At 38.1% G+C, this 144,179-nt stretch overlaps 1 protein-coding gene and 1 long non-coding RNA gene across 6 annotated transcripts; one reads left to right on the top strand and one right to left on the bottom strand.

The window, feature by feature from the left end:
- Positions 1 to 41,785: 41,785 nt before the first annotated feature.
- On the bottom strand, positions 41,786 to 85,920 carry AHR (aryl hydrocarbon receptor). Of its 4 annotated transcripts, XM_059712481.1 has the most exons (11): positions 85,209 to 85,918; positions 73,102 to 73,289; positions 56,925 to 57,028; positions 56,486 to 56,575; positions 54,259 to 54,382; positions 53,164 to 53,294; positions 51,296 to 51,498; positions 50,481 to 50,590; positions 50,134 to 50,275; positions 47,556 to 48,759; positions 41,786 to 44,324 (listed from the first exon to the last, which is right to left on the bottom strand). In XM_059712481.1, exons 1-11 carry the CDS (start codon positions 85,271 to 85,273, stop codon positions 44,181 to 44,183), a joined length of 2,505 nt encoding a protein of 834 aa, XP_059568464.1. In that variant the 5' UTR covers positions 85,274 to 85,918; the 3' UTR covers positions 41,786 to 44,180. The 4 variants fall into 4 exon arrangements, with proteins under 4 accessions (XP_059568464.1, XP_059568468.1, XP_059568465.1 ...); XM_059712485.1 differs by lacking the exons at positions 56,925 to 57,028; positions 85,209 to 85,918 and adding an exon at positions 73,934 to 73,951; XM_059712482.1 differs by lacking the exons at positions 54,259 to 54,382; positions 56,925 to 57,028 and having other exon boundaries at positions 85,209 to 85,920.
- A 2,292-nt stretch (positions 85,921 to 88,212) lies between these two features.
- LOC132211502 (uncharacterized) lies at positions 88,213 to 115,686 on the top strand. Of its 2 annotated transcripts, XR_009447463.1 has the most exons (5): positions 88,213 to 88,800; positions 97,537 to 97,704; positions 113,259 to 113,405; positions 114,398 to 114,479; positions 115,050 to 115,686. It is a non-coding gene; the product is annotated as an uncharacterized LOC132211502 (long non-coding RNA). The 2 variants fall into 2 exon arrangements; XR_009447462.1 differs by lacking the exon at positions 113,259 to 113,405 and having other exon boundaries at positions 88,220 to 88,800.
- Positions 115,687 to 144,179: the final 28,493 nt, after the last annotated feature.

Raw genomic sequence — 144,179 nt, 5'->3', positions numbered from 1 at the left:
CTCCAGCTGGGTAGGCTCTGGTTAACTAGTTTCTCCTGAGCGCAGGCGCGTTAAGAAGAACACAGGTGCTCTGGGGTATGCCACATGGTTCCTTTACTCCTCCCCCCTGACATAAACAGGACGGCTTTTTCTCTGGTGCTCACTGTGGGATCCTGGGAGCTCCTGGAAGTAAATCTCCCCATTTCGTGAGGCCCCACCCTGACTGCCTTCCCCTGGAGCTTTTAACTCTCAGGGGTGTCCACGCGGAGCCGCCAGCAGCAGCACAGTTACGGCTGAGGTTTCCCTCGCTCAGGTAAGTGAGGACCCCCTGGATTCACTCACCTGTCTGACTCCCCAGGGCTGCGGGGCGCGGTTTCCCCTCTGTGCTCCCCTCTCTGCCCGGTTCAAGAGCAAGAGTTGAGTTTTCAGTTTGTTCAGCTCTCCCTTGTTAGCTGGGATGAAGTGATGTCTTCCAGGCCCCTTACATGTAGAACGCGCTTTTATTATGTTTTGAATTTTTGTTTTCCTAATTAGTAAAGGTTGAGTATCTTTCATATTTTAATTGGCCATTTGGGTTTCTTCTTCTGGTTATATTTGTGCGCATTTTTCTATTTAAAAACTGTTTAGGCCCTAACCGGTTTGGCTCAGTGGATAGAGTGTTGGCCTGCGGACTGAAGGGTCCCAGGTTCGATTCCGGTCAAGGGCATGTACCTTGTCTGCGGGCACATCCCCAGTTGGGAGTGTGCAGGAGGCAGCTGATCGATGTTTCTCTATTATCAATGTTTCTAACTCTCTATCCCTCTCCCTTCCTCTCTGTAAAAAATCAATAATATATATATTGTTTAGTGAGAATTATCTACAAGTTCTGGTTCCTAATTGGCTTTCATGATACATATTGCAAAGGTATCTTTCCAGTTGTGGCGTATTTTTCCTCCTTGATATTTGTGGTGTCTTTTAATGAAAACTATAGTGTTCTTAAGGTTAGTAGAGTCAAATTCACCAATTTCATTTTTGCTGTTGTTGTGGTTGTTAAATAAATTCCTATTCCACAAGCATAAAGAGCAGTTCCTATTTTGCATTTAAAATGGAAAGTTTTGACTTTTACACTTAATTTTTAAATCCATATAGAACTGAGTTTTGTGTACGATGTGAAGTAGGATCCCATTTTCATTTTTAAAAAATTATGGATACCAATTACCAGAGCAGCACCTATTGAATAGTTCACTGTTTGTTCACACATTTCATTGCTGACTCCATCAGATGTCAGGATTCCTTAAAATCTTGACTCAGGTCTTTTTCTTTACTGCCATTGGTCTATTTGTCTATTTATGCACCAAAGAAGCCAGGATATCTGCTAGGACAAGTCTCTACCACCAGTTTTATTCTTCTTGATTCTAACTCTTTCAGTATTTTAAGTTGAAAGAAAACCTAGTTTAGATTTTAGAAGAAATGTAGAGATAAATGACATTTAAAATATTAAATCTTGTTATTCATGAATATGTGTATCTCAACTTAGTTCTTTTAAAGTATATTTTTAAAAGTCTGAATTTCTTTGTAAAATAATTTAACATCTTCTGTTAAATTGATTCCTAATTATCTATGTTTGGTTCTACAAATACATTTTCTGTTTAATTTTTGTATATTGATCTTATATGGTTACTGAGCTAAGCTCTTCTATTAATTTGAACAACTTTAAGCATTCTTTTGGGTTCTCTATGAAGACATGTCTTCTGTAAATAATGAGATTTTCCCCATTCTTCTTTTATTCTTATATATTTATTTCATTTTTTTATTTTCATGTGCTTTCTGGGATCCTCAGTTTAAGGTTAAATATGTGTGGTAATAGTGGACATTTTTCTTTTGTTTCTCTCTTTAAAAAGAATGTACTGTTTTGCCAATGACTACGATGTTTCCTATGAGATTTATATATATATATATACTCTATTGTTGGAAATATTTCCTTTAATTACCTCTTTGCTAAGAGTTTCTAATATGGGTGAATATTGTGTTTGTTTTAATTCAAATTTGCTAAAAGTTTCTAATATGGATGGATATTGTTTATCTGCACAAAATGAGATAATTTTATGGGTTTTTACCATTTTTATGTTAATTTATATAAACAGTTTTTAATATGCTAACTAGCCTTTTATTTCTTGGATAAAACCAACTTACTAATTTGTGTATATTTGTATATTTTTAATATATTTCTGGATTTAGTTTGCCAGTATGTTATATAGAATTTTTGAATCTATGGTTTATAATTGAGGCAGACCCTATAATTTTCCTTTTGAAACTTTCACTATTGGGTTTTGGAATCAAGATTATAAGAATGACCTCATAAAACAAGTAAAAGGAGGAAACATCATTATTTTGTATGTTGTGGAAGAATTTATGTGATATTGGCATTATTTGCTCCTTAAATATCTGGTAGGATTTGTCAAACTGTGGACTTGGGTTTTTTTCATGAGCAGGAAAGTTTAATTTCTTTAGTGGTTACAGGATCACATATGTTTGTTAGTTTTATTCGTAAGTCAGTGTTTGTAAGAGATAATTGTCTAGAAATGTGCCCATTTTCTCTAAGTTGTCATTGTAATTTGAAGTTCTCTACAACATTCTGCTCTCCTCCTAGTGTTTGTTTCTTCTGAAACTATGCTTCCTTTTACTTTTGCTGATATTGTTTGTATCTTTCCCCCTTTTTATTGATCATTTTGGTCAGAGGCATTTGGATTTTATTGTTTTTTTCAAAGAACAAATTTGATTTTTCTGATTCTCCCTATTATAGCTTTCTGTTCTCCTTTATTAATTTCTGTTTTTATCTTTGTTACCACCTATGTTATGGGTTTGTTTTGTCAATATATTTTTAAAATTTAGTTAGGTACTTAATTTATTAATTTCCAGCTACTCTAATATGGGTATATAAGGCTATACATTTTTCTCTATGAAATATTTTATCTGTATCCTAGAAGTTCTGATACATAGAAATTTTCATCATTGTTAAGTTCTAAAATGTTTTAATATTCTTTTTAATTGTGTTATTTAGAAGTGTTTTCATATTTATGAGCATGAGTTTTTTCATTATTAACTTTATACTTAGTTTTGTTGTGGTTAGAGAACATGACCTATGTCATATCACATCTTTCATATTGGTTAAAACTAGTTTTATAGCTTATTATGTGGTTTCTATATAGTTAGATAGCCAATAAGTATCATGTGTGCTTGAAAGTAATGTTGTCTCTAATAGTTTTGTGTTTTATTCTACATAATGCAATTAATTCAAGTGTGGTCTTTGTATTCTCAGTCTTTTATATCTTACTGATTTTTTTTGTCTGTTTGATCTACCAATTGCCAAGCAATATGTCCCAAAACACTCACTATGACTTGTGAATCTTTTCTGCTAATTTTACTATATACATTTTGACTTGGGAAATTTAGTGCATGGGGTTTTTATCATTATGTAGTGACCCTCTAGCTGAAATAATGCTTTTTACCTTAAGGTCTATTTTGTCTGTCAGTACTGTACCCACATTAACTTATGTTCACCCTTTCATTTAAACCTGTTTGTGTATTTATATTTTAAACTCCTGGTAAATTTTGATTCTTTTTTACCATCGTATTTTGTACTTTCTGTTCTTGCCTAGTGCAGTTTAGTTTTAATCTGTATCATTCTGCACTTCATACAAGTCCTTTAGCATGATCTAACTCTGATCATGCTCTGACTTGTTGTTTTATTTCTACTTTCCCCCCCTAAACTGTCTGTGCCAAACATACACTTTGAAGTGGCCCCCGATGAATCATACATTTGTGTAATTGTCTTCCCTTGAGTGGGGTCAAACTGTGACTTGCTTCTAACCAGTAGAATATTGCAGAAGTAAGGGGATGTGCCTTCTGATATTACATTATATGCCAAAGGTAAGGGGATGTCATTTCAGTTAGCATGTTATGTTGTACAGATGGAGAGAGAGTCTCCATAGGCTTGAAGATGGTGGCTGTTATATTGGGCAAGGGTCTATGTGGAATGGGGTGGCCTCTGAGAACGAAGGGCAGCCTGCAGCTGACAGTCAGCGAAAGGTCAGGGCCCTCAGCTGTAGATCCTCGAGGAAATCAATCCTGCCAATAACTCATAGCTTGACAGTGGGTCCTTCCTCAGTGGCCTCTTCAGAGGAGAACACAGCCGTTTAAACCAAGCATGTCAAACTCAAAGGCTAACACGGGCCAAGTAAGGTTTACGTTTATGTGGGCCGCAGAAAACCGAAAGCTTCAGTTTTCATAGAAGCACAGGTTTATTTCAAAAAGTATAGTATATGCCGAAACCGGTTTGGCTCAGTGGATAGAGCGTCGGCCTGCGGACTGAAAGGTCCCGGGTTCGATTCCGGTCAAGGGCATGTACCTGGGTTGCGGGCACATCCCCAGTAGGAGATGTGCAGGAGGCAGCTGATCGATGTTTCTCTCTCATCGATGTTTCCAACTCTCTATCTCTCTCCCTTCCTCTCTGTAAAAAATCAATAAAATATATTTTAAAAAAAAGAATATCAAAAAGTATAGTATAAAAAAAAGAGCAAGAGCAATGATAAAATTAATGTTTCTTCCCAACACTTGGCATCTCTTCCCTGCTACTATCTTTCCTACTTCGGGGGAAATCTTGTTTGCAATGATTACTTTCAAAACTGACCAAGGTGAATGTCAGTAATTCTGGATCTGACTTATTTCCTTTAAAAATTGTAAATAACTGCTCACACTGTTATATTGGCTGGGCCACAAAAGTTTTCCTTGTGGGCTGCATGCGGCCCACGGCGGGTGGGGGATGGGGTGGGGGTGGAGCATGAGTTTGACATGCTTGGTTTAAGCCCTGGTATGCAGCCTCGGGAGACCCAGATCAAAAGACCCATTAAGCTGGGTCCAAACTCATAGTCCTTAGAAGCAGGATAGCACATATATATGGTTTTCAGCCACTAAATTTGTGGTACTTCATGACATAGCAATAGGAAATGAATACACTTCCAAATTAGACTCTATTGTTTTTGTTTTACACAGTTAATATTTGTTTAGATTCCCTCACATTTTCCACTTTATTTTTGCACACTTTTTCTTCTTGAACTCAGTATTTTTTCTGAAATATTTTTTCCTTATTTTTGAAGTATATATTTTAGAAGTTCCCATAGGAAAGAGTTGCTGGTAGGAAATTTCTTGATTTTTGTTTTATCTCAGAGTAACATCATACTGCTAGATAATTCTAAGTATGTAGCTGTAACTATTTTTTTCATAACTTTGATATTATCTCACAGTTTTCTGGCTTTCGTAATTGTCGTTTAGAATTTGGTTATCATTTCAACTTTTTCTTTGGAGGTAATTTGTTTTTCTCTCTGGATACTTTTTAAAACCTTTGTATTCATATTCTACAGTTAGGTTAAGATTACGTACAAATTGGTAGTTACAGAATAGTCACGGGGCTGTAAAATACAGCATAGGGAATACAGTCAATAATATTGCAATAACTATGTATGGTGCCGGGGGGGGGCGGTACTTGAAATATCAGGGGACACTTTATAGTATAGGTAGTCCGTGAGGTCCGAAAGGTTGACGACCGCTGCTTTATACAGTAGATGATTGTTTAACCACTATGCTGGATACCTGTTGAATATTACTGAATATTGTTGAATGTTAACTGTAATTGAAAAATAAAAAGAGATTGGGATTGTTTTGCTTCCTAATCCTGAGGACTCATGTCATCTGGAATTTTGGAATTTCTTGCTTGTTTTGCTTTTCAAAATCATCTCTCTCCTGTTCTTATGTTGTCTGTTTTTGGAATTCTGATTTGACTTATGTTCCATCTTATCACTCTGTCGTTATGTCCCTCAACTGCTGTCATATTCCCTCGATTTCTCTGCGCTCTCCTTGGCTAATTGCTTCACATCTGTACTCCAGTTCAGTCTCTCGTCAGCCACGTCTAATAGGCTACTTTGCACAACTATGGAATTTTTATTTTAAATCCTGTATTTTTCCTTTCTATATGTCCAATTTATTTTTCATATTTATTTCAAATGCCCAGTCATCTTTACAGTCATTTCTTCCTTATTTATACATTTGATTTTCTTTTTACTTTAAACAGATTACATACTAATCTTATATTGTGACCATGACAGTTGCAATATCTGAACTCTTTTTAGGTCTGATTCTGTTTATTGTTTGTGCTGACATTTACTCCTATTTCTTGCTTCCTTTAAACAAATTTAAACTCTGAGATGCTTAAGGCCTGTATATATGGAGATTCTCTGAGGCTTGATTTGATTCATCTCTAGAGAAAATTATTATTTGCTTTGAACAGGCACTTAGGGAGTTGCTTGAATTTCTTTCAGACCACGAAGGCAGTGAAATGCTACTCTGCCTGGCTTATGAATTATCAGGAGACTTTTATTTTTATTATTCAAGGCATATTTTATTTTTGTTTGTTCTTTATATTTTCTAATTCCCACTTTTACTGGAGACACAATTCTTTATAGGTCCCAGAATTAGAATCCAACTCTTTCACCGCTGCAGACCTGAAGCTCCAGGTCTTCGGAATTCACAGGTGCTTTCATTGATTACAGCTTTGAATTTGCTCTTCCTGGAACTTTCGCCTCTGATGGCTCTGATAGTTTCTCTTACTCTCTGCAACTCAAGCTTTCATCAAAATATGTTTTTAATTTTGTATCTACTCCTTTTAGGAGCTTTGCAGCAGGACAGTTTTTCAGGATATTTACGCTGCCAATGCTGTTGGAAAAGGAAGTCTCTGTCTACTCTTCACCTTCCTGTAACCAAAGTTTGCCCTTAGCATTTCACAGAATTTATCCTTGCTCAGGTCACCAGTGACATTACCATTTCTAAATAAAGTAAATGCTCATCTGGTCTTCTCTCACTCTGCGACCTTTGAAACCACTGTTCACTTTCTCTGTGAGTCCCTCTTCTCCCTCATATTACATAAGTGTGCACACAGACACACACAAACTTGGCATCTGCCATGATCAAGTCTTAGGATATCGTTTTCACACTCATTTTTAACCTAATGAGGTCTAAAAAATCTCACCAAACCAAAAAACTTTACCTGCATCTTTTCTGTCCAATGTGTTATGGGACATACATCTCAACACCTCTGTCAGCTATTGCAAGAACTACTTGCCTCTCAAGACTGCTTCATCATTAATCTATGCAAAATGCATCCGTCTACCTTGGAAGATGCCTGTTGATTAAAACACTATCGCTTGCTGATTCTATTGCACCTCTACTTCGTAGTTGATTCACTTGCTTCAAATTACTGGTGAATAAATGGCAACCTTCCAATTCTATAGAAGCCATACAATTCAACTTCAATAAAGCTGCTGTCAGAATGACTGGGGTGGAAGGTTCAGAGTCATACGTCACTTTACAACCAGACTATCAGGTCAAGGTCTGATTTTTAGCTGCATCCTTGAGGCGGGATGCAGGCTTACCAGTGACACATCAGGATTAGCTAATAAAGAGCACAGCTTGTTGCCACTCTGAATTCTCCTAATGTTCATAAACCTACTTCTCCATGTTTTGTAGTAAAATGTTCCTTTAATGAAAATATAAATATAATGTTATCTGCGTGATATTTAATTGGAAGTATTACTTTCCTTCAGCAAACTCGGGGAATGTCAGTGAACATAAATCAGGTCAAATACTAAGAGCTGGACTTGCCTTAGCAGTTGACAAAGCAATAGGACGAATGTTCTCAGTCATCATCTCTTCTCACAGAACTGGTCTTCTTTTGTGGCGTTCTTGTCACCCATCACCAGATGACCCTGGTGACTCCCAGACATGTGTTACTAGCTCTGATACCCAATCTGAATTTCTTCCTGATGATCTAAAATGCCATATGACTGAAAGTGAGCTCTCCACCCTATAGCTTAGCTGTCAGTTCTCATTGCACCAGCACCAGGAAAAATCTCTCACTAGCCCACTCCTTTCAAAATGTTACATAATACTGAAGGAAGCCTCAAAATGGCCAAAGATAACCAGTCTTGCTTAATCATTACTCCTAATTTTGTCCACGACTTCAGTAGTTTCTGAAGTAGAGGATGTTTCATTTTTCACCTGAGAGTAAAGAAGTTGAAAAAGTGTCTTAATTTCCAAATTCCTCTTTACCTTTACCTAGCTGAAAAGTCAGATAGCGACAAAGGCTTCCTTCTTACACAACATTAATATACATATAAAATCACCTCATTAAAATGGCTTAGTTTGAAAAATACATGTAGTGATAAAGACAAAAGCCAATATTAAATATATAAGTAATGTAGATGGTAAGCAAGAAGAAAAATGGCCCCAAACCTTTGGCTTCCCAGAACCCAGAGACCAACATCTCTCTCACTTCCTGCTTGTGGTGAAGAAATGCATGGGGACTTCAGTCCTACATTGCCATGGTCAAAAAACAAATATGTGTTGTCATTATTTTTAAATCAATAAAGAACTTTCCACCACCCCTTTGGCAACTTTCTGCATCCACCACTTCCCCCTTATAACTCCAGTCAATGGTTTTCACATCTTCTGAGAAAAAAAAGATGGAGGGTGTTTCCGGGAACCTCTGCTGCTGAGGTTGCCCACATTTAGGTAAAAGCTCAGAAAATAACTGAACCACTGAAAATCTATTCCTGAGAGACAGAAGTAGAAAGAATGTATACATATAAAAAAGGAGAAGTTGAAGTGCCACGGATGTGGGTGAAAACCAACTCAATAAACTTCCTCTCATGAGAAAATAAAACAAATTGAAGTATCCACTACTACCTTGGCAGAAGCCAAGACCAGTCTTTTTATAACCACCTCAGAAGAATATCATGAGGATTTCCAAGGGTTTAGACATTTTCAGTTTCAGCACCTGGAAACGGGAAGGGAGTGGGTGCACCCCTGTCAGCACCCTTTGGAAAGGAAGCTGATATGCTCTGCAGGACTGCTTGTCATTTTCCTTATCTGAAGGCAGGCAGAAGTTGCTGACCTTTCCATGTAGCTTTATGTGAATTCCATGTGAGAACAAAAGAAAAAAATGACCACATTTTTTTAACTTCTGCCTTTTGAGAAATGACTCAAGGAGTGCATAGTAGTATATGTGCTTCAAAAACTATATACATGTGAGTAGCATAGTCTCACCATCTACCTACCAGCTGAGATGGAAGTTAAGACGGATGGTAGCCTTGGCATCCAGATTACTGGGTATTATTCCTATGTCTTTTAAGTTTTATTGTGTAGATGTCGAGTAATAGATGAGAGAGAGACACAATGAGAGGAAAAGGAGAGAAATTAAATTTCAAAATAGTCCATTGTGGTGTGATTTTATTTGGACTGAAAAAAGTAGAACTTTGTTGAATGGAGAACTGGAATAGTTGGAATAGCTCCTCAGTGTAGAGAGATAAGAGAGGGACCAACTTGGACTAGACTAAGGAAGAGTTTGAGTCTGAGCAAAAGAGAGGCAGCTGCCTTTCTGGTCAGACAATAGGAGTGAAGGGAAAAGAGAATTAAAAAAAATTTTTGCATCATGATCAAATGTTCCTTGGGTACTTCTCAGGGTGCTTCCATAGAGAAACTGCTTTTCCATTGTTTAACTGGGTGCTCCTTGAACTGGGATACTGAAATGGGATATGTTGAAGAGGTAAAAAGTTTTAGTTGTACATGGCTCGCATAATTTTTATCCACCCTACCACAATGGGAATTATATTCTCCTTAAGAATAATTTAAAATACTTGGAAGTTACAAAAAGATTTTAGGCTTTGCCAGTAGAGAGCTAAATAATTCAATTCTTTGGACATAATAATTTATTGCCTCAGTTGTTATTCTAATAATATTGCTATTGGGTGATTTTAATGCATAAGGAGTTGTACTAAGTGTTAATGCACGAGATAGTGTAATCCTTCTAAGAACTGTGAGGTTGGTGTTATTATTTTTACCGCCATTTAAAGGCAGGAGACACTGACACACAGGTCTCATGATTTGCCCAGTCACACAGTGAATAAGTGGCGAAGTCAGGATTTGAATGGAAGCTGCCTCACCCTAAGCCTGGGATTTTAAGCTCGGCCTCAAAGAACTCTGCTTGACTTACATGTATTAATCTGGAAATGAAATTATGCATAATTTTGTGTGTGGAGTTTTAAAACATGTATTTAGATTTTAAAAGCACAATCATGGGTAATATATTCCCAAATCGTGTCTCTGAATGGACTGACAAGTTTTCCACTGGAAAAGTTATATTGCTGTCCTTTGGGAGAAAGATGATACTTTGATCCTGTCACTAAGGCTTTGTCTTAAAGAGATGTGTCCAGGAAGGGATGTGAGATTGAAAAATGTTTCCTTTTCCTTAGGCTATTATTCCACACAGCCTTCTCATTAAATGGGAAGATTTTATGTTGTAGGATTCTCTTATTTGCTTCTCTTCCCACATCTAAGTGATCCTGGAGACAACTAAAACACGAGAATAGGATCTCTATCATTCATTATTTTTTAAAATCACGTGTCATGATGTGTGGCATCAGTTATCCTCAAGATACAATGAAATGAACCAAAGAGGCGCAGGAAATTCTATTTGTAGCTTCTCATCCCAGTTTCAAAACTTGGAATATGTTGATCTACAGGTGAACTTAGAAAACAATATCACATTCTTCCAAGTGGCTAAGAAAAAATGAATGTATGTGTGAAAGAAAAAGGTCTTGACATTTTAATGAATGTCTAGAACTTAACATTTTAATGAATGTCTATCTTTCCATTCATGCATACACCCATACATATACACATACATATACCTTATAGTTGCTACTGTGATCCTCCTTAATGATGCATATCACACATACACATACACACACACACAGATATATATATGTATATATATATCTGTGTGTGTATGTGTGTATATATGTGTGTGTGTGTGTGTATATATATATATATATATATATATATATATATGACTGTTTTATGTATTTTACATTTAAGTCACTAATTTTTAATACTCTGAAGCCTACAGCAACACAGTAGGAGACTTCCAATTGCAAGCTTCTAGCAGGCTAAGAATGTAGAGTCCTGGTAAATCTCAATGGATGCCACAACATGGATAAAATCTGTACTTGGAGCAACTGCCTATCAACAGCATCCCCATACACATTACTTACAGGGGTTATCTGACAACATGTAAGGAGAAGAAATAGCATTCCAAACCGCTTAACCTTAGGAAAGCAAGAATGGCAAATGCTGCCATAAGGGATAAGCTATGAGATGCACAACATGCAATGTGTATTCCTTTATAAAAAGCACACTGAGGCCGAAACCGGTTTGGCTCAGTGGATAGAGCGTTGGCCTGCGGACTGAAGGGTCCCAGGTTCGATTCCGGTCAAGGGCATGTACCTGGGTTGCGGGCACATCCCTAGTGGGAGATGTGCAGGAGGCGGCTGATCAATGTTTCTCTCTCATCTGTTTCTAACGCTCTATCTCTCTCCCTTCCTCTCTGTAAAAAATCAATAAAATATATTTTTTTAAAAAAAGCACACTGAGAAGAAATAAATAAATTGCATCTAAAATTAGATATCTAAGATTATAACACACAATATAAATAAGGCATGAAAGTCAGCTGACTCTAATCTAACCCCTGAAATTCTTATGTCTAGCTTTCCTCTCTTCTAAGTACTTTTTGACATGATTATTTGCCATTTATGTTCAAAGACAAAAATGTTTTTTTAAGGACTTGGGAAGTGTTTTTAACATCCTCACTGCAGAAAATACACATTACAGTCATGTATATGAATACACACTCATCTTCCAGCTTTGACTCTGTCTCCTGCCTCTACTATATATCACTTAACAGCCAGAGTAATTTCTTCAAAAATATAAATTGTATCTTGCCCATCCCATGCCCTCCTTGGCCTCCAGCTTTACTCAGGGTAAAGACTAGTCTTTCACTATGGTCTTTAAGGTCTGGTATGACTGGGCTCCAGTTACATCTTCAGCTCATGTTGTTCCACACAATCCCTGCCTGATGATCTCCGGCCATTGTAGTTTCCTTGCCAAACTTGTTTCTGCCTCTGGGCCTTTTGTTAGCCTAAAATGTTCTTTTTCTTGAAATGACTGGCTTCCCCTCATTTTTTCCATGTTACTTTCTCAGAAAGGCCACCCATATCCATTCAAATTAAAGTGAGTCTGTCACTATTATTCTCTCTCTTGGCACCCTGTCCTCTTTCTGTATAACTCTTGTTTAAGTATGTATTTTTGCATCCACTTGTTTGAAGTCAGTCTCTTCTGCTAGAATATCAGTTAAAAGAAGGCAGGAACAGTATCTGCTTTATTTCCCATTGCATGCTCAGAACCTAGCACTTCATTCGGTACCGGTGCTTGTGTGTGTGCAATGATCTTTTTTAAGTTCCTTTCAAATAAAAATTTTCTGGCTTCTAATTCTCCTCTGTTTCCACCTCATATTACCTCCAGAAATCTCACAAGAAACTCTGAAGTCATAGTGAAATTGGCGATGAAGTAAGGCAATATGAGACACCTAGCTTATCTGTTGGTCTACCTACTAGTATAAGACAGAAAAACAGCAGTTAACTAAGGAAACTAGTAGTTAACCACTTAACTAACCAGTAAACCAGCCATGTAATTTTTCCAGAAGAATTTCAACCCTAAATGTTGGTCAGTCTCATCATTGTAATTATCTGGGACATTATTGTGGACAGGGTCAGCCCAGACCATAAAACTCAGATTTTATTATACCATAATGTCCTCTTGGAGCACAACTGTCAACCACATTGGCTCCCCAACTCAGTCTGGTGACAGGCAAGTAACAAACAAAGCCAGTTAAATTGGTGGGTTTTTGTTGTGCAGATCAAGGGACAAGTTGACCAAATTCTTCATTTTTCACTATTTTGGTTACATTATAGACTCAGCCTTTAGTTTTAGATACTCTGCAAAGTGGTCACATTTCAAAATGGTCACATTGGTGATGGCTGCTACTCATCTGTCACTTACTACATCTCTGAAGAATCTTAAAGAAGGTTTCTATCGTTTCGTTGAAAAATGTGAGTTAGAGCGTTTTACATATTTCAGTTGCCATATTGATTCTCAAACAGAATGTTGCAAACGTTTTCTGAGTGAGCTTTTGGGAAATGAAAAATAACTCCTCATGCACTGCAGATTCATTCCTCAGAATGACTTCTCTTTCCTTCACGTTTCTTCTCACACTTCCTCACCACAGAGCTTCTGCTATTGCTAACTCTCCTGCAGTTACTAGTTCAATAGTCTTTGATTATTTTCTTATAGTTAACCTACTTTTCAGACCAGTATGCAAGCCTTAAAAAAATAAACTAGTATTTTCTTATAAAAATGTGTATAATAAATTTATTCAGATAATATACAAACCTTAGAGAAATGTACACAGAATCTTTAGGCAAGATTTGGACCGCTGCTTGTTAAGCTACATTTGTTGATAGAAAACTTACATGTCGTTATTTAGATGGCTGAGAAAATTCCCCAATTATTGTTTAACTAGTGTACATGTGTACATTTCAGTTTGTAAATAAAGGCACATAGGATTAGTCTTGTAGCTGGGCTAATGAAGCAAAAAACAAGGTGCTGACTCCAACATACTGTATTCTTAAAAACTAACAAAAGAAAAACCAATAGTCACTGTGTTGGATCCATAAGCAGCACATTGCAGATATAGTACCAAGAAAAATTGTCACAAAACTTGTCTAGTACCAGATAAATTATACTTAGGAAAAAATTGTTAGTTGAGGAACATATCTCAAAATTTTGGCTTGGCACAGTATTTTTCAAAGTTTAGTAATTGCTTTTTTTCTTTTTAACTCAAGGACATAGATATATGCATTTTTTCTTTGAATTTATATAGAAGTGGAAAGAAAATAGGAGTTTATTAGTGTTGGATGCTTTTGGGCTTATGTAATAAAAAATCTGGCTGAAATGCTTTGGCAAGTATGCAATGCATCATATAGTGTAATAACTTATGGTGTTTGGAAGAAAAATAAAAGCTGCTAAGAGATTGTGGTTTTGAACTTGGCAAAAGAGTTGTAGAATGAATTTGGCCCATGCATTTTCACAAGAGCTTTCACAATGGATAACAGACTTTCTAAGTACTATATATAATGAGATGATAAGCAGCTTACTATGTTAATTCTACTGTAACCATTTAAGGGCTCATATATGAAGAGAGATTGTTTTATAGAGAAGGATCCCCTAAATATCCATAAATGAACCGCTTGAATGTATTCAAGAAAGTCATACTTTATCTTAAGTTATATTCAAGAGGAATTGCAATATAGCAATATTTTAATTACTTTAGTATTTATAAATATTTAGTGAATACCTCCTATGAGCTGGCATCTACAGAAGGTACAACTATTAGTAAGAAAACACAAACCCTGCGTTTGTAGAATTTATGTTCTTGTGGTCTCCAAGGTAAGCATTTATCCATAACAATTCTACAGGGCAACATAAGTTTCATAAGAGAAGTAAAACTTTATGTTTCAGGTAGTAGATTAAGAAAAAGTTTTGTTGGTGTCATTCTCTAATCTCTAGGAAAGAGCTAACTACTCCCATTCTCCCGACCAATACAAAACATGAATTAATAAATAAAACCACCTTCTCCATAGATGGGAGGATAATATGATAATGAGTATAGGACAGAGACAATGAAATCTTGAAATACACTTATTTAAGATACTACAATAATTAGAGAAGCATTCATTCATTCCATGAGAGAGAAGAAGGGTTTAAATCTCCTGTTTCTGGCATTCCCTTCCATCTCGTATGGCTGATGTGGTCATTATGGGGTGTCCAGTGTTCTGGAGCAGCACCCAAGACAGGGCCTTTTGGAAATGGGGGCACCTCTTACTCTTGATTATGTATTAAAGGAATATAAAGGCAGTGGATGATGTACAAATGGCCCAGCTCTTTGTGCTAGAGCAGGGGAGAGCTCAAGGTTTGTTACTAATCCCGATCTGGAAATCAGAAGCCTATCTTTTTTTTTTCTTTTTTTACTGAAACCCATGAAAATAACCTTCAAAAATCAAACAGAATGGTATCATATGCCACTGGCAACTCATAAAGGATTTTAGGATTTGGCGTCCCAGCTGTTTCTTCTTTATAAGCTTTGTATAAGAGCTTTTGAAGTTAACCTTGAAAATCACAAAAGATTTCAAATGGCAGAAATAAGAGGAACATTCTAGAAAGAGGAAATTGGGCATCTACAGGTGGGCAGAAGAAAGAGGCAGGTTGAGGTTAGTGGTTGTAGAGCTGAAAAAAAGATGAAAGTATTTCAAGAGAGACAATGCTGGAAAAGAGGTTATGGTCATATTGAAAGCCAGGATGAAAAAGTTGTCATAAATTTACTGTGTCCCCACCATTTCTTCTTGAACACATGACCAAGACGCTTTTCATATGTCCTAGAGGAAGATGTCTTTTATTTTTTTTCCTTCATTCCCTTTGAATATCCTGTGTGGACTTCATTCTCCTACTCCTGGGTGGAATCATAGGTAGATCTGATAACTTACGCAGGTTATAAATAATAGTCTCCTTGTCCAAGTATTAAATGCCAGGTATTGACATATTAAAACTCAAAGCTGTCATCCAATTTGTAATTTCTCTTCCACATTGGGCTGAGAATCTTTTAAAAATATTTTATTACACTTATTTTCATTCAGGGTAACTTTCATTACATTTCATGGTTACTGAATTATAATGTACATACAACAAATTTCTATATTTAAATGTACATTTCAATGAGTTTTAACAAATTTATTTTGTTCTGTAATCACCTTTATCAAGTTGTATTTCATTTTTACTACAACAAAGAGCTCTCTCTTATCCCTTTGTAGCCTCCCCTCTCCCAGTCCCTGTCAATCATTGATATGATTTCTGCCCTTGTAGTTTTTACTTGAATGTTATATAAATGGAATCTTAGAGGACTTCTTTTTATTTGTTTGCTTGTTTGCTTGGGCTTTTTCTCCAGCATAATGCTTTGGATATTGGCCCAACCTGTCGAGTACTTAGTGTATCAGTGCGTTCTCTTTAATGCTGAGTAGTGTATCATTGTATAGTGTACCTTGTACTTGTTTATCCATTTGCTGGTTGACAAACATTTTTTTTACTATTATGAAACAAAGCTGCAGAAATAATGTTTTCACTTCTCTTGGTTTAATACTTAAGTGAAATTGCTGGTTCACATGATAAGTACTTAACTTTATATAAGAAGCTGCCAAAATATTTTCCAAAGTGGCTTTATCATTTTATATCCCCATCAATAATGTTAGAGAATTTTCAGTTTTGGCAGAGGCAAGGGCTTTGTAGATTTAAAAGGGATAGAAGAAATCATAATTCAAAAAGCAAAAGATAAAAATTTAACTTTCAAATTTCTAGACAACTGAAATGGTCAAACTATGAAACACAGATATAGTGTGTAGTAATTCTAACAGGTATATTATACTTCTGTTATATAGTTCTTCATTCAAGCTGAAAAAAGAATACTAAGATGTTCAACAAATTAATGTGCAAAGAATTGGAATGGCCTTCACAAAAGAGAAAATATAAGAAGGCCATTGCATAAAAGTATTTATCTCCACTAGCAATGGAAGAAATACAAATATATATAATAACAATATGTTTACCCATGGGATTAATAAATTTATTTTAGTAAGTCAGTGTTAAGGATATGTGGTCACTAGAGTACTCCAGTGACTACTCTAGGAACCATGAGTTTTAAAACTCTATTGTCTTGTGTCCATGGGTTATGTATATATGCATACAAATTCTTTGGTTGATCTCTTTCCACCCACCCCCCCAGCCTTCCCTCTGAGATTCTGCAGTCTGTTATATGCTTCTGTGTCTCTGGATCTATCTTTTGATCTAATACTTCACTTGGATTATCACTTTATCTTAAAAAAGTAAGTCTTGGGCACTAAAACAATAGTTGTAAAGCCATTTTAAATGACAAACATAGAAGCAACTTACATGTTAATATCAAGAAAAATAGTTAACTAAATTGTGGTACATCAACATGAGAGAACATTTTGCTTCCCGTTAAAAAATATTTGAGTCTTTTAGAAAACAGTGTTATCTACAGCCTGCTATTTTTCATATCCCAACTTATTAGACGTGGGTCCTAGCGCAGGTAAAGAGGATAAAAATTTTAACTACTGCATATGGTTCTTGTGAAGATATTTAATTAATATATGAATAATATAAATCAGTACTTGACTTACAGTAAGCATTTTACAAATATTAGCTATTGTTATATTAGTATAAAACTGCATATTTGGGAAAATCTTAATATACTTGCATTTGACAAAAGGCTAAAAATAAATATCCAACAATTTAAGCAGGATGTCTTTTGTTGGTAGAACAATGGGTAGGTAATCTTTGACTTTATATTTCTAACATTTTTTAATAATAATGTGTTACTTTAAAAGATGAGAAATTATTGAGACATTAAGAAAGAAGGTCATGATATCTGCTCTCATGAAGTTAAGAATTCAGACCAAAGTTAAGAATAGGAACAACTGTCTTGTAGGGCAGAATGTAGTAAGTACCAGCACAGAGAAAGTAGGAAATTGATCCACCAGAGGACAGAAGAGATACTTGACAGGAAAGGAAGCGTTTGATTAAGGTCTGTCTGAATTAGATTAAAGCACATGGAAGGATAGATCCTTTTCAGACTGAGAAAATAATGAAGGGAAAGGCAAGACCATGAAAGGAACAAATGCCAAATCACTGGATCTATTGGGTCATATGATACTTAAAGGAATCTGTAGTGGAAGGTCTTAAATGGCAAGTTATTGTCCAACACCTTTCTAGAGAACTATAGATGAGGTTTAACTCTTATTGCAATATTGTCTTCTACTAAAGGTATTAAGCCATAAAACAGACACTATTACTTAACCCTTTGATTCCCAGTAAACTTGCTCACAAGGTACTTGAGGGTCTACCTACACCCAACTTCCCCAAACCTCTCTCTGTATTTATCCACACCTGGTGGTCTACCATCCATCTGTCCATCTCCTAAACATAGACTCCTTCCTACTTTTCCAAGAAACTCTTTGCCCTCCCCCGCCTCCTTATCTTTTTGACTAAATGCTAACTTCCATTCAGCTCAGTTCCTGGTTCCAGCTCTTGCAAGCACAGTCATAACCCTCTGTGCTTGCTTTCTTCCAAGACACATAAATTCAGCTTTTGTATATTCCCCTAAGTTCTATCAGTATTCTTGCCTTAAAATTTGTTTTGGGAGGCCTGGTATTTATTCATAGCAGGTAACAGTATGTTTGGGTTTAGGGTCCAATTGTGATGTTTCTTGATATCTTCCATGTACCATCTTTTACAAGGAGTCAGTGATCAGCTCATTTTCCAGTGCTTATTTTTTTAACCAAGTCAATGAATTACTGAGCAACACTCTGGATCCACAAGAAGAACTCAATTAATCCATCCCATTCTATTTCTGCTCAGGTCATTCAGAAAATAGACTTAATTTTCTCATTTAACCTATGTGATTTTCAGATGTTATTGGTGTTTCTGCAATTCCTATAAAGAGTTTTAGATTTGGAAATGGGTTCCAAGTATCGTAGCCAAACCATTTTTTAAATTTGGCCTAAGATTTATTTCTCCTTATGTGATTTTTTGATGTAAATAAAATAATGAGATCTATATTTAGAACATTACTGGATTTAAATGCATTGGGCAGTAATTACAATGTAAAGCAGTTCATTTGGAGACAGTTAGCTTTAGCTTCAGATTTACAACCAATATAGAAGGATGAATAAAACCAAGAAGTGGTCCAGTTTTCAGTAGGAAGATGCTCAGTTAAAGGTGTGTCATGATGAATGTCCCAAGGAGCCAAATTGAGACTTCTGCCTCATCACTTTTCTTTAGTGCTACCTTGACTACCAGCGTGCACATTAAACATCACTTCAACTCAGTTTTTATGTTAAAAATAGCACTGGCAAAGATTTTTAAATGTCAGTGCTCAGAGATCGGCAAGGGTGCAGTAAATGAGCACTTTCCTAATTCGGCTAGTGAGAGTGTTGATTGGTTCCATATTTCTGCAGTATAATTTAATACATATTGTCAGAGGCCTTAAAAATGCACACTGTTTAATATAGCCATCCTACTTCTAGGAATTTTTCCTAAGGAAATAATCCTGGATGTGCTCATAAATCCAGCTATTGAGATGCTGATCACTGCATGATTAGCACAGTGAAAAATTGGAAAACACCAACATGTCCTGCAGTTTTAGAAGGATTGGTAAAAATAGTTTATGACACGCAGAGCCACTGGATATAGCCATCCCCATGGTGTCCTGGGAAAATCTTTTCTGACATGGAAAAATGTTCATGGTATGGTCAGTTCCAATTAGAAGACCAGCAATTATTTCCTGAAAAACAAAAATGTGCCTGACACGGGCTAGAGGCTCTGGAGATGACAGTTGACATAGACATAGAAACATAATACAACCACTAACCAATGAATTCCAGGTACTGCTGAGGACTATAACAAAGGTAAAGGGGAGTGAGGTGATATAGAGTGACGGGAAGCTAGGGAGGGCTGCTTTGTCTAGAATGGTCCAGGAAGGCCTCTCCACAGAAGTGACATACGAATTGAGACCTGCATGAGGCAGGCACGTGTAGAACTGGGGGAGAGCATTTAAGCTGAAGAAACAATAGTGAAAAACCTTAGGAGAAAGGTGAGCTTATAATGTCTGGAAATAAGTGGAACGGAATGCTAAATAATAATGGTTGTTTCCTACTGGTGAGGTTACAGATCAGTTTTTATTTTATTTTGTTTGCTTACCTGTAATATTCTTATTCTATAATTGACAGGGATTAATTTTATTAAGTAAAACTAAAAGGTACCCTGGTCAGTTACTCAGTGGTTAGAGTGTTGGCCTGTAGACCAAGGGTGGTGGATTTGATTCCCCAGGGCAGGTACCTTGGTTGTAGGTTCGTCATCCCTGGTGGGGGCAGGTATGGGAGGCTACTGGTTGATGTATCTCTCTCACATTGATATTTCTCTCTCTCTCCCACTTTCCCCTCCTCCCTCCCTTCCAATCTCTCTGTATATCAATGAAAAAAATATCACCAGGTGAAGATTAAAAAAAAAGGAAAAGTAAAAAGTAATCCTATATAATAAAAGGGTAATATGCTAATTGACCCTCACACCATTGCAAAGATGGCAGCGCCAACAGCCAATGAGGGACTATGCTAATTGACTGCCTTGCCCCCAAAGATGGCGGTGCCCACAGCCAATAAGGAGGGAATATTCTAATGACTGCCATGCTCTCAAAGATGGCAGTGCCCACAGCCACAAAATGGTGGTGTCTAGTCCCCTCAGCCCCGCCAGGGTGGCAGGTGAATGGCAAGGCAGGGCCCTCCCCAAGGTGGGCCCGGCCACTCCACATGCCTGCCTCCAGAGTCCTCCAGTCCCCTCAGCCCCCCAGCCCCCCAGAGCTAGCCTGAGGTGCAGGCAAGCTTCAGATGGCCAGTCACTATGAGGCGCACTGACCACCTCTTGGTCCCTTTCTCCAGCCGGCAGGCTCTGATCATCCAATGGCAAATGGGGAACTGGGTAGGGGGCAGGGCCAAGGAGTGGGCGGAATGGCTGACCTCTTGGTTCCTCCCACCAGCCTGCAGGCTCTGATCACCTGATGGTGAATGGGAACCGGGGGTGGGTGGCAGCAGGGGGCGGGGCTGGCTGCGGGCAGCTGGGGAAGATGGCCCTGATCACAGGCCAGGCCTAGGAACCGTACCTGCGCACGAATTCATGTATTGGGCCTCTAGTATAATAACAAAATACAACATTCAACTACAGCTTTAAGTGGCAGTTGCCCAAAATGATTGCTTACAGTAACAAAGATAAAGCCTTAATCTGAAAACAGGCAGGGTGTGCTTTGCCAACTGTTGCTTGAAACAGCCTCTTTTATAGAGCATTCCTATTTTGCCTTGCTATTTTCTTTGATTGGGAAGTAATTCAATTAACCTGGGTGAAATAGTCAAAGGAAGCATAAGGATAGTTTAAAGTTGCACATGTGCACATATGCACATTTTAGAAAGAAACTAGGTCTAGACCAGTGGTTAGCAAACTGCTTCTCGCGAGCCACATGCGGCTCTTTGGCCCCTTGAGTGTGGCTCTTCCACAAAATACCACATGCAGGTGCGCATGTACAGTGTGATTGAAACCTCGTGGCCCTGCACAGAAGTAGGTATTTTGTGGAAGAGCCACACTCAAGGGGCCAAAGAGCCACATGTGGCTCTTTGGCCCCTTGAGTGTGGCTCTTCCTAAGCCTTAGGAGTACCCTAATTAAGTAAATAACAATGTACCTACCTATATCATTTAAGTTTAAAAAATTTGGCTCTCAAAAGGAATTTCAATCGTTGTACTGTTGATATTTGGCTCTGTTGACTAATGAGTTTGCCGATCACTGGTCTAGACTAACATGATGGCCCTGTGCATCTTGGGGCAAATTTTATTTTGGTTCAAAGTTATGATACTCTGTTAAAATCAAGTGGGAGTGGCTCAGCAATCCTTAACATGACTTCCAATAACACAAATCTAAATTTATATGCAAACATGCTGTATGAGCCTATGTACAGGACCTATAGGCAGCACTGATTGCCAGGCAGGGAAAATAAAACATCTGCCTTCTATTGATTCTGCAGGGAGCAACTTACTGAATCATCACATTTCTTCCCAGTGAAATAAGAACTTTGGTCCATTTTCTGATAAGAGGTTAATAAATGATCCAAGGGAAAACATACATTTGAAATCACGCTATATAGCTATTCTCAGTTTCTTTTTATTTAAATCAACTTGATTTAATCTCCAAACACTGGCTGTTTGCTGTGGCAGCAGAGAGAAATGTGATTAGAACCACACAGCTGGTTAATTCACTAAAGATGCAGGAGGTCTATGGAAAAGGGAGCTATTCCTTTGCAAATGATGAAAAGTTAACCATTCAGACTTTGGCAAAAGAAGGAAGAGACTTTGAACTCTACTGGGCTAAACTTTTATGAGCAGTTGCACCACAACATCGAAATTAAGTATGTGTGGGATTTGGATTAAGTACACCTTTGGGGGATATAGAAGAAGGAAGGTTGAATGTTTTGGAAGAAGACCAGTGGGAAAAATCACTTTCTGTAAAATTTTGCTTTAGTTTGGCTTTGCTGAAAGGATTTTTAGGATTTATCTGATGTCTTAAGTTCTACTCAACCTTACCTTTTAATGAAAAGCAGGATGGATTTAGAGTCATCGGGGGCTTACTTGGCTGAAATTTCACTTAAAATTGAGGGTTTGTAAGAACATTTATATTAAACATTTTAGTCTACTCAGTTTTCTTTCAGATGCATCTATTGTTACAAAATAAAGTTTTTTAACTGCTCTGAAGATACTGAATCTGTGGTTTAAAGCAGTTTATAAAGCAGCAGGTCTGAGAGCTTTCTGTAGAGGACCTCACAGAGTCCTGGTAGGACAGATAACAAAGACTATGGTTCACTTGGACTACATGTAAATCAAATAAAAATGCATCTGACTAACATCCTGAATATTAGGAGAGACAAAGCATTTGTATTATTTTGAAGTGCTAATAGGGGTCAGTTCAGTTATTACATTTATAAATGAGAGTTAGAGAGCATGATACAAATATGGCGTTCTTCAAATAATGGAAATTTTATAGAAATTGTAGAATCATTAAATACATTGATTCACATCTACTTTCACAAAGGTTTCTGGGGAAAAGATTCAAAAAACAATTGTCAGTTATCAAAAAACATAGTAATTTATTAAAATAATTGGAAAACATGAACAAAATAAAGAGTAGTAAATGGAAGAGATTAATCAAACATCAAATACAGGTCCTTGATTGCAGATTCTGCCCTGGATGTGACAAGCACCAGTCAGTTGGTGATTATGTGTGTAGTTATTAAAACAGTCAAACCTATGAGAGATTTCTAACTTTATTCCCCCCAACTAAAAGCCTTCTATCTGTGACTTTATTCAACAAAGAGGCTTTGGACAATTGTACTCGGCCACTGAACAACTGGTGACAGTCATAATTAGTCTTGATTGTATAGCTGTAATGAAAGGTGCAGATGGTATTCTCTTAAATTCATTTATAAGTAGAATATGTCCATGAGCAGCTCATTTTCTAAATCTCAGGAGAGGAAGAGCCACGTCCTGGACACCCTAAAGTTGTGGGACAGTTACACATTTTTTTTAAAATATATTTTATTGATTTTTCACAGAGAGGAAGGGAGAGAGATAGAGAGAGTTAGAAACATCGATGAGAGAGAAACATCAATCAGCTGCATCTTGCACATCCCCCACTGGGGATGTGCCCGCAACCCAGGCACATGCCCTTGACCGGAATCGAACCCGGGACCTCTCAGTCCGCAGGCTGACGCTCCATCCACTGAGTCAAACCGGTTTCGGCCAGTTACACATTTGTACAGCAGTTACATATTTATATATTCTTTTCAAGTTTGTCTTAAAAATGGAGTATTTTAAACACACATGCCAAATTGGATTTTCCTTTAGAGAATCTAAATATAACAAGATGGTCTGCTCATTGAAAAAGATGTTTAGGCCTTGGAAGATGGTACAATAAAATATATATATTTATATTTGAGACATAATTTACATAGAACATATTAGTTTCAGGAGTACAACATAATGATTTAATATATGCATAGAACACAAAATGACCACCATACCAAGCCTAGTTACTCTCCAACATAGTTACAATTTTTTTTTTCTGATGAGAACTTTAAAAAATATTTTTAAAGACACAGAAGAAAACCTTAAACTCAAGATATAACTTTTACTTTAAAAGTTGATAAAGCTCAAATGTATGATTTTAAACTGCAAATTGTAAAGGTATTTTGGAAACTTTCAGTAAAACAAATGCAAAACTATAGGTTTTTTCATTGCTTTTTAGAAAGAGGGAAAGGGAGAGAGAAAGCAACATCAGTGTCAGAGAGAAACATTCATCAGGTTGTCTCCTGAACACGTCCTGACCGGGGATTGAACCTGCAAGCTATGTATGTGCCCTGACTGGAAATCAAACCCACAACCTTTTGGTGTATGGGATAATGCTCCAACTAACTGAGCTACCTGGCCATGGGGAAATCTATAGAGTCTTTTTTGAACTATCCTAATTTATCATTGGCAGATTGATTTATTAAGGAACTAAGGGGAAATGTAGATAAAATTATTAGAATATAAACAAAAGCAATAAAGTCTATTAGTAAAATCAACATAAGTGATTCTAACATCTGGAATAATATTTTAACAAAAATTTTTCTCTAGGTAAACTGCAATACATTTCTAAATTCTGATAGGCAGCAAATGACTAAGAACACAACTGGGTTGTGGTGAGCCCTGCCAAGCCCTTAGGACAGCCATGCTGTCCGTGACTTGTGCCTTAGAAATGCTCTAAGAACCATGGCATCAGTGTCAAGCCGTGGACCAAATATTAGTAGTGTAGCTTGTTTTCTATTCATGTAAAAAGTAACTTTTAGTCTAAATTCTGGTAATAACTTCCTGGATTCTTCAGTGCATTTCCTGGGAGGCATGAATAGGACTTTAGAGACGAATGCTCTTAGGTGTTTTAGTGCTTTAAAATTCTAAGATCTAAGATCAGGTTACTATAACTCTTCAGTCCATGACTGATTCATTGGGCTCTGATCCAAATAATGTTAATTATTCATCTGACTAATATTCTTTCTGTGAATCAGTGGCTCTCAACCTTCCTAATGCCGCGACCCTTTAATACAGTTCCTCATGTTGTGGTGACCCCCAATTTCATTGTTACAAATTGAACATAATTAAGGCATAGTGATTAATCACAAAAACAATATGTAATTATATATGTGTTTTCCAATGGTCTTAAGTGACCCCTGTGAAAGGGTTGTTCAACCCCCAAAGGGGTCGCGACCCACAGGTTGAGAACCACTGCTGTGAATAATGATCAACTCTGCCTTAATATGACTACGCTACTCCTATTAATGCTTTGGTCCCTGGGGAAGAAAAATAAAGATGTTGGACTGACTATTTTGTATGTAATTTGCCTAAATACTCTCCCTAGGTTGAAAGTATTTGGGGGTATATATGTTAATTTATAATTTATAGGAAGACATTATTAATAAACTATACTATCCATAGAATATTAATATACTGATTAGCTACATTGGGAAAGAGTGCTTTGGGATAAACCTTAGGATTTATCATTGAACCTGCAACCTAAGGGCTGTGTTATTAGAATAGTAAAATAACTGCCCGCCCCTGCAGGCCTGGTCCCCCCCAACTGGTCTCCCCTACAGGCCCGGTTACCCCCAACTGCCCTGCCAGCCTGGTCGCCCCTAACTGCCCTCTCCTGTTGGCCTGATTGCCCAGAACTGCCCTCCCCTACTGGCCATCTTGTGGCCACATGGGGGTGGCCATTTTTGTGAGGGTGTGATAGGTAATTTGCATATTACCTATTTATTATATAGGATATTTTTTTACTTTGGGAAGAAATCTGAAATTCTATAAATATTAACGAACAGTGACTATCACCTTAGGAAGCATCTTTTGAACTCTTAGGCACCAATATAAAAGCTTAAAGATCAATTCTGGAAATGGCAACCAAATGAAAGGGATTGCTAGGTCCTTGCAAGAGCAAGCCCAGGAGAGGGAGAGAAGGAGAATAATCTTCTGTGGGAAAACATGTGCACATCCACACGTTCACAGACAGTGACACAAACACTAACCCTTGATAATCCACTCATGTTCCTCCACATGTGTATGTCTGGATACCTCTGGCTATTCTCATTGCTAAGTGTAGCTCTATATTTCTTCTTTTTCAAAATAGGTTTTTATTTATTTCAGGGAGAGGAAGGGAGAGAAAGAGAGAGAAATATCAATGATGTGAATCATTGATCAGCTGCCTCCTGCACGTCCCTTACTGGGGATTGAGTTTGCAACCCAGGCATGTGCCCTGTTCGGGAATTGAACTATGACCTCCTGGTTCATAGGTCAATGCTCAACTACTGAGTCACAACAGCTAGGCTAGCTATATATTTCATATGGCCTATTCATTTAGCTATTTTTCTATGTCAACAACTTATACAAAGCTCTTAACTCTAAAACATACACACAAAGCCCCAAAACACAGACCATTCACAGTTCACAGGCCACATGTACTTCTGTTTTCAACAGTTGAGTTGTGTCTTGACTGAGATTCATTTTTATGTACCCCAAACCTGTAATTATAGAAATTACAAATGAAATAAGCGCAACAAGGAAGAAATTTTTCCTGCCTATGAAAATTTGGTTAAAAGTTTTAAAATGTTTTGAGCAAAGAAGTCATTTAAAAAAAGCTTTTAGGTGTTCACAAGAAAGTCAGAATAGTTTAGGGAGGAAAATATTAACCCTCTATAGAGATTCTGCACTTTCCTTTATGATTATTTCTGAGTTCTCATTCCATTAAAAGTGGTTTTAGTGGCTAATTACAAATATGACAGATACAGAAATGACAGGGACAAGCTCCATCGGTAGGTCTATTTCTAAAGACAAGGTTTGGCTGTATATCAAAAGATCAATGAAAAGATCACATTTGTATGTTTTAAGTTAAAATAACAATTTTAAGGTGTATGCATCATGTTTGCAAGACTCCCTGCACTTAACTGCATTTCTCCCCAATTAACCAATTACCTAATAGTCTGGATTTTATCATAGAAAACTGCTTCTAATGTAATTAACTTATGCGGGTCCCGTTCCACAAAGCACTTGTGTCACCTTACAAAAACACATTTCGTAAAAGTACGTAAAATGTTATGTATGTAAAATGTTCATAGATTTTATAGAAAACTATAAAGTCAAAGCTAAGATTTTAAGGAGAAAAGGGGGGAGAGAAGAGGAGAGAATAATCAAGTCAGTTGTATTTCGTTCTGAGGTTTACGCCAAAGCAAAGAGAGAAACTGACCTCAAGATTCTTAGCATCCAAGTTAAAATAAAAGTAACATGAAAGCGGACTAGATGCTCAGGCAAAGCACAGCTGATAAATAGCAGGGCAATCTGTTATGGTTGTTTGGATATAAAATATAGGAAATAAAAGACATTTATAAAGTGCTTAAAAAAATAAAAGGACTTTATTCCCTGGCAGTATTTTAATGTAAATTTCCAAGATAACCTTATTCTAATAGCAGCTCCTTTTTGAGCACTTACCCATGACAAGGAACAGCTCACAGCTGCTGGGGATGACCTCTGCATTCCTCACTGCAATTGCAGAGGGCAGGTGGTATCACTAGTGCCATCCTAACGACAAGAATCTCAGTCCCAGAGGTGAAGGTTGTAGGGCTAGCCAGCGGAACAGCCCCATGATGCCATGTTGTCTGCCAGGCTGAAATTTGCCTTCTCACGCATTTTTAGTTCATGCCACTGATCCTCACCCGTGGAGTTTCTTTGAGCTGCTTTTGCTTGTAGTTATAATCAAGCCAGCTGGCACATTAGAATTACCTGGGCAGTTAATAAATTTTTTGTTACTTCCCCTTCCTCCCATCCCAGAGAGTCTGATTCAGTTGGTCTGGAGAGGGACCTGGCCTCAGCATTTTTGCTAAATCCTCCTAGGTTGAGAAACTGGAGGTGAGGGAAGGACTTCTTTATCTTCTTTATTCTTGGTGATAAATGATGCTTTGCAAAATTAATGTCCTATTTCTCATCTTCTGCGCTTACTGTCATCACAGGATGTGACAATCTTTCTCTCCTTCCTCTTTCCACCTCCACTCCTACCCCTACCTGCCCCTCCCTCTCACACACAGAGATGATCGGGTGAAGACAACTGAAGTTGGTTCAGTAGTCTTTGTGTAGGTACTGCCAACATCTAGAAACAATTTTCTTAGAACCATTGTTCACCTCAAAGCCAATGTTCTGTGGTATTTAATTATCAACATCTCTGATGAATAGTGTGAAGGTCTCGGTTTTCTGGATGGTTTTTTAGCTTTCATTTTATTTCCATGGAACAAGTTAAAATTACATTGATGTTAATACTTGATTGCTACACCAAGTATCTAAGTTTACTGCATCATTGTAAAAAGTTGTTGGCTTAGATTTCATTGATGACTTGAGAAAATATTATATATGTCCATCTTTAAAAAAAACTCCTAAGTAAAATTCAAAATTAAAAGTCAGATAAGAAGGTGGTTAGTCATGTTACCAAAAGATGTTTTGCTTAACAAGGCTAATGAGTCTTAAATATTGAGTCACACTAAAACCTTTCAAAAGTGAGTCAACTCAGAAAATTGCAGATTACTTCCAAATTTGGGGAGCATATCTATTGCATAAAGAAATCAAACAAGGAAATAAAAGTGATTGATAAAGGATAAAAAAATAAAAGTGAAAGTAATTTTAATTGAGCACAGAGAACTCTAAAATAGGCTAGGTACTATTAGCCTGAATGCTTTGCCTTATATTTCAATAGTGCCCAAAAGGATTGAGTTGTAAAAGTTAAGTCATGTGGAAGTGCCTGGATTCGTATCTGGCACATGGTAGGTGTTCAAGAAATATTAGTTGAGTGTGAATAGCGGTGGTGGTAGAGCTGTGTTTATTGGAAATCAGTGGATGTCACCCGCAGCTTAGTTGAGAGTGACCAGCTTTTCCTTCTTTCCTTTTCCCAGCAAAGGAGAGGGCCTTCACTCTGGCCCTGTGCCAGGGCCTCAAGCTATTAATATTAGCTACCATAATTAACTTGTGTTGACCTTGATATACGCTAGACCCGTGGTCGGCAAACCGCGGCTCGCAAGCCACATGCGGCTCTTTGGCCCCTTGAGTGTGGCTCTTCCACAAAATACCACTTGCGGGCGTGCACGTACAGTGCGATTGAAACTTCGTGGCCCGTGCACAGAAGTCGGTATTTTGTGGAAGAGCCGGTATTTTGTGGAAGAGCCACACTCAAGGGGCCAACGAGCCGCATGTGGCTCTCGAGCCGCGGTTTACCGAGCCGCAGTTTGCCGACCACTGCTCTAGACCATCAGATTTACTAATGTCAGAGAATGAATGTACATGCAATGAGTTTTTAAGTACAGCATTTGTACTTAAAGTTCTCCAAGTTCTCTGAACTATGAGGCAATAAATCTAAGAACAAGTGGTTATTCTAGTAGATCATTATTGTTCAGCATTTGCCCAAAGGTGAATAGCTGATTAATTGCTCTCCCCACTCTCTTCTGTTGTCAAAGGAGTGCTAGTAAAAGGCTCTTCACTAACACTGCCATGGGTCAGCCTCTCCCCAAATCAGGTAGAGCACATGGTAAGCTGACCTACTGTCACTGAATGTCAACGCAAGCTGCTCCAAATTCAGCTGGCTAATTAGATGGCCAAGCCACTGTGAGTAGGAGTTGGGGAATTTATCTTGAAGTGATGTTTGTACATTTGCACTTTACATAAGACTGAAGACATTTCACAATCCTGGTCCCTGATCAGGGATGTGTGGGAGTCTCCATACAACTATGGTTTCAGTTTTCTAAGCTTGTACTGATGACAATGGGGAAAAGTATTGATTTCCTCAGCCCCCCTCCCCCACTCCTCACCACATCAGCAAAGACTCAGTCTAGACATAAAACCTGAGATTTTGCTTAACTGAAGTTTGTACCATTGAAAAATGGAACATTGCTAATATCTTGAATTCACTATTTGTACAGAAACCATCGTGTCCAATAATAATAATGGTCTTTTTAACCTAAATTCAATCTGTGACTCCAAAATGCAGATGAGCTCTAAGATTCTTTTTAGATCTATAATTGTATGTTTTAAACTAGTTGTCTTTTTTCAACATAGTGTTAGTCTTTTAAAACAGTGGTTTCCAACTGGGAGTGATTTTCCCTAATGGGAACATTTGGCAATATCTGGAGACATTATTGCCACAGCTGGTGGTGGGGTGCTACTGGCATCTAGTGGGTTGCTGTGAACTAAACATGTCTCCCCAAAATTCAATGTTCACATATGTCTTTCATATGTATTTGGAAGTGGGGCCTTCGGCAGGTAATAAGATCATGAACCCCTATGAAAAGATTAGTGCCCTTATGAGAAGAGCTACCGCGTAAGGTTACAATGAGAAGACAAACATGTCTAAGCCAGGAAAAGGGTCTTTACCAAGAACTCAACCATGCTAGCACCCTGGTCATAATCTTGTAGCCTCCAGAACTGTGAAAAATAAATGCATGGTGTGTAAGCCACCCAGTCTATGGTATCTGTTGTAGCACCCGAACTAGACAGATTAGAGCACAGAGATGCTGCTAAACATCCTATACTGCGTAGGACAGCTCCCCACAACAAAGAATTGGTCCAAAAATGTTAGTAGTACTGAGGCTGAGAAACCCATGAATGAGTACATGCCGTAGAGAACAATGTGGGTTTGGGAAGGGAACTTGTTATGAGCAAAAGCTAGCAGTTGTTTTTCCTGGGAACATTTTGCTAGTTGCCTAGTTGCAATTTTGCAATGTTGATGATTACTTAAGAGGAAGCAAAGCATTCTCAGACTGAGTGGGAGACACAGATGTGAACCTTCCTAATTATGAGAAAGTTTCTCTGCCAAAGACACTCAGGAATACAAGTTGTGCACTTACACAAACAGAAGACATTCAAATTACCCATCCTCTCAGGTTTCCTTTTTTTCTGAAAGAGGTGCCCAGAACCAATTCCTTTGGCCTTAGGCACAGCAACAGAATTCTCTGATGGGGAACTCCTTACCATTCCAGGAAAGAATGAATTTCTGTGGAAAGCCTTGCATACCTCTCTGCTGGAGGCTCAGGTCCCACACCTCAGGCCAGGGTGTTGCCTATAAGTGCTTGGTATTCAAAAGCAAAGGCCAGCAGCTGGAGTGCAACCTGTGAGCTAGTTAGAAATGCAGATCTCAGGCCCAGCCTGCCCTTCTAAATCAGAACCTGCATTGTAACCAGATGGGGGTGGGGTGGGGGGGAATTGCTCTGTACATTAAAGATTAACAAGTACTTCTTGATGGTCTTCATTCTATGGTAATGAAGCCCTAATTTTTGACACTGTGAATAAAATAGACTTAACTCTTATAAAAATAGGCAGGCATTTGCTTGTGACTAGGTATGTTGTATGGGACAACCTGGTTCACCTTTTGGGCTTCAGTATTCTCATTTGTAAAACAAGAATAAAGACAAGATGATCTCTAAGTTCCTTCCTACTTTTGACACTATGGGAAGTATGATTTTTTTCCTCCAGTGTTAACATGATTTTTAACTATCTGAGTTGTCTTGGTGAGGGTAAACTTCAGAAAAAGAAGGTCTCTGACCAGTACATAGATACACAGACCCACATTGATCATCACTGATTTCTTATGCAAAATATTCCACCTCTAACCTTGAATCTGAGCCTACAAAAGTCAGCGGTGTACCTCTTGGTTGGCACTTGGGCCTACTCTTTGCAGTGGCAATCCTTGCCCCCCCCCCGTGGCCTGAACATCATGGATTATGGACCCATTGTCAAGTGCCAGCCTTGGCTGTGCAAGCACGCTCTGCCCAGGTGTGCCAGGTGGGCTCCTGTGCAGTGCCTACTTCCTCCTGGGCATCCCTCTTGCATCCTAAAGGAGAGGCTGCCCAGCTACTGTCTAGCCAGTACCACTTGAAAACAGAAAGGTTGGGTATAGGATGATCACAAAAATGCAAAGTGTCTGCAATCCCACGCCTCCCAAGAGCTTCCTCTGGAGAGTGATTGGGGAGGTGGTACTTTTCATTTTTTTGTTTGCACAGTTCAAGAGACTTCAAGATCACAATGGCCCACCAAGTCACAGAATTACCACGCCTCTCTCTTCCCATGAAGTGCAGTGTATATGTGTGTTGGGGGGGAAGGGGTGTGTGTGTGCTCAAAGTGACTTTTCCTCTCGAAAAGATGGAATCATTAAAGCAGAGAAGTTAAACTTATTTTTACTATAAATCAGGGCATAAAAATAATAGCTTATTATTGTACTAGAGGCCCAGTGCATGCACTGGAGGGGGGTCCCTAAGCTTGGCCTGCCCCCTCTCACAGTCTGGGAGCCCTCAGGGGCGGGAGGCGACCTGGTGATCAGGGGAAGGCGACGCCCCCAGCACAGCTCTGCTGCTGCCACTGCCGGCAGCGCAAGTCTAGGCAGCCCTGTTTACCTGAGCCTGGGGCAGCCCGGGGTGGCTGGGCAGCCGCCATCCAAGGCTTGCCTGCACCTTGGGCCAGCCCTGAGCGGTTGGGGGACTGAGGGGACTGGGTGCCTTCATCTTGTGGCTGTGGTTGCTGCCACATTTGAGGGCGGGGCTGAAATTAGCATATTCCCTCCTTATTGGCTGTGGGTGTCACCATCTTTGTGACTGCATGAGGGTCAATTAGAATATTCCCTCTTTATTAAATAGGATAGGTAGCCAGTGTAAACTGCTCTATGATGTAGCAGTGAAATAATGTCACCTTTCTTCATTTCCCAAATCAAATTAGAACCTGGCTCAGCTGCCAACCACCAGACCAGCAAAAAGTCCAGTATTACTCTCACGCCCCAGGTCATTTAAGACCTCAGAGGGTTTCTGCCTTGTTTCTCCGGCAGGTGGGGAGGTCGGAGGCACAGGTGGTGTCCAGACTGGTGGCTCTTGTAGAGCTGCCTCTGTTCTCCCACATGCTGGCTGGCCCTGCAGCCCCATGCCTAGTCAGCTCTCTGCCAGCCAGGGTTGCCCTGGCAGATGGCTTAGTTTACTCCCCCTGTCCCATTAGGAAGAGGTCGGACCCTAGAAATAGAAAAGAATAGCTCTTCCACCCCCACAGGAAGGAGGAAGTATCTTTCAGTCTTTGCTAATGAGACACAATGCCGCCTCCTCAGGCCCCTCCATGAATAAGGCACCGAGATGGGCACACACAGAAAAGACTAGTAAATGGAGGCCAAGCTCCCAGGGCTCAGTCTGCTCCACTTAGAATGTTAGGCTTAGAATACTCTCCACAACTGACCATCTGAATCAGCTGGAGAACTTAACACATACAGATCCACCTATGGGGGAGCTAATCTGCACCTTCTCAGATGTCCATGGGTGTTCCAGACGCTTGGCCTGGCTGGGGAATCACTAGAGGAGGAAAGCATGAATTTGGGAAACAAGCAGCCTGGGATTGCTATTCAGCTCTGCCTCTTACTACCACTATGAACTCGGGCAAATAACTCTATTTCTCTAGCACTGTTTCTTTTTTTAAATATGTACTATGTGTTGGGGTAAAAACAGTCTGTCTTCTATCATAATGGTAAAAATTGTAAAGTGAGATGCATTTTAAAACACTAGTCGTATTTGCATTGCTACCATTTTTTTGGAGGGCAATCTGGCAGTTGTCCTTCAGTATTTTCAATGTGCATATCCTTCGATGCTGATATTCCAATACTAAGGATTTATCAAACAGAAATATTTCCAGAAGTGCACAAGATGTATGTATAAAGGTGATTATTTTTGCATTGTTTGTAAAATAGTAAAAAAACAACTTTTAAACAAACTAAATTTTCATCAATAGGGCATAGATTGGATAGTGTGTGGTATATGAATACAGTAAGTCACTACCCAAATCTTAGAAAGGAAGAAGTGAATTATATGTACAACCATGCAGTTGGGGAGTGGAGAGAATTCTCCACCTTCCCTTCTTTAGTGCTTCTGTCTGACTAGTTATAAAATAATATAATAGACACAAGTCTAGAGTAACAGGAGAGGAGAACAATTTAATATGTGCACACTGGAGAATCTCAATAGAATGTTCAAATCATAAAGTGAGACTCAAATGAGGACATCTTTTTATGCCTTTTAGATGAAGAAACAATAAATCTGTGAGAGATGAACATGACAAAGAAAGTGCTCATTAGAAAGGAAGCAGATGGGGTATTCCTTAGTGAGGAGTCTAAACGAAGTTAGGGCTTGAGTTGTAAATTAGTAAAGGCAGCACGAGACTTGTTTGCACATGCTTTTGCCTCTGGTTTTATAATTCCTCTGATAAGGTTGTCTCTCAGACCTTCAGGAGTGGGGAGGGCACCTATCATGGATATCTATTTCCTGCTTTTCAGGGGGACAGAAGGGCAACATAGAGTTCTCCCAGCTCTTGCTGCTTCTCAGGTAATTTTAGTTCAAAATAATCAATATGCTAGCCCCTGCCAGGTGCCTCAGTGGTTGAAGCATTGTCACGTACACCAAAATAATCAACATGCCATTCTGGGATAACTTGGGGCAGCCTGCTCTGGGCCCTGACAAGGTCAACAATATGTTGACTGAAAAAGCTTTACACACACACACACACACACACACACACACACACACACACACACACCTCACATCCCACATGGAAATGACTGCATATGAATAGGATATGAAAGTATACATCAATACATCAGGCCGCTAAAAATGGTTACCACTGGAGAATGGTTTGGGGAGATGATATGTTTACTGTTGTTTTATGCATTTCTTTATTCTGAATTTTTTGCAATAGCAGGTAACTACTTTTGCAAACATGCTCAATGTTTGGCTTTTTACATTGCACATGTATTACTTTAATAAGCTAAAATGAACAATGAAGGTGAACAATTTTTAATTACATAATATTACCCATCCCACTACTGTTTTGTAATCAACATGTTATCAAGCCTTACTCATCATGCATAATTTATCAATCAAAGGCCTCTCTTCTTGGTCTCTGTATGAATAATTGGCTCCCTTCTAATCAACTCTCTCTGCCAAGTGATCTATTCTAGGTAGGCCCCACAGAGCAAAGAGCTATTGACTAATTTCATGGGGGCACTTGGTAAAGAGAAAGATACAAGACTAGGTAAAATCTCTCAGAAAACCACCATTTAATTCCATTTCCTGGACCATCTCCAACACATGAAACTGTTCTCTTTGAAATGTTCCTTCTATTAGTGATTTTTCAACCAAGGGCATCTCCCCTCCCCCCGACCTCCCTCCCCCGCCCCCCCCCCCCCCACACACACACTGCCAAGGGGCATTTGGCAATATCTGGAGAAGTTTGGGTAGGGCTGTTTCAGGCATCTGTTGGGTAGAGGCCAAGGATGCTGCTAATTACCTACAAGGCACAGCACAGCCCTCCACACAAGGGAGAATTTTCTGTCCCAAATTGTCAATAGTGCCATGAGTGAGAAGCCCTGGTCCACATCAAGACAAAAAAGGCACTCCTTTCAAGCAGGTTTGCCTCATAGTCAGCTTCTACCATTCAAAAATATATTCCGCCACCCAACTGTATTGAGGTGTAATTTATAAATACAATTGTAAGATATTTAAGGTATACAATATTAGGATTTGATAAATGTATACACTGTTAAAGGATTCCCACCATCAAGTTAATTAACGCACCCATCACATCACATACCCCTGCCCCCCCCCCCCCATTTTTCCTCCTATGGTGAGAACATTTAATTTCTACTCTCTTAGAAAATTTCCATTATACAATACAGTGTCATCAGTATATTTCATATTAGATCCTTAGACTTCATTCACCCTATCGCTGAAAGTCTGTACCCTTTTACCATCCTCTATTTCCCTGACCCCTGAGCCACTGCAACCACTTTTCTACTCTTATTTCCATGAATTTTGACTTTTAAAAAAAAAATTTATTCAATATATAAGTGATATCATGCAGTATATTTCTCTGCTTGGCTTGTTTCACTTGGCATAATGGCCTCCAGGGTCATCCATGTTGTTGAAAATAACAGGATTTCCTTCTTTTTAAAGGCTGAATAATAATTGTATTTATATATACTACATTTGGGTCACACATTCTCTTTTAATGGTCTTTTTGTAGAACCAACTAGGTGATTACATCATAGTACAGATAAAAACGTATTTCTTTCTTATATATGCATTGATATGCATAGCTGCAAAAAGCATCCTCAAATAGCTTTGTTATTTTAAAGTGCAGGAAAAAAAAACATGTAAAGATGTATTAACTGACACTGCTTGTGTAATGTCTTACTGTAGTGAATGAAGCCCTTTTTCTTCTAGGAATCAGGTTTTTCCTGAAAAAAACAAAAAACTTTAGTGTTATTTGCAAAGACCAGACACATATCTCAAGACCCTTCTTCAGAAGCACATGTGAGGCCGTAAGCAATATATTTCCTGGCTTCTGACATAACCTAAACATCTGGAAAAGGCAAAGTGTGTTGCTTTGAAATGCCAAGGCAAGACTGCAGCTGATCAGGCACCGTGTCGGCTCATAAAGTGGAGGTTCTTTTGCAGGCCCAGATGTAGCTGAGTAAAGAGGAGGGATGGGGAATACTCCAGCCCTCCCTGGTCCTCCCTCCCAGGATGGCCAGGGAGAGGTACAGAGAACAGTGTTTCTGTTCTTTAGAAATGAATATAATGGAGAAGTAAATGTTTCTTCCCAAATGCCTCTCTTCTTAAAATCTAGGACCACTGTATTAGTTTCCTAATGCTGCTGTAACAAGTTACCACAAACTTTAGTGGCTTAAGACAAATTTATTATTTCACGATATTGGAGGTCAGAAGTACTAAAATCTAGGTGTGTGTAGGGTTGTGTTCCTCCTGAAAGCTCTAGGGGAGACTTGGTGCCTGTGTCTTCCAGCTTCTAGAACAAGCATGTCAAACTCAAAGGCTAACACGGGCCAGATAAAGAGGCATGTGGCCTTTGGGCTATGAGTTTGACATGCTTGTTCTAGAGCAGTGATGGTGAACCTATGACACATGTGTCAGAGGTGACACCCGAACTCATTTTTTGGGTTGATTTTTCTTTGTTAAATGGCATTTAAATATAGAAAATAAATATCAAAAATATAAGTCTTTGTTTTACTATGGTTGCAAATATCAAAAAATTTCTATATGTGACATGGCACCAGAGTTAAGTGAGGGTTTTTCAAAATGCTGACACGCCGAGCTCAAAAGGTTCGCCATCACTGGTCTAGAGGCTGCCTGCATTCTCGGACCTGTGGCCCTCCATCTTCAAAGCCAGCAACAGGGCATATTCAAATCAATCAAGTGGGTGTGGGTGTGTGCGTGCATGTGTGTGGTGCGGTGTGTAGTGTGTGTGTGTGTGTGTGTGTGTGTGTGTGTGTGTATGTGTATGTGGTGTGTGGTGTATGGTGTGTAGTGTGTGACCTCTACTTCTACAAAGCCAGCAGCAAGGCATATTCAAATCAATCAAGTGGTGTGTATGTGGTATGTGACCTCTACTTCTATTTTCACATCCCCTTCTCTGACCCTCTTGTCTTTCCCCCTACAAGGACTCTTGTGGTTCCACTGGGTCTGCTGACATAATCAAGGGTAACTTTCCAGAGTAAAATTAGGGTTCTCTTGCTAAGAATAATAATATTGGTGTTGGCAATATCCTTTGGCAAGGCTCATTATTTCACTTTTGTCACTCTTTCCAGCAAGACTGCTGATCAGAAAGTGTTTGGCCAGAGTGATGGATTAGAGTGGCTGTTACCAATAAGGGAGTGGGCAGCTCCAGCATAGGAGCAGAACTATGGCTGACATCCTGATTCTAAGGTCTAGGCCAGTGGTCGGCAAACTGTGGCTCGCGAGCCACATGTGGCTCTTTGGCCCCTTGAGTGTGGCCACGAAGTTTCAGTCGCACTGTACGTGCGCACCCGCACGTGGTATTTTGTGGAAGAGCCACACTCAAAGGGCTGCAGTTTGCCGACCACTGGTCTAGGCCAGAGATGGCAAACCTTTTGAGCTCGGTGTGTCAGCATTTTGAAAAACCCTAATTTAACTCTGGTGCCGTGTCACATATAGAAATTTTTTGATATTTGCAACCATAGTAAAACAAAGACTTATATTTTTGATATTTATTTTATATATTTAAATGCCATTTAACAAAGAAAAATCAACCAAAAAAATGAGTTTGCGTGTCACCTCTGACACGTGTCATAGGTTCGCCATCGCTGGTCCAGGCTAATAGTGTGTACTCAGGGCCTGGAGATCACCATGGAGTGAAGAGTTAGTTGAACAAAGAAGAAAGGATTGGGAAAGGAGAAAGAAGAGGCTGTGATTAGAAGAGGAAATTTCAAGCTGACGTAAGGCAGTTACCAATGCTCGCAGTCTGAGGTGTGGCTGTCCTTAACTGGCATGGAAAATAGGTTATTATGGTTGATGTATAGGAGCTATGGAAACAAGGTAATTGAAAAGGATGATGTCAGGAGATCACGGTGGAAAGGACCATTGAATTGGAGAGGAAAAACCAAGATACTCATCAAATCAACAGTAAACAGAGGAGGAGGATTGGTGTCAGTGCATAGGTTTACCTCCAACTGAAAAGGCTGTTTAGCTATCAAGGAAATAGTAATGGCAGATATTTATTGTATACAATAGTCAACAAACTATTTTTTATCAATTCATCTATTGATGGACATCTAAGTAGTTTCTATGTCTTGCTATCACTAGTAGTGTTGCAATGAATATAGGAGTGCATTTATCTTTTCAAATTAGTGGTTTTTTTCTTTGAATAAATACCCAGAAGTGGAATTGCTGGATCATATGTAAATTCTTTTTTTATTTTTTTTGAGAAATCTCCATGCCTTTTTCCAGAGTGGTTGCACTAATTTACAATCTCATCAATAGTGTACAAGGATTCCCTTTTCTCTACATCCTTGCTAAACCTTGTTTGCTGATTTATTGATGATGGCCATTCTGTTAGGTGTGCGAGTATCTCTTCGTGATTTTAATTTGCATTTTCCTGACGACTAATGATGTTGAGCATCTTTTTATATGTCTAGTGGCCATCTGTCCTCTTGGGAGAAACGTCTCTTCAAGGTTCTCTGCCTATTTTTCAGTTGGAATTCTTTTGTTTAGTTGTTTGAATTATTTTGGAAGTTAACCCCTATTGACATCATTTGTGAGTATCTTCTCCCATTTAGTAGGTTGTCTTTTCATTTTGTTGATGGTTTCCTTCTCTGTGCAAAAACTTAGTCCCATTTTTTATTTTGTTTCTTTCCTTTGCAGAGATATAGCCAAAAAGATACTGCTAAGAGCAATGTCAAAGAGTTTACTGCCTACATTTCCTTCTAGGAGTCTTATAGTTTCAGGCCTAACATTTAAGTCTTTAATCCATTTTGTGTTTATTTTTGTATATGGTGTAAGAAAGTGATCCAATTTCATATTTTTGCATGTATCTGTCCAGTTTTTTTCAATAATACTTAGTGAAATAATTCTAACTCCATTGTTTATCCTTGCCTCCTTTGTCATAGATTGACCATAAAAGCAGGGATTTATCTCTGCGTTGTCTCTTTAATACCATTGATCCATACATCTATAGTTAGGCCAGAACAATACTGTTTTAATTATGGTAGCTCTGTAGTATAGTTTGTCATCAGGAAGCGTAATATCTCCCACTTTGTTCTTCTTTCTCAAGATTGCTTTCACTATTTGGGATCTTCTGTGGTTCCATATAAATTTTAGAATTAGTTATTCTAATTCCGAGAATGCCACTATTTTAATAAGCATTGCATTGAATCTGTATATTATTTTAGATAGTAAGGACATTTTAACAATATTAATCTTTCCAATCCATGTGCAGAGTATATAAAATTATTTTAAATAAACTATTTTAAAATAATTTTAGAGTTACATAAAAAGCCAGGATATAGAGAACTTATTTCCTTCATCCAGGTTCTTGTAACTTAACATCTTACATAACCATGTTATAATGGTCAAAACTAGGAAATTAACATTGGTACAATAGTGTTAATAAAACTAGACTTCATTCAGAGTCCTGCAGAACCCTAATGTCCTTTAAAGGGTGCAATCCAGAATGCTGTGTTGTATTTAGTCATCATGTTCCTTGGTCTCCTCTGATCTGTGACGTCTTGGTCTCTTCTTGTTTTTCACCCCGTTGATACTTGAAAGACTACTCTCAGGAATTTTGTGGAATGTCCCTCAATTTGGGTTTGTCTGACGTTTTCTCCCTAATGTGCTATGACAAGCACACTTAAGCTGTGTATTCTCAAAAACACAAACCATTTTCTCTGGGTTTGTGTTTTTGAGAATACACAGAGAGCTTAAGTGTGCTTGTCATAGCATATTAGGGAGGCAAATTGTTCCAGTTTTGGTCATTGGGCAAAAAGTGGTTTTACATACATTACTAATTGACGACTCCAACCATCCAATGAGGCAGGTATTACCATTATCTTCCTTCTGTATAAAGGAAACTCAAGCTCAGAAAGAGTAAGAAACCTTTCCAATCATTCATATCCTATGTGTGAAGCCAACCGTCTGACTCCAGAGTCTGTGTGCTTGGCTTTGCTATGCTCTCAAAGGAAAAGAATGCTCCATAAACATCGGAGATAAGGTTTCTTTTTATCTTGTGTTTTTTAAAAATATATATTTTATTGGTTTTTTACAGAGAGGAAGGGGGAGGGATAGAGAGTTAGAAACATTGATGAGAGAGAAACATCAATCAGCTGCCTCCTGCACACACCCTACTGGGAATGTGCCCGCAACCAAGGTACATGCCCTTGACTGGAATCGAACCTGGGACCCTGCAGTCCGCTGGCCAACGCTCTATCCACTGAGCCAAACCAGTTAGGGCTATCTTGTGTTTTTTAAAGAGGTGAAAGTTAGCAGTTGCAGAGGGACGAGTTCCAAAGGGACAGTATGTGGAGGTAGAGAAAGAACCACAAATGGTCCTAATCAAGCCTGTCGCTAGGTGGGAGTGGTGGGGAGAATAACTAACTAAGAAAAGTGAAAGGTGCAGGGCAACTAATATGGAAGTGAAAAGGGGGAAAATGTTCATTGAGGTGCACCTTGGTTGCAGGGCCATGGAGAATCAGTCTATGGTAAGAAGGGAGTTAGTAAGCTTCCAACAAAACAATACATAGAAGGGTAGAAAACAAAACCAGCTTTCAGGAGATCAAAAATTATTTTAGAGACAGGAGGTAAAGAAGTAATTTAATAAAAGGGATGCAGGAGGGATGAGTCTCCCCCCCCCCCTCAGGATTCTAGAGAAGGAGAGAAAGCTCTGGACTAGGGAAATGTAGATGCCAAATGCATGAAAACTGCAAGGAAGGGTGTGAACCTTGGAGTTAGGGGAATCTGCCTCCCCATCTATTGGAGGTGAGCCTAACAGACCAAGGATAGTGGTATCGTTGAGGTGAAGGTACAGACACACCTAGGATGTTATGGATTTTTATTTGCTGGTCTTCAGTAGTAAAACTGGAGGCAAGGTCACCTGCACACATTGGAGAAAACTTAGAGAAATGTTACCTCGTCTTGGAGGTACCTAACATCCCTGGCCAGTGCTGGGCAGGCTGGTGAAAACAGGGCAAGCTGACATCATGAAAAAGACTCGGTATTTGTTTTTCTAAAATGTTCGAAATTAAATGTGATGCTAACTTGCTATTAGGTTGTTGAGAAAAATATCTAATGATTGTAAAGGATCAGCCTAAAACAACAAAATATAATTACTGCTAGAATAAAATACTGTTTTTCTCAGGAATTTTTAAGACAATTTTTAATTACAGAATTCTTGGTGAGTGTTTAGCAGTTATAAATTTAACACCAAAGGCTTAGTGTTCCATTTGTATGTGAGAGTGTGTAGGTTGTGGACAGTATATTCTGATCTGAGCACTAAATATAACACGGGTTAGGGTTAGAATCATTCATTTCAGAATCATTTTAAATCTGTAATGTTCCTGAAAGTGTTTTTTATATATCCAGGGGCAGAACTTTCTAAGAAATTTATTAATTACCGACAACATAGCCTTCAACATTAGAGACTGCCTTTAACATAGTTATAATACTATACAATAAATACTAACATCCTTTATATGAACCAGAATTTACATTAAACAATATCAATATTTGGTGATTATTTATTACCATATATTATTACATGCAATTTTATTTAATAGTAAGGATATTATAAATCATATTTTTTTAAAAAATGTATGCATGGCATATGTAAAGCAGTAACATTTAGAAGGAAAGACAAAAGCCCTGAAAGCATTTAACTACGTTAGTAATACTGAAAAACACTACATCTGTGCATAGTAATGATTGAAAGCTTCATAATACAGCAGAACACTGGTACACGTTCAGGTACTGTGAGAACCACTTGTACAGGAAAAGTTCAAATCAGACCCATCCAGGTTCTTAGAAGTGGATACCATCTAAAAAGAAACCTCTCAACATAGGGTTTTCTCTTCGTTTTGGCAACTCAGCAATGCAGACAAAGATGTATTTGGTTTGGTTTATTGTGATTTTATTCTTAGATAAGTTTTAGTTATCTTATGGAGATAAAAATATACAATATTACTTTAAAATTTTTAATTTTATAAGTGTATAATTGCTTGCCACCATATTCACAATTTTAAAAGCCTATCTTCCACGAAACAGTACATCCAGTGACATAAAGGAAGACTAACAAAAATGCTGTAAGACTTTCAATGAAAAGTTTTAATGTAAAAATGGATTATTAATCTAGACCCTCTGGTCTAATGACTAAATCTTTAATGACACCTCATGCTGGAAACAAAATATGAAATGTTTTAGGCCAATTTGTTATTTTCAATACTTACATTGATTCTACAGATTCAAAATTTTGACTGAAAATGCATAGACTGACATACATATTGTCTGAAGGAACTTTTATGTACATTAACTTACACACAAAAAAAGGAAGAAAAATGTATGTTAATCCTACATCTCAGCTTAGGATTCCATCATGTTTTTATATAATAAATGCAAGATCTGTCTTACACCCTTGACATCACAGTTGAATAAAAGAATGTCAGATGGTGGCACTTCTTTTAAATCACCTGAGGACAGTAGTTAGTAGGGTGATTAATTTGCCTTACTGATAATAAAGATCACTCTACCATAGAAATAACCTAATGTTTGAAATTAATAAAATTGCACGATTATTTTTTTAATACCAACTTAAATGGGTTGCATTCACTATTTGATAAAATATGTAAAACTCAACTTATTTATGTGCATATAAAATATTTTTACATGAAAAATTCAAAATATTTTACAAATAATTTTGTTCACTATAAAGCATACAATGCACCATTCATTTCATTCATAGCAATACTTTGCACCAAACATTGCTATATTCAATCTTAACACTCCTCAAATATGAGAAAAACAAATAGCTTTCACTGTACTAAGAAGTGAAATTTATAAAGTCAACATACTATTATCTTAAAAGGTTACAGATGTAAAACAGTTTGTGAAAAATGTACACACATTGAAATGGGTGCTTTACTGTAATTTACTCAATGGCCCAGAAACCAAGCTCCTGCTCTTCATTGTAGGTTGAGAAACGTGGTCACTTTAGCAGCAGATTTTCATGCCGCACCATTCAACTACCAGGGTAGAGACGTTAGCAGAGGTAAAGGGTGGTATATCCTTTTTCTGAAAACACTGTTGACATTTTAGTGCTGCTATTAATATTTACATAATAATTAAAAAATAACCTGAAAAGACATTTTACTTAAAATTTTTTCAGTGTAAGGCACAGAGCAACATTTACAGTCTTGAAGCAACTAGATTATATAATAAATAATTATCTTTTTAATCATTATTTGTTCTTTACCTGAAGAAAATGGGTAAGTAGTGCAGTTAACACATGCCTAGATTAATAAAAATGATTGAATTTAAGAAATGCAAATACTATTTGTGTAAAATGTTATTAGTTTTTTAAAAAAAGCATTATTTTATATAAAATATACATCCTACAGTGTTATAGGTAGAAAAAAAACTTTGAGGCACTTACATTAACAATGAAGAAGCACCAAACCACTTATTTTATGTATTTTAACATGAGATAAATGCAGAACCTAAAAATATGAGAAATAGTATACTTCTGGTAACTTTGGGTTCATAAGTTGAAAACTCAAAAGCATTTTCTTTTTATACTGACAAATAATTCCAATAGAGAAAACTTTCTTATTTAAGAGTCTTAAAGTTCCCGTGAATACTTTTGCACAATTTGTGGTGCTCAGAATGTGAAATGTAGATGGTATCTCACCAGCCTGTGGCACATACTTTCTATTCGAATGATTACAGTCTATGTAATTTTGATGTTTTTAATTCCTCTTTGAAAAACATTAAAATGTGGTTTGGCAATAACAGTGGGAACAACATACATCAATGCCTCCATGTGAACTTGCTGATGTTCAACATTGACAGTTTAGTAACTGTAATCTTCCACCTTTTAAACCAAGGTAAAAATTGGGTTTGGAATTACAGGAATCTACTTGATGTCAAATCAGGGAAAGGTCCGGTTTCTGATGGATGGTGAAGGGACTGAAGATGTGTGGTAGTCTGAGAGTTATTTATAGTATTTAACTCAGCTGGATAGATTTCATTTAAAACTCCATTTGGAAACTGAAAACAGAAATAGCAATTTATTAGAATGGATCTTTAAAGTATCTTTAATCATTAAATAAAATTAAAATGTATTTTTAAAATCTTCACCCAACATGATATTAAACTTCAAATTACTGTATTGTTGCTAAATTTTAATTCATTCAATGAAAACATACGGAGCACATATATTAGCACATTTTTAACCTTTTGGTTTCTCTAATAGATGAGTAGTGTAACTGTGTGACTTCAGATTTGGCATTCCATATATCCGGAGAGCATCTGATCAGGTGTTGCCTTCAGTTTGGATAAAACTTATGAATCAAAAAGTAACAGTAATAAATAAGTAATGTGGGGTGAGGTGAAAGTAGGTATACAATTTGTGAGTACGTGAAACACAGTTTATTCTTGTATTATTTTCCATCTGAACAACTATAAACCTACTTTTGCCCCACAATGTATAGTTTCTGTAATAAGTTTACTTTGACCAGATTTCATCTCAAATTCTGGGGACCAGGGAATTTATTGAGATTACTACACTGGAACTGCAGATGACCTAAGTATTTCCTACTACTCATAAAATATTATACCATGGGTATGATATCCTAAACCAATTTCTTATTTGTACTATACTTTTAATTAATAACCTGATTCTGTAATTAGGACCACTATGATTACTGTCCTAATTTCAGAATCAAGTTATTAAAATGCTTTCTTGCCTTCTTATAATGAAACTAGGGGCCCGGTGCACGAAATTCGTGCACTGGGTGTGTGGGGGGGGAGTGTCCCTCAGCCCAGCCTGCCCCCTCTCACATACTGGGAGCCCTCAGGCGTTGACCCCCATCACCCTCCAATCGCAGGATCGGCCCCTTGCCCAGGCCTGGCGCCTCTGACAGAGGCGTCAGGCCTGGGCAGGGGACCCTCATTTCCCCCCATCACTGGTTCTGCCCCCAGCCCAGGCCTGATGCCTCGGCCAGAGGCGTAGACCCCCATCACCCTCCTATCGCCTGATCGGCCCCTTGCCCAGGCCTGACGCCTCTGCCTGACACCCCCATCTCCCCCTGATCACTGGCTCTGGCCCCCGCCCAGGCCTGAGGCCTCTGGCTCAGGAATCATGACTGGGCAGGGGACCCCCATCTCCCTCTGATCGCTTGCTCCACCCCACGCCCAAGCCTGAGGCCTCCGGCAGAGGTGTCAGGCCTGGGCAGGGGGCCCCCAGCTCCCCGTGGTTGCCGGCTCCGCCCCTGCCCAGGCCTAACGCCTCTGGCCTAGGCAAGGGACCCCTAGCTCCTGGGACTGCCAGCTTCGACCGTGCCCAGCTCCCATCGCTGGCTCCACCCCTACTTCCTGCTATCACTGGCCAGGGCGGAAAAGGCGCCTGATTCTCCGATCATGGCCTTTGCCCTGCCCCCCAGCTCTTATCTCCCCCCTGGGTTTCTGATCACTGTCAGTGGCAGGGGGCTTCTTCTGGCTTTCCCTTTCACCTCCCTGCGTTGTGCCTACATATGCAAATTAACCGCCATCTTGTTGGCAGTTAACTGTCAATCTTAGTTGGCAGTTAATTTGCATATAGCCTTGATTAGCCAATGAAAAGGGTATCGTCGTACGCCAATTACCATTTTTCTGTTTTATTAGATAGGATTGGTCTGGTTATTATAACTGCTACTGGGGGAGGGGGGGAGATGGACACAGAGATAGTTCTATAGTGTTTTATAGATCACAGAGCCTTTAGACTAAATAATTAGTGAGAGTTATAGAAACTTTCAGATTAAAACCAAACCCATAATTCCTTCAAATAAAATCTACCTTTAACACTAGGCTTCAGTAATCAAAATTTTGATTACTTCAAAGATCCTTCAAAACATATATTTAATATATAGTAATAATCACATAATCTAAATCTTCAATGATGGCAACTCTGTCAAGTCTTCAAATGGAAGGTATACTATTTGCCCAGAGAATGTTGGCTCTTAAATAAATTACTCTCATCAGTCTAACATGTGCCAGCAATTCTCTTTAAATGTATTATCTAGAGCAGTGCTGTTCAATGGAAATGTGAGCCACATTAAAAAGTGAAATTTTAATATATTTTCCTTAACCTAATATAGCCGAAATTCATCATTTCAATATTCTTTTTTCAAATTAAATCTCCAAAATTGGAGAATATTTTTAGTACCTCTTGTCTGGGACTAGCCACATACAGAGTGGCTACCCTGCAGAGAGGGGGAGAGATACAGGTCTACAGAATTCTTATTATTCATTAAGAAGTAGTGAAGGGATCACTGTAGAGAACTCATGAGCTGATGCAAGCCCTGTTCAAAATGTAATATTACACAAGTTCTCTATCACTTACTCAAGAGTATATGAGTTAAGGTACCGACTCATGATTAACTTCACAGCAATGTTGTGAAATAGACTATAACTAAAGGATGTTAGGAATGAGACTAAGGAAAACCTTCACTGCCCTTTTCTATTACATAACAATGAACTTAATTTTAGTCAGGATTTTCTTCAAAACTAAACTATTAAATACATTTTTAAATGAACTATTTTATAATGGAAAAGCATAAATGCAAACATACTTTATTCCTGGGCGGTCAGAGAGAGCAGATATAATCAGGTTAACTTTTTATTTTTGAAGTGATTGTTTTTTAGTGTGCTTGCTGCTAGAAGGGTTTTGATGATACATTTAAACAGTAAAAATACAACATCAACCTCAAGTTCCGTGGTAGAAAGCTAGCCATATTGCCCCTTTAAGAACATCAGAAAAAAAAACAATTCATCTGATGGGATAAAAGGAGGCTGTGGCAGATAAGACAGAGAGATTGCTAGAGAACCAAGGAGCCTAGGACTAAATTCCAGGGACCTTCGGAGGCAAAGGCATGCAAAGAAATATCTTTTAACTCAATTCCAACTATATCCAAAACACAAAGAAAATTATTTTTAAAAATCAAGGAAGATAAACCAAAATCTCTATTCTAAACAATATACTTGAAACTAATTTTACTGGGTAACTTAAGGACATAGTCAGCCCCTGATTTCTTTCTCCTTTACAACTCAGCTAAATAGGATATACTTGCATTCATAACATACTGGAAAAGCACTGGCTTATAAAAAAAAAAAGTAGTCACAGACATAATTAGAAATGTTCTGATATAAATGCTGTAGATAATTAAATCAGTCCTGACATTAAATAAACCCTTTTAGTGATTCTTCTTACATGATAAATACATCGTTTGAGAACATCCTTACCTTGGTTAAAAATGCCTGCGGGCCTGGCATGTTTGGACTGTACTGTATCTGAGCCGCATTGCTCTGCTGAGGTTCCAGCTGATATGGGTACATGGACACAGCCCCGGCATAACATGTCTGTGGGGTTACTAGGGAGGACTGTAGATTTAGTTTGTGCTTTTGGTTTTCAGGAGCTTGTAAACATGTGACAAAATCTTCTAAGTTAGAAGTAGCAGTAGGGTATGGGGATGGTTCAAAATTCCCTAGGGGAAAGTCTAACTGTGTCCCCTGGGACTGTTGTGGTAACACAGACGAATTACATGGAATAAAGTTCTGTGTATAAGGCATAGTATCAATCTCAGATTTGTAGGGAAACTCTTGATTTGTCCCAGGTAAGTCTGAAAAGACATTATACTGTTGTAGGTCTTGCTGAGGACAGTTAAAAGGCACAGAGTGGTTAGAGCTCCAATTTGCAAACATGCCATTGACTTGCATATTCTTCATTTTCTGGCACAGTTGCTGCTGCTGCTCCAACTGCAGGTGCTCCTGGACCATACAGCTTGAGTTCAGTGCCCTGGACGGTTGCTGCTGGTAACCCGGACATGCCAAGGTAGACTTATTTAAAGAATCTTGGACGAACGTTAGGATTTCATCTGTTAAGTCAATGTCTCTGCTGAAGTCATTCTCACCAGAAAAGTCAGTTCTGAAAAATTCCTCATTTTGCTGCATGTGTTTAATGTCTTCAAAATCAACACCTAGGTGTTTCATAATGCTGTACAAGTCACTGTTGTTATTGTCCGGGAAGAGCCCTCCATGACCTTCAGAAAGTGTCGGGTTCATTTCCTGAGACTGATCGATTTGCTCATGTTCCAGGATATCACTTCCCACTGGTGCAATACTGTCCTGCCACTTATTGCATTTGTCCATAGATTCGTTTAAAAAAATTCTTTCGAAAGGATCACTATTTGAAGCAGGACAGAGATAAATAGACTCATCTTGTTGCATGATGGCACTAAAGAGAGAACTGGGATGGGGAGAATCCTTATTGAGAGTTGCCTGGGTAGCAGAATCTTTTCCACTAGCAACATTTTTAGTCCTTACTGGTAAGGGATCCATCATGGGAGGAAAGGGGTTGGTTGTCTCGTACAACACAGCTTCTCCAGTGGCAAACATAAAAGGCAACTTCATATTTCGTTTTTTTAGATGCTCTGTCCCTTCTTCATCTCTAAAATTACAAAAACAGCAAGGAAAATACATTGTAATTGACAGTAGGGAAAAATACTTTTTATTTGACATGTGTTTTTCTGTGCCATAAAATTGTTCTTTGGAAAAATTTAAATGATTTAGAATTTGTCCCAAAAACCAGTATAGTCATTAGAACAAAGATCCCAATATAAACACAAACTGCAAGAATTTGGGAATATGAGTGGGGGAGATATCTCTAAATAAAACACAAGTCAGAAGCTATAAAGGAAAAGATTAGCATAATTCACAATATGAAAATTATGTATGTGTATACATCATTTAAAACATCTAATCAAGGAATAGTATTAATAAGATGTACAAGAGCCAATGAGATAAAGACATAGGTAAATATTACATAACCATGTTCTCTTAAGTATATGTACATACATTCACCGTGTTCATGAGTTGGAATATTAAGTATTATAAAAATGTTAATTATCTCAAAATGAGCTATAGTTTCAGTGTAATCCCAAATACAGCTTTAGGATTACACTGTAATCCCTTTAGATTTTCTGTTGGGAACTGACAATTATTTCTAAAATGTATATGAAAATATAAAGTGGTCAAGAAGAGCCAAGGCAATCTTGAAGAACAAAAAATCCTAAACAAGCAAAATGGAAGGCATACACTTAGATATCAAATGTGCTTTGATTGCAAAAGTAAACAACCACAAACACATCATCTGATCAAAATGCAGTGCAGTAGAGGAAAGATAGCATTTTCAATAAATGTTACTGATCAGCTGAACATATATATCCAGCTTTTAAATAGTAGACAAGCTTTCATTTTAATCCTAAAATGCACCCTAATCCATTAATATACTCACCAGGGATGATTTGGGAGGTTTATGATTCCCCTGCAAAAATTACCTACTACAACCTAAAATATAAACATAAAACTTTGTGGCACTGTAAATTATGGCTGGAGGCATTGCTTCATAAATATTGTGGGGCTTTAATAGATGTAAAAAGGAAAAAAATGACCTTGATTTCTTATCTCAAGCCACCTACCAAAATCACTTCTCTAGAGAAAATTTACAATGCACATACTTGACAAAATACTCATTTCCAGAATATGTAAGAAACCTCAAAATCAACGCTTTCTTAGAAAACCTATGTTAAGCAAAGCAATGATATATTTACTTTACAGACGGCACTACACTTTCATCTTTCCTCATATACCCAAGATAAAACCCTGAAGTTTTCTTTATTCTCCTCCATAGATCTACATATTTAGTTGTTCAGTAAAGTTTGTCAATTCTATTTGCAGTTTATTTACGTTTAGAAGTTTTTAAGCAGGACTGTTTAAAGTGTTACTAACAACGACAGCAAGCATTCTACGTCTTTGTGCTTACGTTAGAGGCCTCTGAGTTGCAATGATGTAATCCGGTCTTCCATTTTTATAAACCAAGCGGGCGTTAGACTGGATCCAGGTCCATCGGTTGCCTTTGGTAAGAAGCCTGAACACTATCATGCCACTCTCTCCCGTCTTAATCACTAAAATAAAAATTAAAAAATTATCAAACCCAAATTTGACATAGTTGTCACCAAAGATAAACTACTAGATATTCCTGTGGCAGCTGCAGAGCAGTTAATCATAAAGGTATGATATTGAGTAGACAAATATTCAAACATTTTCCTGAAACATGCACTAGGGTATATGCCCTTTTTATGAACATGCTCACAAGGAACTGCAACTTACTCCGCATATGGTACTCAGCACAGTAGAGCATATCAGCAGCATGAAGAAACTGATACCCTGATCCTTTCATGCACAGCTCTGCTTCAGTATAGCCCAAAACAAGTTTTCCTCTGTTAAGAAGATAAAGGAATAAAGTTGAAATGATGTTACTTCATTCATGTTAAATGGTATCAGCTATATGCTATTTGCTGCAATAGGTTTGACTTGACACTCAGAATTTTAAATTAGCAGGTGGAAATCTATGTAACTGCTCTCTTTTGCTTATGGCTGCAAATTTCAGTTTTAGACCATTTTCTTCTCCTGAATAAAGACCATAAAAAAGTTAAAGATAAATCTAACAGAGCAGATTATATAGGAAAACAAAACCTTTAGTAAAAATCTAGAATGTTTGTACTCCATTTTTAAGGGGCAGGTTTTTCAAACATCTCTGTATTTCCATATTTGAAAAGAGAAAGGCAATGACATGGAGTATGATATTAGGCATTCACATATCAAAACATAATTCTCTGGAAGTTACTAAACTTCCAGGGCTAAAATTCAAATAAAGTTTGTACAATTTAAAATAAACTAACAATCATCATGGTTATGACATAGAAATTGGGGAAGGTGGTATAAAAAAATTATAGAGTAAGATGATTTGATGAACCTGAAATTATTTTAAAAGGAAGATGATACTGAAAAAGTATGAAATGACAGCTACTATAATAATGTACAATATTATAGTCTGCACTATATGTATTACATTCCATAAGAGACTTGCTGCATTGTACAATATATACCTCTAATAAAAACAAAACTGGAAAAGTGTTACTTACTTGGCATCACAGCCAGTAGGTGTAAAGTCTAGTTTGTGTTTTGTTCTGAAGATGAAGTTTTTGGTTCTGATTTCAAGTATGGAGGGCGGCTGAAGTGGAGTAGCTATGGCAAACAAGGCTAACTGAGGGGGAAGCACCGAACCATCTTTCCCTTTCTTGTTCTGGCCGTGCAGGTACTTTAACCTCCCTTGGAAATTCATTGCCTTAAAAACACAAAAGATAGCTCATTAAAATTAACAGTTTAAAATCACTCCTTTTGAAAAGCCTCAGTCCTGGCCACATCTAAGGTTCCTGAAGCTGACAACTGCTACATTCTTTCATTCCTTTCCCCATAGGAAAACAATCCCAAAGTAGTATGAGGACTGTTCTGAAGGGACAGAGAGATGAAGCACTCCTGGCTTTTTAATGGTCACAACAAGAACACCTGTATCATTTTCTAAGTGTGCAAGCGTCCTATCACTGACACCTAGCACAGCTCCGTGTACACCGTGCACTCAATATATATTTCCTGAATGAATAAATGGTGATCAAGTACATGCTAATTTTCAAACACACATGAACTATATTCCACAGCTCACAGTATATTTCATAGCACATGGGAATCTTTCATATAAAGATAAAATAGTTTTATTAAAACATTAAAATGACTCATGTAATCACAAAGCATGCAGAGTTCTATCAGAGTAAAGATAGAGACTAATTATAGAAGACAGAAGAAACAAAGGCAATTGAAGCAGGAGCATGATCAATTTAGTTGTTTAAAACAGTAATAACCAGGCCAAGGAATAATTCTAATATCAGTATGACAACAGCACAAGAAAGAAAAGACCCAATTACACTCATACTCCATCTCAGAAAATACATACTAATTGATCATCACTACTACGAAAACTATCCCAAAACAATTCTAACTCTGGGTCAGCAACATTATGACATAAACACAAAAATCATTGTTTGCTAATGTTTAAGATTTGATTGTTTCAAATTCCTGATATTTCACAAAAGTAATATACACTACACCTTGTAGTCTCTTTCTCCTGTGCTGGTGGGGTGTACTATATGTTCTGGGGGGTACACTTTGGGATAGCTATGCTGCCCTTTATTTTCTAAATAAACAACAGGGCAAGTTTTGACACAGATTTGCATGCCTCTTTCATGTGTCATAGGCAGCCTAGGAAGCCAAATTATTGCAATTTGATGAAGAGCTCTAAGATGAATGGAACTAGACCTTCTAACAAAGGGTTCAATGATCCTCTCCACTGAGGCGACAGCATAATATGTACCTTTGGTAAAGGCTCTGAAAAGTCCTGCAGTAAGAAAACCCATTTAAAATTTAAGACCTGTCTCCCAAACTGATTTGGGCACTTTCTCTTCTGGAGTATCTCAGTACCCTGCCCAAACTGCTCTGTAATTATCCTACCCAGGTATTCAGACCATGCAACAGCATCCTACCATACGATTCTGCAATCATGACTGTACAACCACTTTTCTACGTGGCAGTTATCTTAGGCATGTGGAAAAGGCCAGGGTAATTTCTCTGTCTAGAAGGCATTATATCCAAAGGGAGTAAGCATTCTGCTATTAAAGAAGAGCTACATAGTTCTTCATCATATACCTAAAAAGTCCTAAAAGAAGGCAAAAGACAAGCTTCTAGGTTATTTCCCTTAATCTGTGAGGTTTTGGAGTTATAGAAAAAGATTCAAAAATCACAAATAATGATATTTTAAAAGTGATTTTTCTTAATTATTTGATGAAATAGATTTTTAAAGCCAAACTCAAATATAACCAAAGAATATCTGTTTCATTTAAACTATTTTATTTATATAACTTAGTAGTAAATGACAGGGCCGTAAGATTTTGCACCTTACCAGAAAACCAGACGAATTATCCAGCAGACACCGCAATCGGCATATGAAGCACCTCTCCATAAATGAAGAGTTTTCTGGAGGAAGCTGGTCTGGGTCATAGTAGACTGCTGGCTGGAGGAGGCCATTTGCCTCTGGAGAAATAACAGCAACACAAATTTATTTTCCACTTTGCTGTAAAATTAAGTGTTTAGATACTTGAAATTTATGTTAATTTCTAAATTGGAGTCTGTACAAGAAGATAATCATTTTCAGAAAAGGAGCTAATGAAAAGAAACTAAAATTTACTGAATATCACTTTTATCTCACAGAACTTTACTCAGTTTTTTAAAATTTCTACTGACCAATTACTGCTAACAGTTTCCTCACTTTCAATGCCATTTTATTTTCTTTTTTAACACTTCCACAAACTTCTGGAAACACTGCTTGCATTGAGAAAAGGTTTTTTTGTGTGTTTTTTAATACTTGGATATGCTAGTTTGCTTTTTTCTTAATTGTGTGCCTTTTAAAACACAGAACATTTTACACACACTCCAGAATTGAGCTTGTACATTCCTTCCCATCTTTCACAACAGTATGAGTAATTTCATAAAATGCATTACTGAGTATGGCAACACTTTCCCACTTGATAGTCATCAATGGCTGTCATAATATTCCTTAGATATATTCATTTTTATTAACAGCAAATAAAAATCATTACAAATAAACAAAATAAAAAAATCATTCACTTTTTTTTTTTATAGAAAACGAACATTCCTTAGCTCACCAGCCTCTCTGTGAACTACAGGTACAGACACATGGCTTTCCACTACTTTCCTACCCTCACCAAGAAGTTCTTTGCCCCTTAGGTTCTCTGCCTCTTTTCATAGCATTATATTAAAAACACCAAAGCTACCTTTTTAAAATGTTACTCATTTATTTTAGAGAGAGAGGGAGAGGGAGGGACATGGATTTGTTGTTCTACTTATTTATGAATTCCTTGGTTTCTTGTATGTGTCCTGACTGGGAATCAAACCTGCAACTCTGGCGTATTGGGATGGCACTCTAATCACTGAGATACCCAGTCAAGGTCCAAAGTATTTTTATAAACATTCTTACCATCAATTCTTTGTCCAGAGTCTGTACATTGTGAGGGGTTTAATGCCCAGTGTAGCTGACGCTGAAATTCAGCTCGGTCTTCAGTATGGATAAGTTCATACACACTCTGATGTATGACATCAGACTAAGGAAAAAAATACAAAGAAATAAAATAATAGTATCGATTTAAGAAATAAATATGACATACTAAAGTAATTTCGGAACCTAGCTAGATTAGTGATGAATAAAGCAAATGGCTTGCAAAGCTCTCCAGTTACCCAAGGTAGGAAAAGCTAGAAAGAGACTAGCTCTGCAATTGATAAGCCAGAAGTTATTTGCCACATAAATGTTTTTCAGTCAAGGAAGTCACTTCTTCACTCCTTAACTACAACGTATTACATTCTGCATATTTTTATCCCCTTTTGATCTTCTAAGTCCTACATTTTTCACAAAACCTTATGGAAATATCCAGTTGTCTCTGACTTCTCTAAACCGAATAGTACTCATTATGTATTTTCTTCATTTTCTAACAGTTTTCTATAGACTGAATTACTCTAAGTCGACTCCATAAGAGTAAGGGATATGCCTTTACCAGGGTAGAATTCTTCTTCCACCACTTGCCTCTCAGCATGGATTCCAGTGATGAGCCCTTAATCCTTAAACCAGTATTTTTCTTTTTTTTAAACTGCAACTCATGGTACTGAATACATTTTCCATCCATCACATATGTACATATAGACACATGGAAGTTTCACAAAACACTCCGTGTGATAACACTGTGTATTCTATTTTATGCCATACTAAGCAACTAAAAAGAATGGTTGATAGTGAATCACTCTATTAATATCATTGCCCACTTAGGAGTGACAACGTGCAGTTCAATGGTGCCTAAGCCACCACCCATGTCAGACACGAACATCTAGGCTAACGTATACATATGGGAAAAAAATAGATTGGGAAATAGCTAATCTCTTTATTTCATGATGGATAGGAATTACATTATCAAATAATTAAGATAGCTAGGTAATTAAGTTTCAAACAGGCCTTTCCACAGACATCAATGTATTTTCTTCATAATTTAAGAAGTCTGAAAGAAATTCTAAGGCTGGGTCAGCAAAATTATCTTCAGGAATATCTTCAGAAATTGTGGTAACAACTAGTTTCCATTATTTTAGCTCTCTAGAGAAATCTCCCTATGAACTTGACGTTGTAGCATTAAGCCATCTCTATGACAGCCATTACACAATTGCCAGAGTTATCATCTGAAACACAGATTGGAGTATACACATTCCCTTTAACACAAACCTTTAGTGGCTTCCATTGTGTACAGAGCACAGATTAATCTTCAGTTTATATACTAGTGTGAACAGTGCTTCTCAAACCAGCAGTCAACATCACCTGTGAGCTTGCTAGAAATACAAATGCATGGGTCTTGCCTCCATCTACTGAATCAGAATACTGGGGGGTTTGAGGCCTAAAGATTTTATAAAATTTTATCAAGTTCTTCAGGTGAGTCTTATGCAGGTTAGAATTTAGGAACTATTAATACATAAGTATACCTAGCATTCAACTGTGCTCAAATCACATCTCATATTCTTTTCCCTCAAATATATCAAACACCTTACTCACTAGTCCACTTATTCACTATTCATTCAATAACATAAAATAAACCAGACACATTCACCTCTTTGAAGGACTTCCAGTCGACAGCTATAGTACTTCTGTCTTTTCCTCCCTGGGTTCCCTCCACAACTGTCAACCCATCTGAATCCTACACTTTCTTTAAGTTAGTTTAAATACCATTACCTTCAGGAAAGCTTCCATAATCCCCATAAATCAGAATTAAAGGTATAAGCCATGGTATTTTGCTTGTACCGTTACATATTACCTCCTCCATTTCATAGTTGCCCTATGTCCTCCAGTGGATATCCATACTAATTAGATGGCAAATATCCTCTTGCCTGCCCCATTCAAACCCTATCTGCCCCTTACCTGAATGTTTCTTTTATATAAGAGTTCCTTCTTAAGTTAAAGGAGAAACATAATATCCATAAATTCCATAAGCTTTAAGGAAATCATAATGTAGTAAATTATTAATAGTATCAAATATATTAGCTGAAAATATATAATTTTTATCCTATAGCACATTTTATTTGATATTTTATATATAGCAATTATCAATTGTGTCCCTAAAGTATAAGATACATAAAAAGTACAATTTTTTTAATGACCTGAGATAAATATTTACCTGCTGAAATCCCAGATAATCTTGTATAGTAGAAGAAGCATAAAATACCAAGGCATCTGTAGTGACAACCAACACAAAGCCATTCAGAGCCTACCGAGAAAAAAGTTATAAAATCAGTAATGTGACTAATATTGTCACTCATAAATACTGACTTCAACTAAGGCTGTTACTTTTATTGCTAAAAACTCTTCTCTTTAAAATGGCTAAAATGATTACAAATCACACACACACACACACACACACACACACACACACACAGACATACCACATATCTGGGGAATGGAGCACTACTTGCTGCTGCAGTGTAAATGGAAGTGGAATGCGACGCTGGGTGACTTCTAACTCAAAATGAACTGGAAATAATTAAACAACCCATGAATGGATTCTCCATTTGCAATTGTCATCCTAATTATAAGGAACTATATTTATTAAAATTTACCTGTAATAAGAATTCTCCTTCATTAAAGTTCAGGCCTTCCCCAAATTTTGTTCTACAGTTATCCTGGATTCCATTTCTGTCAGTTGGGGAGGATTTTAATGCAACTATGGAAAAACAATGATACAGTAAGTAGTTTTACAAATAAGTGGTTTCCAAGGGCTCTGAGGAAAAACCTCTATACACTAAACCAAACCAAACAAAACATACACAAAAGGAAATACTGGTGTGTACTGTAATGACAGTAAATAATCCTTTGCCAATGGTTGATTTCCAACTCAGATGACAGATTCTTAAAAGTAATTTTTGATGGATTCCCTATATAATTTTTGGAATATAACTTAGGAGTTTCAAAGAACTGCATGGTGCAGCTATAAATACTCCTCCCATTCCCATATACTTATGAAAATAAGGCTCATCAGAACATAACCTATAAAAATGATTTTAATACCTACAAATAATATTCTAAACATCAACAAACTAGTGGTGGTAAAGAGAAAGAATCAACCACCCACCTTACAAGAAATATATTTCCATTAAGTTTAGAATGTCTTGACTGGATTGGGCGTAAAAAACTGTCGGCATTATTACGGGGTGCATTTTAAATCTATAAATCAACTCATGAAGAATTATCATATTTATGATGTTGAATCATTCTATCCAAGAACATGTATGTTTTTCCATTGGCTCAAGTCTATATTCTTTATCCCACTAGAGAGTATTAAAGTCATCCATAATAAGGATTCACACATTAATTTTTTGTTTAATCCTAAGTATCAGACATTTGTAAAATGGCTTCTCCTTCATTACTATCTTCTAACTACTTGTGAATAATACAGGGTGTCCCCCAAAAATGTACACACGCTTTTTCCGATAGCTCAGTTGATGTTTGTTTCTTTTTATATTTAACCCATGGTGTTAATAATTACTCAAAGTGTATATACATTTTTGGGGATACCCTATATATATATGAAAGGAAGGCTGATGGCATGGTGGGATGCTTACTACTAGCAGTGGCATACTGTAATGTTTTTTCTCATTTTCCCCCCTCCCATCTCTCTTTCTCATTGTGTGTGTGCACACACATGCATGTGTGTATTTGTATCTGGGAGGCAACAGCTGAACAGAAATAATAACTACTATTTACCTATTTAGAATTTTTCCAAGCACGCTCAAATATTATCTTACTTAGAAGCATGTGAATGTTGGTGTCTGACATAATTAAGTTCACATCTTAGCTCTGCCACTTAACATGTGAGCTCTTGCAGCCTGTCTCCTAATATGTGAAGTGATAACTGAAATAAACCAACCAACCATCCTGCAGGATTGCTGTGAAGAATAATGAGCATGTAAGTGAAGTTCCTGGCATCTACACTAATAAAAGAGAAACATGGTAATTGGCGTACGACCGCTACCCTTTTCATTGGCTAATCAGCGAGATATGCAAATTAACTGTCAGCCAAGATGGCGGCCAGCAGCCAGGCAGCTTGAAACTAACATGAGGCTTGGTTGCCTCAGTGACGGAGGAAACCAACGTTCCCCGCCTGCAGCTGCAGGCCTCTGAGCGGGCAGTTTAAGAAACTCAGCCAGCAGATTCGCAACATTGTAAGCAAAGGCCAGAAACCTACTTTCAGCAGCGGAGGCCTAAGAGCTGGAGCCAAGCCTCAAGCTAAAGCTGGCCCAGAATAAAAAAAGAAAAAAAGAAAAAAAGGAGCAGTTGGGAGCTTCAGTCACCCGACAGCCTGAAAACAGCCCTCAGCCCCTCACCCAGACTGGCCAGGCACCCCAGTGGGGACCCCCACCCTGAAGGGTGTGTGACCAGCTACAAACAGCCATCATCCCCTCACCCAGGCTGGCCAGGCACCCCAGTGGGGACCCCTACCCTGATCCAGGACACCCTTCAGGGCAAACCAGACAGCACCCAACCGTGCACCAGGCCTCTATTCTATATAGTAAAAGGGTAATATGTCTCCCAGCACCGGGATCAGCGGAGCCATGAGGCCTCCCAGCACCGGGATAAGCGTGACAGGGGGCAGCGCCCAAACCCCGATTGCCCTGCGGCTCTGTGTGTGACAGGGGGTGGGGCCACAACCTCCCTATCCGCCCTGCTCTGTTCGTGACAGGGGAAGGCACCCCAACCCCCTGATCAGCCCTGCTCTGTGCCTGATAGGGGGGAGCTCCCCAACCCCCTCCCCCCCATGGGCCCTGCTCTGCGTGTGACGGGGTAGAGCCATAACCTCCCCATCGGCCCTGCCCTGAGTGTGAGAGTGGCGGCGCCCCAACCCCCTGATTGGCCCTGCTCTGTGCGTGACAGCGGGCAGTGCCCCAACCCCTTGATTGGCCCTGCTCTGTGCATGACAGGGGGTGGCGCCGCAACCTCCCCATCGACCCTGCCTTGAGTGTGACAGGGGATGGTGCCCCAACCCCCCAATCGGCCCTACCCTGATCGTGGCTGAGGGTGGCATCACAACCTCCCAATCTCCCTGCTCTGTGCATGACAGGGGGCGGCGCCCCAACTCCCCAATCAGCCCTGCTCTGAGCCCGACCAGGGGCTGCACCTAGGGATTGGGCCTTCCCTCTGCCACCCCGGAGCAGGCCTAAGCCAGCAGGTCGTTATCTCCTGAGGGGTCCCAGACTGCGAGAGGGCACAGGCCAGGCTGAGGGACCGCCCCTCCCCCCCGAGTGCACAAATTTTTGTGCACCGGGCCTCTAGTATGTTCAATAAATGGAAGTTTTAATGATTAGCTCCATTTCCGGAGCTTATGGATTGACTAGTTACAAAGTATAACCATTTAGATATAGCCACAATATCTTTCCATTTTTCTATTCTCTTTTAACCTGTGATATTTAAATAAGAAACCATTAAACAAAACTGAATCTCACTTTACTTTTAAGACTTCTGATTTCAGTAGACTTATGTGAGAAAGATAATGAGGCTTGGTGAAAAACTAGAGACTTACTATTAACCAGCTTTTCTCTCGGTCTGAGCAAAGCATCCTATATAATAAAAGCGTAATATGCTAAGTGTCCAACCGAGTGTCCGACCACTGGACCCATAGCTATGACGTGCAATGACCACTAGGGGGCAGACGCTCCAACAGGCAGGTTAGCTTGCTGCTGGGGTCTGGCCAATCAGGACTGAGTGGCCAATCGGAACTGAGCAAGCGGGCCAAACATGCCCTGGAGTCCTCCTGTGGTCTCTCCATGGCCGGCCAGCCCCCATCAGGACTGGGCCAGACCGCGCCTGATCGCCGGCCAGGCTGAGGGACCCCACCCATACACACATTTGTGCACCGGGGCACTAGTCATATAAAACCGTTTCTTGCTTGAAGTATATGTTCTGGTAAATCATCAAGCGCATGTGTCACACTGGAATCTCATGCCAAGTTCTTGCCTTTGCAGAACCTGAAACATATCTCTTTGAAAGAAGAGGCCAAAAGTTTGGCCTCTGCATATAACAACTGCAAAAGGCCAGAGAACAGATTTCCTTAGGCCAAAAAAATACTTTGAGGTAAATTAATTGATCTAACAGTTAATCAAGACCAAAGGAAATGCTTAATCTCTTCTCACTGAAAAGACTTTTTCTCTTTTTGTATTCTGTAAGTTTTGTTATTGCTGTTTGCTTTCTAATGGCCAAATTTGCTTAAATGCATTAAAAAACCCTCATGATGTCAGGGTTAACTCCACTTCTTTTCCAAAATTTCCAGTATGTGGCACAATTTAAGAGTTATACCAAATATTAGTAAGTTTTCTATTAAAATGATATAAAAATGTACACACAAAACTAAAACTTACATTAGGAAATAATCTTGAAAATTGACACACTTAAACTCTCTAAATTATCTTAGTAGGGATCTTTTAAAATTAATTTTTAATCAATAGAATTGATGTTAGTTCCAACTAGAGTTACTGGGCCACTGAGAAGATGAATAAGAAATGAAAGAAACTATTCATCTCAAAGTAATTTACAGTTTGTTTTTGGCCTTGTATTGGGGATATTAGCCAATGTAATTAGATATTAGACAGACTGCCTTTAAGTAGGGAATCTAAGCTATGGAAATAAAGAACTAGAAAAGAATGTCAAAAATATTAAGCATCAAATGAGATTTAATTAAAGTATTACAGGAACTTGAGACAGAAAAGAAGAGACTTGTTCTAAACAGCAGCCCCTACCATTCTAAATGTTGGCAGGATATTTTAATATGTATTACCACTGCATAAGTAGGAAAAGTGACAAGTACGTTTTGGGGAAGGATCACTAGAGGGCACTTGGAAAAACAAACAAATGTTTCTGTTGCTCTCATATTCAAAGTTAATAATCAATAAAGGATTTAAGTAAATATTTCGCAAAGCTGAGTCCAGGAAGGGTGAACTCCCTTTTCACTGTCATTTAAAATGTGATGTTTTAGAAAACTTATTTTATGTCCTGGCCTTTCAACTCCAGCTATGTAATTTATGCCTTCCATGAAGTTTGATCTCTCAGATATCATACCTACTACCTCTCCCTTCTTAAAATTACTAGAAGCTATAGTAATACTACTCACTTTCACATCCATTTCATGCCTTGATTAGAAAGCAACAGAAGAGTCAGAAAGTGACCTAGGGGACTGTCATCAGTGCCTCTTCCTAGCATCTGAGTAATTTCCTCAGTAGTAATATACCTACTGAGCACACATTGTATGTCAAGCCGTTTGCATGTGTATTATATCTTATTTAATGTTCATAATAGTCCTATGAGACTGGACGTTCTTGACCTTTCAATATATTCGGAAACTGAGATTTATGGAGGTTAAGAACCATTTCCAAGGTCATAGAGCTCTAAGTGGCAGAGCCTGGATTATAGGTCTCCTGACCCTGAATGTGTGTGCTATTATTAACCACTTACCGCACGTCTCCCTCTGCTAACTCCCTTCGACCTTTAGTTTCCTCATCTTTAAATGAGGACAGTGATAGATCTGGAGACAAATTCTTGTGAAGGCCAAAATAACATGTGGAGTACCTGGGTGATAAGACCTGGAATCTATAACTCACAGCTATATGCTGCGTTTACACACCCTCAAACCATTATGGAAAGCTAACGCTAAGTGCACACCAAGAATAGGGGAGTATTTTCTCATCGCTAAGCAGAGAGTATTAAGGAGTATCCAGTAGGACTTCTGTGATACCCACAATGTTATCTACAATGAAGATTTGAAAGTACTACAAAACAGTCAATTGTTATAAAAACTATATGCCTAGTCAGATGCATAATGACACTTTAACATCGTACCATGGGAATTAAATACACGATAGTTAATAGAAAGAAAATGTAATCTCTTACAAAAAGCCACCAGCTGATTCTGCTACTTGGGGAGCATTTGTGTACTAAGCAGACATTTGTTAAAATCCCATCTGTGGGATTACCACACCTTCCGAAGTGTGCAGATGTGACATTGAACATTCAGTGGAATCTTATCTAATAAAAGAGAAACATGCAAATTGACCGTACCTCCACTACACACACAAGCCATGCCCACAAACCAATTAGAGCGGCTATAGGCAAATTAACCCAACCAAGATGGCGGCCAGCAGCCACGGAGCTTGGAGCAAGCAGGAGGCTTGGTTGCCCTGGTGATGGAGGAAGCCAAGCTTCCCACCAGCCCTGGCCAGCTGTGGGCTCTGCTCAAGGCAACAAAGTATCAATTATAGAAGATAAATAAATCCCAGATAACTGCTTCTAGCCAGCTTCCACTGGGAGCTTGGGTGGCTGGGGGCTGTGGCCAGCCTGCAAACAGCCATCAGCCCCTCACCCAGGATGGCCACACCCTCATGGGGTGAGGGTCCCTGCTGGGGGGCTTGGCCAGCCTGAAAACAGCCATCAGCCCCTCACCCAGGCTGGCCAGGCACCCCAGCGAGACCCCCACCCTGATCCAGGACACCCTTCAGGGCAAACCAGCCGGCCCCCACCCATACACCAGGCCTCTATCCTATATAATAAAAGGGTAATATGCAAATTGACCCTAACAGCAGAACGACTGGGAATGACTGGTCACTATGACACACACTGACCACCAGGGGGCAGACGCTCAATGCAGGAGCTGCCCCTGGTGGTCAGTGTGCTCCCACAGGGGGAGCTCTGCTCAGCCACAAGCCAGGCTGACGGCTGCCAGTACAGTGGTGATGGCGGGAGCCTCTCCTGCTTCCTCAGCAGTGCTAAGGATGTCCGACTACAGCTTAGGCCTTCTCCCCGCTGACAAGTGGACATGCCCCAAGGGCTCCCAGGCTGCAAGAGGGATGTCTGACTTGTCAGCTTAGGCCCAATCCCCCAGGGAGCGGGCCTAAGCCAGCAGGTGGACATCCCCCGAGGGGTCTCAGACAGCGAGAGGGCACAGGCCAGGCTAAGGGACGCCACCCCGAGTGCACAAATTTTTGTGCACTGGGCCTCTAGTATTAAGATAATAAACTAAAATTATGTCAACTATTTCTTCACTGAAAGATCAATGAAGTACAAGTAAAACTTTAATTGATGATGGGATTTAAGTGTAAATATATTAAGCTTATCAAATTGTCCCATTACAGACAGATTCAAGTCTTATTCCCACATGCATTTAACCATATCCATATTTCCTAGTACGGCACTTTTCTTCCTTATACACCTAAGCTCAGATTTCCATTTCTCCCTACTAGCCAAGTATTTCCTCTCCAGAAAACACGCTCTGAATTGTTAGAGAAATTCAAGAGGAAGAAATATTGGCATGTGGTAAACTATATTTTGTATTTTGTTACTATAGTTTGCATTTAAACAGAATGAGGACATGATAAATGTCTTGCCAGGGAAAATCATAAGCCTTTTAAATATCTAATTGTTGCTATAAATTCAATTTATTTTATAATAATATTTATCATCTCCTTTATTATTTCTGGAAGGAAAAGTTAAATTCCATTCCCACATTGATATAAGCATTAAAGAGAGCAAAGCTATCACTTATAAAATTCAACTACATAAACTTTTATAAATTAGGTAGGGTTAAGTAATGCAGTATTTAACAAAAAGGAAAACATATTTGGTTTAGCAAGCATACTGTAACCATACTTTCCACCCTTATCAAAGCAAACTATGTCACTTGTCCCTGAACAAAGTGTCTAGAGTGTGTGTGACACTTCTAAAACACAGAGGGGGTGATAAATTATTACCTATTATATCAAAAAGGCTGAAAAATATAAAATTAAAATACAAAATTAATTCCACAAAGGGATTCTCAGATTATATTAATATCAGGTCCATATGTCTCTACCTATATTCAACAACAGCAAAGTTCTCCATTAAAAAAAGTAAAATATCATTATTCTGCAAAAATTCTTTGTCATTGGTATAACAATTTTAATTGTAACATATCCTTCACAAATCTCTTATTTTTAGGACAAATCCACTACCAACTCAAAACATCAGGCAGGCAAGCACTGTTACTGTCCTGCGAAGACGAAGACAACGTGGACCATCAAGGTTAAAGGTCTTGTCTAAGGCCACAAGATTAGTGAACTGAATTCCCTGCATGTCTCCTGCCTGCTGGTGCTTTGGTTACATAACACTCTCCCTGTACCACGCTGAGATAAAGAGAGGGAATGCTGGCTTCATAACACACAGGTTAGATACCTGAAACTGGACACTGTCAAGAATCCAGCTGACACTGAAATATTCTCTAAAACTGACCATAAAAGGCACCCCCACATCATGTGGGCAAATTGAAGGCTAGAAGAAACAGAAAGGATTCAATACAGACAATTATAGGTTGAGCTGAGCCAATTTAACTGCTTACCACCCACTGCTGACACCTGAATGGTTTGATGGCTTCTATGGACAACCAAGAACCAGAAGTTACTTTCTCTAGTATTATTTTTCTGTATGGACTTCAATTTCATTTTTGTTTACACTTTCATGTGCTGTTTTCTCTTTGGCCTTCTAATTTAAGAACTTGAAACATCAAATGAAAGCAACTTTAAGTGAACTCATTATCACCTTACCATGGTTTCATATTCCACACACACACAAATTTGCTTTCCTCTACCTCTGCCCATCATTCAGACATTTTATCTTTGGTATTATTCCTCTTATTCTGTATACTTTCCCCTGGAAATTTTTATAAGCTTCCACTGTTTAAAATATTAGTCCAACTATATTATAATGACTCCAAAATCTAAATCTCAGCCATGAACAAATAAATGAATTTGAGCTGCTGATTAAAACTAGTTGATCAAAAAGTGAAAAAATCTGTAAGGGCAGGATTTAAAAATAACACATAAAAAGATTAGTAAATAAAAATTAGTCATGTGTGTCATTACAGGCCTTAAAGTGATTGTTATATGAACACAGTTTCTAAAACACTGTAATGTGAAGATGTAATTTTCCATTAATCAGGTCACAAAGCATCACAAAAAATCAAGTGATTTAACTACAGACATTTAAAACGTGTATTTGGGAAAAAATAAAAACAAAAAATCGCCTAAAGTTGGCTGGCTTTCAGTATTACCCCCCCTTTCCCCCCAAAGTAAGGATAAAGGATAAATTTATGATCAACTGGACCTTTCATGGCCAAGCAATTAAGGATCCTAGATTCATAAAACACTTGGTAACAATCAAAGAGAAAACCCATTAAAGTAATAAATTTAAAAGACAGGAAAGAAGCAAACCATGTAATAAAGGATGTAACGAGTTTGAATTACAGTTTAAATCTTTGATATATATTTGTCACTGTTTGGTTTTTTAAAAATGTGTCAAAGCAAACAAAAACACTCAGAGATGAAAGTAACCTATAGAAAATCATAAAATATTGAACTTATTCATAAAATCTAATGAACTTCACACTTTAAGTTAGAATATGGGATGAAAAAGATTATATTCCTGATCCAAAGAGTTTATATTATTAAGTGTAAGAGCCAAGATTTGAATACCACCTTAACCTGACTCCATATAAATGCTATTCTTTTTATTCATCCGTTTCAATTTACATGAATTTGATTATATAAAGTTCATAAATTAAAATCCAAAAGAATCTCTAAATTTTATCATTTTAGTTACTAAAGGTGTCACAAATAGTATAGAGTTTCATATTTACAATGTGAATTCTGGGGGAAAAATACATAGCTGAATTACAATGTAAGAAGGCTAATGCCATGGGTAAATGAAACTGAACACTATTTGATGATTTCAAATGTGTTGATCTTTTAAGCAAACAAACCCACTTTGAACATTTCTAGAATTAGGAGAATACGAGGTATAACTTCCAGTTATAAAATAAGTAAGTTATGGAGACTGTAATGCACTGTATAGGGAATATAGTCAATAATACAGTAATCACTTTATACAGTGACAGATACAAACCCATTTAACTTTATAAAATAACCCTTAAACGGCTTTTTACTTCATTTATTTTTATTGCTTGTTCAAGCTCATTCTTGGCATATATACATACAGATATATTTGTTTTTCAAGATAATGTTCTTGTTACAGATACCAGAACAGGACTGAAATCCAGGGAAACATGCAAGCAAAAGATGAATAAACACAATAGCTCTGTTTTAAAAACCCAATGAACTGAAATGAACTGTTAAAGCACCTACCAAAGGAAGACTAAGAGAGCACAAATATTTTTTAATTTAAAATAAAGTCAACAAAGCCTCACAGGAAACAGTGAAGTTGAATAAATGTTAGATCACGTAATGTTAACTGTTCTCACCCTCTCCTTACACAGCATTTTAGACTTAATGAGATTTAAAATATTCCAGTATGCAAATGATACACTTTATAAAATGGTGATTATTTTAATGATTCAAGACTCAGATTTTCCCCTACATTACCTAGTTTACAAAATAAGCAGAAAACTATTCCCTATGACATTTGCAAATGCAAGATTCTGGAATTAGAAACTCAGATCCCTACACTTACTTTTGTCAGACTTAATGTAACTTGCACAAAAGCATCTTTCTGTTTCTTGTAGAAAGGAAAACGGTTTCCTTTCCACAAAGTAAGTTTATTCATCTCGCTCTTTAAAGGGTCATACGAAATAACCCATGACTCAGACAGCATGGTAGATGTAAAAGATTTCACAGTTAATGATTACATTTTAAATGATGCAATACTTACTCTGAATATTTTACTAAATTATCAAATACTGCATGCCATTGATCCCTACTACTGTCTCATAGAAAGAAGACTTTTCTGTCTTTTTACCTCAGATATTTGTGTCTCAACAGAGAACATGGATTAGTTATTCCCAAATTGTTAATTCTGGGGATTGCTGTCCAAAAGGAGAATAATTTAACACAATACTTATATGATGAGGAGTATTTTAAAAGGTGATAATGAACTCTAATTCAAATTTTCATATGCTGAAATTACTCTTACTACCAATAAAACATTACCTTACCTATTCAGATTGGTCAGCAAGACCAGTGCCCACTGTCTCATCCTGACACGAAGAGGGACAGTAGAGGAGGAACCTACTCTTTCTCTGAAGATCAACCAGTTTCAAAGGCTGGATTGTAACTACCCACATACTACTCTCTCTTAATAAACTATTATTGATCACAGTCATGAAGTTATTTAAACTTAGTAAATGTTTTCCATCTCAGAGGTATTTCAGTTTAATACTAATTTTGTGGTTTGTTTCTTCCTTTTATGTTCCACTTTTTATTATTATTATTCTTAAACAAGGATAGTATCATCTTAACACTCTGGAATTTGGTGAGGTTTGAAGGTGACGTTAAGGATTTTAGGACCTCTTTCAGCCTGCATCTCCAGCACGGAAGTGCACACACTCCTCGGGTCACAGCTCCACTTGCCCACTTAGCTGTCCTCGGCTCCCTGCTGCTGTGACTTAATCTCTCCTGAGAGGTGAAAACTTGCACTGACAGTGTTTAATTGCCAACATCAGAAAACAGCAATTTTGGATTTCTGTTATTTGCTAAAAACAGAAAGAATCTCCAGAAATACTTCAAAAATATAATAATTTAGAGAAGTCTTTAAAAAATAAGAATAAGAAAGGAGGAATATAAGGTAACACAGAAGAGCAGTGCTACTGAGGGAAACTAACTAGAACTTAAGCAGCTTCTACTGTTTTAATTAATACATTATATCTATTACTAGTATATTACTAATCCCAAAACTTGTCTGAATGTGTCCACTATGCAGAATTAAAAAATAAACTATCACCTTATTCTTGAACTTTTCATGTCTCAAATTTGCAAAGGAGGTGATATTTTAAATCCAGAGGCCTATGTGTACATCCCATCAATGCTGACAAAATAAAAAATGTAACAAGACTGCCAGACTGCTGTGAAGTACAAAAGGAACATCCAGCAAAGAAGAAAAGGTGCAGTGGCCCAGGAACAAGATGATAAATATAAAGCGATGGCAAAGGAATACAGAGGATGGTTAAGGAAGGCACAGGGCAGTCTGAAAGCACCAAGAAAGGAGAAAGTGATACTAGTCAGTTCAAAAGAGATGACAGAGATTTGACATTTGAGTCCTTGAATACACCTACATGTCTCACTGTCCAATCCAGCCAGTCACAGACCATGTAAGAACTCTGACTGCAACAATTCAATAAAACAAATTATTTCTTGCATCTGGATATTTATACACAGAATAAACTAATTGGTACAACCAACAATGGCAAATTGGCTAAACAGAAAGATTATCTGGAAATTAGAGGCCTGGTGCACAAAATTCATGCACAGCGGGGGCGGGTCCCCTCAGCCCAGCCTGCACCCTCTCCAATCTGGGACCCCTCGGACATCCCTCTCACAATCCGGGACTGCTGGCTCCCAACCGCTTGCCTGCCTGCCTGCCCCTAACTGCTTCTGTCTGCCAGCCTGATCACCCCCAACCACTCCCCTGTCAGCCTGATCGATGCCTAACTGCTCCCCTGCCAGACCAGATACCCTCAACCCCCCAACTGCCCTCCCCTGCTGGCCTGGTCTCCCCCTACTGACCTCCCCTGCCGGCCTGGTTGCCCCTAACTTCCCTCCCCTACTGGCCTGGTTGCCCCTAACTGCCCTCCCCTGCAGGCCCGGTCACCCCCAACTGCCCTCCCCTATTGGCCTGATTGTCCACAAATGCCCTCCCTGCTGGCCATTTTGTGGTGGCCATCTTTTGATGACATGGGCACGGCCATCTTGTGACCACATGGGGTAGCCATCTTGTGTGAGGGTGTGATGGTCACTTTGCATATCACCTATTTATTAGATAGTATTATTATATAGGATAGCAAAAAAAAATTAACATCTTAAACAAGCCCCAGAAATATATGTCTAAACACATCAATCTAGAATATTCAATATGAATTTTACATTGCTTTTCAGACATAAGTTAATGAAATTAAGTTAATAAACATTTATTGAATGCCTACTATGGGGTGGGCATTGTTTTAAGTGTTAAGATATTGTTAAGGAACTTGCATTCAAGTGATAGAAATAGGCAATATCTGGCATGTTTAAGTGCACCCCCCAAATAAAGCACTATATTATAACATTTTTATAATGATTATGTCATCTGTAGCATCAGCAAAGAGTACAAACAGAAAAACGATTCTCTGAGCTTCACTGCCTAGAATATATATATAGTTCAAGAGTTTTTAAGGATTAAACATTCAAAATTTTCTTTAAGTATGTCTTTAATTGAAGCCTGAACTAATAACACCTATTAAGTAGCAGTTAAGTAGTATTTTACTTCCCTTGAAAATACTCCTTAAATGTTGCATTACAAGTATTTAATGTACATTATTAAATATACTTTATGTCAGTTTCTGAGACACTAGATCTTAAGCTATTAGGGCAGGAATGTTTTTCCCCTGTTTCTTCTTTGTGAATTCAGAACCCACACAGGGTTTAAAATAAAGCACAATCTTGAATTACAAAATTTATTATAAAACAATTTAATTTTAATAGTGTCAAAGAAGTGCTTCTAACCTTAACTGAAAAATGGCTGTCTTGTTCAAGCACTTCTCTTGTTCAAGCACTTCTGTTATATTTTAGAAAGTTTTAATTAAATATGTATAAATATTAGTGTTGTACTTAAAAACTTTTAAGTACTGCTTAAGCAGGATAGCAGAGCCCCAAAGTTTAAGAAGATCCATCCAAGTTAGATTATTTAAACCTGCAATAAATAGATGTATTTTCTTGGAAAAATATCTATTGTTACAGTAAAACTTGAGTTTCCTTTCTAATAAGATTGTATGATTACTCGTTTATATTGTTCTTTCCGCAGGAATTCACACACCCCCTGTTTGCATCCTGTTATTCACTTGGAGCTTCCCTTAACCTCACTAGACTGTTTCCCTAATAGTGGTTTTAGCACACAGAAATCCTACTGATGCCGACAGTTTGCATTTAGTATGCCTTCAGGTCATAAGGATTACCTTAAAATTTTACCCTGCGTTCTCTCAAAAGATTGCATTGCCATCCTAGACCACTGGACAAGACTTTGGGATCCTTTTTTTACTGATTTTTTCCCCCCTTACCTTCCAACTCTGTTCTTATACTTGGCACAACCTAAGAAACTGTTTAGTGTACGCTTGCCACTGAAACACAAGAAAACACATTTGTCATCTTCCTCAAATTTTGTACATTTGGATTTGTCTTTCTGAAGGCAAAGTAAACAATGTTTCTAAAAGTTAATTCAGGGTTTTATCAAGGCCATATTAAATCATTGCCTCAGATTCATCTAGGCTGCTTATTAAAAATACAGAGTCCTGATTTCAACATAGAACTTATGTAGAATCAGCATAAAAGGGGCATGCCCTAGAATGTGCATTTTTAACAAACTCTTCAGGCTATTCTGAAGCACAATAAAGACCAGTAACGCAAAGGACCTATAATTCAAGATAATATAACTGATTAAGGAATGATGCAAATAGGGGAATAAGAAACTACTGTCAAATGTACTGAACCAGAATAAAAAATAAAGTCAGTAACAGCTAAGAAAATCCTTTGTAACAAATAAGAACTCCATAATCAGCCTGCTAACTATGACATTCTTTGAAACTCCTTGAGGTACTGAACATGACACACGTCTAATCATGAAAAAAAAATGTATGTAAATGTATACATTAAATATACGTATATATTAATGTGTGTATGTGTGTATGCATGCACAGCCTAGAAAGCAAGAATTATGTAAGTATTAAATAGCACACTGACTACACATCCACTAAGCAGCTTCGGTTCTGCTCCACTACTAAACGGGGAACAACTTGTACATTTTTTTCTCTCTCTATGTAATATATCGTTTGATTTCTCATTATAGAGCAGCAGGAAATGAAAAGGCAAAATGACTCACATCAATAAATCTTTATCAGAGTCAAGGAATACTAATGCCTTCCTGGCTTCCAGACTGTTCACTAACTCTCTAACTCCTAGTGCAGACAGAGACCACACCTTACATGTCCTGGAACACGACCACAAGGCCAAGCAATTAGCACAGCAAGTGAAGAAATGCTGGGGGTCAGGACAGCATTCTGTGAAGCTTGGAGTGGCCTCGGGGTACAGTCAACCACAGGGGCTCCTAAACGTCCACATGCAACATCTAGCCCCACCATCAGAGTGTATGATGCCCTAGGTCTTGGGTGGGGCCCAAGATCTGACACTGCTCACAGTTCCCAGGTGATGATGCTAATCTGCTTGTCTGCAGACTACACTTTGAGCACTCTGGATCTAGGGAAAAATTCCCAGGTTTTTGCCATGTAAATGGTTCCCAGAAAAGAGAAGTAATTGAGACATGGTCAGGAAAAACAATATAGGGAATCTGGAAACGGGTTCTAGTTCCAACTCTCTCATAAAATAGCTATACAGCTGATAAACACACACAATATACACCAATGAGTATCACATAACTCATCTAGAAGATGAAGGGTCTGATACAGATGAAAACGGAAAATTCAAAGACTTTTTATATAAATCAGAGAAATTATTAGCTTCAAACCCATGTTTATTGCCTAGATCACAACCACTAAACCATATAGCTTTTATCCAAAATAAAAAACAAATAGCAAGCAAACAACAAAAAATTAAAAAAGATGCTCAGACTGAACACATCAAAACATCTAAATATAAACCTAAAAGGAAATATTTGTTTCACAATATTCTAAACACAAATTACAAATTCAAGTATCTGCACATGGGACCAGGGCAGAAGTATCAGCACCATCTGAAAGCATGTTAGAAATGCAAAATCTCTGGCCATACTTAAACCTACTGCATAAAAACCTTCCTCTTTCAAGATTCCTAAGTGATTTGTAAGTACACTGAAGTGTGAGACACACTGACAGGCCACTGAGATTTTATTAATCCTTTACTGTTTGTAAAATAACATTATACATTGAAAACACTGAACATTTCCTGAAAAAAATCTATTTCTGACATATAAACAGATAAAAATAAATCAATAAATGATTTAAAATGAGAAGACACATTGAAACATTTCAAACAAAAACTTCCATTTTAAGTGCTTCATGAAGAGAAAATACTGTATGATTAAAAGGTAACAAATATCACCTAGCTCAAATCCCTAACTTTGCAGCTGGGTAAACTGAGGTAGGGGGCTGCTTACTAGTTTGACTGAATGGAGACTGAAATCCAATTCCATTAACTCCTATAATAAAATGCCCTTTTCAGTGGAAAAGAAAACTTTTAATTACATGTTCCTAGATGAACATACAGTTAATATAAAACAGAAGTATACATAATTTTGAAAGGATAAATGAAATGACCTATCTATAAAAACATACTGAAGGAAATCCATAGTAGTTAATATGTGTTTTACTCTTTCCATTAAGAGAGAGAGAGAGAGAGAGAGAGAGAGAGAGAGAGAGAGAGAGAGAGAGAGAGAGACTTTCAAAAAGTAAATTGGAAAAATAAGTGGAACTGGAAACTGACATACTTAATATGAGCATATGTTCCAAATACATAATTATCAAAGAATGACACCACATTATCATTTAGTGGCAGCATCTGTTTAATGAATAAATCTGGAAAACTGACTTGTGGAAATATGAAAAATTTGGCTTTGCTACTTAAGTTTTACTATACAGCAAAAACAAAACTTTTTCACATATGGCTAATTTTTGCAGTTTTCAACACAGAGGCAGCCAAATTCAACGTAAGTATTTTATAAGCGGTTATAGAAAAATTAAACCCTTTGTCTTACCATCAAAGAAGCTCTTGGCTCTTAGGTAACTGACACTGAGCCTAAGAACGGAAAGTTTGTCCAGCTTATTAATAACATCTTGTGGAAAAGGCAGCAGGTTCGCCAAACGGTCCAACTCTGTATTGAGTCGGTCTCTATGTCGTTTGGAAGGATTTGACTTGATTCCTTCAGCTGGGATTGGCTTGATGCTGAAAAACAAAGAAAATGTCATGAAATACTCTAAAATATATAAAGCACAATTTTCAATTGCCTTATAGCATCTCCTCAAATATTTCTCTCATAAAACAAACATCTGAAGTCTACTTTCAGTTTACATGAATCCTTTCAAAATGGTCCTTTCTTTATCTTAATTAAGCAAAACAAGGGATGGGTAAAATTCTTCATAATGTTTTTATTAAAAGCTTATGAATCCATGATAGGACTAAGTATATCATATATACTTCATATAATTCAGACATTTGTGGTACAGTGGTTTCCAATTAACAAATCTACTAGGATTTTATTTCCTTTAAACACAACCATTGTTAGGGAAAGGGAAAAAAAATCTGTAATAAATTATGTGAAAATCATGCTTCATAATCTGCTGGAAGCATTTTGGCATCATTTATGTTGGAGATAAATAAGAGCAACCCTAAAAAAAATTATATTCAAAACCCCAGCTTCCTATATTTAACAATTTCATCCTGTTAGTGACAACTTCTCAAAACTCTTTGGCACCTCCAGATGGTCCTAATGCCATCTAATGTGTCTTCCAGTATTAAAAGAAGAAAACATTTGACTTTAGATATTTACATTTGTTGAATAACAAATATTAGAAGTTAACTGTGATTACTGGCAAATCTTGCTTCTGACTGGTCAGTAATTCTACTTTATTAGCATCCATAATTTGTGCCCCAATTAGAAAATTCAATGACATCCCAACATTTAGTTATGATTTTCATCTGAATGAAAAGAAACTTATGGTTACAAGTAGAACTTGAGTTTAGAAATGAGAAGCTGGACTACTTTACACAAAAGCCTTAGTCAGAAATTCACTATGAAAAGTGAATTGATAGATCATTAGTCAATCATGCTGAAATACAGAGAAGCTATTAAAAAACCAAAGTAATTTTAAGATCATGCCTGCACCTTTCCATTTGACAGAAGAACAGTTATCTTGAGTGTTCTTATAACAAACACCTGTTTTCCAGTGTTATTGAGAAAACAAAAACATTTTTGACAGTTCAAATGATAGTATCTTTAAAAAGCAGAAATTGATGAGTAGTGCTATTAATTTGATGCAATCAAAACATTTCTAGATAATTTATTCTCAATATTATATGTGAATTAGTAATACTTTATGCAAAAGATAAAAAATACAAAATTTTAACATTTTTACATTGTCCCTAACATGTCATTTCTTCAGAACCTGCCTATTTCTATTTTTTTCTATTATAGTTCAAATTATTTCTACAAAAAAGATTAACTGGTAAAATGGCATACATACAAAATAAGTCAGAACTATCTCCAGACTGTTTATGTAACCATATAATTAAATGGTGACTGTTTCTCTATGTATTTATTTTCCCTTAATCACACTGCATTTATAATCAAACTGAAGTCACACCTAATTACTACATTTCTCTAATTAATCAACTGAATTTCAATTTTTACCTACAATGCCTGTGTACCTCCTTGAGTAATTCTCTATAGATCAATCACTTGTTATTTATTTGCACCTGTCATGTCCTTGGCAGGTCAGAAAAACACTCTTCTACATATTTCAAAAGTGTTATGGGAGCTAAGTATCGGAACAACAACCTGAAAAAAAGATTTTTACAGAAAAGGTGGTATATGAGATGGATCTTGAACGATGAACCGGATTTCAGGAGGAGACATGACTGGGGAAGGGTGAGCTGCGAGAAGTCCCCTGTCTGACTTGTGAAGCATAGGGTGCGAGAGAGAAGGGGGAAGTTCGTTGTGGTTCCTTATGAAGTGGGGGTCCTCTTCCCTGCTGGATGCTGCTGGAGGTGGTTCTTAACAATAGCCCCAGAAAAAGAATTTTCTGAGACCTGCACGGGAGAACGAGTGATTTTTATTTGCATGGGATTAAATCCCTGTGTTTCTAAAGTCCCATTTCCCTGAGTCCCATCACAGAAGCGCAGGTGGGGTTTCAGTAAAGCTAGGAGCAAAGCCAGTGTCCAGAGTTTCCTTTCCCTGTTGGAGCGGGGGTCCAGTTCAGCATCAGGCTAGTTACAGTCCATTAGTCCGCTGTGTGTGCGAATGCAGGGAAGCAGGAGCAAAAGAGCCCCACAGGCCCAGAATCACAGGAGTCCCAACAAAGCCAAGTGCATAAGAGGTCAAACTCCTCTGTTTAGGGGGCTATATACCCCGAATCTTCCTGCCCCTCCAGTGGCCACGCCCATTTTGGCCCATGATCTGACAGCACCTCCGCTAGTCCCCCAACTTTTCTGGGCATGCAACTATCTTCCCTTTGTCCACTCCCCTTCCCCCAATTTTTTGCAGGGAACATGCCTATAAAGTCTGGCCTTCCCTCCGTTTCTTTCCTGTTATTAGTATCAGTTGGGGCCACATTCTTTCACCAAATATTGACCATCCACCATGCGGCGCAAACAGAATACTCAGCATGAACAAAACCCACTAAAGCTCCTGTTCCCATGAAGCTTACATTCCAGTGGGAGGAAACATACAAAAACTTGTAACTTTTCTGGCTTTCAGTGTTAAGAAGAAAAATAAAGCAAGGTAAGGAACTAAGGAATGACAGGGTGCTGGTTTTGACAGCTAGTGAAGTTTCAGCACAGACATGAAGACAACAAAGAATGAGCCATGTGGGTGTCTGATGAAAAAGACGTTCAAGGTAGAGGACTCAGCAACTCTCCTCACAGAAATGGCAACCAAATTGGACTTTGGCATCTGGCGTCATCTTGAGCTTTCAGCTAGGATTGCCATGCCCTGTCTAGTGTTTTTATTTTACTAAACTGACTCTGGTGACAGTGAGGACAGAATGCTCCGCAGACCCCTCTGAGCACTTCTTTCTAAAATATAACCCCAGGTCATGCCTCTTATTTAACCCTTTCAGTAACTCCACACAATCCACATTCCTTAGCCTAACAAAGTGCTTCTTGATCTTTCTATGGCCTCTAACTGTTCCTCTGGCCCCACTGTTTCCAGCCCAGCTAAAGCCTTCCTTGTCCATTATATGCCAGAGCTAAGAAATGACTTGCAGTTGCCAGTATGTACATAGTGCTACTCCCCTGCTGTTGCACCAGCTTCAAAGCCCTGCTCAATTAGATCACTTCTGTAAGGTCTTCCCCTACCTACTCACAATGGATCTCTCCTGTACTACTTCAGCACCTTATGCATCTTATGCAAATGTCTTACACAACCATTCCATTAAGGAATATTCAGTGCAGATAACATTTCCCATAAATTAAAAATCAAATCCAGCCCTGCACTCTTGGTAGCTTTCCAGTAAGATTATGAAACACTGGGGAGAAAAGAGTAAAACAAACATTGAAGCAAGACACTCCGATATGACACAGGGACAAATTACAACAGTAAAAGAGAGACTTAGAGGTAGTCTTCCCAGTAGTATTGCTGCCTATCTTATGCTGGCTCTTTGCAGTATTCAACCCTGAACTAGATGAGACTGATTCTTTATACAATGCAAACTTGTCCACAACTCTAACGTAGTATTATGCACGTAACGGAAAATTTACCATGAGTTCACATTTCCTAAATCAAGCTTTCTGTAACCTATATTGCATATACTTGTTTGTTGCTCTTGCTATGAAAACTTAACCATTTCTGTAATCCCAATGCTCAGGATTGACACAGAGTGAACTCTCAATTAATGTTTGCTGATCAGAAATGTGCAGAAAAGAAATGACAGGAGCCTGACTGAAGGCAGTAACAGTGAGGATAGTAAGTACAGACTGCCTTGAGATATTTAAGCGCAGCACTTTGTGTCTATCGTAAAGCTGGGTACATAGCCAGACTCAGATGGTCACTGAATTAAACTCACTTGCTGACCACTTTAAGTGTAGGAGGTAAGGCAGAGGAAAACGTTGAGTAGGGAAAGGGCAAATGACTAGAGTCTGTAACTTAGGATAACAACTATATTTCCCAATGCAAAGTATATCAAACAAAGAGAAGAGAGACTTGAGCACACACCTCAGTAATACTAACATTTGAATGTAAGGTGGAGGAAGAGATGCAGGCGAAGATGAAGGGGGAGGAATGATAAGACCAAAAGGCAAAGAAACAGGGTAGACTATTTTGGAGACTACAGAACAAAGTTAAATGCACAGAGGAATTAAATAAGTTAAAGACTGAAAAGTACCCACTAGACTTGGCATCTCCAATCCAATGTTGTTAAAGCTAAAGTAATAGCTATAGCATACTTTTCCACGGATTCTGTGAGAAATATTCAGAACTATTTTGTGAAATATTTCGTACTTATCTATACATACTAAAGATGCACAGAATAAAAAAAAATAAAAATCTTACATCAATTACACTTGACTTGGGTTATGCTGGTAATTTTACTTTTGCTTTGTCTTTAAACCTATGCCAAATTATGCTGCCAAGTGTCTATTTAAATAAAAGACTATCTCTGAAATATAAATAAATGTCCCAGTAAGATTGAATTTCAGAAGTCAGCTGAAATAGACTGTAAGATGTTGCTCAGGCAAAGGAAAAAATATGTTATTTTTTCAACCTGAACCTCAAAAATCTTGTCCCAACCTGTAACCAAAATTGTTGTGAAAGCAAGACTCCAGCTGACTGCATGCCATGCCTCTGTCTTAGAAGCCTGCACGCTATAAGTACTGGTGGTGACAGGCCCAATGGCATGCCCAATGCCAGTTTGAATGTTATCTTTAAAGCCTTAATTTTTCACATCCCAGTCTAAAATGTCTGTTAGGCTCATCACTTGTGCTCAGTGTTTGAAACGAAGTTGAAAAACTTAGCAACCCGGTTAAAGTTACTGTAATTGTATATAAATTTTTAATGATATTTATCATAAAGTCTCAAATGACAGGCAACGATATTGCTTCAGTTATCCTACGAGAATAAAGGGACATTTTCTGACAAGAGATTACCTATCACAGCACTGAGTATGGTTTATCAGCTTTTTCCTCTAGGTGATTTACTCCACCCCCACTGCTTCAGGCTACACACCAATAACTTGTTTATCGTTATTTCCAGCCCCTGTACCTGGATGCTCTGTCATTCCTATTTCCCAGAGCTTAGGCATTCCTTCTCTGCATCTATTATGATACTACTCTCCATCCAACAGGTAGGAAATCGACGTTTTCCTCAGTGAATCTCACTACCATACCAACCACATCCAGTTAAGCCCAACTTTTAAACTTATCCTTTCTTCATTTCCTCCCCATGGTTTCAGTACATAATTACTGATCTCTGAATATAAATTCTAAATGTTTATAGTCATAAATTACATGCTTAATATAATATTGGAAAGGTGATCTGTGGCACAAATAACATTAAATTCCATTGTTAGGCTGAATACACCTGGATATTTTGCTTCCTCCTATGAGGCAAAAAAAGTTTGCAACTTCTGAGAATCCTGGCTGGATGTCATCTGCAGTGAGTCAGAATTCTATGGCCACTCTCCTGCTGCTGGCTCTACATTTGTGATGGTTAGTCCCTTTTCCTCTTTTTTACTTATGGAGAGGCGATGAGGTACAAACAACATATAATCTCTAGCACAGACTTGAACAGTGAAAACCTGGAATATGAAATATGTCTTAGAAATCACTGTTACTCGCATGATCCTGAAATAAATGATTAAGAATGTTCCCTTTCTCCTCCTGTATGAATATACTTTTTAAAATATATTTTTTTAAACCCACATAAAATGAACCTACTATCCCCAAATCACTAAAACATTAGTAAAAAAGTCTTAAGTAGTGGTCAATTGTTAAGGGAGTGAATCACTCTCCGATACGTACTATGTGCATGGTACTAGAAATCTCTGGTAGATACAAACACAAAAAAACAGGCCTATCTTTAAGAAGCATATCTTTTGTACTAGGAGGAGATTCATTCTACAACAGGACAAAATCAAACATAATGTATTGCTCAATAATGTAGGTGCTATAAAAGTGATGCTCAAGAGTTCAGGAAAGTAAGAGCTCAGGTAGGGTACTAAGGGGAGGTTTCATGGTGATATAGCATCTAAATCAGGTCTTGAAGACAGGTCAAGTCACTTCTGATTTCATGATGTCAGAGTATCTAGTTTTCTGCAAGTACCCTTCTCTTTTAGAAAATCACAAGGAAGCCCTTGCTGGTTTGGCTCAGTGGATAAAGTGTTGGCCTGTGGACTGAAGGGTCCTGGGTTTGATTCTGGTCAAGGGCACATGCCTGGGTTGCGGGCTTAATCCCCAGTAGGTGATTGTGCAGAAGGCAGCTGATCAATGATTCTCTCTCATCATTGATGTTTCTCTCTCTCTCCCTCCCTCTCTGAAAACAATAAAAACGTATTTTTTTTAAAAAAAGAAAGAAAATCACAAGAGACAGAAACACAAAGTCTATCTCCAATAAACCTGAGACGGCTAAACCCAGATGCAAATAAATATAAAGATGGAAAATAGGTAGAAGATATCAATGACAACAGAGAACAAGAAGGAAAGTGTAATCATAGTACATTACTTAGCTGAGCAGTAAACAATGCTTACAGTTGAAAAAATTATGAAATGCTGAAAGTAGATTTAATCTAAAATAGTGATAACATTATATTGGGAGGCTGAAAAACGGAGAGGAAATAGCACTAATTAACTTGTCATAATGAATGTCAAGTGATCATATCAAGCATGTTTACTGAAGACAGCATATATATTATTGAATATTGAATACAATATTGCATGTATTATTTAATAGAAATATTTTTAAGTAGATCAAAAAGCAAGAAAGGAGCAAACTGAACATGACTAAAACATATAATACAAAACAAATCAATATGTAAAGTACATCTCAAGTAGAAAAACCTTCAAACACACACTACTACTACTCCACACATACACAATCTCAACATTAAGTTCAATTAGCTACCGCATCATTTTTTGTCTATGGAAAGTCAATTGTCAAAATTAACATTTTTAGGCAAAAATATAAGGACAAGATTACTAATGGGGATGTAAACATTTTGCAAAGCAATTTGGCACTATGTCTCAGAGCATAATATTTGGCTCAGTCTTAAAAGTATGCATACCTTTGCACCCCCAAACTCCATTTTTGGGAATTTTTCCTAAGGAGATAACTAAGAATTTGTATAGAAATTCACATAACTCAAAGGAATTCTCTGAAAAACTAGTTAAAATATTTATAAGTTGGAAAAAAACAGAACTTCTCCCTAAAAAAGAAAAATAGTTAAATTATAAAACACTAAGAGAACAGAGTACTAACAGCCATTAAAAGCAATGTTTTAAGGGAGAGAGGGAGGGAGCAATTCAGTTAGATAAGAAAAGACACTTAGAGGGAAGGGTATGAATGCATATATGGATTTAAGTATGGGAATCTTATTGTGAAGTTGGTAAAAACAAGTTTTGGGATCTGATATTTAAACTCAGCTTTTCCATTTCCTACCTGACAATTTTGAATCTGAACCTCAGGTCCCTGTCTATAAAACTGAAATATTACTTTTTCATAATACTATTATAACCCTAAAAAAAGTACTAGTATACAAAACACAGTGCATGCTTGTATCATAGTAAATGCTAAGAAACAGTCATTTTTTTGTTCTATTAAACCACTATATAGATAAAATCAACTTTACAGAAGTATGGAAGTAAAAAAGTACTGTTGTTAAAGATTTGCAAGTAATTGTCTTAATTATTTACATCAATAAGCATATACTATGTAAGTTTATTCACCAATGAAGTAGCACATTTGAACCATACCCAGAATTGAGAACGTAATCATATACTGCCTCTTACTGTTTCACAGGAGAACTGATTGCTCTGGGATAATGTAAGCTAAAATTATTTAAAGAATAGAATTATGTTTCTGTTTAATTTATATCTTTAGCTGTCTTTACACTTTATAAAATGATTTTGTTCTGCTAATTTTAGTTGTGAGAGTGGCATTTTAGTTTTAGGTTTTGACTAGCCTGCGACGTTGGTCAAGAATTTGCCCAAATCTATAAAAACAAAAAAAAATAGACCTATCTTTTAGTTTAGACCTAGTACTCTTTCCATTTATATCTCATTGTTTCATCTTCCTGACATTTTTATAAATGTTACTGATAACTAAGCATTTTCACTTACTTATTTTATAGTTCCAATATGTAAGAGCCTCGATAGCCACTATGTAAAAGCTATCTAAATAAAGCCATTTGAAAGAAAACTTATGGTGGAGAAAAAATTATGTTACAGAAAAGACATCCTTTTATTTTAGAGGCTACTTGGAAAATGGTATCATACTACATTTGTATGAAACATTTTCAGGAAAACATTGCATAATTTTATTTAGCTAAGGAGGTATTATCTAAATGAGGTTCCTGGGATTTACATAGAATGAACAGCAACTTAGAACAAGCAGCAAGGAAGACAATGCTTTTGTTTTATAGTAACAGTACAAATATGTTAACAAAGTGCAAATGATCAGCTAAGGCTCACAAGTCATTTCCAGTTCTTGATGGCTGGTTTACTCACCACTACTGCTGATAGCACTTCTAAGGGTAGAAGTCATTTACTCAGCACTCCTTTTGCCAAGTCAGTACCAAAAATAATACAATAGTAAGTGGAATACCACTAAAACTTTATCTGTATTAATAAAATTTCAAAAATACAGAACTATATCCAAAGTTATTATCACTAGGGAAAAACAGATTCTATTTAATGGTACAAATTCTATTTCATTTATCTCCAGGAGGCAACATAATTAAACAAACGGATAAAACGTTATCATCTCCAAAAAAAAAAAATGAAACAAGAACAAAATTTAAGTAATTTTTTTTTGAGGAGGGTTGTTAAGTATGGAACAACATTTTAAGGAAAGTTATAGTAGAAGCTATGCCTAAGGTTATCGTGAAAATGTCTTTCTGAAGGTAGGGAGCAACATGGATCAGATGCAAGGCTGCTTCGGATCCTTTAATTTCCTAACTTTAATTACTCAGAAAAGAAAGGAAACATTTACTGAGCATCTACTATATACAACATATTTCAGTGGGATTAAAATAAACACATCTAGGATGCATTTCCTACAATAAAGATAAATTTCAATTGCCACTAGAGGGAGTTATCTTGTTTAATTAATTCAATTGAAGATTGGAAGAGCTTCAAGTTAAAATTGTCACATATTTAATTCCAAATTTTTATGGAATTGTATATTTAAATGGGCATCTTATCATTTCTATATGTATGCTATAACATCTTTTCTCTTTAAGTAAATTAAAATGGCTTTCACTTAAAGGATCAACGTTAAATCTTAATAGTATTTTCAGCTCAAACAAGATGTATTTTTCTGACAATGTTACATATATTTAACTTCATTAGCTACAAACTATTAATTTAACTAAAAAAAATATTAAACTTAATATTAGGTTTAATGGCTGCATTCCTAAAATGAACTTTGATTAACTGCATTATAAAGCTAACCATTTTTCATTCTGGTTAAAAATAATTTATAAACAATTTCACATGATTCTATAAATGTCAACACTACGCTTTTCTTATGGAGCAATGCAGTGACATTTTAAGGCATTTATATGACTAGAAGTAATGCATGGTGCTCAATAAAGATCTGACAAACATATACTAACTAAATAAGGGTAATGTGGAAATGCATTAGCCAACACTGTATTACAAGAGACCATCAAATACAAATATAGTAAAGTCTTAGAACGTATATTAAAATAGTAAGATAAAGTAGAAGGTACATCTTAAATAAAAGGAAAATGTAACGTTTAAAAGGAAAATCATTAATAAAAGGTTAATTAAAAGTCAGAATGTTAAACTTTATAATAAATACAAAAATAAGGCACCTGACTTTTTTAAAAAGTCATCTAGGTCCTTATGTAACACACTGACATGAACTCAGTAACTTAAAAATCCATTAGGGAGATCTTCAAGTTTTATGGCTACACACATCAAGCCCATGATACATACACAGTGGGGCCTTGACTTACGAGTTTAATTCCTTCGGAGATGGAGCTCGTTAAGGAGCTCGTTAACTCAAATTACTCTGTCAACTCAATGCAAAAAATCAGCCGAGAGACAGCTGGTATCTCAAAAAACTCGTTAGTCGGGACACTTGTAAGTCAAGGCCCCACAGTATTATAATTTAAGTGTACAATAGCTACATGAAACAGACATTTGCAATGCCTCTCAATTTTACCCAAGAACAAAGTCAAACTAGACAAATACATTTCCATACAAGAAATCACTCCAGCCCTAACCGGTTTGGCTCAGTGGATAGAGCGTCGGCCTGCGGACTGAAGGGTCCCAGGTTTGATTCTGGTCAAGGGCATGTACCTTGGTTGTGGGCACTTCCCCAGTAGGGGGTGTGCAAGAGGCAGCTGATCAATGCTTCTTTCTCATCGATGTTTCTAACTCTCTATCCCTCTCCCTTCCTCTCTGTAAAAAATCAATAAAACATTTTTTAAATGTTTTTAAAAAAAGAAATCACTCCACAAAATGCAAGCTAGTAAATCAATGTCACAGAACTGCCAAGAGAGAAAATTGCTGACTCGGCAGTATTCCTAATGTCAGACACACTTCAGGCTAAGACTTTCAAGTTATAATATCTCTCTCTCTCTCTCTCTCTCTCTCTCTATATATATATATATATATATATATATATATATATATATATACATACACACACACATATATATACATATATATGTATATATATGTGTGTGTATACATATATATCCTGTTAATGTCAAATCTAGATCTGAAGAACTATGATCTTCAGATTAAAATTCTGAAAGAAAAATAAAACTCCAGAATAATGAAACTTTTAATCAGTGGTTTTAAATATAAATCTTAAACTGTTTTACTGATTTGAATTTGTGACCTAAATTAAGTTTTAAACAAAGTGCATAACATACTTCTAATTGGCTCTGAATCAACTTTGTGTTCTTAAAATTGTTTATGAAAATTTGAAAAATGTAAAGCAAAGTTAACTCAGAGACAATAGGAATAAACATGCACATACAGCCAACTCACAAAAGTAAATGTCTCAAACATGGATTTATTTTTCTGAAAAAAAAAATGTTCAAGTATTTGCCATCGCACACAAATATCCCACCAAAACAAACAAACAAAAAATGTGTTTGTAATCACTCTATTAGAATTGACAAAACTCTGGAGTAGGGGAAAGGGGATTAGAGAAAGTTACCAAGATTGAAAACGTCTGTTTCACTAATTTCCAGTTTCAAATCTGTTACTTTTACAGAACCTACAACTACCGCAAAACTGATAAACTCTCAAAAAAAAAAAAAGTAGCTAAAAAAACAATTCCCCCACTGTTACTTCCCCACTACATTCACTCCTACCTGCTACCATCTCTATACATTTCAAGGATAGGGTCGCGCTGAGCGCTACAAAACTCCTTCCAAACAGTAAGGGCCGGCAGAAGGCCGGTAGCTGGAGCCCAGAAAGGACCCCGGAGGCACCCAGCCCCTCGCGCAGGTGGCGCGCCTTTAGCTGCGCGCAACACCTGCCCTGTCCGGCCACGAATGAGAATCATGACCGTCCTCGACCCTGCCCTAAGAGGACATTAAAGAGTAGAAGGGGATTCCAGGCGAGTTTACGTTAGCTAATCCACCAGCCCCACAGGCAGAGCAGAGCTGACAACAAATTAGGACCACAGGAGAGAAAACAGCTGCAAGTGGGTGGGGGTGTGCGCCGGTGCCTGGGACCGGGGGACCGGGGCCGCTCTGCAAATGCCACGATTAAAAAGGGCAAAACCCAAGGCCTGAGTGTCTCCCCCGGACCCCGAATCTCGATTCCACTGGGTCAGGATTGGACCTAATCCCCAGACCGCCCGGATTTGGGAGCGAAGGGCGGGCGCCTCCCGCATCCGCGGGCCCGAGCGCCCAGCCTCCGCGGCGAAGACGCGCTCGAACCGACACTCACGTTTTCTGCACGGGTTTTCTCCGCTTGCGGCTGGCGTAGGTGATGTTGGCGCTGCTGCCGTTCATGGTGCCCAGCCGCCCGCGATTCCTCTCCGGGCACGGGCACCGACCGCCCGGTCTCCGGGACCCGCGGCGGCTGGGGCGGCGGCGGCGGGCCCGGCTCCACGAAGCCGCGCTCGCTCCACCTGCGTCCTCCCGGGCGGTGGGGAGGCGCCGCGTCGTCCGAGCCGCGGCTCCCGCAGCCCCGCGCGTCCAGGTGCGCTGCCTGGGCCTGGCGCCCGCGGTGGGGGGGCGGCGACGGGCGGAGACCGGTGGGCGAGGCGGCGCAGGTGCCGTCTACACCGGCGGAGGCGGCGCGGCGTTGCCCACAGGTGAGGCGGCCTGGGGGAGGGAGGAGTCTGAGCCGCGGGTTTGGAATCCCAGCCTAGGTCGCGCGCGGGAGTGCCGCGCCCCGTGACCGTGACCGTCGCCTCGGCCCCTTGGGTGAGGGAGGCGCCGCCGCACGACTCCGGGGGCTTCCCCAATCCTGAGTGCTTCGCGCCGGTGGAGCTGGGGCTCCGGCCGCCACTCCCTGTGCCACTGGCTTCCGCTCGGCTGCGCAGCTGCCCCGGGTCCGAGCTGGTGGTCCAGGGCACGCTCCCGAGGACGGACGTCAAGTGGACCCTCGCGGCGCTGCCTCGCACCGCCGCGCGCGCCTGCCGAATCGCTGAAGCGCCCCCGACCCCTCTCTGGCCACGCCCAGTCCCGTATAGCCCCGCCCCGTCCGACTTGACCACGCCCCAAAGCGCCTTAAGGGCCCCCACCTTCCCCACACGTGATGACGTAAGACGTAACGGCGGCCCCTAGTCGCCATGCTCTTGAGGTCAAGGGGTGGCTTCTGTGGTCACAGTTCAGCCCTGGAAAAGGTGTAATCACAAATTGTGCGTAGCCGAACTCTTTGTAGCTAGGCGATCTAAGAGATAGTCGTGCCAAAGACGAGCTTAAGGACAGACGTGCCAAAGGGTGAGCTTAACTTCACCTACAGGAGAGGCAGTGACTCACCTCTACTTTAGGCTAAGAATTCATTGCTGTGAGCCGGCAGGTAACCAGAGGGGAAGGCTTTAGAAGGCCACAGAGTTGGAATCTAAGAGCTAGGAGTTTCCTTGGCTTTTTGTGTGTGTGTGTTTGTTTTTGGTCTCTATACTTCATAACTGCTTTCCCCCAGCCAGAATCGCTTTTGCTATTCGTAGTCAGATTTCAACTGGGCTGAAAGGAGGGAAGCAAGAAGAGGGAAGCGGAGACACTGGGAGACAGTAAGTAGTCTGCTATAGCTGGACAGAGGGGCTGGAAGGGACGTCCAGCAATGTTAGGGTCAAATCATAAGGCCTTGATAGAGGGCCTAGGTTTTATTCCCTATGCAACAAAAGCTTTTCAAAGATGTCTAGCAGGAAAGTGACATTCTGTCACTGGGAAAGAAAGTGAAAACTGGATGACAGGAAACGAAGACTGGTTGCAGAGAGAGTAGTTAGGGATTTGTTGACATAATGCAGGTGTAAGTCCATGGGAGTGGCAGTGGAATGGGCAAAAGATAGAAAATATAGATGATAGAAAAGAATAAGGTCATAGAGGAAGAGAGAGCTATCTTAAAAGACTCCAAGATTCCTGACTCTCGGTGCTGTTAACCGAGATAGTGAACACAGAGGAGTATGTTCGCTTGTCAGGAGCTAAAGGGCATCCAGGTTAAGATGTCTGGGTGACATTTCACACCATGTCCATTCCTAAATTTTAAAATGTATAAGCCATTCCCACCTGCTATGTCTTGTTTATCTCAAATTCTGTGTATCAATACATTAAATTCATTGTCTTTAGCTGAAACTTTTTCATTGGCTCTGCCATTCTCCTGATCAGCCCATGAATCATCTTCAGTTCCCCTACAACTTACATCTAAATATTCCAGCAAATACTAGACATTTTGTTCTTTGCGATATTCATAATTTATCTCCCTCTGCCTTATTCTTCAATAATATTAGAGAGAACATGCCCAGCTAAATGCCATACCATTTGGGATTCCTGGCCTGAAACTATCCCCTCTACTCATTAAATCAAGAGATGTTTTGGGTGGTAACTCCCAATGTGCCAGGAATTGTGCTAGGACTGTGGAGACAATGGTGAATAAAAACAGAAAGTGACATTGCTCTTGGTGAATGCCATGGAGAAGTACATGACTCAATATGATTTTCTAGTAGATCGGTTTGACTTACTCATTGAGGTGAAAAGAGACTTTCCCCCAAAACTGATGATTAAGCTGAGGTTTGAAGGATAAAGTCGGCTTAGCTAGAAGACAGAGGGGAAGAGCTTTCCAAGCCAGTGAAACAGTAAAGCGATGTCCCTTCAGGCAGGAGGCTAGCAGGTATAAGGGACTAAAACATGATCAGGGGAGAAGGGCACAAATGATAATACTTGTGTTTCAAAAAAAATACCATATTGTGTGAAGAGCAGTTTAAAGAGGGAGGAGCAGAGTAGAATGGATGGAAGTAATAATCCATAGAAAACTATTTACAGTAGCCCAGCCAAGAGGTGGCAATTACTGATGCTGAGGTGGAGGTGATTGTGGAGATAAAGAAAACTAAATAGATTCCAAAGGTATTTGGGAGGTCTTGGAAAACGGAGCAGATAGATGATAGTGAAGACAGAGGCAGGTGTCAAAAATGTAAGTTTTTTGGACTATGTCTGGTTATGTGATAATGGAATGTACTGGTGAGAAATTATTAACTCAGCTTTGGATTTCTTACCTATGAGACATCTAAGAGACAGTGTCAAGTAGACCACAGCACATACAGGTTTGTAACTCAAAGAAGGTGTATAAGCTGGAGACAGATTCAGAAGTCATTTACATTTAGGTGGCAAGAGCATCGAAGTTATAGGGTGTGAATATATACTAAAAAAGAAAGACTGGGCCCCAAAAGAACTTTAATATGTTATATCTAATCTGTGGATAGGAGATAATGCATTACTTTTTGTTGGTCCTGCAAAACCAACAAAAAAGAGTTGCTAGATTGGTAACAGGAAAATAAGGGGGCTACTGTGGCATAGAGGACAAGATAGAGAAATGTCAGGAGTGGTTAACAGTATTGAATGCTGTTGAGAGGTTCCAATAAAATGAGAACTGAAAATATATGTTTTGACTTTTCAACATGGAGTCATTGGTGACTTTTGTGACTCTATCTTGGTGGGTGAATGGACCTGCAATTCAGATAGAAGTAGAGATGAAATGATGTTGGCAAACACAATTTCTCTTTTGAAAACTTTGGCTGTGAAAGAGAGGGACCTAAAATGGTAGCTAGGGGGCGTAAAGAGTTAATTTTTATTTTTTATTTTTTTTATTTTTTTTAGTGGGTGATATACTTAAGCAGTTGAGAGAGAGGAGAGAAATTGAGATTTGCTGTGCAAGGAAGACAGGAGGGATTGGTGCCAAAGCACAAACAGGAAATCAGGACTTTAGTAGGTTACATAAAGCAGAAATAGGTCATCTATTGCTTCACTCTTCACAGTGGTCCACAACTTCTCTGGATGTCCTTACCAAGCCAGAGTCTAACTTTAACAAGATCTCCCAGGTGAGTCAAATGTACATCAAGTTTGAGGAGCATTGCTGTACAGAAGCTGGGGATAAGGACGGTGGTGGATGAAATGTATAGGCTGGGAATTTAGGATCAGAAAGACAAAATTGTTGTGATGGGGGCGGGGGGCGAGTATTATAGCATGAGCTACAAAGAAACAGGTGTGTTTTATGGTTGATGGGTTTGTTTTATATTTTAACTTTGCAAACTATAAAGTAAAGGGGATCTGGGAATGGTAACAGGGAACCAGGTGGACATCAACACTATGTCGTGGATGTGTGATGAGAGAAAATAATTAGGCACCATTTGGGAGAACGTCCCAAATGTTAGGACAATGATCGCCTCAGAGAGAGCCAGCTTTCAGTGTAAGGCAAAGGATGGAGCAACTTCCCAAAGACGACAGTGCATACAGGGGAGTTCAGTGTTTATGGAGTAGCAAGCCCACAAACACTGGGAAACAATGGTAGTATCAGACACATTCCTACCCTCTTAGAGCTTACATTCCAATGGGAGACACAAGGATTAAGTAGCTATGCAAATGAATGCATAATTGTAACTGTGATAAGTGCTAGAAAATGAGTACTCTGAGAATAGAACAGGTGAATTTGACTTGGTTAGGGGAGGTTGGCCTGAACGAGCTTGGGCAGAATTCTGAAGCATGGGTAGGCATTTTTATTTAAGTAAAGTTGGGAGGAAATGGTATTGCATGCAGATAGAACATTTATCACAATTTTTATCTCCTCTTCAATCCTGCAGCTCCTTACCCCAGGCCCTCAGAATGATCTATTTCACTCATATTCTTTTACATACTAGATTCACACATTATAAGTATAGTCAACTAGAGGCCCAATGCATGAAATTAGTGCAAGGCCTTGGCCCCGGCCCCTGCCCACAGCTGCTGTGGCCCCCGCCCACTGCGACTTTGTCTGGAAGGAAGGATGTCTGGAAGGACATTTGGTCTAATTAGCATATTACCCTTTTATTATTATAGATATTTTAGAGAATGCTTTACAAAGTGTGTACTGAGGCACTCCAAAGGTGCCACAGCCAACACCAAGGGGCATCATCCTGGGACATTTAAATTTTTCAAGGGCAATCCAATGATATTCGCTAAAAATGATGCAAGTCATTAGCTCCAGGTAGTTCAAAGAAGCTCACCATTAAATCATACCCATTGATGACATCACACCTTTGTGAGGCTGGGTTTTTGTAAGTTGCTATTATAAAACACAAGGATCACAGAACAGGAAACAAGGGTAGTGGTTTCCAATCCAATTCCAGGTTCTGAGAAGTTATAAAGTGCCAACCAGACATGCATATCCTGTTAAGAATGAAATAAACTTTCAAAAAATGTATGTGTATTATTTTTTTTAAACAGCTACTAAGTTGTAAGAATAGACATATCGCCAAAACCGGTTTGGCTCAGTGGATAGAGCATCGGCCTGCGGACTGAAGGGTCCCAGGTTCGATTCTGGTCAAGGGCATGCACCTGGGTTGCGGGCACATCCCTGGTGGGAGATGTGCAGGAGGCAGCTGATCGATGTTTCTCTCTCATCGATGTTTCTAACTATCTCTCTCCCTTCCTCTCTGTAAAAAATCAATAAAATATATATATTTTTTAAAAAAAGAATAGACATATATAATAAGTTTGGACATAACTAGTTAGTGAGTAGTACTGATTTGTGTTTCTTTCAGCATGCCACGCCATGGAAAATTACTGGAACACTAAAAGTGCCATGAGCTGGAAAAGTTTGGGGAGGTTTGGTATAGCTAACCCCTTCATTCTGGTTTTTGCTTGCTGGACCCTTTTTATTATAAATGTGAAATTTGATTATAAGAAATGTTACAAAGAAGCTTTATGTTTCACATACTAAGATAAAGTGATTTATTAACCATTTTATCAAATAATATATATATGTATAAAATTGTTGTACATATAAAAGCCTTTTAGCTTTATCTATATATAGGTATTTAGGATCCACATAACAAAATTTATTTTATGCATTTTAAATCATGATGAAGAAGAAACTAAAGTAAAGTTCAAATACATTTATATTAAAGAAATATTTAAAAAGAAAGCTGGGCTGGTGTGGCCTCAGTGAATAAAATTACATTAACATAATATGAAAAACTTAAGGACAAGTACATTATTGTGACACTGATTTGAAAACTATAATTTAGATCTGTTCAAGAGACTAGCACATTCTTATGTACATTAAAAAATAAAACGTGTTCTTGAAAATGTTTAACTTGAATTTTCACAATTGTAGACAGTGGGGCTTAACTTTGTTGTACATCAGCTGGGAGCTTTAAAAAATAATGATGCCTTCCAGAGACCTTGATGTAATTGATATAGGGTGTGGCCTGGGTATTAGGATTTTGGGGGGTATTATACTGTGGTCATATAGGAGAAAAATTCTTATTCTCAGGAAATGCATGCTGCAACATTTAAATGTGAAATATCCTGGTACTGGTAACTTAAGAATGGTCTAGCAAAAGATACACACACACACACACACACACACACACACACACACACGTATATTTATACATTCATACACAATTGTGAAGGGTTTTCAAGTATTTATTGTATTATTCTTTCAACTTTTCCATATGTTGACATTTTTCCCAATAAAAAGAGAAAACAATAAGAGTGAAAACAAATCGCCATTTACCCTCAAGTTTAAAAATTCAGAGACAACATCATTATCTGAAGCCTGATAACTGTTTCACTGAGAGGTGGGGCCAGGTCTGGTATATTAATCACCCAGTGCTTACATAAGATAAAGCTTTAGAACTTGCTCTAACCCTTGGTATTCCAGGAAACAGATGGATGATGAGTGAAAGACAACTCAAGTGAGATTTCTGCACTCCTCCAGGTTAAAAACAAACTTAGAAGCCCAAACCCTCATTTTCAGCATCTGTGGCTGAAGAATATATGTGTAGATAGTTGTGCATCTTAAAAATATAGCTGGTTTATACTAACCACAAATTATTCACTTTGTTGTAGTCACCAGTCAGTTATATAGACTAAAATGCTAATAGTTTCTAATACCTTATAAATATTTTTACTTATTCTTAAAACTGTAAATTTGAAATATCTTCTTTATCAACTTGCTTGCATATAATATACTCCTTGACTTGTGGTAAACTTTTATAATGCATCCATAACCAGTATTTATATCTGTAAATCATACATGCTAAAGCAGTAGCTTTTTACAAATCTTGGGGAAAATGTTCAGTTAGATCTGTTCACATCAATGCTATGCAGAACAAGTATAGTAAGTAAGGGTCTCAGGACACTCCTTACTTAAACTCTATACAAAGCATTGGGAAAATCTGCCATTACCTGATTGGTAAGTTGATAATGATAAAGGAGATCTGGTTACATAATTAATCAAGGGGATGTAGCTGAGGGTGGAGTGTCCTGTTCTCCACCCTTCCCTCCTAAGGCAGGGTGGAAGAATTTCCCTTGTAAAACTTTAAACTTTATTTGAGCCTCTTTCCTGCCTGAACATAGATTGACTTCCCATCTGCCTTTACAGCCAAGGAGTCCTGATGGAAATGCGTTAGAAGGATTCGATTTATTCCCAGTTTTTGGACCAATTTCTTACATTCTTTTAGTCCCTGCTTTGGGTTGAATCCATTCTGATTATCTCAGTCTATAAATAAAAAATCAGATAGAGTAGATGTGCTTCTGAAAAAAAAAAAAAAGCATGGAAATCAAATAATTATTTTGGAGTACATGGGCATTGAAAGAAGTACCAAACAGATTATTTTATAATATAAATAGTTCAGGGTTCTCAAATATTTGTGAGATAATGTATTTTCCATATTTATTTATTTAAACTAAGATGTTATGAGCACACAGATTTATGCCAATGTTTAACATGATCTTTTAAAGCCGGTCACCACCACTACCACCACATCCACCACAAAAACAAAACAAAACAAAACAAACAAACAAAAAAACAACAACAAAAAAAACCAACACAAAAAACCCCCACACAAAACAAAAAACACACACACCAAAAAACAAAACAAAAAAGAGTCAGCATACACTTATATTAAGAAAAACACCAATCTGAATCTTGCTAGAGTGCTTTAGATTGTATATAAAGAGAATTTTCATTCTTCTATTTTTCTTTTATGTATGTCTAAAATTCAAGAGGATTTGGCATCCCAACTCTTTCCTTTTTTATGATTAGCAGAACACAAATTGAAGTAATAATAAAGCACAAATGTTGCCACATTGGAAGGTTCTATCCAGCAGAAAGAAAGCCACTAATGCAGTCTCTAATAATGTCCTTCCCCCCTTTGAATAAGAAGGTTTGTGTTCTGACATTAAACGGATTAAGCAGCAAGCCTGCTGAGAAAAATACTCAAAGGTATTAAACCCTTGCAGTGTTGGTTTAACTGTAAGTACTGTAAAATAAGATTAAGTCTGAGTTTGGAAGAAGAACTAGATTTGACATAAGACTAAAAGGTAACAGTATTCACAGATGCCTGAATTAATGGTTCAGTGAAAAATATAATTAGCACAAGATTTGAAAATATGTCTCCTTTGGCAAATGTCTTCTGAGAGTAATCAGTGCTGTAGACTGATGTAGTGGAAAGAGCACTGGGCAAGGGGCCAACATCTAGGAATCCAAGTTTGTTGCTCTAGCACTCGCTAGTTCTATGACCTTGGATAAGAAATTTCTACTCTCTGAGTGACAGTATGGTGGATGTGGCCAACTGGCAACCGTTCTCCTCTATAGAGTGTACATTTCTGCACTGCAGAAGCTGGGAAGCTAAAAACTGCATTTCCTAGATTCCTGTGCTATTAAAGTTGCAGATGTAAATTAGGTTCAACCAATTGGTTGCACTTGCTGAGATTTGGAAAGCAAAAGTCAAGTGGAGGTCATCTTCCTGCTGCCTGCATTGTTTTCTGCTAATAAGTGTGATTGTGAAGATACCAGTTTTATGTGACAGGTTCCAGCATCCAACTTCAAGGGTTTTGAGAGGCTATTGTGGTGGCAGCAGCATTTTTTTTTTCAGTTCCCTTGACAGGACAGTAGTAACTTCTGGATTCCTCACCTTTCTGACTTAGTAGTTCCCAATAGGTCATTTCTGCAGTGTTCTGTCCTCGACACTCACCCTAGAACCTCACTCTCTGCCTTTCCAATTATTTTTTAAGCTTTTAATTTTCTCTATGAACTTTCTGTCTACTTAAAGTACCTGGAGCTTATTCTATTTCCTGTAGTGAACCCTAGGTGACACACACATGTGCAAATTTTATCCACACCTCACAGGTTTGAATAAAATTGAGAAGACCAAACCCAAGTATCTAAGTATATTTAATATTGTTTCCTCTTTTTTTGAAAGATGGGCATTCCTGATACAAGCAGCTATCAAAATCGCCTCATGGTATTTTCTTGTCATTAATTTTATTCAGATAATAATGGTCTAAACACATTTGTAATGTACTGGTTCTGTTGGGCAAATAACTCAGAAAAAGCAATTGCATATTCAATAGGTATATAGATATTCCAAATCTCTTGTTCCCCAAAATTACCATGAATTAACAGTGACACTTTTTAAAAATATGTTTCTATTGATCTTTAGAGAGAGAGAGGAAGGGAGAGGGATAGAGAGATAGAAACATTGATGAGAGAGAGACATCATCAATAAAGCTGCCTCTTGCACATCACCTACAGAGGATTGAGCCCACAACCTGACCATGTACCCTCATCAGGAATCAAACCAGTGACCTCTGGGTTCATGGGTGGACACTCAACCACTGAGATACACCAGCTGGGTGATACCTTTCTTGTAATTAAAATGAACAGTTATCACTTCAATTTTATGTTTCCTTAATATTCCTTTTTTATGATGGCAATAATTAGAAGCATTAAGGCAAATTCTATAAGGAAATGGACAGATAAACATAGCTCCATGTCGGTCAAGATTTTGAGTAGATTTGGAAAAATTCGGCTTTGTGTTCTCTGAGCTCCTACTTTCTAAAGGAATAAAATAATCCTTTCTAATCGTCTTTTGTCTTTTTTTTCTTTTTCAGAAACACTTGTTAGATCCGTGGAGCCAAGAGACTTCTTGCCTTTAAACCCGCCCACGTGCCCAACCCGCATTAGAGAGCCAAAGCTCTTCAGATCAGTTATTTCTGACGAGGCTTCTCTGCTCTCTGGTTTCAGCCTGGCTCCCGACTGTCTCCATTTATGTTTGTGTCTTCTTCTGTGCCCTTTCGACTTGTGCTGGGTCCTGTTCTGCTTCTCCTAAAAGAACTTGTTCCACTGGCTTTTCTTCCTTGAGAATTTTTTTTCTAGTTTTGGGCCCTTAGGACTTAAATTCATTTGAGCCTCAACTATGATGAACACCTTTTAGTTCTCCTGGGGAGGAGAATTCAGAAAACAAGAGATTTACACTGAGACCCCATTACTTTCTAACATAATTTTAAATATTGGACAGAATAAACTATATCGAATTTTCTAGTAGTCTGTGGATAAAAACTCATTTATTTACTTGCACATATATAAATAAACCCTACTTTCACAATTTCACCTATAATTTCTTTATAGAAAAATTCTAACCTTAATATAATAGTTCCTAATTTTCAGACTTACCTCAAATTTCCCCATCCCATCTGAAATGTTACTACAAGTTTTGTTCTGAAAATACTTTGTTCTGAATACACTAGAGGCCCTGTCCCCTCAGCCCAGCCTGCACACTCTCCAATCTGGGATCCCTCAGGGGGTGTCTGATTGCCAGTTTAGGCCCAGGGATCGGACCTAAACCGGCACTCAGGCATCCCTCTCACAATCCAGGACCACTGGCTCCTAACTGCTCACCTGCTTGCCTTCCTGCCTGATCACCCCTCGCTAGCCCCCCTGCCAGCCTGATCACCCCTAACCACCTCTGCCTCCCGGCCTGATTGCTCCTAACTGCCCCCCCCCCCCGCTGGCCTGGTCACACCCAACCACCCCCCCACCAGCCTGGTTGCCCCTAACTGCCCTCCCCCCTGCCAGCCTGGTTGCCCCTTACTGCCCCCCCCCTGCTGGCCTGGTCGCCCCCATCTGCCCCCTCTTGCTGGCCTGGACACCCCACGCAGCCTGCTGTTCAGTCATTTGGTTGTCTCTCATTAACCCCTCTGCTGGTCTTGTCACCCCACACAGCCTGCTGTTCAGTCATTTGGTTGTCTCTTACTAACCCCTCTGCCGGTCTTGTCACCCCACACAGCCTGCTGTTCAGTCATTTGGTTGTCTCTTACTAATCCCTCTGCCGGTCTTGTCACCCCACACAGCCTGCTGTTCAGTTGTCTGTCCAGTTGTTTCTGCCATGACAGCCCCTATTTTTTTATATATTAGGATATGCCACTTCCCTTCTCAAAAACATATAATTGCTTCTTGTCCATTAAATCAATTTGAAATAGCTATCCTAAGATACCCCATCAACTACTTTAACTTTACTTTCTAATTGTATCTTCCCCATTACATAACACATGCCTCCACTCAATCAGACCAATTAGAGAGAAAAGGAGAGAGGGAGGGAGAGAGAGAGGGGGGAGAGAGAGAGAGAGAGAGAGAGAGAGAGAGAGAGAGAGAGAGAGAGAGAGAGACATCTATGTGAGAGAGAATATCCATCAGTTGCCTTCCAGGAATAGAACTTGCAACCTTTTGGCCTACAGGACAATGCTCCAACCAACTGAACCACCATCCAGGGCCATGCCAATTTTCTTATGACTTCTTGAATATGTCAAATTCATACTTCCCTCTTCATCCTCATGTTTAATTGAAAAACCTACTCTCTACTTACTCCAATTGAACCCATCAATCCCAAAAAGTACTTGCTTGTTCCATAAGTTCTTCATATTAACATGTCTTATATTATTTATAATTTTTTCACTAATGATCCATATTTCCCATGAAATTGAAGAATATGCTGGTGAAATATTAAGTACTTAACATGTGTTGAATTAATATTGAACATTTTATTGTTGGTGTTAAATATCCTAAAACTTACATTCATGTTATGTTTAATTGTTGGTTCAGTCACTCATAGGTTTTCTCAGCTACAATGTCCAGCTTTTCAGATGTCAATAACAAGTTTGGTATGTTACTTGTCATTCAAGATGAACTATGTAATTTAGTTTTCATGCTGAAGCCAGATCATTTCACTAATGGCACAGTATACTATTCATTTGATAGTCATATAGGATGCATACTTGCAACAAATAAATACCGAGTAGTGGAAACAGCATAAAGAAGAAGACATGATTTTTGCCTTTTCACATCCAGAAAACCTACAGGGTATGCAGGATGAGGGGAGTGAGCAGGAAATCACCAGGGAGTATGATGAGTCTGAGGGGTATGGTAAGTACAAGATACTCTGAAAGCACATACAGAGGCCACCTAATCTAAAATCAGGGGTTCCGAAGGGACAAGCTGATCCCTGAAGAGTAGGCATTACCCCAGCACACAAGGCTTGAGAAGGTCAGAGGAACCCTGGGTATGATCTGAAAGCAGTGAATACAGGGAAAGTTAATTAAATTTCTTAAAATTTCACTGGCATATTTAGTTCAGATTCAGATTTTCTAAGATTCCAGTTCACATCTTAAAATTTAACAAAATTACCTCAAACCAAAAGGACATGCTGGGTATATTTTTAAATGATATTTCATAAGTAATTATTATTCCTAAAATATTTGCAAGGAGAAAACTATTTTTCATCTTATCTTAGGTCACATTCCTAAGAGCTTTCACAGAGGGAGTGCACTCAGGAGAAGGGATGTGAGAAGTAGGAGAGGACAGGACAAGGAGCTAACCAGGAGTGTGGCTGCAGCTGGACCCCCCTTCAGCCAGTGACTGGGGAGCATGAATTGAATCACAGAGTTGGTCCCACCTTGAGGTAAGAAGTCTGGCTGCTATTAGGGTGGGCATGAGGCAGGATAATCTCCAGGATGCGGAGGCTGTGGCTTCCACAGGGCACAGGAAAATTTTTAAGGAAAAGGGGAAGCAGTGAGCCACGCAAGCCAACATTCAGCGCTTCAGGGGCATGGGTGCAGCTGGGTGTAGCAGCTGGTAAAGGGGATCTGTCTGTCTCGTCAGTCCTCACCTGAGGATATTTTCCCATTGATTTTTAGAGAGAGTGGAAGGGAGAGGAAGAGACACAGAAAGAGAAACATCAATGTGAGAGACACATCGATTGGTTGCCTCCCACACACGCCCTGGTGGGATTGAGCCTGCAGTGAGGTACATGCCCTTGACCAGAATCAAACCCTGGGATCCTTCAGTCCATCGGCTGACGCTCTATCCACTGAGCCAATCTGGGTAAGCTATTATGGATATTTTTAAGAGGCACAAACAGCTCAATGCACTTATGTAATACAAAGTGCACTAATGAGGAAAATGCTGATAAAGTGGGCATTTGTCTTACATAAGCTCTGTAGATGGCTTTTGATTAAAAAAAAGTTTTAACACATTTGCATTTACTTTCCATATAGCTTATGTAAACTGCAATTATTTTTAATTTTCAAAAATGAATAAAATCTATATTTCCAATTTAATCCATTTTTATAAAAAATGAAAATTAGTATTTATTCAATAATAGCCCTGTGCATTTTACATACTTTTATTTAGTCTTACAATCCTGTGAAACAGGTACCTTTTTAAAAAAATGAAATAAAATCCACCACTTAAAAGCCTATGAGTGGTTTTTAGTGTATTCACAAGGTTATGAAACCATCAATATTATCTAATTCCAGAACATTTACAGCACCCCGAAAAGAAACCCTATATTCATTAGCAGTCAATCTCCATTCCCCCTCTTGCCAGCTCTTACAAAACTATTCATCTACTTTCTCCCTCTGAAGATCTGTCTATTCTGGCCATTTCATATAAATGGGATTGGGTTTAACTTCTTTTATTTAGCATAATGTTTTCATCCATGTTGTAGCATTGATCAGTATTTCATTCCACTCATCAGTTGATGGACAGATGGATTGTTTTAACTTTCTGGCTAATTTGAACAATGCTACTATGAACATTCATGTACAAGTTCTTGTGTGGACACATGTTTTCATTTCTCTTGGGTCTATATCTAGAAGTAAAATTGCTGGGTGTATGCTAACTATGTTTTACAAGAGACTACACCGTTTACATTCCCATTAGCAATGTATGAGGGTTCCAACTTCTCCATACCCTTGTCAACACCTTAGTGTTCTTTTTACCATAGCCATCATAGGAGGTATGAAGCGATATTTCATTGTGGTTTTGATTTTCATTTCCTTAATGAATAATGATGTTCAGTATCTTTTCATGTGTTTATTGGCTATTTGTATATCTTCTTTGGATAAATTATATTCAAATTCTTTGCCCATGTTTATTGTTGTATTGAGAGTTCTTTATATATTTTGACTACTAGACTCTTATCAGATACATGATTTCCAAATATTCGCTTCCATTCTGTGGGTCTTTCTTAATAGTGTCCTTTGATGCACAAAAGTTTTTAATTTTGTTGAAGTCCAATTGGTCAACTTTTTCTGTTTGTGCTTTTGGTGTCATATCTAAGAAGCCATCAAATCCAAAGTCATAAAGCTTTGGCCTATATTTTCTTGTAAGAATTTTATAGTTTTAGTTATTACATTTATGTATTTGGTTCACTTAAAGTTAATTTTTTTGCATGATGTGTGGTAAGGGTCCAACTGCATTCTTTTGCATCTGGATATCCAGGTATCCCAGGATCTTTGTTGAAAGGATTATTCTTTCCCCCATTGAATTGTGTTGCACCCTCCCTCCAATATTAATCATTTTCATCTTCTTTTTGAACAGTTTCATGAATCCTCTCATATCACTTCCAAGCCTCCTCTAATTTTTTTATTTTGACATAGCTGAAGTGTTATTTCTTGCACAATACAACTCTTATACCAAGTTAGGAAATATTACTTACTCACATCCCCTTATAACAACTAATTTTCTCTTCAGATTTGTATCAGCTTGTCAAAGAGTTAGAGACAAACTTCGTGAAAATAATATAATAAGTGTGAATAATTTTTTTTGTAATTCTCATTTTGTGGAGCATTTACATTATATTATTTAAAGTATATATGTGTGTAGGGAAAATGGCCATATTAAAGGTATATTCTGTTGAGGTTTCCTCTATACAGAGATGATCAATTTCCTGAGCAGATAAAGATGAAATATTATTCATTATATAAACATTTATTGAATACCTGCCACTGCACTATCATCACTGATGCTAGAAAACTAACAGCTCCTCTTCTCAAGGGACTTACCTAGGAATGGAGAAAGATCAGTAAACCTCTGATTACTTACATTCAAGCCCTATGGCGGGAGCATGTGTTACAGGAGAACAGGGAGCAACTGATTTAGATCTTGAAAATAAAGTAAGTTCTTCCAGAAAATGAGTTACATGATAATACATAACCTCTTTTGACCCATGTTTCTCAACATGGTGAAGTACAGGGGATCCCCACCCTTTATTCCTTGCTTCTCTGCCCTAAACCACTGAAAGGCAGCATTTCTAGGACAGTCTGCTCTGTAGATACAAACTCTGTATACCCTTGAGGTGTCCCAAAACCAAATTAGGAAAGAGGTTAGGAAGGAAGAGAGTTTGCAAGCTGTTCTGCTGCAGAGGTAAAGCCATGTTCTCCCACGGATTTATCTAGCAGTTTCCCCAACAGTTCGAGGCTCGCCCAGCCTCCATAGCAGCTTTCCACAGAACACATGCTCAGGGGGCAACTAGGGAATGATACAGGGCACAGAGGCCTCTATACATCTCTAATAGTCTCAGTTAGACTCTGGGATACAAAATAAAAAATGTGATCGATTATATAGTCAAAATACAAAATTGTTTATAAATTTGGCACTTGTAGAACAAAAACAAATTGGGAATCGTGTGTCTTTTAAAAAATATATTTTGAGAAAAACATTTGCCCATACCAGTTACTACACTCCAAACCAACAGATGACACATATAACCTGAAGCTAATAAAACTGATGACAGATATATCTATTTGAGACTATGGGCTGTGACTCCCAGACAGCTGGAGAATGATTTACTGGAACAGTTGCTAAATACAGTAGCTGCCTTGATCAACATTACAACAATTGGCAATAACTGTGTCCATAGCAGAGCATGAGCCCAGGAAACTGGCAATGTCACATCTCAAAGCCAGATCTGTCAAGGGTGCCTATGATGTTAGAGCGAATAAATGTCAACCTGAAAATTCATCTGTGTGACAGCTAACCCTGGAACTGTCCAATTCTCTTTAAACAGAACTGTAATTTTGCAATAGGTACTGAATTGAAAGTATAAAAAGGATATTTTAAAAAAAATCTCATCAGTCTTAACGGATATTCAATTCAACATTTTATTTATTTATTTATTTATTTTTGTGAGAACCTTACATTTCCTAGACATTTGCTTGAAGATAAGAGATTCAAGATTTATGAGATGAAAAGACACTTGGATAATATGCAGACCTTCCAAGAGAAGAATGCTATACTAATTAAAGACAAACATGCAAATTGACCGTACTTTTGCTATGCCTCAAGCCACGCCCACCAGCCAATCAGAGCAACTATATGCAAATTAACCCAACCAAGATGACGGCTGGCAGTCACGGAGCTGGAGCAAGCAGGAGGCTTCGTTGCCCCAGTGATGGAGGAAGACAAGGTTCCCCGCCTGCCGCGGCCCAGCTCTGACCTCCACTGAAAGCAACAAAGTTTCAATTATAGAAGGTAAACAAACCCCAGATACCTGCTTTCAGCCAGCCGTGGCCACGGAGCTGAAGCGAGCAGGAGTGGGTTGCCCCTGGCAATGGAGGAAGCCAAGCTTTCCGCAGGCCTCTGCTAAAGGCAACAAAGTTTCAGTTATAGAAGGTAAATAAATCCCAGAATTAAAAAAGAAAAAAAGGAGAGGCTGGGAGCTTACATTGCCAGGGTGCTTGGCCAGCCTGAAAACTGCCCTCAGCCCCTCACCCAGACTGGCCAGGCACCCCAGTGGGGACCCCCCCACCCTAAAGGGGGTGTGTCCAGCCTGAAAACAGCCATCAGCCCCTCTCCCAGGCTGGCCAAACCTCCATGGGGTGAGGGTCCCCACTGTGGTGGACATCCTCCAAGGGGTCCCACACTGCTTGCAGAGGTCATAGGCCGGGCTGAGGGACCCCCTGAGTGCACAAATTTTTGTGCACCGGGCCTCTAGTAAGAAATAAATACAGAGAAAATAAACAAGAATGCTAGAATTTAGGCATTGATGTTAGCATTGTTTCTCATTCTATTGTTCTACCTACTATGATGCTACTGCTCTTAGCACTAGCTAAAGATCAAACTAGTGGTTCTTCTCTCACCTCAACTTTTCTCTCTTCAAGAATTTAGCTCTCATTGTTTAAGCACCTGTTAAACAATGAGAGCTAAATTCTGTTCTTTTTCATCTATTTTTTAAGTAGAATCGAATCAGAAGGCTACATACTTAATAAGACTCAAAAGGCAGATCTCCCCTGTGACTAGTTCAGATGTGCTTGAGGACCCATGCATTTCATTGTGGGCCATGAAAAACATTAAAGAAAAATTCAAAATTCCAATTCAAAATTCAAGAACAAACCCTAACCGGTTTGGCACAGTGGATAGAGCGTCAGCCTACAGACTGAAGGGTCCCAGGTTCGATTCCAGTCAAGGGCATGTACCTTGGTTGTGGGCACATCCCCATTAGGGGGTGTGCAGGAGGCAGCTGATCGATGTTTTTCTCTCATTGATGTTTCTAACTCTCTATCCCTCTCCCTTCCTCTCTGTAAAAAATCAATAAAATATTTTTTTTAAAAAATTCAAGAACAAAACTTCAAGAACCTTAGGCACTCCAAATTATATTTATTATGATTCTTGATTCATCACCACCTTCATCATTGGTCCATGTGATTTAGATAGTAGTCATCCCTATGTCAGATCAGTGGTGTCATGGAACCAGGGGACGATCCCTGTGTGTCTACTATATATGTGAATTTAGACTTAGTGTAACTAACTATCCTGTTTGTCTGGGACTGTCCTGTGAGCACTGAAAGACTTATGTCAGGCAAACTGGTCACTCTAAATCACACCCTATATCAGTGATGGCGAACCTATTACATGCGTGTCAGAGGTGACACGCGAACTCATTTTTTTTTAAATTTTTCTTTGTTAAATGGCAATTAAATATATAAAATAAATATCAAAAATATAAATCTTTGTTTTACTATGGTTGCAAATATCAAAAAATTTCTATATGTGACACGGCACCAGAGTTAAGTTAGGGTTTTTCAAAATGCTGACACGCCGAGCTCAAATGGTTCGCCATCACTGCCCTATGTGGTCTCAAATAGTTCATTTTTCTCTATTTAAACTTAGCCAGAGCCTGTAGCTAACATTTAATCATTAGTATTATTAGGTTCTCAATATGTGCCATATTCTATTCTACCCATTTGAGAAAGATACTATTATTAACCCCACTTTAGTAATGAAGACACTGGGCACTAAAAATTTAAGTAATCAGCTCAGGTCTTACAACTAAGATAAATTCCAGTGTCCACATCCTTAAGGACTTTGCACTAGGGCCTAGAAACAAATTAAATAACGCATCAGCATATTCCTCAATGTACCTACTTTTCTTCACTGGCAAAATAAACATGCATACTGCAGATTACATTGTTAGATTGAAATAGAATAGTGCATTTCTAATAAATAGTGTTTAGCATAAGTACTATTCTAAAGAATATGACCCTATTTGAAATGCTAATATATGACATACCCCATTTTTAAATTGTAATAAATAGTATTTTTGTCAGTTACCTCACAGAACAAGGAGGCAGAAGGTTTTTGGAAATACAGTATTCTGGAGTTTTAAGGTAAATCTTTTCTCTGCTTGTTTTAGGGATCTGGGATTCCTGAAGAAAGCATGCATTTACATGATATTGGAACAAGTTTATTTTCAGTTTCATAGCTTGAGTCTTCATTGCCTTTCCTCTAATAAAAGACCATTATATTTTATCTTTAAATGTTTTTATGTACGTGCTAAGACAGTTTGTCATCTTACACTTCTTGGATGATCTGTTCAATGCCCATCTGTCTGAGGAGACTATATGCTCCCTCAGGGCAAGGTTCCTAGTGGTTGTGCTAGGTATTCTATTATTAGTGTCTGACACTAATAGAATGGGCACCCAATAAATATTTTTTGAGTAAAAGAATGCCTGAGGAATTTAATAAAGGGACATTTCGAAGATTTATTAGCACTAAGTCAGAAGTAAAAATTACTGCTGTTGAGAATTAAGAAAAAAATAATTTGAGGTTGAAATGAAAATGAACACAGTAAAATGGTGCTGTAACATAAAATTCATGGTATTTTATTATTGCAGTTAACATTTATTGGGTGCTTATTATGTGTTAAGCACTGTCCTGAGTACTTTAAAAAAAATTTAATCCCCATAACAAATCTGCGAAGCAGGTATTATTATTGGCCGCAATTTTACATATGAGGAAGTGAGTCTTCAAGAGGTTAAGCAACTTTATTTCGATCTCACTGCCAGGTAGTGGGTGGAATTGAGATGGTAATATTAATACCGTATGCTCCCACAGAACTCTGTACTTCCCTTATCATGATACTACTCACTCTACGAAGACAGAGTCTGTCTCTATCATGGTTAACATTTTATTCTCAGGACCAAAGGACCTGGCATCTCATAGTAGTAGCTCAATATTTCTCAGATGAATGAATCCATAAGTTGAAGAACCAATGTGCTTATGAAACAATAGGATTTAAAATCTATAGAAAAAAAAATAATAGATTACTAACATTTTTCTAGGGTTACAATATAAATACCTATCCCCTGAGATGATTACCCATACTTGGTTCTTAAAAAAAAGATTGCAGTTATAAAGTCCACAGAACGATGCATACATTTGGCACAGAAATTAGCTGATCTGAGTTGAGCAACCAAATGCTATGTTCTTGGAAGCTGTACTACATAAAGGGAAGTAACTCTTTGGCAAAATCTAGAAATGACAACTAGATATTATGAATTAACTAGAAGCCAGGGGCACGGATTTGTGCACTGGTGGGGTCCCTCAGCCTGGCCTGTGCCCTCTCACAATCGGGGACCCCTGGGGGAGGATGTCAGATTGCTGGTTTTGGCCCGATCCCCACTGCTCCCACTCAGTAGCATGATGCCATGGAGGCGGGAGAGGCTCGAGCTTGCCAGCCATGAGCCTGGTGTCTGGCACCTGTCAGTCTTCTGAGTGGCACTGCTGCAGTAGGAGTGCACTGACCATTAGGGGGCAGCTCCTGCATTGAGTGTCTGCCCCCCTGGTGGTCAGAGCATGTCATAGCAACCAGTCAAATGGTTGTTTGGTCATTCTGTTATGGAAGACCAGAGAAAAACCAAGCCACACTTAGAGAAAGGAAATTACATTTTAATTATGATTATGCACAGGCCCAGAGAAAAATGTGTCTTTCAAATTCTGAGCCCCCCAACATGAAGGAAACTTTCACTATTTATACTTTTTCCAGTCCTTTGTCTCCCAAATTTGGAATGAGACTTCTGGGCCTTCTGAGAAAGAAGGCCTGCATGCTGGGAAGGGGCCATGAGACCATATCTCAAGTCCCGGCCAAGTACCAGCACTGATAACTCTGTCTGGGACATAGTTTATGGCAGGGGTGGGCAAACTTTTTGACTCGAGGGCCACAATGGGTTCTTAAACTGGACCGGAGGGCCGGAACAAAAGCATGGATGGAGTGTTTGTGTGAACTAATATAAATTCAAAGTAAACATCATTACATAAAAGGGTACGGTCTTTTTTTTTTTTTTAGTTTTATTCATTTCAAACGGGCCGGATCCAGCCCGCTGGCCTTAGTTTGCCCACGGCTGGTTTATGGGCTCTCTGGAATGGGAGTAGTCTTTTTTCCCTCACTATTTAAGCAAGCAAGCATTTACAGAAGCCAAATTAGCAGGGCTAAAATTTCAAACAGCAGTTTTTATATAAGACTAGAGGCCCGGTGCACAAAAATTTGTGCACTCAGGGGTTCCCTCAGCCCAGTCTGTGCCCTCTCGCAGTCTGGGACTCCTCAGGGGATGACCATCTGCTGGCTTAGGCCCGCTCCCTGGGGGATGGGCCTAAGCTGGCAGTCAGACATCCCTCTGGCAGCCTGGGAGCCCTTGGGGGAATGTCCACTTGCCAGTGGGGAGCAGGCCTAAGCTGCAGTCGAACATCCTTAGCGCTGCTGAGGAGGCGGAAGAGGCTCCCACTACCACCGCTGTACTGGCAGGCTTCAGCCTGGCTTGTGGCTGAGCAGAGCTCCCCCTGTGGGAGTGCACTGACCACCAGGGGCAGCTCCTGCATTGAGCGTCTTCCCCCTGGTGGTCAGTGTGTGTCATAGTGACCAGTCATTCCCAGTCTTTCTGCTGTTAGGGTCAATTTGCATATTACCCTTTTATTATATAGGATAGAGGCCTGGTACATGGTTGGGGGCCAACTGGTTTGCCCTGAAGGGTTCCCGGATCAGGGTAGGGGTCTTGCTGGGGTGCCTGGCCAGCCTGGGTGAGGGGCTGAGGGCTGTTTTCAGGTTTGCCACACCCCCTTCAGGGTGGGGAGTCCTGCTGGGGTACCTGGCCAGCCTGGGTGAGGGGCTGATGGCTGTTTTTCAGGCTGGCCACAGCCCCTTCAGGGTAGGGGTCCCCACTGGGGTTCCCTGCCAGTCTGGGTGAGGGGCTGATGGCTGTTTGCAGGCTTGTCACAGAACCCCAGCCACCCAAGCTCCCTGTGGAGGCAGCTGGAAGCAGGTATCTGGGACTTATTTATCTTCTATAATTGAAACTTTGTTGCCTTGGATGGACGCCACAGCTAGCCAGGGCAGGCGGGAAGCTTGGCTTCCTTCATCGCCGGGGCAACCAAGCCTCCTGCTTGCTCTAGCTCCATGGCTGCCGGCCGCCATCTTGGTTGGGTTAATTTGCATATAGTCGCTCTGATTGGCTGGTGGGTGTGGCTTAGGGTCTAGTGGAGGTGCAGTCAATTTGGATATTTCCCTTTTATTAGATTAGATGGATGCTTCAATTCGGTCGCTTAGGCTTTTATATATATATAGTTCTCATGAGTGAGGATAACTTTGGTATCAGAAAACTATTAAATAAACTAGCATTGTGAGTGGACATTTTTCTCCATGTTTTTTATTCCTGAGTGGTTCCCAACCTGATTAAGAACAAATGACAGGCTGGTCTCCCACTGTACTGTTCTCAGCCTTTGTAACATAAAAGTTGGGTGTGTGGTGCTTAATTTAGAATAAAGTCAGGTTAAAATCAGGTGAAGTCTAGCAATGCTACGAAGTGGAACTACTTGATATACCCCAGAAGACTTTGTATACTAATCCAATAAAACGTGGCAATGAAGGTTGCTTGTACAGACCACTTACAAGTAGGTTTGTCTGGAGGAAAATTAGCCAGGGGATTATGGTGGGTTGTTGGATGGATGGATGGATGGACACATTCTATATCTGATGACAGCACATACAGAAATAAAGGCATTCACTAAGAAAACTCAGAAAAAATAATAAAATAATCCACAGTTCTTCAAATATGTTTTTAAAGTAGGAACAAAATTAACTACATGCTTGAAGTGCAAAAATTTAGACATTTGTAGTTTCATTTTTTTAATGGTGTATTGGAAAGGGGATAATAATTTTAGTTTTAGATATGTTAAATTAGGATATGGCAGGAGATCTAAGAGAAGAACAACTGAAATTATAAATTACAATATTCATTCGAGATCAGGACTAGACACCAAGATTTGGGGATCATCAACATGGATGTGATCATTCAGGCCATCAACATCGATAAATGTGTTGAAAGAAAACAGTGAGAAAAACAGTCAGCAGGAAAGAGATGGAAAGATGAAGTGTAATTGGAGGGGTGGTCAGGATGTTTATTGTTTAGAATTACAGAATTCAAGTGATGAAGGAAGGGCAATAGCCAAACCTGTTTAATTTAATGACAAAGAAATCAAGGAGAAAATTAAGAAAAGACATTTAAATTTGTCTAGCAGAGAAGTCCCTGACACTCGGAATACTGGCTTATGGAAAACAGTCAAAAAAGCAAATTAAGGGGTGAGAGGTAAAGCTGGTAAAACATATAGGAGTCATTTAAGGACATAGGGGAAAGAAGGAAGGAAAGTAGGATAATAGCAGGAAATGTTAGGGGCATTAGGTTAACAAAATAAAGGGGCACTGATATAATAAAGAAGAATCTAATCTTCCTGAAATCTGAACTACTCCATCATAGCAAATTAGTAGCCTTGGGAGGCTCATTAGCTCCACTAGGGAACTGGGGTATTGTTCCCTGCATTGTAGTTACAGCGCCTGACAAAGCTAGAGGCTATTATTCATAGCTTTCGGAAAAGCACTTCCTATCACATTGGAGAGACTCCCTAGGAAATAAGGATACCATTATAAGAAACAGAAGCAGCAGTGTCTGATTTTCTAGAAGAACACCATATTCGAAGATAACTGCAAATCCTTTAGCAAAAAGTTAATCTGCCAATATCAAATTTTAAATTGCTATGCCATTCCTGCCTCATCTCTACATCTGTTTCTTCAACTGTGAAATAAAGAGCTTGAAGTGTATGATTAAAAGAAAACTTTTAGCTTTCAAAATCTATGTTCCCTGATTCTTTTCCTTCTCAGACACTATCACCTGTAAAGAACAAAAAGGTATCCATAATACAAAATTCACCAATGTAATTAAAAATAAACAAAAGAAGCTTCTCTCTTCTTCTCTTCATCCTCTTTTCCATTTTCCTTCATTTCACCTCCTTTAGTTAAAAAAAAAATGCATCTTAAAAACTTCATGCATTATGGATTTTATGAATGTTAAAGGGTATGAAAATTTCTTCCAAGCAGTCACTGATTTTTTAAATATGTTTTACCTATCAAGTAGCTCCTAGGATTCTTGTAAATAGCATTATTATTAGCCATAATATCAGAGAAGTAGTACTAAGTCAGTTATTACCTACAGGAGTAGTTACCTACAAGAGCTAAAAATCTAATGTGGGATGCAAATGGCCATATTTATAACAACTTTCACACAGATGCTAATTTACAGCTTAAAATGTGCTTTCACCATTATTCTCATTTGACCCTGACAGCTGCCCTGTAACGTAAGCATGATCCCTATGTAACTAACTCATAGGGACTGTGGGACAAGGGAGAGGCAGCAGCTGACCTTGGCCTGCACCTCTGGGAGGCCCTAGAGCCAGCACACCAGATGGACAGCTTTAGACCATCCCCAAACACCAACCACCTCCACCAGGGACACACTCAAGGGGCAGATTCAGTGGGCACCAGAGCCCTAATGAAGCCCTGCTCTGTGGGGTGGGCCCCTGTACAGGTGATCCCCCGAGGTGGTCAGCGGTGGCAGCCAGTCCTCACAGCTGATGGGCTTCTAGTTAAGGCCTCAGATGAGTTTCACTAGTGATGGGGAAATCCCAACTGATAGATGTTGAGAACTGGAACTGGACAAGACAGTGTGAATTTCTCTTTTAGGAACATTAACTTCACGCTATGACTTGTAGAGCATCAAAGGGCCTCACAGTTCTCTGTTGTGTCTTAAAGCATGTCTCACCCTGATGGTTTTCTTAATAACTTCAGAAAAAATTTGTTAGTGGGACTGAGACCAACAACGAAGCTAAAATCTCTCAAACTGAAAGGGAATTGAGGGGGAGTTTTTGTTTTTTATATTGGCTCCAGAAATTGTGCCCCGAGAGAGCTGTGTCATTATCATAAACATCTCTTATTTAGTTTTGGGTTTTTTGGGGGGGAGGAATGTTAGTAAGTTAGTTTTCTATAGCTGAGTGTATCAAATTACCAAACTTTAATGGCTTCAACTATACAAATTTCATCTTATAGTTCTATAGGTTAGACGTTCAACATGGGTTTCACTGGGCTAAAAATCAAGGTGTTAGCAGGGCCGCATGCCTTTCTAGCAGGGGTGGGGAACCTTTTTTCTGCTAAGGACCATTTGGATATTTATAACATCATTTGTGGGCCCGCTATATTTGGTCAGACATTTAATTAACTCACCTCTAATTCCATGGCAGGGTCAGACCAAATACTTTCTTGGGCCTTATATGGCCCACAGGCCCAATGTTCCCCATCCTGCTTTCAAGGGAAGGATTTATTCCCTTGCCCTTTTCAGCTTTTAGAGGCTGCTTAGATTCTTTGGTTCATGGCCCACTTCTTCCACCATTAAAGCCAGCAATGGTGAGTCAAATCTTTTTTGAGTAGCATCTTTCTGGCCATTATTCCATCATCATCTCTCTCTCTCTGACCATAGCCAGGAACGGTTCTCTGCTAAGGACTGGAATTAGATGGAGTCCACCAAGAATCCAGAATCCAAAATAATCTTCCTCTCTTAAATTCAGCTGGTGAACAACCTTAATTCCATCTGCAACCTAATTCCCTTCTGCCATGTAACACAATAGGTTCACAGGTTCCAGGAATTAGAGCATGGACAGAATTGGGAGACCATTGTTCTGTCTACAATGGTTGATTAAAAATAAGGAGCTAAGAATCAAGAAGACATAGGCATTAGAGTGAAAAAATGGACCAGAAAAAAAAAATGGCAACAGGTTCTTGAGACCTTTTGTCAAAAGAAAGCTGATAAAATGTTAAAGAGGAGGGGGGAAAAGTTTCTCTCAAATAAGAGCACTTTTATTTATTATTTATTTATTTATTTGTATTTTATGTAAGTTGAGTTCAGGAAGAAATAATATGTCTTACTTGTACATATTCTTTGGTGCTTTTGTGTGTTTCATGGTGCAGTGTGGACTAGCTTGTTCCTGTCTTGATGCCCAGTCTGCTAAAGAATTGCTCTGGTGGGACAGTAAAGGTTGGCCTTAGCCAGTTGTGGGCCAGGTTATCAGCACTCCATACCCTTGAATGGGACAGATGTCTCTTCAATATTATGCACTGTAGAATGTTTTCGAAAGTCACCTCAACCATTGAGATTGAAGATCTTTCTACTCCCTGTACCTTTGTGGGTGTGAAGTGTAAAGCTTAAGCTGTGGGAATACGTATGTTATAGACCAAAGCCATGGGCATAAGGTGTGGCTTTGTGGGGACAGGTATCTTCAGAATGTGATGGTAGTTATGTCTGAGTACCTGGGTGGTAATGGCATCCCTCTAGTGGAGTACTAGAGTTAAAATGGGTAAAGCTGTATCTGAGGTGTGGACATGGCATAGTAGCCAGGGGCTGGGTCCCCTGCTCTGCCTGTTATCTTAGGTACTAGAACAAACACTCATTCAGGTTTGCCATGAAGGGGATTCTACCCCATTTTAATTGGCAGACCTACACTCAAAATCCCCCAGCAGGTGACATTTTGTGGGTCCATAGGAATCAAAACTAAAGCAAGACCTAGAACTGAAGAAGATTCCTGGAGGCCACTGGGCATGCTGAAGTTCGTGGCTTGATTGTAAGGAGGGTTACTGTTTCCAGGAAAAGAAACGGGCAAAGAAAGCAGGAAGCAACCATATACTCACTAACAGAAATATTTATAATTTCACAACCGATATGGCCATATCACCTAAATAGCAGCCCTGACTTTGGTTTAGCCAAATCCACGGGCAGTTTTTCTTTTCAGTTCTCAAAACCCAAAAGATACTCACATAATTCTCTCCCAGGCAAAGAGGAACTTCCCATTATATCTATCCTTCTAAGGGATGCTACCCCTGGTGACTCTAAAAGAATTTGCTATTCTTATTGCACAGAGAATGATCCCTTTTCTCACTAAAGAGAAAAAATACATACATTTATTTTTTTTGTAGTGGCATAGATACTTTTATATCATGTTCATCTAAATATTTCATGAGATTCTATTGGATTCAAATTGCATTTACCAGCTGATTCCAAGCTCTCAAAACCTTCTAAAGACTGTAGCTTCAAAAAGTAGCATGGGGTAATATTACCATCCAGTTTTCAAAACTTTTATTTTAATTGCTATGACCATGTCTAGCATATTTATTTATGCTAAATTGACTGATATTCCCCCAAAGTTAAGTAATAGCTTGCAATTAAACTTGATTTCCCTATTTCAAAAATAACAATAACACTTACATTGCCCTAACCTGTTTGGCTCAGTGGATAGAGCGTCGGCCTGCGGACTGAAGGGTCCCAGGTTCGATTCCGGTCAAGGGCATGTACCTTCATTGCAGGCACATCCCCAGTGGGGAGTGTGCAGGAGGCAGCTGATCGATGTTTCTCTCTCATTGATGTTTCTAACTCTCTATTCCTCTCCTTTCCCTCTCCCTTCTTCTCTGTAAAAAATCAATAAAATATATTTTTAAAAAAACCAAACAAACAAAAAAAACACTTACATCATTATTCATAGCTATTGTCATATCTGCCAGTTGATAAAGTAGGAGAATATTGTGAAAATCAGTGACAAATTCCAAGAAGCCATTAGGAATTAGAGAAAAGATTGAGGAAAAGAGGAGTTGAATAAAAGTATAAGAAAGCATTTACAATGGCTTTCCTGTAAGTCCTTTGAAGTTATTATTCATTCAGTAATAGATTTTTGTTGGAGCTACTAAAGCAGGCATCATATTACATGCTGGAAATACAAATAGGACAGGCAAAGATTATTTTAAAAGATATTCGGTCACTTGATGAACAGTTATTGATATATAAGTGATAATAATAATGGTAGGAATGAAAAGGCTCAGCAGAGGAAATGACTACTCAAGGTCTCGTGGATTTAATATTTGCACTATTTTACACCCACATCCTCTTTCTAAAGATATATAATCTTCTGCCATGGCTGGTGTATCAGTCATTAAGATTGAAATGTCTAGACTAGATTGACATTCTCAAGGTTCTTGGCAGAATGATTCACTTGGGTATGAAACCACATACCCCCAAAACAATCACACTTTGGAGTCCAAGGTGATATCTGGTACTTCTCGACATTTACAATTTTAGAAGTGAGTAACCACAGAATGGCAAGTTGCTCTACATGGTAATCTGATAAAAACCATCAAGGAAGAGGTAGAGAAATTAAAATGAGTTTATGTCTCTATCTTCTAGTTCAAATGTCCTTTCCCACTGGTATGACTAGTACTTGTAGTCAAAACAGTGTCTATCACTTTTTAAATGATTAAGTCACACAGTTGAATTTTTGGTTCACTGACTCTGAAGTTTGCAGTGTTTAACCTCAAATTTAAATTTTTTCCCCTGCCAAAAATATAGTTGTAGTTTAAGTGTTTAAAAACAACTGGAGTGGAACTACCAACTATTAAAATGAGTTCAGAAAAAATGAAAGATACATTACTATAAACATGCCTAAAGTTTTTTTCACTATCAAAAAAAAACCTCAATAGGTAAATATAATCAAATACTATTAGGAAAATAAAAGGCATCCTTTTTAATTTCGCAGATAACACCAGGCAGTGTTCTATAAAAGGGTATGATATGAATTATATATGGTGGAACCAGCACCTTGGAAGGCAAATATTTGAATTAAAATCACCATTGTGAATTGAAGTGCCATAAAAAATACATAAACACAATGGAGCTCAAAGAGGTATTTAAATGCTAGTGTATATGGTACAGAAGCTTTACAAACCCAGGTAGCTTTCGTCTAAGAGGCAGAAATTAATATGAACAACTTAGTAAGTAAAAGTAAACATTATGTTTCTATAGCATCAGAAAACTAAGAAGTTAGTTACCCAGGAAGAAAGAAATATAAGCATGGAAAAAATAATGAAAAGAGAAGGCGAGGAAAATATTATAATGTATATCATTATACATTTGTCTCTAAATCCATAGAAAGTACAATACCAAGGGTGAATTCTAATGTAAACTACGAACTTTGGGTGGTTATGATGTGTTAATGTAGGTTTAGCCTCAATAAAAAAAGTACCATCCTAGAGAGTGAGGTATGAGGTTGATAAAGGGGAGCGGGGTAGGCATACGTGGAGGCAGAGGGGTTATATGGGAAATCTCTGTACTTCTTTTTAATTTTTTATAAACCTAAAACTGCTCTAAAATATAAAGTATTAAAAAAGAAAGGGCATTAAAAGTTTAGAAATCAAACTTCCGTGTTCTCTTAAGAAAAATGTCATGAAGCACAGAAGCACTATTAGAGAAAGACTAGCATTATATAAGACTATACTGGATATAATATTTTGAGAAATGTAATGTCCTTATGATTTTTTCATTTCCTTGTGAATGGTTGTTTCCTTAGACACACTTGTGAATTTAGGGGAAATTAGGAGATTTGCAGTAGAAAGGCAAAGAAAAAAGAAAGATACTAGTATTCCCAAAGGCAATAAGCAGGCAGACATTGGATTAAAAGCTAGACTTCGAAATGATTTTCTAAACGTTTATATTTTTCCCTTGAAAACTTTTAGAAACTGGCCTAGCAAGATTGATCATAGAGTTAAAAAAAAAAAAATTTCTAGTCAGAAAGAAAGAGGAAGAAGGAAAGTCTTACCCTTTTGGTTCCAAGGGTTGATGGGAAGAGAAGGTAGAGGAAGCCATAAAGAAACTCATGTCTATGTCTCCCCTTTCCAGGCTGAAGTGCTACTGGGGAAAGGTGTGTGAAGGGATGAGATGCTCTCAAAAGTCTCCTGTCAATCTGGGCCCGACATGGCAGGTAAATGTGGTGCTGACGAGTGATTAGGCAGAGAGAACACCGGAGTTTGGCTTTCTTCTACATCTGCTTCCCGAGTGTCATATATAGGACCTACGAGTGCCTGTCTTTCCTAAGGGGGAATGCGGAAGAAAGTTGAGAGTTAGGCTGTGGGCTGCTCCGTGGAGCTCCGAAGCCAAGGCTCGGTAGCTGTGTAATCTGGTGCCGAAGCTTACTGGGGGGCTGAGTCAGCAGGGAGATGACTGCCCTGACCAAGTCCAGCGCGTTCAGGCCCTGAGTCCCCCAGCTCAGGCTCGCACAGCAGATGCCTGCACCGCTCAGATGCTCGGGGCGTCCTTCCACTGGCCCAGGAGGCAGCCCGGGCCAGCACTCTCCACAGGGTTCTGAGAGTTTTCAGGGGCGACCCTGCCCACAGTCTCTATCGAGGTCAAATCAATCACGTGCCTCAAAACGGCAAAAACCATTTCTGAAAAGGATGAATAAGAGAGCCTCTAAGATCCCGCTCATTTTCACCGAAGATTAATATGTTAGTGGATTTAGCTGACTTTTCTTCTTTTATCTTCTAGGTTTTAGGTTTATATCATCAAGATGATCTGTTGTTAAAGAGAAGTGAAGAGGCTATATTTTCTTTTCAAACCTGAGTGAGGATGTGAATAAATTGGCAATTCCATTTCATGCATTTTATGATTCTTTACTTCCTCAGAGCTTTCTAATCTTTTTCTGGAGATGCAGGTTTTCTTTGTTCATTTTCCAAATAAAAATCTCCTTTCTTGGCTCCCCTGACATCGACCTCCTTAGTCTTTGCCTATATATCCAGATGTCTCGTTTCACATATCTTTGTCCCCAGATCTTTAAACTCAGCCACTTCTCAAGGCTCAAATTTTGGCACCACATCCTGATTTATTCTGCATGAAGTATTGTTTCATGGAAAAAAAACACTTTGATATACAGCATAAACTATTTTATAAATAGTTTTAAATATTTTATAAATAACTATTTTATAAATAACTGTGTTATGACCAATGTATTTTATTACCTATAACTTTGCATTGAATAATTGTTCCACTGTTGTCCTTAAATGAGTTCATGTCTTTATAGTTGACCTATATTGACCATATCTAATTCTTTCAAGAACAGTGACTGTCATCAACAGGATCCTGCACAATCAAAGGTATTTGTTAGAAAACTGAACTGCTTTGCTTATGATGAATAGACCAAGAAGACATTCAAGAGAAATCAAGAAAATATTTTTCTTTAAAATAAAAAGAAACAAAATATAAGAAACAAGTGGGTAGCAGCTAATTTCATGGTAAAGCAGTAAGAAATACTTCTTTTTAAAGAAAGACAATGGACAAATAAGAAATTATCTTTCCAACTAGCCAGGTCCAATTTTAAGTTTCTATGTCCACTTTCTTTCTTCCAAATGAATGGAACATTTGAGAAAAATTATAATAAAACAATTGTTTGCAAAGGCCAGTTGAGAAAGAAAATTCCATTTAAATAACTACAAATCAATGTGTTTTAATGTAAGCAGCATTGACTAGCCATGCACTATATGATAGATAAATACAAAGAGGAAAACAGCATGAGCTTGTCCTCAAAGAGCTTTCAGTTTAACAGGGAGGACTAGGCAGAAAGTAAGGCTAGACAGAAGTACAAAAAAGAGGAAATGTATTTTTAGGCAATGGGGAAGGCTTCTGTCAGGAAATGTCCAATGAGTTGGACTCTGTAGACAGACAGACTTTGGGAAATATTCTGAGCAGAGAGCATAGATGCAAAGGCATTTCCATAAAGCTTATTCCCTACCTTTTTGCTTTTATGAATAATAATTTACTGTGATATTAAAATAATCCTTTTAACTGTCATACAAAGGTATCAACATTATTTATCAATACATGTGATGTTTAAAGTAAAAACACAGAAAATGTAATTTGATAGTATTTATCTTCACTGAGGTAAAATCCTATATAATAAAAGGCTAATATGCAAATCGACTGAATGGCAGAACAACCGGTCGCTATGATGAGCACTGACCACCAGGGGGCAGACGCTCAATGCAGGAGTTGCCCTCTGGTGGTCAGTACGCTTCCACAAGGGGGGAGCACCACTCAGCCAGAAGCCAGAAGCTGGGCTCACAGCTGGTGAGTACAGTGGTGATGGCGGGAGCCTCTCCTGTCTCCTCGGCAGAGCTAAGGATGTCCGACTGACAGCTTAGGCCCACTCCCTGAGGGCTCCTGGACTGTGAGAGGGCACAGGCTGGGCTGAGGGACCCCTCCCCCTGCTGAGTGCATGAATTTCGTGCACTGGGCCTCTAGTTAAGAAATAATTAACCACTTTAAAGTGTACCATTCAGTGGAACTTAGTGCATTCACAGTGTTGTGCAACCATCACCTCTCTTTTCTCATTCCCAAAGCCATTATTAGCAGGAGCCCTGCTTACTAGGAGTCTTCTTTCTCAGTTTTCACACTATAAATTTGGGCATTTGAAAATAAGGCTGGGAAACTGGAAAAATAACTTATTTAGAAGACATCCACCAGTAATTCAAGAAACTGAGGATATATAAGATAAAATGCTATAAAATTATAGTCCTTTCAATATTATATTTCTATTGAAAATATTCAAAGGCAAAATTATTTTTTTCAGTATTTTTTATTCATAACATAAATATCCTATATAATAAAAGCCCAGTGACTGAACAGTGGAATTAGAATGACCAGTCGATCTGTAGCTATGATGCACACTGACCACCAGGGGGCAGACGCTCAACACTGGAGCTGCCCCCTGGTGGTCAGTGCGCTCCCACAGGGGGAGCACCACTGGACTCACTGGGATGAGTGGTGGTCCCATAGCAGGCTGATCCCTGCAGCCCCCCTCCCCCCCTCCACCACCTGTGCATGAATCCTGTGTACTGGGCCTCTAGATTTCAAATAACCTGGCATATTGTAGGTGCACCAACTGCCTGAGTCATAAATATTTTTTAAGTGGGTATCTACTTTAAAGTTAATTTTAAATGTCTTTTTTAGGACCTTTGGGAAAGATAGTATCTGGAATGTAAGTCCAATTGAAAACTGTCTCAAAATAAAGGGAAATATAAGAATAGATGAGAGTATTTTTTTCTTGGTGTACGGGTGAAAATTGGGGAAGAAATAACGTGTTCTGTCAGGAGAAGCTCTGATCTCCATGAATTTTATTTAGTGGTTTCTATTTAATTCCACAGTCACCACACCTGGTCTACAGCAGCAAAGGGGACCCCAGCTGAATGTTTCCAAGCTGTCCCTTGGCCTTCCCAAATTAGGCTTCTGCCAGAATTTCCTCTTCCCCAGCAAGGTCATACCACTTCTTAGGAAGGAATTGTGTATTGGTTTTTTATGCCTTCCTTTAGGCTGGCTTCTGCATTATTTTTAGAAGCTTCATCAAGGAAAACCTGAATAGCTTACCCGGACAGATGTATTATTGTTAGATCATGGGGTAAGAACTCAGAATACCATTGCTTCCTTACCTTTGACTATCTCTAAGGGAATAAGATTAGGGTTCCCTATTGTTTCAGATCCTCCTCCACCCTGCATTTTGCCCCTTGCACCTCATTTCTTTCTCTGCCTCTGGCTGGTCTCTGACTAGTCACACCATGCTGCTGAAACCTACCAGTCCATGCCAACCATGATCTCTTAATGTCTAAAAGAATTGGAGACTTTGGGATACTTATCCTACCTGATGCCTCAGCATCGTCTAATGACGCTGTGGGCAAATCTCTTCTCCTTGAACTCTCTTCTCTCTTGGCTTCTTTGATGCCATGCTCTGTTCTTACCTCTGCTTTTCCTTCTGTTCTTGGACTTTCTTCTACCCATCCCCAAAGAATTCTTTCCTCATATGTGCATACTCTTCCACACAGTGGGTTTTCTCTTCCCATTGATGTAGCTGTTGACACAAGTCTGCCTCTTTACTCCAGGTTTCTCTTCTATACCACCAGATCCACAGGTTCAGGGCCTCCTGGGAATTACCACTTGAAAGTCCCATAAGCACCTCTCACTCAAACTCTTAAATCTACAGTTTTTTGCTGCATCTTATTTCCTACTTTGGACTCTGAGTCGAGAATTAGGGGTTACTATACATAAGCTACAGTTGACAAAGTCAATAGAAATTACTTATGCCTAACAAGATATGAATATTTCTGTCATGAGTATGCATTGTTTGTGTAATTAATAAGCCAAAATGTCCTTGATAAACTCATCATTCTCAGCTATCAATTTCATACATTAGGACCTTGAAATTTCATTTGACATTCTGCCTGCAAACTCCAGATTGGAATAATTGCTTTCTGCTTTTCTAAGCAGCAAGCATTTTGCATTTCAATGAGGCTATGATAGGAAATAATTCAATAAATATGGTCTACTAGTATGTATGAGCCTTATCTATCTGTGCTGACAATAAACTAAAATCTTGGTTGGGTGCTGACACAGAGATGTTGGTAGAAATAGAAATCAATCCCAGGAAAAGATTTTTAGGACTGAATTTTAAGTAGCAGAGCTTTGGGTTTGGAAAGTATTTTGCTTAACAGCAATAGCACCAAATACAGTCAGGAGAAATGATTGTTAATATTTACGCTGACAGAGTCAAACATTTATCATGATTATCTTATGCTTTATATGCCTTTTTCTCCATACATTAGGCAATGTATCCCAGGAAGTGAACAGCACACTAGTCACTCTTTTGACCTGTGGAGAGCATTACTTAATTCTATAAAGTCTCAAGTAAAAGTTTTAAATCATGAGTTGACCTTTGACCTGTGAAGCTTAAGTAAATTGTTCTGAGCCTTTATCCTAAATTTCTCATTACACAGCCTGGGCAGGCACTGGAAAGGGCAGTTAGATTTATAAACAACTCAAGACAGACCACTTGCAATTGATATTAAGATCTCACATCATTCTATTTTCACTTTATTTAGCCTTTATGTTTTGAATGCTGTCTTTAGGCTCAGAACTTAAAGTGGTCTGGTTGTGAACAATGGAAATGTGCAGCATGGAATGTTGAAAATATTCTCACCAAACAAGTGCAGCAGTTTTACTATAATTAGCTAAAGGGCATAACACTGTAAAAAAGAAAATGAACCACTCATTTGCTGTCATCAAAAATGAGGAACTGGCTTAGGCAAAAGCTGAAGTCCTTTTGAACATGAGATGTTCATTGATTTGGCAGTGAGAAGGATCTTGTTTGTCCTGCTAGTTCTAAAGAACTATTTATCCTCAAATAATTCCAGTAAGGAAGGTGAAAGGAAAAAATCATCAATCTTAATTTTTTCTAAATACCTCTCCTTATGTTATTATGTTTTATGTCATATCTAAAATGTCACCTTGATTTTTTATTTTGATATGGGCTGCATCTTTGTATTTAACACAGGTTGTCTCTTTAATATTGAAAATAAGACAAATGCATGCTACAAAGTTAAAATTGTTTTGAAAAACTATATATTGTTGCTGTCATAAGAAATTAAGCCAGGAATATTATCATGGTCTCCACATTCTGATCTTTAATGCATTCCCACCAGTAATGTATGGGCTATGCCACATCCTCACCAGCATTTTATACTGTCAGTAATTTTTATTTTAGTCATTTTAACATGTGTGCAGTGGTAACTCATCATGATTTTAATTTGCATTCTCCAACGGCCGATGATGTTGACTATCTTTTTGTCTGTTTATTTTCCTTCTGAATATCCTCTTTGCTAGTTTTCTCACCTTGTGTTAATTGTATTGTTTTCTTACTATGGGATTTTGAGAGTTCCTCTTTCATTCCAGTGCACGTTTCTTGTCAAATATATGACTGCCAACTATTTTCTCTCAGTTGGTAATTTGTCTTTTTATTCTCTTTGATAATTGATTTTGACAAAGTTTCAAAGGCTATGTAGTGGAGAAAGTATAATATTTTCAATAAATAGTCCTAAAATAAAAGGACATTCATATACCAAAAAAAAAAGAACTTTGATTCATAGCTTACCTCATATGCAAAATTTAATTCAAAATATGCCATAGACCTAAATTCTAAATTGAAAACTATAAAATGTCTTGAAGACAATATTGGAGAAAATTTGTGTGATCTTGCAGTAAGCAAATATTTCTTAAATGAGACACTAAAAGCACATCCATAAAAGAAAATAATTGAAACAGGACTTTATTAAAATTTTAACAGCTCTTCTAAAGATAGACACTATTTTTTAAAAATATATTTTTATTGATTTCAGAGAGAAAAGACAGGGAGGGAGGGAGGGAAGGAGGAAGGGAGGGAGGGAGGGAGGGAGGGAGGGAGAGAGAGAGAGAGAGAGAGAGAGAGAGAGAGAGAGAGAGAGAGAAAGAAAGAAACATCAATGATAGAGAATTGGCTGCCTCCTGCACATCCCCTACTGGGGATTGAGCCCACAACCTGGGCTTTTGCACTGACCAAGAATCCAACTGAGACCTCACAGTTCATAGATTGATGCTCAACCACTGAGCCACACCAGCTGGGCAAGACAGCCACTATTTAAACAATGAAAACATAAGAATTTAAGAAGCAAGGGAGCCAGCCAAAGAGTCTACAACAAGTGGCTAATGCAACAGGAAGACCCAGGATAGTATGGTGTCCTCAGAGTCAACTAAATAAATAGTGTCAAGAGGGAAGAAATGATTTACTGGGTCAAAGCTCCTGATGGGGAGTGATGATTTAATTTTGAATCAAGGAGTAAACAGAACAAATGTTCCCAGACTCTAGCAGCTCTGGTCACAGTTGTCTTCCTAGTTATGACTCAGCCGTTGCACCAAGGTAGGAGTTAAAGTAGCAGCATTGTTCAACGAACTGGCAAGCTGGACTTAAATTTGGTGCCATAGGATTCATATCTGGTACACAGGGATGGAATTTAGGGGTTATGTGCACTAAATTTCATTATTATGTCTGCATTTATTGATTCACTCCTTCAATATTTATTGAAACCCTTCTCTGTGCTCAACATTGAACACATATTAAAACAGGTGTACACTAGTGATTTAAAAAAGGCCTAGTACCTGATAATATGGAACTTGTATAATGGAGAATATGACAAGGATTAATCAAATAGTCATACTGGGTGAAACTGTGATGTTCCCCTCGGCTACATAAAAATAAGTTTATTATTGATTTTAATAATGAGGCAATATTAATCATAGTATGAGAACTGGGCTTGGAATTACTCTGTCACCATCAAGGGCAAATGTGTATCAATTTGGACCTCAGACTATGAATGTGACCATGGTGTGGATTGATCCTGGGTGTTTTAACTCATGTTTATTTTTCTAGCGGAGATTTCTTTATCCTTCCCAAAATTGAAGTTTATCATCCACCTTAATTCACTCTTAGTCCCCAAATATATCTCCTCTTTTATTTGAATCCCATTTAGAATAAATAAACCAAATGTAAATGTAAGGACTAGAAAAAACAATCATGATTAACTGGAATGAATACAAAAGATATGTGTAAATCGTATAATACAAATGTTCAAAGGTTTTGCCACATCTGAGAAATTGCCAGTTAAAAAAATATTGGCAATGCAAGTGGAAAATAAAGATACATCTGAAAATAACATATTCTATTTCTGCAAGTATATCTTTGCATAGGTTTCTATTACTTTAAATGGCAAGTTTTTGCTATGAGCATTTTTTACTGATGAAAGAGAATATCACATAATGACTAACAGCACAGATTCTGAAACTAAAATGCTTGAGCTCCCAGTCTGTCTACCCACCAACTGTGTTAACATGAGCAAGTTAACCTCTCTATACCTCAGTTTTCTTGTCTATACAGAATACATATTTATGCTTACCTAAAGGTTATTATGAAGACTGAGTTAATACATATAGAGCATTAGGAGAGTTGCTGGCACATAGTATGTTCATCATTTGTTTATATATGTAGACAGAGAAGGGGAGAGAGCAAGTAGCTAGACTCTGGAGTTAGACAATTGGGTTCAAAGCCTGGTTTCACTACATATACCCATCTGACCTTGAGTTGTTCAATTAACTTCTTCATGCCTATTTGCAAAACAGGATTAATAATCATAGTATTCATTCCTAGCATGGTTACCATGAAATAGTACACGTGAAGCAATTAGCACATGCAATTAATATTAGCTCTCCTTTTCTGAGAGGTGGGGATGTATTTTTAAAAATATAAATACAACCATGTAAATGGAATGCAATCAACTTATTTACAATATATTAAATTAAAAATTTTAGAAGAGAAAAAATGTGGGGGAAGAAAAAAATATAAGCTTTCCTGGATTCTAGCAATTCTGAGTGAGTTTGGTAACTCAGAATAGTTTCCACAGATAGTGTCTTAAATCCAATAAGAACATGGAACATAAATGCTAACTGAATAATTTTAAGGTTACCAAAGTAAGTGAATGGCTTGTCATTAACTGATGGCACCCCTTGATTTCTTTTCTGTGAATAAGAGAAATTTATCAGTAAGAAGATGCTAAATACTTCACTGCTTTTGATGGACTGGCTATAAGAAACACTGTACATCAACAGGACATTAAACTAAAGGGAATAGCCTTAAGTATGGAGGGTAGACAAAACACACTTTTTTGATGCTCTGGGGTGAACTTGTATGAGAAATTAAATAGAGGAGAAACCACTGCAGCCTACATACCAGCTTGCAGGCAGCCATAGGAAAAGAGCAAAGGCTGGGGCCATTGAGCATTTATGGGACTGGGTTACACATAGCTACAGGCTCTGTGAATAACCACAACAATCAAAGGATAATCCACATGCATAAAGAGCATGGAAGGGTCTGTTATGACCACATTAGTCTTCCCAGTGATACCTGCATATATAAATGCTGTCCATCATCAACAGTCCCACCTTCTCAAGCAACAGCATGACTTTCATCGAGAGACCTAAACACTTTTTAACCAAAATAATTGAACTACTTGTCCTATGTAAACTCAATGCTATTATGCCAGGAAAAGAAATATGGGCTTTTTCACATTTTCTTTTGTATGGTGATGTGTGTGTATGTGTGTGTATGTATGTATGTATGTATGCATGTATGTATATACATATATACATATATACATATATATGTGTATATATACACATATATACATATATATGTATATATATATCAAGTTGAGGAAAAATAGGCTGAGTTTTTATTTTAAAGTTGTTTTTTCAATAAAACTTCTCTCAGTAAGTTGACAATAGACAAATATGGAGAAGTATTTAAATTAAGGAAGTTAAGACTTTTTAATCCACACTTAGAAGTTTCCTGACATACCACAGCAACTTTTCTCCTCAAAACAAGGTTAATTTAACCATGATTAAAGTATGTGATTTGTGTTCACACTGAAAATTTGTCAGGGGCAGAAATAGAATAGCTGGGACTATAATTATAAGAAATAGTAATCATGCTCTGTTAACCCTAATTGTTCTGTTTTGATTTGAGAAAGCACATTCTAACCTGGCTGAGAGCTGTATGCCCCTGGGACATGGGAGCTAACCTAGGAATGCAGTCAGTCCATTCTTCTTTCCCAGAACTGCCTATCATCATGGAAAGATTAACAACCTTGTTGCTGACATAATTTGGTCCCAGAGGCATCCGCCATTTACAATGTCCCAGCCTGCATTGCCTATAACCTATAACCATTATACCTTTCCTACTTCTCCATGCCTATAATTCCTTCGTTCCCATGTAATCTTTGTCCTTCTACCCAATATAAGCAGCTGGCTTATGGATGGTGGGGTGCAGAGCAGATTTTTGTGGATGACCTGCTGCTCTCCCATACTGCTGGCAGTATTGGAATAAATGCTCATATATGATTCAACTCTGTCTCTGCTTAATTGGCTCAAGTAGGGACAGACAGCCTAGACCCATTGGTTGTCTGGTTTCAAATTCACCTGACGATCAAGATCATATTCTCTGACTTGGACCAAGTGATGGCAGAGACTGTATTTGAATTTTGATCTTCAGTTATTGCTCTGGCTATAATTTAAGCAAGCAAAATGTTTTAGATAAGTGGATATATAAAACCTTTTTAAGTTACAAAAATTCTATAATATTTACTAATTAAGAGTCAAAGACAGGGGTTTCTTTTTTACTCATAAAAGAATAAAAATAGACATAAGTATACATTTTTTAAAATGAAAACTCATATAGTTTCTCTTTGCTTAGACCTCTTAGTATATCATTGTCAGGGCTTTAAATTTGCCAGCTAATGACTATTTCTTCTCATCTAGGATTTATTCTTCTAATGAATGTTTTTGTTTTGTCTTTTGTTTTTAGTGACCATGAAAGGTTACAGATGAAACCTGATACTTGTGCTTAATTCCCATAAGCTAGCAAACAATTATATATTCCTAGCCAAGGATTAAAAAGAGAGTTGAGCAATTGTCTATTAAAAATCAGTAAATACAGTCACAATATACCTATACCACTCGGAACCCAAAATAATTCTTTGTAGGCATGGTGAGTTATTTGCAAAATATTCTCTTTCTTCATTTAGGAACAATGTCACTATCAATCACTTCTGTGTCACAGTTAGTTTATCAATCCTTTTATTACTTTCAAGGATAAGTGAGTTCTAAGTGGGAAGAAATCAAACCAATGTAGCTAAGGTTAAAAAGTGAGTGTCCAATTCAAATAAAATATGAAGGTTCCTGGACTTTTATAAACTTTTGAACTCCCTGCAGCTTGCCAACCTTAGTTAAATTTTAATTGAAGTGTAAATATTATTTACCTCAGAATGAAAAGGAGAATTAATCCAAGTCTTTTAAAGCAGGTAGAAAGTATTCTATGTAATGTTTTGTTAGATACATATCAATGGGGAGCAAATACTGTTTGGCCTGATAACTTCATATATCCCATGCGTTTTACTTCCTAATGGTATTATGCAGCTGCCTAACAGGTAGTTCTTAAAACTTGGTGGTGTAAAGGTCATGGTGCTAACAAGATTAGATTCATAGCCAGTCATCTTCAAAACTGTGTGTGAAAAGTAGGGGAAACAGAAAGGCTGTGTACTGCAAAAAAAAAAAAAAATACAGAGTTTCTAGCTTTCTAAAACCCCATAAGTTGAAAGGTGATAATGAAAACATCAAAAAAGAAAATAAAATGTCTGCAAAACTGGGTTTTGTGTGAAAATTACCTTAGTTACATTAGCAGAATTCTGAGTCAAGGTGTGGTATGAAAGGATATGAGTGGGCACAAATATTTTTGTTAGAAAAAGCATAACCTGCCAGAGATATGAATCCCATGGTTGTATTTCACACCATTTAACCAATTCTTCCTTTCCCAGGCACAGAGAAATATTTCCCATCAGCCCAATGGTTTTCCTTACCAATTTAGGGCTTCGTATTTGGGTGGGACCACAGGAGGGAACCATAAAAGCTAAAAAAGAAAAGAAAAGAAAAAAAGTAGTGCAACTAATGCTATTGGACTCTGAGCATAATTAAAAACAAAAAATTTGTGTTTTAAACAAGATAACTATGGATCCAAAATATTGAAATGGTAACACGTTAAATCTAGCATTTTACTGTAAAAAAATCCGATATAGCATGACCAAGTAGGGATTTATCTTCGGAATGCAAAATGATTCAATATTAGGGATATTTCAATGGAATGGACTACATGAAAATATTAAAGGAGGAGAAATTATTTGATCATCTCAATTTTGAAAAATCATTCTCAAGGAATCTGACATGTTCATAACAATTTTAAAAAATCTTTCTGTAAAACAAAATAAATATGTAATTTCTTTGACTTTATAAAGGATCTACCAAAGACCTACCTCAAGCACTATCCTATCCCTTAATGATGGAATACTGAAGCAGACCCATATTGACAAGAAGCACACACCTGTTCAACCTGTACTCAAGGACCCAGTCACTGTTATAAGGGAAACAACTCAAATATTAGAGAGGAAGCAATGAAACTGCCACAATTTATAGATACATAAGCATTTGTCTGAAAACTCCAATGGGCCAAGTTTTAAAAACCAATAAGAAAATTTAATCAGGATGGCCAAATGTTATATGCTCAGCATACAACATAACCTATAGTTTTTATTCACACCATTAAACCAATTAGAAAAGAAAATGGAACAATAGGTCTATCTATAATAATAAAAGCATAATATGCTAATTAGACCAGACATACTTCCAGATGTCTTTCTGGATGACCTTCCAGACAAAGCCGGGGCTGCAGCCCCAGGATCAAGGCAGCCGCCGCAGCTGCAAAGCCTACTCTTGCACGAATTTTGTGCTTTGGGCCTCTAGTTTATAATAGTAATAACTACATCAAATCCTTAGGCATAATCCTAACAATCACTGGAGGGCATATAAGAAAATCTAAATAAATAGGGGACAAAATACTTTGTTCATGAATGAGAAGGTTCAGTATTTTAAAGATGTTTATTCTCTCCAAAATAATTTATGCCTTTAGTGCAATACTAATTAAAAAGTAAAATTATGTTTTATGGAAATTTGAAGCCTGTTATAAAATCCATAAAGAAAAGGGAATATGTAGAAATAAGCAAAATAAATCTATAAAAGAAAACCAGGAAGGGAAGGCCTTGCCTACTACCTACCACGCATATTACAGAATTATAGAAATAAAAATAGTAGAGTAGGCCAGGAATCGATAACTAGATCAATGGAATAAGACTCTAAAAATAGATGATAGCATATATAGTTATTTAATATATGATAAAAGTGGTATTTTTACTAAATGGGTAAAGGGTACATTTTTAGTACAAGTTCTCGGGAAAATCATTTACATATTTAGAAAGATACAGGTAGTTCATATTCATAAAGACAAATTTCAGATGGTTATGATCTAAGCATAAATATAATACTATAAAAGAATTACACTAAATTATAGTATAATTTATTTTTTTATGTCAGGATCACGAAGGTGTTCTGAAATTAAAAAAAAAAAATTTAAGTAGATTTCTAATGGCAAAGAACTGTAAGTGAACCTAATAGACATTGTATAGAGAGACTCATCATCTGTAGTATGGAATTTAATGCAGTTTAAAGGAAAAAGGCATTGATAACGCAAACATTGGGTTCTTGGTATTATGGTAGGTATAATACAATTTATATAAAAGAGAAAGACTAAGACAATAATATACATTTTCTCTGTAATTATTGATTTTCACAAATGCCTAGAACAAAGTCTGAAATATCCACATTAATCTAATGGCAGTGGTTGGCTATGTAGAGGGGGCTCGAATTTAGCATCATTGTCAAAAGTACATTGACCTAAACAACATAAACTGATGACCAAAAACAGATCCAGAGACAGAGAAGCATTGATCAGACCATCAAACCTCAGAGGGAAGGTAGGGGAGGGTGGGGGTAAGGGGGAGAGATCAACCAAAGGAATTGTATGCATGCATATAGGCCTAATCAATGGACACAGACACCAGGGGGGTGAGGGCATGAGTGTGTGGGTGTGGGGGGACAATGGGGGGATAAGAACACATATGTAATACTTTAATCAATAAAGAAATAAAAAATCATTAAAAAAGTATATTGACCTTTATATAGTATTTAAATTTTATATAAAAGATGGATATATAAAAATAGATATATTATAGGTAGATCAGTAGTGAGGTAAATAAGCATCGTGGGGAAAAGCTGATCAATCTATCTTATAATTTCAACAAAGAGGATGACAACTATTAAAACAATAAAATGCTATAAGAAATAAAGCAGCGGTTTGATCTGACAACTATAGGAAATAATTTGTTTATTTTACTAATTCTGCTAAAATCCCACCGATCACAAGCAATTTTCATTTAGTCTACCTCTTAGTAAAATGAAATGTTTCCAAAATATTTCAGAGGATAAATTATTTCATTTGTAAGTAGCTTACTGAAATAAGCATAATTTATATTGCGAATCAAAATGCTTAAAACTGCTCTTCGTGTTATAGCCTGGGGAACACTTTATCTAAATAATCTTTGTAACTTACATGCATAATGTTAACACATGGTTCATATTATTTTAGGTACATTAGTGCCTTAAAAAGTTCCAGAAATAATCTCTACTCAAAAACAGCCAACTTTGTGCAGGATTCAAAAGCAGTATTAACCGAAAGTCGCTGAAATGGCCCTGAAAAAATACTGTTCCTGCAAATAAATACATAGGCTAATCCTGTGCACATTTTAGAATGACACTCTCTTTTTGTTGTTTATCTATAACCATGGATGGCCATTTTGTGCTTGTTCTAGTTCTAATAGAAATCTTATTTTGATCTCTCACACATCACCCCAAAAAAGCTATAAGAAAAAATAGAAAGGAAAATAAAAATCGGCTCTTAGTCCTTACATTTTTATTAAAATCAATGCTAGTTAAGACTTTTGTAAAGATAGTTAATAATCCTGGGTTTAATGAGAAGGGTGTTCTTAAATATTGCTGTGGTGAGAGCAACATGGGTTAAGAACCTTGACAAGTTGTGAAGTGATTGACCATCGTGGGCCGTGTCAGGACCAAAAGCATCATCACCAATTCCTCTGACTCCACCATCACCCCGCCCCAACTTCAGTCCTCAGAATAAGGTGAATTTCTCGATGGTCCCTTCCCCTCAAAGCTATTACTTCCAAAGTGAGGCAGGGCTATATCTCTTGTTGGTGTAACTGCTTAGGGAGATAAGATCTGGTAATATTTGAAATAAAAAAAAATTTCTTGGCCCTCTTGTTCTGACCACTACAACATTTTTTTTTCTGATCAATTGTAACGTTTCAACCAAAACATGCTTATTACCATGTGAACTCAACATTGGCATGACTTTTGCTTCTCTTTTTTCCTAAGCTGAGTTGACTACCTACTTTATTTAACCTCATTTCAGAAAGGTTAGATAACCACAAACAGAACTTAAAAAACAGTCTGCTTTAGGAGTAGACCAACATATTAGCAACATTTACATTTAAGTTTTTAGATTATGGGTAAGTATTATTTTATTTAAAAATTTTATTTTCTAAACCTTTTTTAAGAATGAGTATTACTTTTATACTAAAAGGAAAGAGAAAGATATATGAATCTTAGATAATGTTTGACTTTTGTCCAAGCTTATTTTAACTACCTCTGAACCAAATCAAATTTACTGATAGGAACAAAAAATATACAGAAAATGAGCAAACCGCCTCCCCCCCCCCAAAAAAAAAATACACTGTTGGCGCATTATCTCTCTATGGTTGATGTTTCTTTTCTTTTCTTTTTTTTTTAATATATATTTTATTGATTTTTTACAGAGAAGAAGGGAGAGAGATAGAGAGTTAGAAACATCAATGAGAGAGAAACATCGATCAGCTGCCTCCTGCACACCTCCTACTGGGGATATGCCCGCAACCCAGGTACATGCCCTTGACCGGAATCGAAACTGGGACCTTTCAGTCCGCAGGCCGACGCTCTATCCACTGAGCCGAACCGGTTTCGGCGGGTTGATGTTTCTTTACTATCTTTCATAATGTAGTGTCTTTAAGCTTTCTGCTCACACCTTCCCAAATTACCCTATTTAAAGATGCTCCTCCACCTTCCCACTATCTAGTGGGTCACCTCACCCTCTCCAGTTCTTCCATAACTTCCCTTTTAAAATCTGTAATTATTTAACTTGTTTACTTCTTTATATCCTGCCTCCTTACACACTTGTAGGTAAGCACCATGTGGAGAACACGGTCTGCATTCCTTTTCTAGAATACTGCCTGGCATCTGAGAGTGCTCAGCTGATATTGATAGGCCCAATGATTAGATCAATCATGTCATTTTTACAGCTTTGCTAGTTTCTCTCTCACAACCAGACATCAAAATAACTCCCAATATGTTGCCCTGTTGTGTTTTTTTTTTTTGCTATTGTTTTTTTTAAAAATATCTTTTTAATTATTTCAAAGAGAAGGAGAGAGAAACATCAATGATGAGAGAAAATCATTGATCAGCTTCCTCCTGCACACCCCACACTGAGGATCAAGCCCACAACCCAACATGTGCCCTTGACTGGGAATCGAACCATGACCTCCTGGTTCATAGGTCAATGCTCAACCACTGACCCACCTTTGCTGGGCATTTTGCCCTATTTTTTGAGGTGATTCAAACCCCAGTGATATCAGCTTTGCTTTTATTCTACATGTGAACCAATGATACCTTTCCTGAAAATACAAAATGAGTTTAGATCATGTTGTTTCACATCATTTAAATTTCTGCATCTGACAGTATTTTAGATTCCAGCTGGAATGGAATCAAAAGCCCTGAATTATTATGAGAAAAGCTATTTTTGTAAAATGTCCAATCTGAGTTTGCAAACTAAATATGTTTGGAAAGGTTGTGGAGAATATGACAGAAATTTTAGATGCCAATGCCATAAAGATCTTAGAACTAGTCTCAAGAATTGACCCAAGAAGTCACTGAATATTTCTGCTTTTCTTATTATACCAAATGTATTACATATGCTCTATTTTAAAATAAATTATCAAAGTAGTGACAAAAGCAAACCATCTTATATAGTAAGTACGATATGCCAGGAACTGTTTTAAATGCTTTGTGTATATTAACTCATTTAATACTCTGCACAACTCTATGAGATGTGGGTCATTATCATTCTTATTTATTGATGTGGAAACTGAGGCACAGAGTGAGCACTTTGGAGAGCAAGGAGCTACCACAGCAACCCATCTGAGTTGCTTCAAAGGTTGTTTCTCCTGAGTGATTGTTGGCTGGCCCAGGGTCATGCCACTAGCCAGAGCCAGGATTTGAACACAGAGGCTTTTTTCTAATGCTAAAAGCTGTAATGCTTCTCTAAAGTTCCTATAATGGATGAGAAGTATTAGCTGAGCTAAATCTATTATCACTTACACACAGGCATCTGTGGTGTAGATGGGATGGACAATGGAGTTGGATTCAGAAGTCTTAGGTAAAGTAGAGCATCGGGATGTAATCAATAATATTGTCATAACTGTATGGTGCCAGGTGGGTACTAGACTTATTGGCGGGATCACTTCCTAAGCTATATGAATGTCTAACCACTGTGTTGTATACCTGAAACTAATATTGTATTGTATGTCAACTGTAATTTAAAATAAAATAAAAACATAATTGAAAAAAGGAAGTCTTGGGATAAAATTTTTAGCTCTCTTCCTGACCCTGCTGCTAATGTAGCTTCAGTTTCCTTAACTCTAAAACAAACCCTCCATTGTTGTTTACTCGTGAGCAGTAACCGTTAAACGGTGACACAGGCTATGTAGTTCTGAAAGTCAGAAAGACCTATGTGAGTACTCCCTCCGTAAGTTGTAGCTGCCTGTTTACAGACCTCTTTGTTCCCTCTATAAATAATGGAACTTGTGAAGTCATTTGAGCAACTAATGGACACCAAATATTTGATACTGCTGTTCTCACACGTCATTTACACCAAATGTTAAATTCAACAAATGTTTCAAGTGTTCTGAGGAACCAAACCCTGCCCAGACTCTGTAGAGAATAGCATGAGGAAAAGGTCTGATCAGTGTTCTTACAAGTCCTGGACAGCAAAGGACGTAGGACACCAAAACCAAGCGGATCATGATTCATGCTGTGAAGTGGGGGGAAAAGGAGTTCTGTAAATTCAGATGAAGAGGGAGTACTTTTGGGTGGGGGACATCGGGAAAGAAGACTTCAACATATGAATATTAGCAGAACAAAGGAGCCACATACCCAAAGAAATTAGACTCTATCTGATTCAACTTCAGACTTTCCCTGAACATCTATCTACTCTTTGTAAGGCACTGTGCTAACAGAGGAATCAAGAAGAAGACAGTTGCTGAACTCAGAGCTTAGAGTTTGGGGGAGATGGTCTAAGTAAGATTTCTCTCCATAGTAGCACAATGCCGAAGAACACACAAACTAATAACTTATACTCCACAAACAGAGAGTTAAAGAGGAAGTAGATACAATGTCCTATATGAATACCGACAAAGCATTTTATTCTTTTGAGAAACCAAGAGAGAGAGTCCAGGGTGTGCTACAAAGAGAAAGGAATGGCCGAGCAGAGTTTCAAGTGATGCTTCGGTAGATCGTTTCTAAGTAGAAAAGAGAAGGAAAGATAGTTCAAGCAAGGGATGCAACATGACCATGGATTTTAGATGTTTCTCTTGAGCTTTTAGAAAATCAAAAAATTGGGGACATGCTGGGGTAGAGGGGTAACTCAGTTCTTTTATTTTTCTTTCAGAATAGAGTTTTTGCTTTCAAAAAATATTCTCTAATTGCTTGGCTTGACACCAGGATATTCTGTTTGAGCACTGATCATGAGAGAAGTTGAACTTGCTCAGCCTCGAATATCAGTTCCTGCTACCCCTCTAGAGAATATCCCAGAGAGCTGGGACAGGAGTGGGGATGAATGATGCATTTAAGCAAAGGAGAAGCACGTTTGACGTGACTGAAGGTAATAATGGAGGGAAATGATTACAGTTAAAGAAGTCTGTATTATAAAAAATTTAAAACACATAGTACATAGAGTAGCATAACTCCTTCCTTTTATCCCCTCCCATATTAATTTGAAATAAATTTAAGATAGCATTTTTTCATCTATGAGTATATCTTTGAGGGTTAAAGAAAACCTCATTATAACAAAGTATAATAAATATAACTAAACTTTTAAAATATGAACTAACTTGTGAACATTTTGAGTCTGAGAAGCTTATGAAACACCATGTTTTGATGCTTTGAGGATATATCAGGGCTGGAGATGAAGGAGCTGGTGTCATCAACATGTGGGGGAGGCCAAGGATTAGGAAACAGGTGACAGCACCCAGGAGTCACAAAGGAGGCAAACACAGGAAGAATGCATCAGGGACACAATTTGAATAAAGGCCGTAGACATAAGTTTGAAAAACATAAAGATCTGTGAGGGCTGGATGGATGAAGTAGTCTCTTCATTTGTAAAGAGAATGAGACTTAGGCAGGACCTTGAGGAAGGACAGAACTTGAATAGGTGGTAGGTATGGTGCCGGAAATTCATCTGAGGGAAATAGTTTGAATGATTACCTGGAGCTCGACTGGTACAAAGGCTCACCTCACAGGAAGGAAGGGAGTGGTAGGAAATGAGGTTGCCTAGGTGGGTTGACTACAATATGCATGCAAGAGTCCAGGATTTACATTTCATTCCCTATTTCAATAAATGTTGGTTAAATGTGTACAGCATACCAGAGACTAGGAGTTAGGGATACAAACACTTATGAGATTAGACTTGTACTCACAAGTAGATTTAGATCTATTGCAGAAGGCCTATAAACAAAAATACCACAATTATTATAAATCATTCAACCAACGTTTTTTGATGTGTACTGCAAATACAATGATTAATAGGTCATGGTCTTAAGGAAGCCATTGAACCATCAACAAGCTGTGATTGCGCTACTGACGTGAGAAAAAGCATTTTTCTGGGAAGTTATTTTTCTCCCTGCACAAAGAATGGAGTAAAGGACAATCTGAGTCCAAAAGACAAATAAAGTGGTAAATGTGCAATAACAAGAATGGAGATAAAGGGATCATACAAGAGATGTATTAGTGAAAAATAGAGTAGGAGAAGCTGGGTAACTGATGTCCAGAAGTCTCAGAGGTGTGTGTGTGATTATGAGTATCTTTCTGGTCTGAGCCCTATCAGTTCTCTTTTAGGCTGTCTGAAAATCTTGGTAACTAACACTGAGCCTTACAGAGATCTCCTTTTCTAGCTGCTAAGAAAAATGTAGTTACATGCAGCAATGTCTTGAAACATCTTGCTGGGAACATAGGTTCCTTGGTAGAAGGGGAACTTCCTCATTGCCGATGCTGTGATACACCGGTCTGTTCGCCTCAAATGCAAGTGTTGTCCTAATAAAGGAAGCACAGTGTTTCTTAGGTATCCAAATGAAGGTCCACTTGGAGCATTCCGAATATTTTTTAAATGATTAATCAAACTCAATGCTTACACTCTCTGTGATGTTTACTTGGAGTCAGCAAACATCTCACAGATTAAAAAAAAAAAAAGCCATCAGTAAATTCTTTTCAAGGACTGGAAACAGAAATCCTCAGATGATTCACTGATGATTCAGATTTCTGTGTATGGCTTCTGCTCAGCCTGTTGCCAAGGGAACTTGGGGCCTACTTCCTACCACACCACGGCTATAAAAAGTACCAGCAAAAGCCACAGGAGAGTAACTTCTCTACTGTTTTATTAAAAAATGGCTAATGAACTGAACATCAGCTGCACAGGAGAGGTTTAAGTATCTGTGAAGATCCCATCCATGAGACACTGAGAAGCCAGGCTGTTAATCTATTTATCTACCAATGGCTTTTCCATTGCTTCCCTCATGCGGGGTATATTCTATAAAGAACCGAAGATGCCAACAAATTGTATTTTACTCCATAAACTCTAGGCTGATGTGCCTTGGTAGTAATAGCCATGGCCTGTGAAGTCTGAGTCAAGCCCAGTCATGCTGCTTGCTTCTCTGGGTCATTTTGGCAAGAGGAGGACATGAGACGGGGAGGGAGCTAGGTTGACTAGTACACGTGGGTCCTGCACTCCTTTGCTCCTGTAGCCCTGGTCTGTTACTTCCCTCTGACAATCATCTTTAAACAAGCAACATAAAGAAAGCTATCAGTACACTCAACTCGTGAGAGAAGGCCAGTCATAAGTGGACACTTTCCATTGCATATCCAGTCTCAATTTTTCCTTTAATATGTGCTTTGAGTTAAATTCTTATCTGGAAATAGGGAATAAGACTGCCTTATGGGTAATTGTCAGGAAGACACCCACAGGACGTAAGTTACAGCACAGAGAAGCCCGCACTGTGCTTGCAGAGGGCACCGTCTCCCACCCCACTACCAACACCTGGCAGGACGGGATAATCGCAAGCATTCTAAGAATGGTTTTCTTCATTTGACTAATGTTTCTTCTTTTAAAATGGACATATTTTCTCGATAGTTCCATGTGGCAAAAAATGTTTCATGAGCCCCACCTGAGAGGCATGAGATGAATAAGAATTTTTATGCTTAAATTTATTTGACACTAGAGCCCTTCTTCTATTTGAAGGGGCGGCATGGTTAAGTATGAGGTTATACATTTAAATTTACTAAATGGGTGTTAAAGTATTACTTGTAATAAACTGATTTTTCTAAAATGCAAACCTGATTTTATCATCTCTTCCCAATTTAAAATCTGTCAGACGTTTCCTAGTTCTTAGAGAATAAAATCCAATCTCCTTTTTAAGGGATGTCAAGTGCTTGATGGCCTCATCTCACACCCATTTGTACATGAGCAATGCAAAGCTACTTATAGCTTCCGACCCCTATTCCTGCTCCTCAGCTCTGTGGCGTGGCACTTGGATCGTGCTAAGGCTGGAATGTCTTCACTCTTTTCCTATGTGATTCCTTTCTATTTATTCTCAGCACTTAATTCAAAATCACCTGCTCTGCTCAGTCTTTCCTGATTTAACTGCCTGTCAAAAGCAATCTTGTGTAAGGACTTCTGGCTTGCCCATATAATATCGCATTTATAATACCATAGGTTAACTTTTGTTCATGTATCTATGTGATTTTTATTCTATCACACTGCATAATTCTTAGAACTCAGATCCATATTGCTGTTTTTTTTTTAAATCTTTGTATTTCTAATACTTTGCACAGTACTCAGAATATATTAAGTCGTATGTAACTGTTTGTTGAAATGTTTTCTGTTTGGTAAACTTTATGGTTATTGTTAGAGGAAAATTTGTCTAAAATAAATGTATCACTAGAAAATGTTAGGGATATATTGAATAAACATTGCATATCTGCCTTAAAATGCCTTGTTGAAGGGAACTGTGTCCACAATTTCTTGTTGGATTAACAAGGAAAGGATCAAAGGGCCATCAGTTAGATGAAGGTAAAACAAGAGGTTTTTGTTCAAAGAACAACAGCAGTGAGGCCTTCCGAATTTCTGATGCTGGGACGAGCTGGTGGAAAGATTACGATGTAAGGTTTTTGATTGTCTTAAGGACTCTCTATGGGACCAACATAAACATCTGCTTTAATATCTGATTCAGAGCTATGAAAGCTTTGTGACAAGCCTGTCAACCAAGAAGAATTATTTTAAAAAAAAATTACTCATTCCATCAAATCCAGTTTTTCATGTTTTTTTGGTTTGTTTTTGATTAGGGCACTCACAGGCCGTGGGCCCAAGCATTTCAGAAGCCCCTATCGCTAGGAATGAAGGATAAAGATGAACTGACAGGGATAGATGTAGGAGAGGAGTTTTATTTTGAAACAAGACAATGTACTGTACTTCTACTGTAAGTTCTGAGCTATCAGTAGTGCTAGGCTTGCTCTAAAGGAAACTAAATTAGTGCTGGACACTGTGAGTTTTCATTGGTAACTTGGAACGTTTTGCCTGGCAAAAGGTGCTCTAGCACCATCTTGGGGTTCCTAGAGTCACATATCCACTGAAATGAGAGATGCCAGGATATGCTGAGAAAGCTACACTAGCATAAGTGACTCCAATGCTGGAGTAGGACCATGAGATAAAGAGAAACCAGGCTGAGATGTAATTGAGGAGTCAGGGGAACTCTGAACAAGCATCTAAAATACCAATTAGCCTTTGAGTGGTGTAAACTGCTTTGGAAATAATGACAAAACACTATCCACTTTCCCTACAGGGTGAAAATATTCTTCAAAAAGAAGTAAGACTGATGAACCTATTTGTGCCAGGGTTTCTGAAGCCTCAGTGTGATTACTATTTGGAATTACTGTCCACTTCCCTGATAGTGGGACTCCTGGACCAACTCTGGAGCCTGGGTTTTCAGAGTCTCACAGGAAGCCCAGCGTGAGCGTGAGAAATGGAAGACAGATTTCAATAAATGCATCAAGCAAATTGAGTTCAGGAAAACGTCCACTGACCTGTGCAGTGCTTCCCTTGTCTTCCAAACATTGATAAATGGACTTCTGTTCACTAGGGTATATCTTGCTATTGGTTGTTGTCATACAGATGTTCCCCTTCCTGGATATTTTCTGGACAACATCCTTGTGTATTTAGTAATCAAAACTCTCAAGAACTCTTCAGAAGGATAGTTAAAGACCTGGGCTGAATTCTAATTCTGGAATAAGTTCAACACACTCCTTTGTCCCTGCTCTTCAGTTGGATCTTCCCCCAGAAGATCATCCAGGGATGATAAGTAGCTAAGAAAGTGCTTTCCACTCCCAAAGATGGCACCAGAAGAAACTGTGCAATACCCAAACAACATCAGAAGAATGAAGTTGAGCAGAATAACATTGCAAAGACTCAGAAAAATTAAAGCCAACAAAAGTCGACCAGAACCTATAAGGTCAACCTAAACAGAAGATATAAATAGGATCAAGAGTCTCCTAACATAATAACCAAAATGCCCAGGATATAATAGAAAATCACTCATCATAACAAGAACCAGGGAGACCATGATCTGAATAGAAAAGATAATCAACTGGTACAATATCAAGATCAATTAGATGTTGGAATGTCTGACAAGAATTTTAAAGCAGTTGTCATAAAGTGTAAAAATCAATTACATATCCTCTTGAAACAAATAAAAAATAAAATCTCAGCAAAGAGATATAAGCTATGACAACCTATGGAATGAGAAAAATATTTGCAAACAATATATCTGATAAGGGGTTAATATCCAAATATACAAAAAAAACCTCACACAACTCAATAGCAAAAGAAACAAACAAACCCCACAAAGAATCCAATTACAAAATGGGCAAAGAAGCCAGCTAGACATCTTTCCAAAGGAGATCTGTGAATGGCCCACAGGGAAATAAAAAGTTGGTCAACATCACTAACCATAAGGGAAATGCAAATCAGAACCATGATGAAGTATTACCGGACGCCTGTTAGAATGCCTATTATAAAAAAAAGATAAAACAAAAGCTGGTGAGGATGTGGAGAAAGGGGATCCTTGGTGCACTGTTGGTGAAACTATAAACTGATACAGCTGCTGTGACAACAATATGAAAGTTCCTCAAAAGATAAAAAATACAACTACCATATGATCTAGCAATCCTGCTTTTGGGACTATATCTGAAGGAAACAAGTACACTGTGTCAAAGAGATAGCGATATCTGCACCCCCAGGTTCACAGCAGTGTCATCATAAGAGCCAAGATATGGAAACAACCTAAGTGTCCATTGACGAATGAATTGATAAAGAAGGTGTGGTGTATGAATACACAATGGAATATTATTCAGTCATAAAAAGAAAGAAATCTTTCCATTTGTGATAACATGGATGGACTTTGAGGGCATATGCTAAGTGAAATCGTTCAGACAGAAAAAGACAAATACCATATGATTTTACTTATATATGAAATATAAAGAAAAAGAGAGGAAAGAAAACAGACTTAGAGAAAAAGAGATCAGATTTGTAGTTATCAGAGGGGATAGAAGGCATTGGATAAAAATGGTCAAAACTTTTGGGGGTGGGGGGAAATAGAAGTTATGGAAAAGTACTGGGCAAGCTTGCACAGCATCATTTCCAGACCAACTTCCATGACTCTGGTTGTATTTCAATTCATTATAATTATTACTCGTGGTATCATGAGTTATGGATTGGAATAAGCCCCTGGGACAAGTAAGAATATGGAATGCTTCTTAAGTTTCCTTTCATTCCTCTCTCCTATTTTCCTAACCTGCCTGAGTAAATTAAGAAAATGTCAGGTTAGAGTATTCTAAGAAATAAAAATAACATTTAACAGTGCCCTGTACTGGAATTGCTCAACCCAACCTGACTTGTTATTGACAAAATGAGGCTCTGCAATAAGGAGAAACAGGCCATCCTTTTGTGAAAAGTCCCTGGTCTGACTATCTCCAAGCCTACATCTAGTTTCAAGATCGTTGGTCACCTATACTGAATGGAAACTAAAGTTGGTGCTAATGATCAAAACTGCCTTTGGAGTTTAGAAAACTCCCTTGAGTGAACCTGCCCTAAGTCTCTAAGTCAACTTGCACTTAGGTGAAGTGAATTTTACTCTTAACGCATTTTTAAATTCATACCGTTACATAACAAACACTCAAAACGGACAGGCAGATACCCAAGAATATTGTTAGCAAGATATCCAACCAATAGCAAAGTCATCCTGCCCAGAAAAACCCTTGCATTAGAAATTTTCAGATAACCATAGTTGCAACTAAACAAGGCAAAATGGAAAAATAATACTATCTACATGTTGGTCTGTCAAGTCAAGAAAGCTCAAGCCCTGGCCAGTGTGGCTCAGTTGGTTGAGCATAGTCCTGTGCACCAAAAAGTCACTGGTTCGGTTCCTGGTCAGGACACATAACCAGGTTGCAGTTTCTCTCTCACAGTTTCTCTCTCTCCCTCTTGCTTCATCTCTCTCTCTCTAAAATCAATAAAAACGTGTGTGTGTGTGTGTGTGTGTGTGTGTGTGTGTGTGTGTGTGTTTAATTTAAAAAAGAAAGCTCAACCCGTGGGCTAAAGCAGCTTGAGATCAAATGTAGTGGTGGGGAAGGCATCCTAAAACTATGGCCAAAAAACTCTTGCTGCTATGTGAAGCTGATGTGTGGCCTGGCGTAAAGGGCCAAAAAGGGAAGACAACTGAGAGAGCAACAGCACAAATAATTATTCCAAGTCAAGATTTTGAATCGTAGCTTTGATGGTGGGAAAGCTGAAATGCTTATCTGTGGATAACTGGGTTTTAATTATTTTATCTCATTTCATGACACTGGAAGAGGTACTTCTATTGTATTTTCAGTTTGTTCCAAAATAATGTGTTATGACAGTAGAATGAAAATCAAATGTACCAAGGGTCAGATTTGTTCAATTTGCCTAAAGGAAAGATCATAATGAAAATTCTTAGAGAGGTTTACTACGTCAAATGTAATTATAACTCAGTCAATTGTTCAAAATACAAAGTTTGGTGTAAATTGCTTTAAATCTATATTTTCCATCAGACTTTTTATTGGCACAAGTTTTATCTTCAGATAAAAGAGAAGTACAATTCTCAAATATCACAACAGTTCTCATATGAATCACTTTTTGGTTCTTGAATTTCTATATTCAGTTAAAAAAAAGTCCCTTTATTACAATCTTATATTTCCATCTCTTGTCAGAAATATTTTGACATAGGAGCAAAGATAAGTAATAATTTATAAAGGATAAATATGACTGACTATATGATCAAGGATAAATAAACATAAACTAGTTTATATTACAATGAAATAATTTTGAAATAGAAACATAAATCTAAAGTTAACTGAATAAATCTTCAATTTAGTAAAGGTAATATGACATTTGGCTACAAAAATAATTATTTTTTCACTCATTATGAGGAAAATAAAATCTCTAACTATAAACATTGGCTAATTTTATTCTAAGATCAACTAGTTTGAAAACATTTAATATCTGCAGTAATCAGATGAATTAAATAGTACTGTTTTAGGGTACTACTTTAGACCAAAGACTTAAGCAAAGATGCAATATTTGAAATGAATAAGAAAATACTTGTTTGCCTTACTGGTGTGATTCAATGGTTGAACATCGACCCATGAGCCAAGAGGTCACTGCTTGATTCCTGGTCAGGGCACATGCCTGGGTTGAGGATTCAATCCCCAGTGGGTATGCAGGAAGCAGCCGATCATTGCTGCTCACTCATCATTGATGTTTCTATCTCTCTATCCCTTTCCCTTCCTTTCATTCTAAAATAATCAATAAAAACATATTTTTTAAAAAAACTTGTTTTATTTTACACATGATATTTGTAAGACATTTTTTTCTTTGAAACAGTATATACTTAAATGACAGAGACTGTATTTGAATTTATGTTCTGAATCCAACTTTTAAGCTTTTATTTTCAGTTGGAATTCTTTGCATTTAAGCTATTTTAAGTTCAATGTGAGGAAACCTCTTATTTGTTCTTTCTCCATAAAAGGACTAATCTTTAATAAATTTGTCTCTTATTGTGGCCTCTAATCCTCCGTGTTTACTGGAAAAGATCAAATCTCAGGTTTGACATTTAAAGGGTGCAAATTAGACACTGCCTAGTGCATCGCATAGCATCAGTAAAAGGCAGAAGAGGTATTTACTTTGGATAGTTTTGATTATAAGCATTTCCCCCCTTTATTCTTTCATGTTTTTACCATCTTCATAACCCCATCATGTAGCCTACTGGTCGCTGAAGAACACAAATTGCCAAATGTAATTTCACTTAGTGGATTTTCCAGTTCCAAAGGAAACTTGCATTTTAGCATAATTTCAAAATGACTTCAGAGGAGATTAGTTTCTGATATTTGAAGACAGTGGTTTGTGAAATGTGAAATCTCACATATTACATATGTAATTTTTTTATCAGTAAATATTCTCTCAGTGGTGTCTTGCAAATGGTAAACATTCAGTTAAAATGGCCTAATGAATAAATTGTGTAGTCCTAAATACTCAGGAATACTAAAGTTCTTGCAATTATTTTTAATCATAATTCTTTATAAATCCACTTCTAGACAATGTTATCTTCCCCTTGGGTGATTTGTGCTACCTCTAGTGGAAAGAGGGAGCCGCTTTGTGATCTTGTGGTACGGAGTTCAGATCCTGCTTCTGCCTCTATTGGCTGCATGACAGTGAGCTACTTACTTCCCTGAATCTGGGGTTTGGATTTCTTTTTTAAAAAAGAATTAGGCACAAAATGTATAAAGTAAAGAACACTCTGAACATAATAACTATACAATAAATGGTAGCCAAAGTTTAAATTATTAAAGTTATTTGTTGAAGTAATTTGAAATAGGGTTTCTGGAACCACTTTATTTTCATGTATATTTGTATATTCTCATACAATATTATCCAAGTGTCATAGAAACATGAAAATGAATAGATGAATGTGAATAGTTCATTCTTAATGAAAATAAATGTCAAAGGAAAAGTTTATTCATTTTAATACCAAAGAGTTGTTTTGTTGTTTGTCTACTTTTATTCTGCCACAGTTTTTCTGAATGTCTCATGCATGCTGCTATGTGCTGCCAGGAAAATATGTCCTTTAGAAGTTGTCATTAAGTCCTTTGGAAATTAAAAAGTAATCCTGGGAGGTGATGATGTTTTTGGATTATAATCTAGTAGTTTCTGGAGAAATTGCTGGGAAACAATAGGGATAGTGTAGAGTTCCTTTGTCTGCCTTGCTTCTGTTCCTTCCTGGGCAATGTACCAATGTTGTCCCTTGGGCATCAGGTGGTTATAGAGGAGACTGCTCTTTTTTCTTATGGAAAGAGAAAGAATTCAGAAGCTCCTCTGCCAGCCTATTTCCTACAGAGATTCTGACCCCTTGCACCCCAGGCTGCCTGTCACCACCCACAGCCCCTCTGCCCTTTATCCACCAGAGTTTGTCACCGTTCCCATGTTAGCTCACTGGACCCACTCTTCTCGCTCTCACTTTGTTACATTGCTCTAGCGTTAATTTTGGGGAGGAAGCCAGCATCGTCTGTAGTTCAGCTCTCTTGTTAATACTGGGATTTCTTAAAATCTGCCTGGGGTAATTTTAGTCTGTGCAAGAGTCCCATGGTGAGAACTGCCATGAAGAGTTTTGAATCATAATTCATGTCTGACATTGAGAAATTTTTTAATCATTTAGGAAAATAAAACACCTTTTGACTCTCAGAATATTTTAGTGTAAAATGTAAAGATGTTTCAGATAATCCATTCAAAACTCCTGGAAAATAAAACACCTATTCTATTGCTCGATACAATTTTCTTTCCGGGAGAAGTTAAAAAACAATGGAGAAACATTCATTTCTATAATTTGCTGACACTGTCTCTGATATTTTAAATGTTTTAATGTTTTTAGAGCACATGTCAAAACACTTTCTGTGAAACAGCCTACTCGGAAGACTTTGACCTGGGGGTGGGGGAACACTCGGAGGAAGAGCTACCTGGTGGTGAGACATAGGCCTTCAGGCCAAGGGCGTGTACCACCGACCACACCCACTGTTTTGCTTGTGGGGGAACACGGTAACCTCAATGTCACTCTCACATCTAAGGGGGATGGAAGAAGCACTGACTGAATCTTAATTGTTTTATCTTCTCTATTCCTTAGTATAATCACTTTTCATACTGTCTGTCTTACGTGTTCACCTATGGGTTCAGCTTTTCCTTTTCTGGAGAGAGAACAGAGCTAGCTGAAATGATGAGGTCCAAAGAGGTAAACTTCCTTCTGATCTTTACCAACATAAAATAGGCATTCCCAGGAGACTTCGCTCAAAATGGAAACATAAAAGAGTCCCATGACTTAGAAAGTGACCATTCTCTAGCATGTCCAATACATAGTTTATCTGATACACGTGCTGTAATTCTTCATGGCATAAAAAGACTGAAAATCCACACAATTGAAAAAGTATAAAGCTGTAAAGCCTGGAGCAGATGAGCTAGCAGAGTTACTAATAAAACAGCCTTCATGGTATCTGGATCTCGTTCAAGTTCACTACAGCACATAGGGAAGACAAAACTTCCCACCCTGTTTAAAAATCAATATATTTCACAAGGCTTAAAATAAATATAATGAAAAATAACACAATGATAGGTCACATTGAAAATACTCATAAAAACTTTTACATAAACACTGTCATTGCATCTCCATTTTCATAGCCCAAAGATTGAGGGGAATTTAGTACAATTGAGTAGTAACATGATAGACCAAAGAATAACTCTAAAATAGCCCCATCTGTCTTCACAGCTCATGTTCTGATACCAATG

This window comes from Myotis daubentonii, chromosome 10 (assembly GCF_963259705.1).
Source record: "Myotis daubentonii chromosome 10, mMyoDau2.1, whole genome shotgun sequence".
NCBI lineage: Eukaryota > Metazoa > Chordata > Mammalia > Chiroptera > Vespertilionidae > Myotis > Myotis daubentonii.
The sequence above is the reverse complement of the archived record's forward strand: the minus strand, read 5'-3'. Positions and strand labels throughout refer to the sequence as shown.

Coding starts and splice junctions, on each gene's coding strand:
- AHR (XM_059712481.1), bottom strand. CDS start 85,273: ATGAACGGCAGCAGCGCCAACATCACCTACGCCAGCCGCAAGCGGAGA. Junction 57,029..73,101: donor AGCCAAGAGCTTCTTTGATG/GTAAGACAAAGG, acceptor GTTTTTCCATAG/TTGCATTAAAATCCTCCCCA. Junction 50,591..51,295: donor CCTACTGGCTGTGATGCCAA/GTAAGTAACACT, acceptor TCTTCTTAACAG/AGGAAAACTTGTTTTGGGCT.